The following is a 136,236-nucleotide window of genomic DNA, read 5'->3' on the forward strand; positions in this document are numbered from 1 at the left end:
CTTCAGTTGTCCACCAGATGTCACCGTCACTGAAGTCTTGAAGCTTTGAATCTTAGTTGTTAGGAAAGCCTCAGTGCTTCATGAGGCTTCACTTGCCCACCACTAGGTGAAGCTAAAGAACTCAATGAGTGACTGGGAACACTGGTAAAGCTGCAGTATAATTTTATCTTCCTCTTCTTTTATCTCTAACTTTTCTCTGGTCTTTTCAAACAGAAAAGGCAGAAAAAAAAACTTTCTTCCTGACATCTATGAGAGTAATTTGGCATTTTTTTTATTTTTTTCAGTCATGGTTTATATTTTCTAATTTTGTTCAGTTCCTTTTCTTTAGTAGAAGCTTATTAAGAGTGAGGTAGAGAGTGAAATCTTCTTTGCCCCAAATCCCAGCAGGCCAAACCTTTTGATATGCAAGCAAATATTTGCAATACTCAAAACATTAAATGTAACACAATGTGAACAGGGATGTTTTGTTATTTTAGGAAGGGGGTGTAAAGCAGAATAGTTGGGTAGTGTGGTCTGAGTGTGGTGACACACGTTTGACTGTAAATCTGGGTCATGCTTTGGCTTCAGGCTTCAAAGCTTTCAGAGGAAATGCATAAAGACAGATGTACCTTTTCAAAATGCATTTCCCCCGTGTTGTTTGAATGGATGTTGTAACACAGTATGAAAAATAAGACAAGCTTTTTTCTCTTTACAGGACAGGGATTGTCATACATACATATTACCTGCATCATTGAATTCTACCCTAGACTGCTGTGTAAGTATTTCTGAAACAATGCTTTACATGTAGATATTACTTGTTAATGCTGATAATACTTAATATACTCTGTTATGCATTTCATAATTTGACATTTAGGTGTTAGGAACGTGGATGTCCATTTTAGTGTCAGTCAGGTTATGTTATTGCTGATTTTTATTCTTTTATCTTGGAATAAAAACTGAAATGATGGAATAGATGTATGGGTAACTGTTACAATAATAAACCATAACCAGTAAAAACTTGCTGCTTTAGTGCTACTATTATAAATACAGTATACCCATAATCATTGCTCCTCATCATCTGTTTCGTGCTGTGTAGCAGTTTGGAAGATAGATGCCGCCATCAAGCTGAAGTCTCCAGTGGTGACACCCAGACCTGCACTGACCCAGAGTCTCTTCCCTTCTTCACGTGGGCAGAAACGGTATGTGAACACCCACAAATATGTGTGTGTGTGTGTGTGTGTGTAAAGTATTTCTCTATGTGTTTATCACCCATCGGTCTGTCAAAACACACAGAGATAAAATCAGTTTGCAACTCGTACCAAATGCTAAAAGTGTGATAAAATACACAAACTTCATGAGAAGTTGCTTAAATTAATGATCAGTGATACATGAATTGATTCCAGTATCAATCCACCTAGAGATTTTAAATCCCACTGAAATGACCTGAGTACTGTTGTAGTCAGTTATACTGTATGTCCACTACTCCCTCTCCTGGTTGACCTCACAGGTGTTGCCTTTATTCAAGTGTCTATGAGCTTTTTCAAGCCACAGTATGATTTTCTTTTATGAGTTCTGGGTCTTTGCTTTCCACGAGTATTGTGGCTAACAGATTATGTTGCACCACACACCATTTTCATGCTTATCTCATGACTGTGGTGTAGGAAGGCTTGGTCCAGTTTCATTTTTCACTTCTTCACAATGTATTGTGGTATTCATACCGCAGCCTTGAAACTCACACTTGTTACCACTCTAATTGTCTGTAGCCATAACGCAGACAACAACAACAACCACCAAAAAAAAGTCAGAGTTGACCTTTGATAACCCTGCATCGATTCAGATCTGTCTGTGCGCCTGCCTTTCTCTGTTGTAATTTTGGTGTTTGTCAGACCTTTTCTGCTTAAGTCCAGCGGAGGAACTAATCACCATAATGAGTCAGAGACAGGCGTGAAAGAAAGATTCACAGAGAAAAGTGACTCTTTTTCCATATTTCCAAGATTCACTGTGACGTGTTCATGAACAAGTGACATTTAAAGACAGGAAGAGAACATTATCACATCTGTTCCTGGTATTGTTGTGCTTGATAGGAGCCATGAATTTTGTATCTATATACAGAAAGGTATGCTTAGGCAGCTATAAAATACATATACTATATAAAGTATAAATATAAAGTCTTGACTCCTGGTGGTTAACATTTTTTTTAATTTATGATGTTTGGGATTTGCATCATCAGTTTCATACTTTGATGTTTGTTGAGTTGTTTATACTATATGGACGCTATACTTCAGGCTGCTTCACACTGTGGAAACAAATTACCTTCTGTTTATCTGTATTGTTCATAATGGACGTGCCTTAAATTCCTTAATGTGGGAAAATAATTTCTGGCCATTAAATAGCCATTAAATATTTAATTTTGACCAGTGCCGATTCTTCCTGCAATATATATATAATTTTAAGCCACTGGATGTTCTGAAAACAAGTTCTGGAAAGTTGCTGAAGTGCTTAGATTTAACGTCTAATGTTTTTTGGGAACGTGCTTCAAGAAAATAATGGAGAATCAAAGACGTCTGCCTGGGTAAGTTTGATGTAGTTAGTAAAACTAACTACAGCATTATACATTCTGTATAATGCTGTAGTTAGTTTTATATGTGCAGTATTTTTGGTGCTATTCTGTAAAATGAGTATCAGTCACAGAAAGTCTTAACCGAAAGTATGAAGTATGTGTGACTTCCTTTTTAAGACACTTCACCATCAATGTTTACCTTCTTTTTTCAGTATAGTTTACTGACTTCTGACAGTAGCACTGTTGTTTGGACTGTTCTGTTATTATGGGATATTGGAAACTGTGGTTAGCTCTTCTTCTTCCCCTGTCCTTGTTTTTGGATTCTGAAGGTACGGTACAGCAACATTTCATCAAACGCAGTTAATGCGGGTCAAGTCAGTTTTGCAGTCTGGTAAAATTACAAGTAGCCAGTACTTCTTTTCTTAGTTTTCTTGAAGTAGGCTTTTGTGGTTTAGTCAAAAAATAAAGCAAAGCAAACAACCAAGTACCTCAGTGATTTATATTATTTCCCCTGATTGCAGAAGCTGCTGTGAAAACCATTGGGAGAGAACAAGATGTCACTCAAGTATGCACCACCGCTACACTCCATATCATCACGTTGATAGTGTGTAAGATCAGCACAAAGAGGAGCAGGGGAGAAGAGTGCTATCTGCTGTATCAACATGGACATGACTTTGAGCACAAATGTGACTCCAGGTTCACGCTTATGGCGGAGAATCAGACAGTGTTCCTCCACCTGACCAGGTTAACACCAGAGGATAGTGGGAACTACACCTGTGAGTGTTCACATTTTTATGGAACAGACGCTCTTTATCTCAGTATCACTGTGGAAGGTAAATGTTTTTATTATTTACTGTTTTGCATTAGTCTCACACCTGTTTCCATTTGTCCCCTTCGCAGGACACATGAGACGCAGTGCTTATAATAGTGTTAAACACTTTTTTGTCCTCATTTTTCAGGAGATGAAGAGGCCAGCACTTCTCATGTGACAATGCTCAGTTTTACCACTGTCATTAGCAGAGTTACTGGATTTATCATTGTAACTGGCGTTGTCCTTGGACTCATCCTGAGAAAAAATCATTGCAGGTGAAAACTCGTACTTCATACTTTTAACGTAGGTAGATGGTTTTGAGGTTACTAAAGTAAGTGCTGTGTTTTAAAATTAATATTCAGATCTAGGGATGAGAGATTATGTATCAAGGAGAAGCCTTAATTTAAAGTTGTTGTTGTTTTTTTTTTTTGGACATTCCACTGATATCCACTTTAATATTTCTTCTTATTTCAGAGACCACACAAGGTCAGGACCACCTGGGTTATCTGTATGTGAAACCCGCTGCTCTTTGGTGAGAAATGTATTTTATTCTATGGTTTTACATCTTTCACCTTAGTAAGAAGCCACTTAATTGTGTGCAGTTTCATATACATTAAAGTTCTAGACATTGGGCTGCAATAAACTTTGCAGCAGTAGATGCATTTACTCAAAATCTCTGTGACCATCGATCGATTTAACAGAACTGTACGTAAGAAATCGCTGAGAGAAGAAAATACATTTAGTGGGAACTCCTTACACTTGCTTAGTTGCAGGTACCACAGGACTCATTTCAATTCCGCTTAAGCCTCGTCAGGAAGTCCCACCGCTCTCTGTCTATGGGGTGCTTGTTTATTTTGGTCATCACACCTTTTTAAAGTCAGCTCGGTTCAACAGAGAATAGTGTGAAAAATATTTCACACGTGGCATCCTTGGTTAAAATTGCAGAGAGGGGGCTGCTTCAGAGGTGCTGAGACATTTTAATGTAAAAGTAATTATGCTCTTCACCTTGTCTGCATGCATTATATTAGCAAAGTAGCCTCTAGGTGAATGTGGAAAGGAAAAATATACACAAAGGAATTTGAGGGTGAGCATAGAGGTTAGAGGAACTGAGTCGTAGGGAATAAGTGCAAAGCTCAGGTTTCGGTATGACTCCGCTTTGTCCTTACTGGAGTCAGAATGTTGCAGACTTTGTCAGCCTGATTTAATCACACTCATCGTGACATACTAAGAATTTAGGCAGCACTTTCTAATGTGGCGACATTTCTTAAAAGTTTTTCTTTTCTTCTGTAGTTGTTGTAAATGATGGTTTAATTAATGATACCTATTAATGTCATAACGCCTCATTGGACCAATACCAATACCAGTGAAGCTACTGTAAATTATTTATTGATTTTTAAACTTGAAGAGTACCCATATTAGAATCTCTGATATGTTTTTATAGGACAAAGATCACCCAGATAACACCTACACAAGCCTTGAGCAGCCACCAAGTGATCTCTACCAGACCTTAGTGCACCAATGACAATTGAGCAACTGCCCCATTCTGAACAGGAAATAGACGGAAGAGGCAAAACTGTGAAATCTATAGAAAATATCTAAAACAAGAGTCAAGACAACTGTACAGTTGGTCTCAGCCAAAACACTGACCAAACAAAGAAAGAAGATTTACTAAGAAACAGTTTCTCTTTGCTCTTTTACTCAGAATGTTTTTCTTTATTAAATCATTGCAGGAGTCACAAATATCAAGAAACGCCATGAAGTGTTAAACATGCTGTATCATATCTTTTTTTTTTTTTTTTTACAGTACATCATTACTCCTGCTTAGACAACACAAAATGAGTTTTTGTCTTGTCATTATTTCACTACTGTACATGTCATGTTGTTTGAAAATTCTTGAATGTTTGTGGATTAAACAGGCACAGTTTTCTACAATGAATGAATGACTGAATTAGTAAGCCTTTGAGCTCTCAGGCTTTGTTAGTGTTCATCAAGTTCTAGCGTGAGGTAAGTAGGTGTAGGAATATAGGACTATTTTAGCCTTCGCGATTAACACGATGCTTCCCAGCTGTTGTTGCGTGTTAACTTGAAAGTAAAAGCCTTTTAGAACACTTCACATCAGCTTATACTGCACCTAAAAAGGTGAGAGCTTTGAGGTTTTAATGTAGGCGGTAAAAGAACATTTCAGAGAGCTGTGTTGGTCGTCTTTTCAGATCAGTGATCTGCACTCTGCTTTCAACAGTTACACTTCTGTTCAGATCAATTGGCCAGTAGCGGGTATGTGTGTTGAGAACAGAGGTACTGTACAAAACTTTACTCCACACTACAACTTTACATTATGTAACATTTATTCTGGTTATATTTGATAGGAAGAGAAAGTCTGTACTCTGTATTCAAAGATGAATGCAACTCAAGGTTCACATTGCTAAACAAGAATCTTATTATATTTAACCAAAAGAGTTTCACACCAATGGACAGTGGGAAAAACTGATCAGAGAGGTTGAAATGACGTGTTTCAAGATATTTTCTGTGTGACAAAGTTCAGCAGATGGAGAATAGAGCACTTTTACTGGCATGAAGTTCATTGCTACACTTGTCATCACTATTTCTGTATTTGTTATGACACCTGAGATAATCTGTGTGAATCATGTCCTTAGGAAAGAAAATAAATCATCGCAGGTGAAAGATTTTTACTAAATGCTTTAAATTTGTAAAATAATACTTCATGTTTCTACAGTGTGTTGTAAAGTTGTGATGAAATGCTGTACTGCGACAGTACAGTGTTCAAATACTCTCTTTACAAATGAAAATATGGCTCAATTTTAACGAGTAGCATTTGTTTTCTGTTGTGTTTAAATCAGATGCCAGTTTTGAAATAGCTGCCACTTGTTTTTGATTTCTTTAAAACAGTGAAAATACTCTTGGTCTTTCATTTGTTCTGCAAATAGCTAAGGAGACTGCAATTCCCTCTGTAACAGTTTGAGGGATGCCCTGACTAACTCTGACATTCATTTAGCTCACAGAGAAAACACAAGATCAGGATCATGTGGATTAACCAGATCAGAAACACCCTGGCTTTTGGTAAGCACTACATAATTCTGTTTTATACTTATCCTCAATATTACACATGTAATCCCATTTACAAATATGTTTTGTTTTATTTCATTTCATTTCTAAAATGCTTGTAGAACTTGCACTGTTGAAAAGGAAATAACTTAAGGTCATCAGCCAGTTTGTATGTGTAGTCTGTAAAATTGTTTTGTGTCTTTCCTGGAACCTGTGATCTCTAATGTCTAATTAATAACTTTCAGAGACCTCAAAGCCAACCACGTGTCCACAGGGTCAAATGTGCCTGAATGGAGCGATTTCCCCAAACAAGACTGTGGAGGTTGTCATGAAGTCCTTCAGATGAAGTTATAAATGAATGTGAGTGCTTCTTGTTTTTATACACATTCCTCACTCTTTCTGCGTTAACATGAAAGCACAAGTAGTAATGTCTTGCACTTCCTCTTTAGAGGACCTCACACTGACTCGCTGTGAGAGCAGAGAGTTTGAGGTTTAGGAAGCTGAAGAACAGTGCAAAGGGGTGTGTCTGTCCTCGAGCCGACAGTGAACTGCAAAGTAAGTGTTCACGGTGCACTGCCAGCAGCAGTTGCACTGTTGCTTAGTTGTTTTGACCAGTATGGGTCGATGGAAACTGTGGTTTGTTCTGCTTCTGCTGCCAATTTCTTGTATCGACACCGAAGGTACTGTACAGAAACTACTTTGTATGTTTAACTTGTACCAGACATTGTTTTCTGTTCAAGCTTCTGTCTTTGGTTTAAAAGCAAAAACTGAATTTGCTTCTTCTGTGAAAATATTGTTTGTCATACATTGAAAGGATCATACATTCAGTAAGTGCTAACTCATTGACTGTTTCACATGATACTGATTTTTGATGTCAATTGATTGATTGCAGAGACACAACAGCAACTTGTGAAAATCACTGGGAAAGAACCATATGAGACTCCAGTATGCACCAATGATACACACAATAGCATCGTAATTATAGTGTGTGCGATCAGAACAGAGAGACACTGGACAGACAACTGTCAACTACTGTATAGATTTGACCAAGGCTTTGAGAACAAATGTGACTCCAGGTTCAAACTTATGTCAGAGAATCAGACTGGAGTCCTTCATCTGACCAGATTAACATCAGAAGACAGTGGGAACTACACCTGTCAGTGTTCACATGCTTTGGGAACACACGTACAGTCTTTCAACATAACTGTGGAAGGTAAATGATTATTTTATTTTATAACTTTTGTGTTTAATACTGTATTTCTCTGCTCTCTGGTTATTTCCCAGTATGTGATAACGTGATTATGAATATCGATGTCAGTAATCAAACCTGCTTTATTTCACTGTGTAAATACAAGTGATATATAATATGGTACTGTGGATGAGAGAGAGCCAGCTCTTAATGTTCCTTTTAGAACAGTGAGTGAAAACCAGTGCTACTTTTCTAACATGTGTTTTCTTTTTTAAACCAATATCTAAGGAGATGAAAACGACGAAGGTTCTGCAGAAATATCTTTCCCCTTTGTTGAAATTATAACTGCTGTAACTGTATTCATCATTATAACTGGTGCCATCCTGGGATTTACTTACAGAAAAAATCACCACAAGTAAGAGACTAATATAGTGCTGATAAAAAAATAATCTTTATCAAAGCATAATTGCTTTAACTGCTGCACCATTTCTCTCCATTATTATTTCTATTTAATGTAATTCTGTTTTTGGGAAAGGCACACAGTATGTAGGTAAAACTATGTTTGTATACATTTGAGTGTCTTTGTGAATGTATCATATTTTTATAAATATTGTATTTTTCATAATACAACTTTTATTCCTACAAATTAAACACTGTCAGAATGCAGAGCAATCAATTAATGAGATTTTCTTTCTTGTTGTTTTCCCGACAGAAGACAAATAGAACCCATGACCAGAGATCCAAACATGGTACTGTACAGCACAGATGTTTTACACACTGTTTTTTTTTCTCTGCCAATTAATTTCACTTCACAAACATTTTTTAAACTGTTTTTCTGCAGGAACCAGGAGACGTTGAGCCGTACAGCACCTTCATACAGAGAGAGAATGGCCTTTATTCAGTTGCCACAGTCCACTGGAAGACATAAACCTCTAAAACTAATAATTCTGATGTGTTTGCCTGAAATTCTTTTGTACAGATTTAATTATACAATATCTACTTCCATGTGATGCATGTTTTCCTATTGAATAATAAGTGAAACAGGGCCTCCTGTCTATAAGGTAACCATTTTGCTTTGCCAGATATTTCACTTATTCATTTACTGTCGGTTTTAAAATGTTAAATTTACAAATGGAAATTTAATGTTTTAAAAGGCATGAGAACGTCATAGTGTATAAAAATATGATGAAGAGAACACATTAATTATCTAATAAATTAATGGTTAAAGCAAGTTTTACTCTTCTTCTTTTCATGTGTTCATGTGTCACCTGCTGTTCTGTTTGTATCTTCAAAGCTATAATAATTAGATATTTATGTGTTCATATGTTTTAGATGATATTTAAACATCTTGCATATTTTCTTGTGGCATATTGAGGATTTCACTCTAAACCAGTATGCAAAAATATATGATCAGTGATGTACTCAGGGGCTGTTTGGTGTAGTTTGGCGAAGCTGTAGTTAATCAGGTGTCAGCTTGGCCTGACACCTAGCATCTCATGTTACTGCAGGAACTTCCTGTCCTCACCCACATCTACCTTGAGGCTTTGTCTGCTGTCTCCGTGACGTTAAAGATGTCTTATACCTCCTTCACACTTCAGTGGTCTCCAGCGTGCAGCTTTAAAGAGAGACCCAGCGATGGGGTAGAAGAGTTGCTGTGCTAATTCTGAAATGAAACCCTTATGCATGGTGCTATGTATTCTGTATGTATTAAGACCTTTAATATTTGTGTTTTCAGAATTATTGAGCTAACAAATATACCTCAGTAAAGAGCACGAGATTGCTAAATGGGCTCAGTTTCAATTGTTATTGCACAGCAACCTTTTCCCAGATCATCTAAATTATGGCAACCCATCATTTCACTGTGCATATTGAGAAAAAAAATGTATTTAACAAATAAATCTTTGAATCATGATGCATTAAAACAAACTAAAAAAAAACTGCTACATTAAGACAAAAAAAAATCTGAATTTTAATTGTTTTCTTGTCAGATTATTTTGCTCTGTGTGAGTTGTTCTATACAACAACCAAATAATATGACAAGAAGAAAATGGCTGAAGCAATTTGAATGTTAAGCACAAATTTAAGTTAAAGTAAAGGTCAAAGTTTTTCATTGAAATGTGGTGATCATGAGGTGATGCTTGGACATTGATCTCTGTCTCCTTCTTTCTTATGTTTAGGCTGAAGTGTCCTGCAGGACGTGAAGCTCAACATCAGACTGACATCTGCAACCACCACTGCTATTAACACCCACACTGTCAGCACAGGTTTTTGAGTGCTCACGTATGAGCTTTGCAAGTTAGTGTTTGCCCTCCCCCCTTCAGTACAGCATCGTGTGTACTGACAGCAGTACTCGTTTAACTCCTCTGACCTAGTGGATCAAAGGAAACTGTGCTTTGTTCTTCTTCTTCCTCCGTGTTTGTGTTTTGACGGTGAAGATAACGGCACAAAATCTTTTAATCACACACATTTTCTGAGGTTTGGTAGAATCACATCATCCTGTCTTTGAGTTTTTAAATAGTGTTGCCCACTATTTACTTTATCCTGTTCATTATTGTGCTGTAAGAAATACAAATGCTCATGTAATTTTATAGTCCCTCGAAGACTGTTTCCACCGTTACCCTTACCACCAAGTTATCTCTCTGATAGTATGTAAAATCAGCAGATGAGCAGTGGAGAGGAGTGTTTGAGGTTTCAGTAGTCAGAGAACAGTGCAAACAGCCAGTGTGGGTGGATGGATCCTTTTTTTACACTGCTTCTGCCACTAAGTGTGTGGTTTGACAGTGAAACTGGTTACCACAATGTAAAAATTACAAGTCATTATTCTCTAATCATATTTGGTTTAAAGAGGGCTGCTAAACTAATTTGATTTAATGCTCACCAAGTGCATAAATAGAGCCAGTGCTACTGCAAACTTATTGTTTTCCTCAATGATTGTGATTAATTAGAATTTTAAAAAGTGTCTTAAAAAGTTTAGTTAGCAAAGTCTGACAGCTGGAATCTCCCTGTCACATTCATCGAGATGCTGGATCAAACTGTTGTTTTGAAAGGCCTTTAAACTGTATGAGGAGAAGAGTCTGGCTCCCTTCAGGGTTATTGGACATTATATTACATTAGATTTTTATGCAAGCACTTTTCATTGTTGTTGCTCAAAACATTATGTCAGTCACATGAACTCAGCCACTGTCTGTAGAATTCAGCATCTTGTCTGTTAAGCATTGGCAGATTAACAAGCCTCAGTTTCTAACCACTTCTGAAACTGTCATCACTTTGTCACTTATCGTTGTGTCAAATTATAACAGTGCTGTGTGAAGACAACATCACATAGGTTTTATTGTGAAAGAGGTGAGGGACATAAATTCCCACGAGCTGCTTAGATCACGCTGCTTTCTGTTTACACTCTAAGCTCAGGCCTCTAAAAATGTGATGACCACAAAAGCAAACATCTCGTTACGTGATGTTCGACTCTCACTGGCCACACAAATTGTGGAAGATCAGTGGAGGCAGTTGACTTTAGACCTTAAGAAACATGACAATTTTGTATCTTTAATTTTCATCAGACAGGACAGTTGCAGTTGTTGAACAGTCCCTGAGATATTCCAAACCTTTATTTATTCACTTGCTCGCTGCTTTACCTTTGCAGAGTCTTAATGTGAAAGCAGAAGCAGTCCTATAAAAGCACTTCCTTTAAAGTTCACTTCACATCACACCCCTGGATGAGTTGGAGGTTTAGGAAGCTAGAGAACAGTCTGCATGATGTTTTAACTGCAAACCTTAACTCACTATAATGCCCTGATTTTATTTTTTGCTTTTCCATCTACTGTTAATGCAACATCCAACATACACCTAGACAGAAATCTTTTTTTTTTTCAGTATTATTATTATTAGTAGTAGTAGTACTATTAGTATTAGTATTATTATTATTGTTGTTGTACTGTTGTATTGTTGTACATTTTCTGTTTTGGGTTGTTGATTACATGACTCAGAGTCTGGCAGAGACAGAAAGTTTGTGTGGAACTGACCTTAAGAATTACCTTTAGGTCATCAGCCAGTTTGTATGTCTGTAAAATTGTTTTGTGTCTTTCCTGGAACCTATGATGTCTAATGTCTTTTAATAACTTAATAACAGAGACCTCAAAGCCAACCACGTGTCCACAGGGCCAAATGTGCCTGAATGGACTCTCTTGAAATTGTTCTTGCGATTTCCCCAAACAAGACTGTGGAGGTTGTCATGAAGTCCTTCAGATGAAGTTATAAATTAATGTGAGTGCTTCTTGTTTTTATGCACATTCCTCACTCTTTCTGCGTTAACATGAAAGCACAAGCAGTAATGTCTCGCACTTCCTCTTTAGAGGACCTCACACTGACTCGCTGTGAGAGCAGAGAGTTTGAGGTTTAGGAAGCTGAAGAACAGTGCAAAGGGGTGTGTCTGTCCTCGAGCCAACAGTGAACTGTAAAGTAAGTGTTCACGGTGCACTGCCAGCAGCAGTTGCACTGTTGCTTACTTGTGTTGACCAGTATGGGTCGATGGAAACTGTGGTTTGTTCTGCTTCTGCTGCCAATTTCTTGTATCGACACCGAAGGTACTGTACAGAAACTACTTTGTATGTTTAACTTGTACCAGACATTGTTTTCTGTTCAAGCTTCTGTCTTTGGTTTAAAAGCAAAAACTGAATTTACTTCCTCTGTGAAAATATTGTTTGTCATACATTGAAAGGATCATACATTCAGTAAGTGCTAACTCATTGACTGTTTCACATGATACTGATTTTTGATGTCAATTAATTGATTGCAGAGACACAACAGCAACTTGTGAAAATCACTGGGAAAGAACCATATGAGACTCCAGTATGCACCAATGATACACACAATAGCATCGTAATTATAGTGCGTGCGATCAGAACAGAGAGACACTGGACAGACGACTGTCTTCTACAGTATAGATTTGACCAAGGCTTTGAGAACAAATGTGACTCCAGGTTCAAACTTGTGTCAGAGAATCAGACTGGAGTCCTTCATCTGACCAGATTAACACCAGAAGACAGTGGGAACTACACCTGTCAGTGTTCACGTGCTTTTGGAACATACATACAGTCTTTCAACATAACTGTGGAAGGTAAATGATTATTTTATTTTATAACTTTTGTGTTTAATACGGTATTTCTCTGCTCTCTGGTTATTTCCCAGTATGTGATAACATGATTATGAATATCGATGTCAGTAATCAAACCTGCTTTATTTCACTGTGTAAATGCAAGTGTAGTGTAATGAAACCAGCAAAGCCAGGTACAAAGTAAACTTATGACAGTGATATTATAGAACATAGTACTCTGGATAACAGAGAGGCGTATTTAAATGTTCTTTTACACTAGAGTGAAAACCAGTGCTACTTTTCTAACATGTATTTTTTTTCTATTTCTTTTTTAAACCAATGGAGACCAAAGGATAACCAAAGGAGATGAAAACGACGAAGGTTCTGCAGAAATATCTTTCCTCTTTGTTGAAATTATAACTGCTGTAACTGTATTCATCATTATAACCTGTGCCATCCTGGGATTTACTTACAGACAAATTCATCATAGGTAAGAGACTAATATAATATAATCTTTATTAAAGCCTAATAGCTTTAACTGCTGCATCATTAACACTTCAGGTTATTTCTTTAACTTATTATTTCTGTTTAATGTAATTCTGTTTATCTTGCCTTGAGTTTCTAGGAGAGGTCTTTGTACCACTCCTGCACACACTCTTTTTTACTTTAGATTCATGTAACTCTGAGCACACAGAATGTGGGTAAAAATATGTTTGTGTATATGTAAATGGCTTGGTGAAAATATCCGTTTTTTTTTTTTATTATTCAACTTTTATTCCTACAAATGAAACACTGTCAGAATGCAGAGCAATTAAAGAATTAATGAGATTTTCTTTCTCATTGTTTTCCCGACAGAAAACAAATAGAACCGATGACCAGAGATCCAAACATGGTACTGTACAGCACAAATGTTTTACACACTGTTCTTTTTGTCTGCCAATTAATTTTTTTAACTGAGTGTTTTTTTGCAGGAACCAGGAGACGTTGAGCTGATCAGACCCTTCATACAGAAAGAGAAAGGCCTTTATTCAGTTGCCATAATGCACAAAACCACTAAAACTAAAGGCATGAGGGCGTCATGGTGAATAAAAATATGATGACGAGAACACAATAATTATCTAATAAATTAATGGTTAAATCTTCTTTTCTCTTTTTCTTTTCATGTGTTCATGTGTCATCTGCTCTGTTTTAGATGACATTTAAACATCTTGCATATTTTCTTGTTGCATATTCCTGATCAGTGATGTACTCAGGGGCCGTCTGGTGTTTCTGGTCTTTATAACATTGGATGCTCTCGCTCAGACAGAAGCTGTAGTTAATCAGGTGTCAGCTTGGCCTGACACCTAGCATCTCAGTTTACTGCAGGAACTTCCTGTCCTCACCCACATCTACCTTGAGACTTTGTCTGCTGTCTCCATGACGTTAAAGATGTTTTTTACCTCCTTCCTTTTTTTCGTGTCACATATTATTTGTGTGAGTTGTTCTATACAACAACCAAATAATATGACAAGTAGAATGAAAATGGCTGAAGCAATTTGAATGGTAAGCACAAATTTAAGTTAAAGTTGAGGTTAAAGTTTTTCTTTGAAGCGTGCTGATCATGAGGTGATGCTTGGACATTGATCTCTGTCTCCTTCTTTCTTTGTATTTAGACTGAAGTGTCCTGCAGGACGTGAAGCTCAACATCAGACTGACATCTGCAACCACCACTGCTATTAACACCCACACAGGTTTTTGAGTGCTCACGTATGAGCTTTGCAAGTTAGTGTTTGCCCTCCCCCCTTCAGTACAGCATCATGTGTACTGACAGCAGTACTCGTTTAACTCCTGTGAAAGCAGAGAACGGTGTGTCTGTCCTCCTCCCTTTAGTACAATAGGCTGTACACTACTGGCAGCAGTTTATTCTTGACCAGCATGGGTGGATGGACTGTGTTCTTTGTTCTGGTTCTGCCTCTATCCGTGTGTTTTGACAGGTACTGTGCAGAAACTACTTTTCATACTGTCTTTGGCCTAAAGAGGGCAACTCAACGGATGTCTAATTTTAAAAATGCAAGTGCTGACCTACTATGTTTCTTCTTGATTGTTATTGATTGACCGCAGTGACTCTTGAGAAAATGTGCAGAGCTTTGTTCTGCTACTGCTAATCCAGGTTTTAATTGTCATTGTAGCGGAGGGATGATGTGATAACTGCAAACCTTAACTCACTATAATGCGCCGACTTTAGTTTTTGCCACTTCTCTATTTGTGACAACTTTTGCAATTTGTTGAAAATTTATATTAATAACTGTCTTGAGTCTGCATGTGGACAGTATAACAGAGTCCTCAGATGACAACCAGATGTCACTATGTGCCAATGAAGCACAGCTTAGGTGTAGTTTGTAAGATCATAACAGAGGAACAGGGAACAACATTGCCACCTGCTGTACATGTATGAGAATCACATTCTTTCCATGTTTTTCAGCACCAGGTGGGAGTGGAAACTACCTAAATGTACCTGTGAAAGGTAGGTATTTAATACAACTGGATGTTTTCATTCACCTACTGCAAAACTGCAAAATCATGATGACTTCAGTAGCAAAACAAACTATGGGCTTTTTGCTTTCTATCTTTAGTGATTCATGAACCTTTACCAGTCTGAGTGGAGCTTTTCTTGGATGCATTCTGTCAAAAATCATCATGGGTGAGAAATTTCTTTCTTTTAATTTCCTTGGGTTCTTTTGTTGCAAAGTAAGAGAAAGATGTGCTTTCATTTTCATCAACACTGACACAGAAGTCTTTTGTTGTTGTTGTTGTTTTCTGCCTGGTGTTCCCCTGCAAGCTTTAACCATCCTTTTTATTTACAGAGGAACTAATACTAGGTCAAGAGGGAGGGATGTGAAACCCCTGCTGTTTGGTGAGAGGAATACACTTCTGTCCTTCACTCATAAAAGGTATGCATATAATGTGATTGACATGATCTATTTTGGGTCGTTGTTTACATGACAGGCCAGTTCCAGTAGATATTATTAAGGGTCAAGAGAACTGATTCCCTCAGCATGACAAAGGGAGATGTTAAGGGAAATCAGTCAGCTGTCCTGGCCGCAGTGGCAGAGTCAGCATGCTTCTGCAAAGTAAGCGTGTTTCATCTGCATTCAGTCAAGCACTGAACACAGCACTAATGTAAGACGGAATAAAGATTATTTTCTGTAGGTGTAAACTTAATTGCAATACACCTGCTATCATCCTGGTCAGTACTGTCCGTCTCACCATTCATGTTGTGTACTCCTGCATGTGGGTCCTGGGTTCCTGTGTCCCTGTTCTGTATCTTCACAGTAAACAGCTTTTATGATCCTTGTTTTGTTTGTGTCCTAAAGTTTTGTCTTGTTCACGTGACATCAGTCTTTTTTGATGACTCATGTCTTGATGACAAATGTCCCTAAACAACATGTTTACTTAAAAGTGAAAAAGTCCTGTAGTTTTTCCCTAAACCTAACCAAAGCTTTACCACAGTACAGTCACATCTTGAAAGAGGTAGTTGTTTATTTTTCACTTAGGTTGGAAGACTTGTTGGACAGCACAGCTTAATGCCTACAGCAGAACAGAGCTGAATGATAGCCAAACATCATTTAACTTGAATACTGGGCTTCCATACAAATGCTCGCCCAACTACAGGCGTGCTTTACTGCGTATCAACCTGCGTCCAGCCTCTGTAAAATGACAGATCACACAGAAACTCATTCGAACCTTCAATCCTTTCTTCTAGACACACCGATACTCTGAAATCAGAAAAACTTAACTTTACAAACAGGAAAACTGAAGTTGTTTTTCAAAGAACTAGCAGACTGTAACTATCGACAAATGGTGCCAAGAGATAAGTTTGAAAATGAGAGGAGTAGCCCCTGTGACTGAAATACTGCATACTTTATGATCTAATCTGGATTATAGGGTTAGAGCTTTAATATTAGCACATAGTAATATTACCACAAACCACTGGCACCTGGCACGTTGCAGGTGTCAGGTGACAGGTAGCACAGGGGATTCCCACGTGTAATTTTAATTTAGAATTTTTTTTTTTTTCAAAATGCTGTAGAAGAGTCTTTGATAGTCACCAAACACAAGAATCTTGCACAATATCTCTAATGAAATACTTATATTTAAAAAACTAAAAACTCCTGCATTACATGATGTATTACATACTGCAGTCCATCTGTAACAAACCTTCCTGATTCGTGCGTGTATGTGGGTTTGGTAACGTAAGTTAATACAATATTGAAAATGAAAATGATCATTTTGGATTGAGGTTCTTTCCTAGAGGAAATATACAGTAACTTCCCCTCAGAGCTAGGTAGTAAACAGGATTTCACAAAAGACTTCACTGTTTGAGATGAGTGATCGTTTACTGGACAGCAAACCTCCGGAGGCATGATGCGATTTGCACTGTTAGTACATGATCCTGCTCTCATGTCATTCAGTGACATATGCAGTGAACAATGTCCTTCTAACAATAAGCACAGTGATCACATAGGACACCAGCAATAATGTGCCCTTTATCAGTTCCTGAACAGTCACAGGGTGTTAAACAGTTTCAGGCTTGCTTGTTTATTGTTCCTGGGAATCTGGTTTAAATGCTCAGGACAGAGGGGATATTGTCATGCACGGTTATGGTAAATTAGGAGGGTTACTAAGCATGACTTCATCAAACATGAGGGAGAGCGATTGTGACATTTTTATTATGAAGTGAAACTAGGTTTACCAAGAATTGAATCCACCTGAGCCTTAACTAAAGGCTATGATGAAACATCTGTGAAAATACACCAAATATTTACTACTCAATATTTAACATCTTGCTAGACGGACGTCTACACGCACCTAGAGTATTCTCTTCAGTTTGGACTTTCCCACTACACACTGGGGGATCAGATCCAACCCATCACATGAGCATGAAATCAGATCTGTTGAGGCTGCAGCATGGTAAATAGCACGAGTATGATCGCATGTACACGGTCATGTATTCCCGCAGGCAGTGGGGGTGTCAAAAACCTCAAACCACCACCAGAGACTCAGAATCAGAAATCACTTCTCCTTCTGGGGTTTTTCTAACCACTTGAGATTACTGGAGTTGTTGTAAATACAGTGCAGAAGTACAGTAAGCATGCAATTTACTGGACTTTACAGTAGTAACGTTGACACAGAGAAAAGGGTGTTAATAATCAGTATTACGTCAGGCAAGTCGTTAGACCACTGGGACATTTCAGTGAAATAGTATTACAGTGTATCTGAAATGACAGTGCACTGTTATCTACTGCAGTCTCTGTATTTAAATTCAGTGCTAAAATAATGGTCCTGTTATCATATTTTAAAAAATCAATAAGAATATATTTTAAAGCTTTAAAGTATTTATTGAATCACAAATTGTTAGATATTGTATTTACTGTGCTCAGCCATAGATTATAAGCTCAGAAACCCCCCCCCCCCCCCCCCCCCCCCACACACACACACACACCCACACCCTACCCCGACCTTCCCCCACCCTCCCATGCTCTCTTACTTTCAATTTCGACACTGCCTTAAATAAAAGTGTGCTCAGATGAAAATACTGAAAGTGTTCAGTGCAGTGATATCAGAGAGGAAGAAAATGTTGCACTCTCTCATTTTTACTTGCTTGCTGCTTAAAGGTAAGTGACAGTCGAACCTGTTCTACATTCAATGTAGTTTTTTTTATTATAGAAAAGAGTTTATCCTTTTCTGTAGTCAGATATTATGAAGCCTATATTAAATCTATGTTATTTATTATTATTTAGCACAATTTAAAACAGAATTTGTTTAAAGGGCTTGGAAGGATATTGGTTTTTATTTGAAAATCCACAAATCAAATTATCAGTCTTTTATTTATTAGTCATATATAACTGAAATGTATTACTTTTTTAAAAAATATTTGACTTGTTTGTAAATACTACCATTCTTCTGTTTTAATTTTTAGCCTCAGCCTCACACATAAGTGGATATGGAAATACGACAGCTGACTATGGCGGGGAGGCGCATTACAGGTGTGCAGTGGCTATCCCAACAGGTGCGGTTTTATTATGGTGCAACTGTTTCATTATTCTTTTTCTAATGATCTGCACTCTTTGGTGTTTATTGTTGTACCCTAAGTCATTCAGTTCTGGTTTGAATTGATTTCTGATGTTTTTACCGAGTTTTACTGATTTGAGCATTTGGCTTCCCAAAAGGCGTGCTGCAAGTCACATGGCAGAGGCTTTTTAAAGACGAGTCAATCGAGAACTTGGCAACCTACAGCAAGCGTTTTGGTCAGCAAGTAAATGAGCCTTACCGTGGAAAAGTGATCTTCACAGAAGCGTCCCTCAACTCAACATCCATCACTTTAAAGAATGTATCATGGGAAGATGAAAGCTGCTACATCTGCTCATTCAATGTGTATCCTGATGGGTCCAAAAGAAAGCAGACTTGTCTCACGGTGAAAGGTAAACTGCAGCAGTTTCATACATATGGATGGACATAAAAAGAAAATTACTGTCATCATGTTAAAAAATTCTGACAACTTGAAGTGATCAAATTGTGAAGTCTGACATTCAAGTTTCAATTTTCCATAAAGGAATATCCGCGGATAACGCAATATATGCTATCAGAAGTGGACCTGAGAAAGAAGACAAGGAGGTTGAGTTTAGCTGCACTGCTACAGGTAAACCAGCTCCAACCATTGAATGGGAAATTTCACCTGGCACCACTCAACTAGACCAATCACAGACTGCTACAGTAATGAACAGTGACCAAACATTTACCACCAGTCACAATATCACCCTGCAAGTGCCTCCGGACTGGAATGGACATGTGTATTGTCTGCTGAACAAAGGAATGAGGGGACACAGGAAGAAGGAGATCCTTTTTTCTTCAGGTTCTGGTCCTCCTCCGAAGAAGGATGGTATGTATATCAGTCAGTTTGTTTACTGTTTTACTAGCAGGTGTAGTAATGTAGCCGTAGTGTGGGTTTACACAGTTTGTACCTCAAACCAGTCTCCAGTTCTTTCGTAAGCCTGTCTGGGGAGTTCCAGTCCCATTCTAGTGTATGAAGGATCAATTTCCCAGATCATTCCCGGCAGTGAGCATTGCTGCAAACTATTCTTACCGACAGGAAGTCAGTGTTTAACAGTGGAATGAAGGGGGCAGTCATAAGATACGTTCTCTAGAGAATGACACACCTGGGGAGTCCCAGTGCCAAACTCGTTCTATTGTACTGGGAATCAAGAAGATTACCAGTTATTCTCACTGACTGGATATAATGTCATACATCCACCTGACTTTCCACAGTGTGTCTACCTGTTGTAAAAGCAAGTTTATAATGGGCACATTTGGTTTTAATGTGCCACTTAGCATACTAATGCTGACTCCTATCAGAGTTTGCTTAATAGCTCAAACTTATCTATGACTAATTTCACTGTTTTTCACTTAAGCAACCAAACCCCTGAGACATCATTATTATGAGCTGTCCAGTTACATTGTGACTCACACCAGTGGCATGAATGTCCCTTTGGTCACTGAACCAGGAACTCAGCAAAATCCTTGAAGTCCATTTCGTGTAATAGTCATAACCTAAAGTAATCAGTCACTGTTGTCCCCCTGAGTCCGCTGGGCGGTGACTCATGTAATTACTTTCACTTTCATCTCTGATTAAATGTCATGATGAAGAAAAAACCCAACCCATCGGTATCTGGCTCATGACACAGATAAGATTAGGGAAGTTAGGTTTCAATATTTAAGGTAAGAGCGCTGCGGTGACATTTTCCCTCCTTCCTTTTTTGAGGAAATGTTGCCTGATTCCTGTACTGAACCTGTCTGACCATGTGCTCTCTCTCTCTCTCTCTCTCTCTCTCTCTCTCTCTCTCTCTCTCTCTCTCTCTCTCTCTCTCTCTCTCTGGGGACAGGACTGTCACCACCAGTGCTCGCAGTTATGATTACTGTTCTGCTGATTTCCTGCTGTTTCGCTGTTGCTGCTGTAATAATGAGGAGAAGAGGGTAAGATATTTTACACTGTGTAAGACATTTGCTTGACTATAAATGTACAGTAGTATAATTGGGCCAATATTGTCAACAGTGCTCTGCCCACAGTATAATAAATTCTGTTTCTCTCTCTCTCTCTTGCAGGTTAAAGCCTAAAATGAAAGTGAAATATGAAGTTGAGGAAGGTTTGGCCTGTGAACAAACATCTTAGACTATTGTACCTATAGACATTCAAGCATGCAAGCATTAAAAAATCTGTTTTTGTATCTAAACGTTAGAGATGTAACAGTGAATTAAGCTAAAAGCTGACATCCAAGAGCCATTTCCAGAGACGACTACCTGTCAGATGTTCATTTCTTTTAAACAGCTGAACTTAGCACTTTAACTTTATTGATGGATGTTCCAGCACAATGGTTGTTGAGACTGTGCAGAAGCTAAAAATGTAGAAATCATTAGCAATGTTTAGGATTTTACGAGAGTTACCTCAAAGTAACTGTGAGTTAAAAGCTTGGTAGGCAGACCACTTTATAGTTTACACAGAGTCCATTATATGCAGTGCAATAAAAACAGAAGAGTTGCTTTAAGCAAATCTAACCAGATTACAGGCGTAACAGGTGGATGTGTTTTGGTGACAGCATGAATGTCACAGACTGATGCTACAGCGCCATCAAGTGTTCAGAGTGGAGAAAAGGAAAAGGGGGAAAGGTTTTAAATTCAGAAGAGAGATTCAGGAGATTTTGTTTATTTATTTTCTGAATTTTTAAAAATCAGAAAAAAAGAGGGTATTTAGGATATTTATATCTCTGCCTATGAAGTTTAAATCAGACATGATATATCCAATAATATATTATTTTCTGGACATTGTTTCCTAGCTGTGTTGTTTATTGCACTTTTCTTGCTGTTTTGCACATTCAGTGTTTGTGTTTAAATCACGTGATTTATTGCTTACACAAATACACACAGGGTACTAAACATAGACCCACCCTTACACATGACTAAAATACACATTTACTGTATGGTTGTGATTGTGGTATATACACTGCTAAAGCTATGTGGGTTAGCACTGTGGCTTTGCATTGACGTGCTGTCCAGTATGTGAAACACTGGTTAATCAACCTGTGGTGTTAATGTTCGTAGAGTTGCTTCATAGCTTCTACTGATCAGCTCTTTTATTTAATATGTTTTCAGAAATGTTTTATTATTTGTCCATTTATTTATTGTTGTTCACATAATTAAAATATGATGTTTTAATGTTTTAGTGATTTCACTTGTGCAGTGTTGTTGTTGCTCTGGATTATGTCTGTGAGAAGAGCTCTGAGTGGTTGGACAGTAATGTCTTCTTACTGTACATGTGCTTCTGTCTGACTGGAGCGGATGAACCCATGTGATGGAAACGGGGGGGCACGTGTTGTCTGTAGTGCATTTTAAAGAGCTATAATAATAATAATCTTTGTTTTTATTTTATAAAAACTCATCATTCATTTGAGGATCCGCTGCTACATTACATTCTTTGTAAATATGTGATTATTTGACCCCCACCTTGAACAGCTTACCTGGAAGTTACCTGTGCGTCTGTACCTGCACCCTAACCGCCCAGTGACGGTTTATGCTTTTGTTATAGTTTTGATCTCTATCGGACACGTTGTACAGTAAAGATGGCACACCGTGCAGTTGTACATGTCCTTTTCGCGCTGGGACTCTTCCATAAAAGTAAGAAACAGATGATTCAGTGATCTGTGTTTTATTCTTATATCGCTCTGTTTCCTGCTCTTAATCTGAAAGCACAGCTGTGCGCTCCCTGTTCATCTTAAGTTCACTGTAGTTGTGTGATCACGTTACGTTTTAGGCAGATAACTGAGGAGAGTTCTGGATTAGACACTGGTTAAATCCATAGTTCATATTATATTCTGCAAAGAGAATTGATAATATCTATTAATAATAATAACAACAACAGTGGCGCTATCAAACCTTCATATTGTGAGTATTTAGATGTAATTTATTTGAGTGTGACTCGATGTCTGTTGCAGATTTTGGCCACTAGAGGTCCCTGTTTACTCTGATCTTACTGACCACGTGTTAACATAACAGGTAGAAAGAGGTCAACACAGGCTGGATGTAGTTTCGTGTAAAATCCACCTTTAACGGGTTTTTTGTGAACTATCATCTTTCAATATTTGGAAAAACAAAAGATGAGTTGTTGTAGAGATTTCAGTTAATAAATCAAATCATGTCAGAGTTTCTCATCTGTCTCCTGTCAGACATCAATATAATGTATCCACTCATTTTATTATGATTACAGTGGAGCAGCCCTTTATCTTTTTGTGTTTAAATCTGATTATTTTTAAGTTATTTGTTGTGGATTAGTTAAATTTACTTAATAACTCTCCAGCACTGTATAAACTCATAGGTTGTTGATAAAGAATGAAACCAGAAGGTGGCAGTGATGAAAGATTCAGGCTGCAAACTGCCATAAAATAACTAGGAAGAAGATAAAGAAACAGAAACTATTGGCAGTTGTAAGTTGGTGCACATTTTGAAAGAAATGGCTCATGGAGTAGCTGTACGTCTCCTTTTTGTGTTGGGAGTCTTTCACAAAGGTAAGAGAAAGAAGTTGTATTGTGTTAATACACATACGTTTTCACTGGTATGATTTGTCACAGAGTTGAAGTTGGTTCTTTCGCTCTACAAATCACTTTTGAGCAGCGACAGCCTGTTAAAAACATCAGCTCACACAGTTTGAACCTCACATGTGAAACTGTCATTTCACTTCCTGACTTTATCAATCCATCGTTAAGTTGCACCTTTGTGTTCTAGGCCACAACACATCAGCCATGATGCTGAAAGTGTTCACTCGTGCTTGTTGAGGTCTAACATCTGGAACTATTGTTTCCTGCAGGTCGAACAGATCTGATCCAGACAGCTCAGACTGTGGAGGCAGCAGTGGGAGGAGAAGCCTGTTTAAACTGTCAACTCACACAATCTAAAGATGTTCTTCAGATCACATGGCAGAAAGTTTTATCCAGTGGAGAGAAGGATCTTGCCACCTACAGCGAACGCTTTGGTCCCAGAGTGAATCCTGCCTTTAAAGATAAAGTGGAGATAATCGATTCTGGACTGAAGAACAGCTCCATAGTTATCAGGGAGGTGACGGAGCAGGATGAAGGCTGCTATCGCTGTCTGTTTAACGCCTACCCTGACGGTGCTCTCATTGGCCGAACCTGCCTCCAACTCTATGGTAAGAACCTGACTGAGTATCAGCTTTACTCTGTTTAACTGAGCAGTTTGTGCACATCACATATAAACCTGATGTTATACCTGAAGCTGATGTTTGTGTGTTTTTAAATGTCTTTTCTCTGCAGAGCTGCATGAACCCATTCTACATGTTAGAGAATCACAGTCTGTTGAAGAGTTAGTTGTGTCCTGCTCGGCCACAGGACGACCTGCTCCAACAGTAACACTGAGTGTCACACAACCACACCTCTACTTGTCACACAACAACACGGACATTGTCCACGACGCCAACGGTACAGTCTGTGTCACCTCTACAGCTGTGCTGTCAGGTTTCCGTGACAACACTGCACAGGTGGGATGTGCAGCGCGAGTGCTCTCTGGTCAGAAAGAGGTGTTTCTGAGGATTCCTGAGGTCAAACAGACGTCTGATGGTGAGAAACACTTCCAAAGCTCCACCTTCATACACTGATAATTAGTTTGTGATTGTGATCTTTGGGTTTCTTTGTCCAGGTCTTAATGAGGAATCTGGATCTGATAACAGACATTTCAGTGAGTTCATATTCAAATGGCCTCAAGTCAGTGTTCTCATTTTACCTGCTGTTGCTTTATGATTGTTGAGTTCATCATATCAACTCTTTGTTTTTTTCTCTAAGTTGTGACTTGGAGTGTGTTGCTGCTCTGTGGTTGTGTAGCTGTCGTCATATTTGTCTGCAGTCGTATTAATCAAAATCAGGAGAACAGGTTCGTCTTTAAACCAACATCTGTGTTGTTCTGTTACCTGAGTCTGAGTCTTTGAGAGTCAGTAAATGTTTGTTCACCTTTAACTGTTCTTAAATCCTTCACTCTGTCACACAGGAACCATGAGATGAGTGAGATTCCTCAAACTAACAACATCAATACGTAAGACTCTCTTTATACTGTCAGTCTGCACAAACATATTTAATCTGTGTTCACTTGGTTCTATGTTGTCAGATTTTATACCTTTCAACTTGTTTAGCATGTTCACAACCTGTTAGGAATAATTTACTTTTTATTTTAAGGCCTCGACAATCTGAAGACACACAGGAGACTGATGGGATCAGGAAACGGACACCTGAGACAAACCAAGAAAGTAATCACTCAGCGTCTCCACCTTCACCAGCAAGAACACTTAATTTTGAATAACGTTAACCTTTTGTAAAACACAATAACCCACAACAACGTGGTGCCAGTGCTGAGACACTCAGACCTGAACAAAACTGCACTGAGAGACAAGACACTGAAAAACCTGAGAGTTTACACTGAAATCCTCAGACAGGTCAAACCTGTGAATATAACTGTTACAACAAGCCTGATTCAGAAAAATTAATGTGCACATTTGTTTTGTGATGTGATGTTTTGGTGCTTTTTTAAGTTTTTTACCATCTTTTTTATACATTTGATACTTTTTGTGTTTATTTACTGTTTTTGTCTACATTTAAGAATTGATTAAAAAACACAGGAGAACAGTCAGATCAGAAGACGGACACCAGAGACAAACCAAAAAAAGCAAAGACTCGGCGTCTTCACCTTTACTAGCAAGAACACTTGATTTTGACTAATGTGAACTATTTAGTAAAACTCAATAACCTACAACAACGTGGTACCAGTGCTGAGACACTCAGACCTGAACAGAACTGAGAGACAAGACACTGAAAAACCTGAGAGTTTACACTGAAATCCTCAGACTGGTCAAAGCTGTGAATATAACTCTGAACAAGCCTGATTCAGAAAGAATAATGAGCACGGTTTTGTGTTGTGATGTTTTTGTGCTTTTTAAAGTTTTTTAACCATCTTATCTTTTTATACATTTGATACTTTTTGTGTTTACCTGCTGATTTTTTTTACATTTAAGAACTGATAAAAACAACAACTATACAATAAAGTGTGATGTTTTGTTTTCTTATTACAGCTCATCTTCTTTTCAAGTGGCTCTGGATGAAAACTTCATCTTCAGTTGATTTCATTGGTCACAATATTCAGATTTTCCTTAATACCTTATTTGTGGACAGTGCTTTGACTTTTATTATAACAATCTTCCAAAGTCTATAACTACAAATGAACAGTACAAGTAATGACTGCAGTTCATCCATACACACAATACAGCCTCTAACCGTCTGCAAAGTCAGAACAAAGGAGAAATCAAAAGTGAAAGTGTGTCAGTGGGCTGTTCCATGTTACTGTGCAGGGGACGGTCAGGCTTCATTAACTGTTGTGTTTGTGTAGTGTTTTAAATGAGCAGTTTATTTGATGCACTGATATATTTACTGCTAATAATGAGTGCTGTGTTGGTTTGATGTGAGTGGATAAATTTATTAGAGATTACTTTTTACATTTTTGTTTTGTAACACAAGTGGGTGTAAAAAACTGTCCAATCAGGAGCAAGTGGGCTCCTGATTGGACAGCTAAAGTCATTTTGAAACTTGGCGCACATGCAGTTCAAAAAATGGCTCGTGCTGTACTGTTGCTTTTTGTGTGGGGACTTTTTGCAGAAGGTAAGTTACAGAATATTTCTTGAAACTTTCGTCTCACAGCTTAAACCCCGCACTTTGAACTGAACAGTTATTTCTTGTCCTCCATGCAGGTCGAACAGTTCTGATCCAGACAGCTCAGACTGTGGAGGCAGCAGTGGGAGGAGAAGCCTGTTTAAACTGTCAACTCACACAATCTAAAGATGTTCTTCAGATCACATGGCAGAAAGTTTTATCCAGTGGAGCGAGGGATCTTGCCACCTACAGCGAACGCTTTGGTCCCAGAGTGAATCCTGACTGTAAAGATAAAGTGGAGATAATCGATTCTGGACTGAAGAACAGCTCCATAGTTATCAGGGAGGTGACGGAGCAGGATGAAGGCTGCTATCGCTGTCTGTTTAACGCCTACCCTGACGGTGCTCTCATTGGCCGAACCTGCCTCCAACTCTATGGTAAGAACCTGACTGAGTATCAGCTTTACTCTGTTTAACTGAGCAGTTTGTGCACATCACATATAAACCTGATGTTTGTGTGTTTTTAAATGTCTTTTCTCTGCAGAGCTGCATGAACCCATTCTACATGTTAGAGAATCACAGTCTGTTGAAGAGTTAGTTGTGTCCTGCTCGGCCACAGGACGACCTGCTCCATCAGTAACACTGAGTGTCACACAACCACACCTCTACTTCTCACACAACAACACCGACAGTGTCCACGACGCCAACGGTACAGTCAGTGTCACCTCTACAGCTGTGCTGTCAGGTTTCCGTGACAACAGTGCACAGGTGGGATGTGCAGCGCGAGTGCTCTCTGGTCAGAAAGAGGTGTTTCTGAGGATTCCTGAGGTCAAACAGACGCCTGATGGTGAGAAACACTTCATACACTGATGATTAGCTGATGATTGTGATTGATTGATAATTCCCATTTCATCAGTAGTTGCTTTGTTCAGTGTTTCATATCACAATTTCTTGTTTTTCTCACAGATTCCACTGCGACCATTGTATCATCAGCGCTCATCAGTATCATCATGCTCTGCCTGATTGTTGCTGTAGTCATCATGATGCTGCTCATACGAAAACGTAGCAACAGGTCATTTTCAACTTTACACTCAGTATCTTGTTATTATTGTAGTGATTTATTGGCATTGAGAAGCTACACAAAGCTCCTACAAACATATTTTCTGAGAAAAACCATAAATAAATAAATAGTTGATAAATGTTTGTTTTTCTTAAATCCTTCAGTCTGTCAGAGCGGGACTCTGAGAAGAACAAGACGCCAAAGAAAGACACTGACCAGTAAGACATCTTCATAGTTCTTCACATTGTTCATGCACAGGTTTATTATTCATGGCTTCCTTAGCAGGTGATTTAATCTGCCTTTCCTCTGAAATTCTTAGATGAATGTGGTGATTCAGGTTTTTGAACCAGGCTATCAACGTTCATCAATATCTCTGTAACTCTTGCTTGACCATCATGTCAACCTGCTGTCTTGTTTTTATCTGAAGGACCAAAACACCTTTGGTCGGGCAGAAGAACGAGCAGGTCAGGCAACGCTCACCTACAAACACATGTCCAACAAACGTCCACCCAGAACCAGTGGTTTCATCACCAAGAAGACTGGTTTACATATAAAAGCTCATAACTCTGTCATGGCCAAACTGAAACAGACTGTGTTGGTAAAATACCCACGAGCTGTCGAGGAACTGAAACATTGATCTAATATCTCCAGGATAAAAAAGCTGATTGCACATTGTAGCATGTTTTTATACCTTTTCATTGTTTTTGAATGCTGATTTATTCCATTCTATATTTTTGTATTGCTTTGTGCCTTTATCTTAACATCTTTTCTGATTTACCTTGTTGAGTGATGCTTGACAAATTTGCCATGCATCTAAATGTGGTGGAAAATGGTGTAGTCATATTGTATCAGGTGGAAAATCAATTGTCTTTTTGTGGCAATGACCAAACCGACAGCACAGTCAAGAGCAGAGAGTGGTGAACACTAAAAAACATGTATATATCAGAAGGAAACCTCAATTCTTTCTTCTTTTGTCAACTATAACTGCTGCTAATAATAATGATTTTAGATTTTGTGTAATGGATTTTAATAAAAATAGTTTCCTACTAGTTTTCTGAATCTGGATATGTTCCTGTGGCGTATTTAGAAAATGAAAGTTTTAGTAAATAAAATATTATTTTGCCAGTTTTTCTTTAAATCCTCAATATATCCGTAGGTTCTGTGAGCAGGATGAGCTCTGAGGATTTATTGATTTATCACGTGCAACACTGAAACGATCCAATCTTCACATTGTGCATGATTATTATTATTGTCTTATTCAGAACAAAGTGGCAATCAGTTGCTCAGCATGGCCACAGGAGGTCCCTGCTCCCCCAGCTGTCATGTCTGAGGGAGCTTCCATGCGGTTTGAGAGCTCAGGGTTTACAACGCTGCAGCAGCAGTGCAGCTCCGGTCGGTGGTAGTTTAATGTTCGGACTATGGATTATTGTTTTCCAGTTTCACATCACCTGCAGCACAGGGAGCGTCTCTGATACAGGGAGCCAGCTTTGTCCGCTGTGAGCTTTCATCTGTCAGCGGGTGAGTTTGATCTCAACAGTTTCAGCTCCACGCAAACTTGGTTTGGAAATAACTTCACGTTAGTAGTTTTGAGTTTTCAGCCACTTGTGAGCAGATTTATCCTCGATCCAGGAGCGTTGACCCACATACAGTCAGTCCAGTGAAGACAGGACGTTTTTAAAACGAGTGTTTTACTGAAAATAACTTTTATTCGTAGTTGTTGTTTTGTTCCTTTTAATAAATTCTATTAATAATATCTATTTACAAATGTTTCATTGACTTAAACTAGAAATTCTTACTTACTTACTTACTTACTTACTTCTAACTTAATTTATATCTAACTTTGCCACACGGGGTTTTTGTTGTTGCACTTTTTTAATTATTAATTTTTTTTTCTTGTGAATTTCCCATGTCATGTGTATCCCAGTGTCATCAGGTTATTTGATTCGTTTATAATGATTTCCATGAGATAAACACGTCAAGAGGCAGATTTTCATTCACAAAATTGTGAGTGAAAAAGCTTTTTCCTCCAGTTAAATGTGGGAAAGATGATCAGTTTCATGCTTTTCTCAGCAGTCAGTCCAACCAATCTCACATTTAACATCTGTCCTCTGGGACTGAGCCAGCTGAATATGTTTAGTGCACATCTAAGTGGATTTCTTGAATCAGATTTCTTGTGCCCATTGTATTAGCCCACTGTCAGACATCTGTAGTGCTTTGTAGTGGAAAAGTGATTTAAGTGTTGCCCAACAGGAGCAGGCTGCATGTTTGAAGCCAGATGGTTGGCACTGTAAAAGAGCAAAGTAACACCCATAAAGCTCTGAGGTCTGGACCTGGTCTGGCTTGTGGTTTAGGCGGGTCGCTCTTTCCCAGCAAGCCCCCTGCACTCCACTTCACCAGAGTCTGATCAGAGGCCAGTGTACACCTGATCCCTGCTGTTTCCAGCTTTCTGGTCTGGATTTGTTGCTCTGGTGTGATTCCAGTACAGTAGCATCTTTCTATTGTCTCTCCTTAACTATGAGTGGGGAGATGTTTATAGCCATCCAGCCACTGGGCTCAGCTGATGTTTGCTCACACAATCTGCTGTACTATAAACTCAGGCTTGCTGTGATCATCCTGTCTTACATCACCATGTTTCCACTGTAATTTCTTTGAGGTTGAATTTCAGGTATTGATTTTGAAATCTCTGGGTTTGGTTCTGTCTAGACATCAAAGTGGCAGCTTGTTTTGCTGCGGGATGATTGTGGGTTTACTGGGGCAGAGCTCATGCTGTGGATTAATATGTAAAAACTCCCATTAGACCCCAGGTGATGTTTCTTGAATCTGGTGTTGTTGTTGTTGATGCTTACACATTGCATTACCACAGCAACAGCCTTTAAAGTGAACTAACCACGGTCTCAGTTTCACAAATGTCCCAAAAAAAACTTTTAGTTCTCCAGATATTTGCATTTCTCTTTCATTAGTAAGCGAAGAGAGTGTAATGTTGTGACGCTCAGGCGATGCTGTCATTGCTGGTGTAATCCTCTGGCTTCGTTTTTCCCATTACAGCAGACAGTGTGGCAGTAAGATGCAGCTACAACTCTGCTGACAACAGCCGCTGAACAGAACAGTCAGAACACTGGACAGCTGACAGAGGTACATCTGCGTCTTGGTTCACACTTGAGTCTTTGGTAGTTCAACATCTTTATGTGGCCACGAGCTGTCAAAAGGACTTAATGTTGAGGTTTCACAGTGAGGTTGAGGTTGTGGCTGAGGCTGTTCAAGCTCTCTGACAGCGTTTGTGTTTGCAGCTGCAGCCTGGCTCAGAGAGCGAGTTGGTAACCCAGCCTCAGTGTGCGATGTGTGGACCTGCCCTCCCCCTGTGTCTGCTGCTCTGGATAGTAGGAGCAGCTGTTCTCAGGACCCATGGTACGTTGTGATTTTTTTTTTTTTTTTTTAATGAAATGGATTTTAAAGCACAAGCAAGTTTCTGATATTCTGAAATCCTCAGTGACTGACTCTACTCATGCGACTAACCTGCTGTTTGTGCTTACGTCAGGTGAAGTTACAGCCTCAGCCAACCGGACCGCAGAGGCAGGTCGCCCCCTCACACTCGGCTGCAACATCACCACGGGCGTAGGTCACACCGTCCGGCAAGTCCGCTGGCTCAACAGCCGCGACAAGGTCCTCCTGGCGTATGAACAGGGAGCACCAATCCGCATCAGCCATCAAGCACCCAGCGTGCAACTCGCCGCCCACCACAGCAGCGCCAGCTCCATCACCATCACGAAGCTGCGGCCTGATGACGAAGGCTGCTACCGCTGCATCTTTGATGTTTTCTCCAAGGGATCGCAAGTAGGCAAGACGTGCATCAAAGTCACTGGTGAGAAGCCTCGAGTTTCTAAAAGCTACATCCGGCATTAGTGAGGTTGCAGCTGTGTCACAAATCTGTGTGTTTATTAAGGATTCCTTAATAATATGTTTCAAGAGGATAAATCAGTCTCATGTTTGGTTTGGGATTTTAGTTCCTAGCTTCTGTTATCTTAAAGAACAAGTTGTCCTCAGGAAGCATTTACAGCGCTGCAACTGTCACATGACACTTGAACTTTTGTTCTTTCTTCCATGGAGACGGAGCCTTTTGCAAGTGTGTTTATTTGTAGAAGTCACTTCGTCTTTCTGCAGCTCACAGAGGTTCACAGGGAGGGTTTGTTTTGCTCACCAGTCCCAGAATGCCTTCAAACAGGAAGTACTAGACGAAGGTTTGAAGGTCCACATCAGCAGGGGAGAAAGCCCACCCATCCAGCTAACCTTGGGCACTTCCTGTCATTACCATTAAATGTGCACAAACACATTTTTATTGCTCCTTGGCTTCTTCTCGTCACCCCCGACCCTGCACACAGTCCCGTAAAAATTTCATCGCACATTTGATGCTAGGAGCAGTTTCTTTGTCCCAGGTAAAGTGAGGCTGGCGGGCAACAAGACGGCCATAAGCGGGAAGTCGGCCACCCTCTCCTGCTGGTACAGCCTCCCTGAGAGGGTGCAGCAGGTGCTGTGGAGGAAGACGGCCGAGCAGGGCGACACCACCACCGTGGCTTACTACACCAAGAAAGGCCACTTCAACGTAGATGAGCACTTCGGTGGTCGAGTTAGCCTGAGCCGAGCTCTGGACGACAGCCAGCTGACCATCCAGTCAGTCAGGACGGAGGACGAGGCCTGCTACACCTGCGAGTTCCACACGTACCCAGATGGCAGCAGAAGCGCCACCGCCTGCCTCTCTGTCTACGGTGAGTCTGGTGACAGGGACGACTGTTTGTCTACCTTTATGTTCCTTTATTCATTATTTGAAACTAACTTTATTCATTATTATTATTTAACATGTTGACCTCATTTTAACACCCTACGAAAATCAGTAAAAGGACGAAATCTGAGGGTAAACATAGAGATCTTTCTCTTAGCGTTCATGATGGCATATAAAATGTGTAATTGGGCACAAAATTAGAGGTGTGATGTAGTTTTGGGGTCACAGTTTGGTATGTTTTCGGTACAGTTGGGACTGTTTTTGTATTTAGTCATAAACCCACAAACCACAAACAATAGCTCAAGAGAACGAGAGCTATAATTTAGTCTCTTAAATGTTGCCCACTGTTGCTGTTGTCTGCGATGCTGCCAGGAATTCAAAGGATCTGGGACCATGACTGAGCCCTGGCTTCTCAGTAGTGTTCACTATACTTCATTATGCTGTAAGCTCAGAGGAAATGTGTGCTAATGTGTGTGCGTGTTCATCCTCAGGAAAGGGAAGAGCTGTGTATAAACACATCACAGTCAGCCCTGAGGTGAAAGTTGCTGTGGTGGGTCATTGAACTACTGTTCTGACCCGCTTAGCGCTCCGTGTCCCGTTACTGTCCCGTGAGCCCCGTCCTCTTTCTGTCCCGTTACTGTGCCAGAGAGGTGTAAAGCGCAGTGTCAGACAAGAGTGTGACTTAAGAAGCCGTAGGCGAACATCCCAGGAGTGTGAGTGGTTGTTGATCTTCCTCCATGTGTGTGCATGTGTGTGTTATTGGAGTGATAATGTTGACAGAAGGAGGGGTGTCACTGAGGGGAAGGGGGTGGTTAATTTGGGTGAAAGCCCAGGGGATGAGTGGCTCACTGTTTCCCGAGACACAAGCCCTCAGTGTGTGTGTGTGTGTGTGTAGGTGTGTGTGTCCTTCTTGCTCTGCTAAACAAGCTTTGCTTTTGTCTAAACTGACGGAAACCAAAGATCCAGACACACAAACACGAACACACAGAGTTAGTAAAAGCTGCTCTGCCTCTGTTCTCTGTCTGGGTTTTGTTTCCAGGACGACTTGTGTCATTGTGTCCTCAGGGCAGAGAGATTGACAGGCGATGTGCTCTGTCTCTCCACCTCCATTACGAAAGCAGAGGAACAAATCTCTTTCTGTTGTCTGTGATTGACAACCTCAGACCAAATACAGAAAAGGACACATGTGGCTCTTTGTACTTGGACTGAATAAAGTTTCCTTGTTTGGATCAGGTAATGGCTAAAATCAGAATAACATCTATTAAGGAAAATATTTCTCTCTCCAGTTTTACCCCAACCAGAGGTGAGCCACGTAACGTCATCTTCAGGGGTCACCGAGGCCAACTGCACCGCCCAGTCCCGCCCTGCCGCAGAGATCACGTGGAACATCGGCGGGGACAACCGAACACTCGGCCCGCCGATTTCATCTGCCTACGATCAGGGCGACGGCACCACGATAGTGACGAGCACGCTCCTCTTCCAGTCAGGGCTGCTCAGTGACCTGTCGGTCAAGTGCATCGTGCACCACCAGGGTTTGGAGAAACCCCTGACGGTGTCCCTCAATACTAATGGTGAGAAACTCATGGATGACCTGTTCCGTTTTTTTCCGAATAAATTCAGATGTTTCACATCTAAATCATATTAATGTCTGCAGTTTGAAGTCTAAACCACTTTGCTGATCTCTAACCATGTGTGTATTCTTAGCTATTTATAGTCGTGGGTAATTATGGCTGCTTTGATGGGGTCCTGAATCCTGTAATGTCATTCTCGTACCACACCGTCTGACATGTTTAGTCCAGATGTCATACATTTTACATGCTGTGCTTTTGGAGTAAATGTAAGTGTGTGTGTGTTTGTGTGCTGTAGTGGGTCCGGCCATGGTGATCCTCCTCTCAGTGTGCGGTGTGGCAGCCGTCCTCCTCCTCTGTCTGTGTGTGTGTCTCTGCAAGTGCTTCATCTGCACTGACGGTGAGTCTGAACTGTGCAGCTTCACTGGGGTGGTCGCAAAACAGAAAACTAGAGCATGAGGGAAGGTTTTCTCCTTGAAGGTTTCCAGTTTCAGGAGCTATAGAAATGAGCTAAAACTCTCAGGGTAATTTGACTGGGTCTTCTCTGTGGGCATTTCTTTACTACAGGCTCTGTATCATGGGAGAAAAACACTCAGCAGATATTCAGTGCATTGTTTTTCCTGTGGTCTGCTGTGCCGGCCAAGTTTTGAGTGCCTCTTGTCATCGTAGTGATTATGATGAAGTGTTCACATTTCTTCTGGTTGCATGAACAGAAAACATCCTGGGATTTTATGAGCCCTGACACACCAAAGCCACAGCTGAAGTTTGACTGATACAACACATCTACATAAAGCTGCTGTTATCAGTATTTTAAATGAACAGTAGTTGAAAGACTTTTCTGACTTTTCTGAAGCTTTAGTGTTTCAGGTTTGCCGAGAGCGTCCTCAGATTGCATGGTGTGAAATACCTCACATTTATCTGAAAGCGCACTGTGAAGGTCAGCTCGCAGCTACTTTCCACACAGAGGTGGCAGGGTGTCATCAACGCTCCCCTGACTCCTGTTAACACAAATCTCTCAGCGTAACGTTTCATGTGGACTGCTGCCCACTTCCAGTTTATTATAAATTTTCTGCCCACTGAGGAAAAGAAAGGAAACAAAAGTTGCAGCTGTAAAGGAAGAAAAACAAAGAATGGTTGCTGATGTGTCAAGGTTAGGTTTAAAAATAGCTTAAATATGTGTTTTTGTGTCAAATAAGCCAGCAGAAATCCCAGCGCATAAAGTTTATGTTGGATATTTTTATTATATCGGAATGGACCCTGTACATGTTTCACTTTTGCAAGTTTTTAAAAACCTATGAAATATTTCTAAAAGGTCCACAAATTCCTCCCGAGCAAAGCTTTTTCCTAAATAAGCTTGTGATTACTCAGAAGCTCAAACAGTGATGAATGAGTTTCCTTTTTCCTTCAGCTCCTCCTCGTCTTTGTTTTCTTGCTCGATAAGAAACCGGAGGGCAAGTACTCACATTTTCCTCAAGTCTTAAAGATGGAAAGCCGCTGCCACACCTCCTTCATTCCTACTTTCCTCATCACCTCATCATGTCAAGTTTCAAAACCAGCTTTCACCCACATGGGTCACACACAACAAAGGCCTCAGTCGTGATGTTGATTTAAGACTGTTTGTGTTTTTCCCACAGTCATGACAATCTCAAATACTGTGCTTATATGTGATGGATAGTTTTGTGTCCGGCCAGAAATTGCTCAAGTGTCTGTGGCCAGAGATTGCAGCTGGATCGCTGCAAAAATAGACTTTTCTCAGGAAACAAGGCTCCTGTTTGTTGGAAACTTTCCACGTTGCTTGAAAGTCTTTCCCCAAGTTTCCTTGTTTTCCAGCTCTGTGGCTCCTGAGCAGAATAACAAGTGGTTGTGCCGATTGTCTTGAGTTACCAGCCAGAAGAAAAGACCCTCTTTCTCTGTCTAATCCCTCGCACTGTGGGCGCAAGATGGACATTAGGGGCCTGGAGGAGGGAGCAGCGACAAGGAGGAACCAGAGTCCAAAGCTGAAAACCTGCCCAGCTGATAACAACGCCCCCTCTCACACTTCACTGTACAGACACACACATACTGTATTTCCCAGTCTTGGCTGAGATGTGGGAGGAACACAGGCTTTTACTGTGATGTGATTCAGATTGTATTTTCAGGGAAGAGAGCTGTGAAGCAAAGCGCATCACGGCCTGCGTCCTTATCTGGAGCCGACCTGATTATTTCTGTCATGTTCTTTAAGGTTTTTATAACACGTGGCAACATGCAGAGGCCGGTTTCTGAATAATATGATGATTGATGATTAAGTAACAACGGGATTTCACACACTGCCGAGCACACAGGAAATGTATGATTCAGCATATAGTAATATGGATTAACTGCAATCACTGCAACTGGCAGTGATGAGCTCACTGAAAAAGTGAGCTACTAACCGAGATCCTACTAAAGGTCAGGGGGAATATATAGTATTTTTTTGTAATTTGGGTTTATCCCTTTAAGACATTGCTGCTTTTTGTCATCAGCTCTGGGTTTAACTTTGTGTTTATTGACAAAATTTGGCCCCAATCAAGCAACCAGCACCCTCTGAATGAGTGGGAGTGTAGAGCAGCAGTCTGAAAGTAAAACTCGATGCTGACAGATGTGTAAAGTGTGTCTGAGACGCCCGGCTGCTGAGAAACTCACTGTGAATAGCCTGAAAAGTTGTGATGTCTGCGGCTGAAGTCGAACTCCGAGCCGGCCACAAAATGGCTTTCGAGGTTCCCTCTCTATCGGGGGTGTAATTCAGCCTCTGCTTGTTTCAGTCACGGCTGGGAAGTAAGGCAGAGGTCTGAGGTTCTTCCAGTAAAATGCTGCTGGTCTATTTTTGTCTGTGTTTCTGTGATTGTTGGCGTGGCCTGGGCAGACATGTACAGACTATAGGGTGCAGTGGTGGTGAAGCTACAAAGACAGGAAGCTGACCGGTATCATTTTTTCTTGAAAGCAAATAGTTTCTTTGGCACCTTTGAATCTGTGGCACCACAGGAAGGGCAGAGGAGGCGCAGCATCCGGTCCGGCACACAAACACGGTCGGCCCACTGATCGCTCCTTAGAGTAAGAAGCATGTTCACATGATGAAGGTGACACCGGTCTTCTTTAACCTTAAAGTTTTTCTGGTAATGGACAGTTTTTCTTTTTTCCTGCTGAGCTGATTGGCTTTCCAGGTTCTCTGTCACACACGGCTGACTTCACTCGTCGCTCTTGCTCTAATTGGCTTTCAAGCAACATGTGTCGATTCAGCATCAACACTAAAGACTTTTTGTGAGTGAGCCACCTCTGAATAACTCCCACTGCTGCCACATGTACATTGAGGTGTGGCAGGCATTTAATTATGGCTGTGGAATTCCTGCAGTGTTTCATTATTTTGTGCGTGTGGTTGTTTTGGATGTGAGGGGGTGTTTTGGGGCCTTTGTGTTTAAGTGTGTGTGTGTGTGTGCCCAGACATGTGTGCAGGCTGTGTTTATTTTTGCATTCCTGTGTGCGATTTATCTTAAGTAATTACAACCGCCGTACATGACGCTGTGAGATTTTGTGTGAGACAAAGCCGGTTAGATTGTTGTTCGTGTGCATCAACTGAAGAACTGATTGCCTGTATATCCGTGCGTGATTTGGTGCTCTCATCACCTCACGGGTAAATAATGACCAATGGGCCCGTGTCCCAAAAGCCTGACGTCATCCTGTCAAACACAGAGCGCTCGTCCTCAGGCTCAAATCTGAGGGGCGCCCGGTCAGGAAAAGTGTGTTGCAGCCTGACGGGACGTGCAGACAGCTGAGGAAGGATTTGATCAAATGCAAAATGGGAAATTTTGTGAAAACTTTCTGGTGGTCTCGGTCATAAAAGTGGCAGTCTGATCAACTAACTGTGTGTCTCTCCCCTTCTGTCCAGACTGATTTGGAGCCCGGCGTCACCGCTGCTTTGATGAAGGTCCAGCGGAGCTCTGAGCCTGACCTAGCTGCTCAGCACCGTGCCCTCCAGCTCAGTGTGCAGAGGAAGGGAACAGAGCTTTCACAGAGCTGAGCCAGCGCTTCTGGTTCTGCTTCCACGAGCTGGGAAGATACTGCTAGTGCAGGCACAAATCTACTACAGTGTAAACAGAACTAAAACCCACATTATTTCATTCTAGATATGACACTTAACTGTAGAAACGTTGCTTTGATTATTGATGAAATCCTTATTGTAAGAACAGAGGGTTTTGGAGTTGAATGAATATATCTTGTGCCATCGCTGAGGTCAAATGACACTCTCTAACTTTAGATAGAGTATTACAGTGTGTGTATTTGTGTGTGTGTGTGTAAGTTTAAGTCAAGCACAGTGTGATAAGTTACATATATTTTTTTTATTTAGGTTTTGTATGTAGTTTGAGTAGAGTTTGCTCACTTTGACTTTCTTTTATTATGAAGAACATCAACTCAGTTTCTAAAAATTAGTCCAAATTGAATTAATTAAACAGGGGTCTGTCACTCTGTAAAACCCCACAGGGTTAAATAAATCAGTAAATCATTTATCGGGGGGGGGGAATTGATTAGCTCCCATAAAATAGCCATCACTCACAGCTGATTGAGAAAGTAGTTTTTCGGGGCCTTTACGGTGCCGGAGAATTCAGAGACACAGCAGCTGTTCTTTGCCACTGTGGACCTTCAAAAAGGCCACTGCAGGGTGATACGTCACCTGAAAAGCCCCCTGTCTGAGGCTGTCACACAGAGAGGGAGGATGATTAAAGGCTGCTGAACTAGACTTGCAAGTTACAGGAAATCAAAAAAGAAGTTGTGGATCTGACACTAAAATCGGACTTTTTTGGCTTGTGTGACTCAGAGTGAAAGGATGGTTTGAGTGGGTCAGAATGAAAGGTTTGTTATTTATAGCTGCAGAGCTGCGCGGGACAGACAGGTGGTCGTTCACGCCGCCCAGACGATCCCTGTGCGGACGAGCCCGGCAGTTGTGAGTCACTGTTTGCGTGTATGTGAGACAGTAACAGTTTGTGTCTCTGTCTGCATGTCTGTGTGAGTGTCCATGTGTGTGCGCTCTTGTTTGTGTTGATGTACAGTGTTTCTTGACTTCTGAACCACAGGGAGCACAAGTGGGGGAGTTTAGCCTTACAGGCCTGCGTGGGTACAGTGTGTACAGTATAATTCATTTTGTAGAAAATTTCATCTATGAAAAAGAAAAAAAACCTGTATTTTAATAACAAACGTGTTGGATGCTTACATTTAAACTTAACATCTACTTTCATGTTGAAGTCAGTGATCTGTATATTAAGATCATTATAAGGTTAAAACAGCAGTGTTTTGTTTTTGAGCAGTATTCACTGTTTAGTATCTTCAGCAGTTCATTAATAGTTTCCTGTACTGGTGCTGAGTGGATTCGCACTAGTTAGCAAATAAAAACGTGAGACTTTTAACGGCTTTTGTTTCTCAGCTTATTTTTTTTATCAACAGATAAAATCAAATCGACTTTGAGTAAAACATCAGGTGATTTCTTTAAAATAAAACCTCAGATTTGTGACTGAACTCTGGGTGGTGTCGGGCTGTGATGTATGGAGACAGTGTGTGGGACAGTAACCTCACCAGCAAATTACATAATAGGAGCCTCACTTCCTCCACAGCCCACTCCAGGGACTTTACTTTCAAACTCTTAGACGCTGCGAGAGGCATTTTTTTTCTATGATTAACCAATGCAAATATTTGAAGCTTAAAATATTCTCAAATGAACTTAAATTCATTTTCACAGTTCAGGCTTAGACTCATAAGAATTCAGTAGGTTGTCCAAGATCAGTCGTACTGTTTTTTTCTAAAAAAAAGTTCTTGATTTTTTTCCATTCTGAATTTATCCTGTTTTGGAAACAGAGTCTGCAGTCTGACGTGGACTGTCGTAGACTTTTCTCCAAACATGTACTTGGAGAAATCTAATGTACAATAAATAAAGACATGTTTTTCCTGTATAGTTTCCACAAACCTCACAAAGTCAAGAAAGGCAAATAGCTGCTTCACTACTTGGAGGAACTGAGTGGCCTTTGAGATTTATTTTGATCCTTATCAGTGACACTTATGTCATTAAAACAAATAATTTGACTCTTAATAATAATATAGAGGCTTATCTGGAGGAAACACTGTGCTAACATTCAGTGAACTAACAATAAAATCACCAGCGTGTCTTTGTTTTTTTGTTCCTCAGTGGCTTTTAAACATTTATGGAGTCACACTCAAAGCAAATAATTGTGTCAGTATTTACTCAGCTTTGTTTTCAAGATTTTTAAGAGTTCCGCCAACACCTCTATCACCGAGCTGCTAAAGACCAGCGGCCTTTCATGTTCAGGATACTGAGGTTTGCTTTTACAACACTAGATGGCAACCGTGTTTGATTTGCTTTAAAGTCATCTTTCTCAGCTTATTTCCCCTCGTCCCATTCAGCCCTCATTCACATTTTCTCTACACAATTTCTCCACCTTCCCTGTACCAAACACAACACAATGAACATTTAATAACAGCTAACCCCCCCATACACACACACACACACACACATACACACGAAAACGTTCCTTCACCTAACTTGAAAGGGGCAATGTATCTCTACCTGCATGCGTCACATGGTGGTTGGTGGGCGATGGAGCATGTTGGGTGGGGTGTTTATCAAAAGTGAGTGCAACCATGTGTGTGCAAGTGTCACTCTGTGTGTGTGTGTGTGTGTGTGTGTGTGTGTGTGTGTGTGTGTGTGTGTGTGTGTGTGTGTGTGTGTGTGTGTGTGTGTGTGTGTGTGTGTGTGTGTGTGAGTGCCTCTTCCAGATTGTGCAAGCAATGCAGAGATGTACAACAGCTTTTTACACAGTCTACAACAACAATAAGCAGAGAGATCGATGCAGGTACTGCTTTGCTGCCACAAAATCACAAGCTCACACTCTGAAATCAAAGTGCTGCACATCTAATGTTAGTTTTAAATATAAATATAATGTAATCGCATGCAAGATGTGAAGCTTATTACCTGGATGATAAAACATTGAGCTGACAGAAGCTGTCACAGTCCTCTTCCCTGATTTCATAAATGTTTTTTAATGTTCCTGTAATCCTCGTCATTGTCAGCCTTGTGCAACAGTTATAATTTACACTCCACTATCTTTTACTATACAACAAATAATGTTTTCATTTAACTAATAAGGTTATTTTAAGGCGGTTCCTGCTGTAGACTTGTTTTATATTGTGACCTTTAGAATTAAATTTAACATATTGCCTATACTGTGGAAATTTTCAGTTCAGTTCTTCGTTGAGATTGCAGCTGGTTTCAGTCTGAAGTGAAAGGTGTCATTTCCTGGATTCAGGGTGGGAGAGAGCTGATCTTATGATGCGCTAAAATAGAACAAGCAGAAAGTTTCCCCCCTGTATGTCTGCCCCAGACGTGTGCTTCAGCATCTGCAGGTTAAAGGCGAAAGCTAATACACAGCACCAGAACTAGAACCAGTACTATTTATCTTTTTGTTCTGTTTTTTCCAACTCATAAGGTAACATTTGAAAACACGGCACAGTTTTGTGCAGACATCCACAGGCCCCAGACTCCCTGACCTGATTCCATAACCTTTCCTGTGGTGCCACTGGTGAGTGAGAGAGCTAAGCTAATGTTCCATAAACTAATGTTTAACTTTTTAATTGTTTTATTTATTTATTTATTTATTTATTTATGCACATTAAAATATAAGGTTGAGGACACATGTTAATTTAAATCACAATGTATTTTTGTGAGTGAAACATAATTCCTTCAACAGCTGAGTTAAACCTGCCATTCCTTTGTTTTTACCTATGGTTACGTGACATGTGGTTTTAATTCTGCTTCCTGTTCGACAGTCGACGGTCTGTCTGCTCCCAAACGCATCAGACACTGTACCCTGAGAAGAAAAGCTTCTTAAACCAGCAGCAGCATAAAGAACAAAGGTGCAAACACACGCACCAATACAGACAAGCAATCATGTTTAAAAGAGGTATTTGTACCGGATGTGTGCACAAAGATTGTCACCTATACAGGAAACAAAACTATTTACCTGTCAGTGTGTTACATTGTGCACACGCACACACACACGCACACACACACACACACACACACACACACACACACACACACACACACACACACACACACAGAGTCTTGGCAGGTTAAACAAGTGGTTTCTCATGTATGAAATTTCACTTCTTTCTTAGTATAGTTTGATTTACAGGAATTCAAAGGCTCAAACTGGAGTTAAGAGTAAGGTTCGCCCTTATTCATGACAGTAAACGCACCTCTGTGAAGAAACTGATTTTATTTAGTGATGATAAAAAGAAAGATTTGATTATTCCACAGGTATGAAAACCCAATCAATAATTCTCAAATCATATTACATCACAAGACAAAACAAAACAGAATAATAGCAAAAGACTTGTTTGACTCATTTAACACAGAATTTGGTAAAAACTATGATTTATCAGACAGAAGTTCCAGTCTTCAAATGATTAGTATGAAATGTTTTATATGAGTTTAGCACCTTATACTCATGGGGTTTAACTTAGCAGACTGATTTTAAGACACATTAAACGTTCTCATAGATATGAACAGCAGGCGATGCATGATGGGAATGCTGATGGCTCGGATCTGGTTCTTTCCTGGATTCTCCTGCACAACAGACATCAGGTGAGATCAGTTACTGTTCTCACCTGTCATGATATCATGGAATCATGATAGTGAACACATGCTGTATGACAAACTTATTCTTATTGTTTTGTGACATTTTAAATCCGTTTTGTTTGTCAGGTGAGACCTTTCCTTTCAGCAGGAGGTCTGCAGAGTGCGGTGCTGACTGACCCTGAGGAATCAATCAGTTATGGTATGTAAAAATCAGAAAATCTCACCGTGACACACTCGCTTTGATGTAACACAAATAACTATCACTATGATGACAAACACTCCCATCCCAGCAGCACGGTACACAAATGACCAGAAGGTGTCCTGATGTGTTGGGCTGCCTGAAAGATAAAAGAGGACATTTGACATTTAAAAACATTTTTAAAAATGTTTTAGGATTTATGTGACACTTGTACTACACTCCAAAGTTGTCCACGTACCTGTGGTGGGCTTGATACTGCCTGAAAAACATTCAGATTGTTTATTAGCCACAAAAATTATAATTCATCAGTCATTCAGGAGAAGTAAGAAATTGTTTCTTCAGTAGCATCCAGTGTCACTGCAGAACACTATAATTTAACTTTTCTTACTTGTGACATTCATCCATGTAACAGTGGTAAATTCAGTCTCACCTGTAAAACAAAGGAAGGCTGTTGTCTTAAGTCTTAATCATATGAAGATAGAAGGGATGAAAAGAAGAAGATCTCAATGACAGACGTGTTTTATATATCAAAGTGAAACCAGGTGTAGCACTGAAGCTGTTCTATTCTTTAGTATCACTCAGAAATGTCAGTGTGATGTGAACACAGGTTTTCTGTCAGTTCAGTTCAATATACATGAATAAATTACTGAAAAAGTCTCACTCACCATTGACAGAGACATTGATGTTATGACTCACGCTGCCTGCACTTTTACACCGATACAGACCTGCGTCGCTGCTGAGTGTGTTTTGGAAGATTAAATATGATGTCCCTTCTAAACGGTCCAGTTCTTTCCACTCTGTTTTAATGTGACTGCTGTAGTTAACACTGACGAGGATAAGATCTTTTTCAACCTTATACCAGGAGACTGGTTGTGTTTCATTGCAGAAAGAAACTGTGCAGTTAATGCTAAAGTCTTGTCCAAGGACAGCATTGTACACTGTGCCACGGCGTACTTTCATAGATATGTCACATTCTGAATCTTCACCTGCAGAAGAAAAATGAAAACACAGCAGATTATAAATGATAAAATGAATTTATCCTTGATTCTATGAAATAGTTAAATAATCAATAACAGCAGCTTCTTCAGACCAGCAACATTATATAGGACTGATCCTGAAATAAATTAGATCACAGAAGTTGTGTGAGTGTTTTCTTCTGCAGCAGCTGTGACCATCAAACTGCAAATTCGGGTCAGCTCTGCAGGCGTGGAAATCCTCTGTGGCATCTTTGTGGTTAAAGCCATTTTCTGCCTCGATCTTAGCCTCTCAGGTTGTTTGCTGCCTGTAGTAGATTCTTCTACTCAGATACAGTGTTTTTAGGTTTACAATACTGAAGGTTAGAGTTTAGGCTAGGATCAGTCAGTGTCTGTGTGACAGCAGTTGAAGGGCCGAGCCCCGGCAGACGAGTGAGAAACAAACCTAAACAAATGTGCAGTGTAGAACCAGCATGCAGCCACACCCAAACTGATGTTAGCAGTAAACCTTTCCCTGATTCATTCTTGTTTGATGGTTCATTCAACAAGCTAAGGTGCAGGACAAGACGTGTTTGAGTTTGTGAGTAAGATGAGATGGAGACTGAAGCAGGAAAGCTAATGTGGTTGTTCTTCTGGACTTTGACATGACTCTACAGGATCTGATGTAACTCAAGACGCAGTTATTTTCCATGATATAGTACATGTCGCTTAGTTTATACCAGTAATCCCCAACATTCTCAGTCCTCGCAACCTTTAACGCTACAGAACCTAATCTATCTGATTCATTTGTGTTAATACGTTGCCTAACATCCGAGAAACAAAGGCCATAACAAAGTGCTGCTCAGACTGAAAGAGCGATTTAGAAATAATAAACATTAACTTACTTTCAGCTTCCAGAGTGCAAACAAGTGCAGCTAAGATAGAAACATAGAGGATGGTCAGGGAGCAGTTATGTCTCATGGTGGAAACACTTGAAGAGCGGGCTACACACTTCTCTGAAACACCTATTGCTCTAAGTGTGATGACGCTACATGACATGTGGTTGATTTTACTTCCTGTTTTGATGATGGTGGTCTTTGGTCTTTTGTATCTCTGTTACAGGTTTTGCCAAGAAGGCAAATGCACTCAACATACACATCACAGCACAAAAAGGTATGTTTCAGGTGTGCACACACACACGCGCGCGCACACATCACACATTTTGACCTTGATAGGATCTGAAACTCTGGTGATTTTCAAGTAAACATTTCTGCTTCCGTGGCATATGATTGATTTACAGAAAATAAAGGGCAGAAGTGATTCGGCAGTGATGGCATCATATAATCTTAATTCAAATCAAACAATTATGGACAGACATTGTGTTCTTTGATTGCACAAAATGATCAGATAATTATTACATTCTCTGTTTTCCAGTCAGAAAATCACAATCAGTAATTTATGAAGCACAAAATCACAAAAGCTCACAAATCGTTCATTGTCAGAAAGTGTATGAATAGTTGATAATACACAAGTCGTGAGCTCGTGAAACCTTTAGTTATCAGAGGTGATGTTACTCAGAGGAGTGAATTCAAGTCACGCATGTGCAACAGCACAGGTCACAGTTTTAAGAGCATGCAGTGAGTGCATGTCAAACATTCAGACCAACGTCTCAAACAAAACCAGACTAGCTGTAGACAGTTTACCAGAAAACGTGGTGCTGTTTTTCCGATGCTGCAGAGCTGCAGAGTCTAAGAACTTTGTACCTGATTACATCCCTTTTCTCACTTCTATCTTACAGGATAAGGCTGATGTCATTTTACATTTTATTTAATATATTATTATTATTATTATGTATTTATTGTCAGCAAATACAATTAAAATAAACTCCAACACAACATTAGTCCATCTTTCAGGTCTTTCTGACTTCTGGTGGTGTTTATATTTTGAGCGTTAGAAGCTAATGAAGAGGGAAGATTCTCCACAGCATGTTAGCGCTTCAACAAAGCATATTCTGCCTAGTCAGCCTCTGTAGCAAGGATATTACTGGCATTCATTCAGTTGCTGTGCTTTCAGACGTGCTGAATGTGAGATGCAGTCAACAGGAAGAGAAAGAACTAGTGTGTGTCTACCCAAGATCTTTGGAGTCTTAGGTAGACTGGGAGGAGTGGCCTGTCCTGTAGCATCCTCATGTTTGGAGAATAGAAGGGCAGTTTTTACCACTTTGAAATGTTTGTCAGCGGTCCTCTAGTGTGGTTTTAGGAGGAGTGGTTTACTCTAGCCAAGATGCATATTACTCCACATAATGTGAGATGTCCTCGGCCTTGAACTGATTTAGTCCAGTGGGTGTTGGGTCTTTAAGGCACACGAATAGCTGCGTATTCTGAAAACTCCTCCTCGGGCCTCCGCGGCCGAGCAGCAGCCCCTTGGGGCAGGTGATGGTTGAGTGCAGCATACACGACAGAACTACCCTCCTCCACATTCCTCTGTCTCTCTCTGTCCTGGTGTATCTTACTATAAACGTCCTCATTTCCTCTTGGTGAAGTCAAGTCACTGGGTTGTGAGGGCGGTGCCTCTCTCTGGGTAGATCTCCGAGATGGCGGGACAGAGGGGCTTTCTCTTGGCGAGGGCTCGAGGCTAGCATGTGGGTGGGGTGGCTCACCCATGGGGATCGCCATGTACTGCACAAAACCAACAAAGTACATTGCATTCAACTGTCTGAAGGAATAAAAAGGGGATAAGATGGATGCAAGTTTGAAATGTATTCTTGTCTCACCTGATTTTCAGCTTCTGCCTCTTTCTTTGATTTCCCTGTACAGTGGACATTTTGATGAAATTAGCTGTTGTTTTCAGACTCATTAATGTGACCTGCATGGTATATTTATTCAAATTCTTGCCATTTTATCTTGGAATAGAAAATTAAATGAATGAGAATAATGGGAACATCTCACCTTTACACCCTCGCATTGATATGACAGATATAACTATCACTATGATGACGATTGCCACAATCCCAGCAGCAGGGTACACGTACATCCACAGGCTTTCTGGGGGTATAGGATTAGAAGTTGGGCTATCTACAGGAAAAAAAGAAATCTGGCTCAACATGAATGTCTTTAAGTACTGTGTATACAGTAAATCTAAGTACTATAGACTGCAGTGTTAGAAAGAGCAACAGAACACGTTTTAAGTTAAGCCACGGAAAGCAGGTGGAATATATGCATCACTGCAAGAAAATATCAATGAACTTTTCTTACTTGTGTCATTCATCCATGTAACAGTGGTAAATTCAGCCTCACCTATAAAATAATACAAGGCTGTTGTCTTAGGTCTTAATCATATGAAGATAGAAGGGGTGAAAAGAAGAAGATCTTCATGACAGACGTGTTTTATATTTCAAAATGAAACCAGGTGTAGCACTGAAGCTGTTCTTTTATTCTTTAGTATCACTCAGAAATGTCAGTGTGATGTGAACACAGGTTTTCTGTCAGTTCAGTTTAATATACATGAATAAATTACTGAAAAAGTCTCACTCACCATTGACAGAGACATTGATGTTATGACTCACGCTGCCTCCACTTTTACACCGATACAGACCTGCGTTGCTGCTGAGTATGTTTTGGAAGATTAAATATGATGTCCCCTCTAAATGGTCCAGTTCTTTCCACTCTGTTTTAATGTGACTGCTGTAGTTCACACTGACGAGGTTAATATTTTTTTCAACCTTATACCAGGAGACTGGTTGTGTTTCATTGCAGAAAGAAACTGTGCAGTTAATCCTAAAGTCTCGTCCAAGGACAGCGTCGTACACTGTGCCGCGGCGTACATTTATAGATATGTCACATCCTGAATCTTCACCTGCAGAAGAAAAATGAAAACACATGCAGATTATAAATGATAAAATAAATTTATCCTTGTTTGATTCTATGAAACATCTGAATTTGACTAACAACATTATATATTACATGACAAAACATTTGATGAGAATGGTTGATGGGAGTTGTTATATTAGTTAAAGGATACTAAACACATATTTAAAATGAATTAGCCACATAACACTTTCTTAATGAGACTGTGAAAGTCACATAGGAAAGAAAAAGTACTGTTATCTGCAATAATACAAGATCAAAAGACAAGTAAACGGGACACATGACCAACTACAGTAAAAATGAAAGCATAAAAATTATATGAATTAGAAAGATTAAATACACAGAAAAAATGACTTTTTATATTGTGATGAGGTTGAACAGTGGAACTGAGAAGGTTAAGTGTCTCAGTAGAAACTTTAAAGCCACATATCTCAGTTTTACACAAATGTTGAGTTCATTCCTGATCTTTCACACTACAAGGTCCATTTAGTTCTTGTTGTGAAGCTTTCACACATGTCACATGATATTAAAATGCCCAGAGAAAAAAAATGTAAATATCTGTTGTATATTTGCATGAGCTTGTCTATGTCCTGTGAAAAACACCTATTGTCAGTTTTTCATGACTGAAGAAAAGCTGCTCTGTTCTCAGGTCTGAGATGATGTACTTCCCATTCAAACCAAGGGGTTTTTAAAGATGTTAATTTTGTTATAAGTGGGAGAATGTTGTTCACCCGTACGGGAACATTGAATCATTCAGTGATTTACAAAAAATTTACTGGAAATTACACAAATTCATTCAGTGAGATCTGTGGTTTTCACAAGGCCATGCTGAGATGGCCAAAAATGATTTTACTTTGAATAAAGTCCATTTAAAAAATAAAATTAATAATTAATGTTGGGCACTCTGGCCCACGGTGAGCCACTATTACACAACACCTGTCCTGCCCTCAGACCACAAAGACACACTGAAGGCACAAGAAAACCACAGAATCTATATAAATAGGTGGGTGAAACGATGGTTGGTGGCTGTGAATACAGTCATTCACACACAGTCATTACTGCTTTTAAAAACAAGAGATCTCATTAGTAATTCTAACTGTAAAAGGACAAATTTCAGCTGGAAAATCACCACCTCTCTTACCTAAATCAAAGCCTCAAAATAACAATGGACTTGAAGCGGGTCGATGATTAATGAAGCTAATGAGCAAATGTAGAGAAAATGTTTTTGTTCCTTGCTTTGTGTACTGTACGTTTGACATAAAATCTCTAATTGTTTCCATCAAACTCCCACACGCATGAAAAACACCCTCCTGTTGTGGAAGAAATTAACCCCAAGAAGCATCTGATACCGTGTAAATTTTACTTTTTAAATTTGTCGCTTCAACGAGAACAGAGAATTTTGAAAGCTGTCCAGATAAAAGATAAGCTGACCTTTTTAGTCCAAAGGCCTGAGTTAACACATCACAGACCTACAGAGGAAGGAAAAGTTACACCACACAAATCCTGAGACAGCACAAAAGGCCGAAAACACAAACTTACCCTTAGTGACTGAGGTGAGAACCAGGACTGCCAAGGTGGACGCAAGCAGGACGGTCCAGCAGTGCTTCGACCTCATGGTGGGAACACGGAGAAAACCTCCTGTCATCTTCCAGTCACAGACAATCCAAATGGGAAATGTTCCTCAAAGCATATCATTATTTGACTGAACAAAACAGAGAAGCGCTGCCTGGAGCTAAATGCTGCTTCCTCTTTCTACTCAATGCTCACTCCCTTCCTACCTCTGCCTCTTTCCCCTAGAGGGTAGGGGTGGTGAATGTAGTGGAGGTACATCGGTAGGTGGTCTTGGTTCGACAAGTTCAGTGAAGCATCTCAAAATAGGGGTTTCCCGCAGTTTCAGGACTCTGCTACAGTACAGCTACAGCTGAGATGTGATGGTTTTACTACTATCTCTCCCTCTCACGCTCCTTTCATTTCCGACTTGTTTCAGTCTGAGCACCTTTACATGTTCATTACTTCTTGGCAGCATCTGTGGTTCAGTCTGTTCACCCTAACTTCCTCTCCCCTCTCCCTCCCTTTTATCTTCACTGTCTGCATCTCCTGCAAACTGTGGGGCCCTGTGCACGGCGGTGTGGTTTCAGTGGAGGGCATACAGTGCACTAAGGAGGAGCTGGGGGATTTTGTGGCCTCTTGAGCTTTAATGCCCACTCTGTTGATGTGTGTATGTGGTTGTGATCAAGGAACACCATCAGCCTGTGGACTGTTTATCTATCAGTGACTCGGCCTATGTCATTTTTTCACATCCAGTTCAGGTGGCTTGGTACAGAGAGTACTGTTTAGCCTGTGAAAGTAGTTGTACGTCTTTTGTGGCTTGAGAGAGAACTTTATAAAGTCGGACAACCCCTGTGATGTCAGGGTGAAGCTGTTTTATATGACTGAGAAACAGTTGAGCTGTATTATGGGAAATGTCGCAGCCAGTGTTTTGGGGCTTGACCTCTGCTTAAAAAGTGATGGCATCTCACCAGTCATTATTCACTCCTTGCTTTGTTGCACTGATGCCTTGTTGCACAGCTGTATTTTGGTTTCTTGATTACTGTAACTACTCTTACTGTGTGACTTTAAACTGGCCCCTGGGGACAAATGAAGTGTTATTGAATTTGAATTTGAATTTGAATATCTATTTTTTTCACCTGAATATAAGTCTGCCAACTCACTTTGCTTTAAAACTCTGGAGAAATAAATGCAGAAAAGGGAAGCTAATAATAATAATACTGCTAATTGTAACAACAGCACCGACATGTGGTGTTCAAGGTCAGTGCAAGTCGACGAGAGGTAACGATTGCGCAATCTCCCTCTCTTTACGTAATGACGTACGTCATTACGTCTTCGACGAGCCGAAAATGGCGGAGTACCTGGCGTCCATTTTCGGCACAGAGAAAGACAAGTAAGTTTTATTTAATATTTATGGTAATAGGCGCCTTAAAGATTAGTTTTGTACAAACTGTGTGTGCAGCGATTCTTCTCCGTCGCCGGTGAGGCTCAGTTTGTAGCCACAGCGCCGCTGAAAGTCTCAGTAAATCTTACATTAGCAAGAAGAAGCTAACGCTCTGCTAAAGCATTGAATGAAACTCATATAGACACTTTAGCTAACAAGCAGCGACTTTGTGTTATAGGTTTGCGCCGAAATGTTTTATTTTACTAAACGTTCACTTGTGTTTTGACATACACTTAAACACTGGAAGCATACATTGTGAGATATTAAACAGCAGCGAGAAGCTTCGTAAATAAACGCGGCTGTTAGCAGAGTATGTACCTCGCTGAGGCGGATTGTGTTGTTCCGTTTTACCAGTGGAGTGCGGCAAAAGGCTTCTTACACATTTAAGGCTGATAAGCTGTTTGCAAAAGTTTGATTATATGTTTATTATGCTTTGATTACAATAATGTATGGATTTTTTAGAGTATGACTGTGAGGCGATCTCAGAGATGATTCAAAACAAAATCGTGGTTAACGTAGGCAGAGCCGTGTAATGTTCGTGTCACACGAAATAAATATATCCCTATATCCCTAAGTTGATCCAACTAACAAGTGTTTCTGGTGTTGTTACTCATTAGTACACAAAGTCTGTTGCTGAAAATACTCTCCAACGAATAAACCATTTAATCCTATTTTCTTTCTTCATGGTTTCATGGTTTTAACACTAAAGTTCCAGGCTCTAATAGGACATTACCAAACGTTTTTAAAACATTAAACTATTTTCAAGCTATAGAAGTTTGAAGGTACTGAGAAAGTGTCTGACACATTGTTGGATTTTGTCCTTTGCTGTAATATGTTGACATTTACAAAAAAAAAGTATGAGTATGATGATGCTGTTTCTTCTCTTCCAGGGTCAATTGTTCCTTCTATTTTAAAATTGGAGCTTGCAGACATGGAGACCGCTGCTCGAGATTGCACAACAAACCAACCTTTAGTCAGGTGAGGATCTCAACAAAGTTTTCCTCCTAAAATAATGCCTTTATTTTACTGTATTGACCGATGACTGTTGGTGAAATATTTTGTCCTTCTAATCATCAAAGCACACACGTTTATCGCAGGTCATGTAGTTGATTCAACCAATGGATGTTATCCAAGTACTCATAACTCATAATAACAATAAATTATTTATACAGCGCAATTCAAGGCACTCAAAGACGCTGATGAAGCTGATCGGTTTTCATAGATATAGCTTATTAATCTAATAGGTGGAAATGTGCAAGGTAAATTTTTATTTAGTGGATCAGCTATGTAATCTCTCAGACATGGCATGTTTTGTTTGTGTCTAGAACCAAGTGGGATCCTGTGTGTGACACATTTCTTCAGAAGTATTTGTTTTTAAAAAGTAAGGAACAAGGGATATGTAAACACAGTATTGTTCTCAGATTGTTGCAAACAGATGATCTTATGTGTACAAGTAGAAAAATGTCATACAAATGCAGACTAACTGCAACCCAGGCCAGTTTACTGACCAGTATAACTTTAGAAGGATGTCAAGTTATGACGAGCTTAACCCAGTGATGACAATAGCTTATCTGGCATGTCATCATTATCATCTCTTTATTATTTTTTTTTTTTTCAGCTCCTTGGCAAACAGTTTAAAAGGGTCTTTTGCCTGCATGACTGTCAAAAGATGTAACCAGGCTAAAATGAAGAAGTGCATCTCATCAGAAATGGCACAAAACTCATGAAATAATCCTGTCTGACCACATATCTTTTGGTTCTTTCCTCCGCAGACCATCTTGATTCAGAACATCTACCGTAATCCTCAGAACAGCGCACAGACCGCAGACGCCTCTCGCTGTAAGTTCAAAAAAATTGGTCGACAACCTCCTGTCCTGATTCCTAAAAGTGGTGTTCACATATAACATGTGAGGTCCTGCTTCAGCCCTGTTAGCTTGAGACACAGTTTGGACCCCATTAATCTCCCAGGTATCTCAGACCAAACACTCAGTCATTCATCGGTTATCACCTCATACCAACATCAAGCACAAACACCTGCTTCTGATGCCTCCACTATCTGTTTTTCAACCTTGTGTGTAGCCAGAGCCATGTGACTTGCAGTGCAGTCCAAGTATTTCAAGCGTGATGGCAAAAACACAAACAAAACAAACAGTACAGACTGTGCTGATTGTGGTAGAATACGCATACGTGTGTGTGCTTGGTTTGTACATTAAACATGTTGAGTCCAGTCGAGTAGATCTGAAGCAGAACCTCTCATACAGGTAGGTGTGTAATGGAGTAATAGCTCCTCTGGAAATTTAGAATTGGTTTGTCTGTTTTTCTTTGGTCTCTGTGCTCAAACTGTGCATCTAGTGAATTTTTAAAGAATTGTATTCACTCTGCTGTTGATATAAAACTGTTTCATTTGATCAGAAATCCTTTCAAGCTTTGCATCATGGTAGTGATAGTTAAACTGTACGGCCTGTTGTTGCCTATTTTCTGCCATGTTATATTAAAAAAAAAGTAGGTGAAAAACATGGTAATATCTTTTGGGATGATCTACAAAACAGGGAGGAAGTGCAATGAGCTTCCCCTCCAACAAACAACAGAGTGGTTATTTCTGAGATGCTTGTGAATGCAGGTTTATCCGTCACATAATTAGCTGGAGCTCAATTTCCAGACAGAAAAATATCTAATCACATTTTTTCCTCCCCAGCTCTATATTTGGTTGGATTTATATCACAGAAGTTTACGTTTTGTATTTCAGACCATTTCCCTCTTGAACATTTACCTTCATAACCTTCAAAACTCTGCCCAGTCTGCTGATGGTTTACACTGTAAGTTCTCCCTTCATCTGCAGGACCCTCCAGCACTGACCACCTGATTTCCTGTATCACACCTCGCCACATGAATCTGGCTTAGTGTAGGAATATGTCCTCTAGAGACATCTAAGGCATCACATCATTTCCTGGAGATACAATAAGTGGCCTCGTGCTGTTTTGCTGGCCTAACTCAAACCTACCTGAGTCACTGTGGTGCAGTACTGTGCACAGATCAGCTTTGGTTTCAGATCCTTCATTTTTACTTATTAAGAGCAGATGTGATAGACTTAAAAGCTATAATTAACTTACTGTCCAGTGTTATTTCCTTTACACGCAGCAGTTTCACATTGAGTTTACAAGGTTTTGCTTCTGATTCATGGAAGCAGGTTTCTGCTAGTGCTGTCCTCAATTTGCTCCCACGTGTAATAGCCAGGGGTCGTCATGGACTAGTTGAAGAGCTGACCTAGAACTGATGTGGCATTACGTCACGGCCCCTCTGCACATAACGTACGTGTAGTTCCACAAATACTTTTATTTAAAAAAAAAAAAAAAAGGTTGGCAGATTCATTTTAAGTTGGCAAATGTTCTGCCAAACCAGGAGAACACTGAGGGGTCTAGTTTTTACTTTGCTTCTGTGAAATAGGTTGAGTTGCCATGAGAGAGAGAGAGAGAAAAGGCTGTGACATGTATTAAAGTGTAACTATTATGGAAAGAAGCACCATGCTTTGTTACCACAGATAGTTTTGTCTGTTAAAAGGTATTACACAGTGCATTTAAAGACTTTTATCCCAACACCTGTGTAGCTTTGCCTTGACTGTCCCTTGTTGACATTTTGTAGGCGCTGTCAGCGATGTGGAAATGCAGGAGCACTACGATGAGTTCTTTGAGGTGAGTGACCTTTTGTGCTCGTTACTTGTCTTCATTCCACATATTACCAGACATGACGTGTGTTATCTGCAGTTTGTACATATCGCTGCCAAAAGCTGCAACACAGCGTTGCCAAAACGATTCTGGCTTTTGCTGATGCAAGAATCCTTCACTGGTGTAGGAGTAAATACTTCCACAGCAGGAATATGCCTCAGATGTAACTTTATTCAGTATGTACAGTATAAAAGAATGTTTTGTTAAAACATATTCACATTAACATTATCACTTACTGGTATATGTTAATGTATTGTTTGTTTCCTTTGATACCCAGTACATGTCTAAACATAACCACTACAGGGTTTCCCCCCAGGAAATTGGTTAGCTGAAGCAGTTGACTAAGCTAACCAACTTCCTTGGTAACAGGTACTATTTTTAATGTAAAATAAAAGATAGGGGAAGAGAACCTGCTGGACAGGATGATTACTCTTTTCCTCTTTTATTTTCAACACAGGAGGTGTTCACGGAGATGGAGGAGAAGTACGGAGAGGTGGAGGAGATGAACGTGTGCGATAACTTGGGCGATCACCTTGTCGGCAACGTCTACGTTAAGGTTGGTGATAAATGGAAATATTAACAGGAGGATGTGGTGATGTGGATCTAAATTTAACGAGATCTTGAACTGAAATCATTATGAGCTGATGTTTCATAATTTTATATCAGATTCAAAAACTTCTTATTTGCAGCTTTTATTATTATTTTTGGCGTTGATGTCATGGGGTTAAATTTGCTTATCTTAGCAAGCACCGGTTATTCCCTAAGTATGTGTATCCTGTGTGTGCAGTTCCGTCGTGAGGAGGATGCAGAGAAAGCAGTCATGGACCTGAACAACCGCTGGTTCAACGGTCAACCCATCCACGCAGAGCTCTCCCCCGTCACTGACTTCAGGGAAGCTTGCTGCCGCCAGTATGAAATGGGGTGAGTCACATCTGCAAAGCTGTAGGAGCCCTGAAAAATGTTCCCATAAATTTGTTTTAGTAATTTTATATTGAGCCACGTGTGTGTGAGGGCATTAGATACAGGCAGAAAAAGGAATGTGGCTTTGGCAGCAGGGTGGTGAGGTGGGAAGGCAGTCTGCAGCTTACTTGTTTGGGAATATGCACCACTGAACCACAGTATCAGCTCACAATATAAGGGCAACAAGCACAGACAATCTTTACACATCACAGTGGGATGAATGGGGAGTAAAAGGGGGCCAAGGACCCCTACCAGGTAAATCAGGCCATGCCTGCAGCTAAATGAAGCTTCGCTGTTTACTGCGTTTAGCTCGTATGTGTTCTTCTGCGAGGCTTGAAACCCTACCAGCTGCATGAACACTGTGAATTATCACATTTTCTTCTAAATGCAAAGATAAACTTTGTCCTTGCTCAGTGGGAGGAAACTTCTGATCCTCTCCTTTATGAGTCCCTCAGTGATTTTCCATTGGACCGGGGGTTGTTTGCTCTGCCAGTGATAGGACTAACTCAGTGTGGAGGGAGATAAAGGTCAGATGTTTTGCTTGGTAGGCTGGCATGCTCTTCGACATGTGTAACTAAGTGCCAAAGTTTCCTTGTGGCACTGCTCCACCAAATACAAGGCCAGCAAGTATTAACCCTTCATGTACTGTTTTTCTGCAGAGAGTGCACCCGAGGAGGCTTCTGCAACTTCATGCACCTGAAACCCATATCACGGGAACTGCGAAGGGAGTTGTATGGCCGCCGCAGGAAAAGGTGCAGAAGTCTTGAAAGTGAAATATATCTGCTTGAGTGTCAGTTAGAATTTGTAAATGAATCTCGTTTCTTCTCCCTCCAGGCACCGCTCTCGCTCGCGTTCCCGGGAACGACGATCCCGCTCCAGGGATCGACGACGGGATCGCGAAAGGCGGAGGTCGAGGGATCGGGAGCGCTCTGGAAGATTCTGAAGGAAGCCAAGACTGTCCCAGTATCCTACCAAGTCCTTCCCTCTTAACCCCAGCAGTGATGACAAAGTTATTTTCTTTTTTGGTGAAATGTTGGAAGTGTTTTTTCTTTTATTCCCTTTTTTAAGATGAGCTTGTGTCGCTTTCTCAATAAAACAGATTTGTAACTCTGCACTGGCACCGCTTGCTTAGAGGACGATCAGTTTATTTCTTATGTAGATGCTGATTACCTTACACAGATGGGAAGAGCGTGAAAAACTAAAGTGGGTTCTTATTTTTAAAATGCTCAATAACCCAGTTCAGAGCTCCTTTTCAGTCCTGTCACACCTGTGTTTCACTCTCAAGAATAATGTTTTAACATTTAGTTATAAATCTTTGTTTACAACTGGTAATGAAAGATATTTGACTAAAACAGAAATAATTTTCAATGAAAAATATATAATTTTGTAATAGATGGAAACATGCTACTACATTGCTGGAGATGTATCTTAATTAATACTTCTAAAATATGTTTTCACTTTTATAGAGACTGAATGATGCAATATTAACCAAAGATTAATCAGACAGTTATCTGGGCTTTTACCGCACATCCAGTTGCGGTTTCACAGGAAGTGGCAACAGCAGGGTTTACTTCAGAACAATATACGTATTTAGTTTTATCCATTTAGGGAGTAAATTGATAAATTAAACATAACTTTATGTATGAATATGCTTTGTTAACACAATTTAATATAAAAAAAATGAAAGTGTTAGAACTTTTTTTTACACAGGTCACCTCTTCAGGGCCTCACTGACATTCCACTGTACAAAGTTACTATTAATTGCTATTAATGTCCCTGTAAACCTGAGACGTTTCTGTGGTATTTGCTGAGTCTGCTTTGCCTGGGTGTTACTTGTGGGTTTTTGTTTTTTTTTTTTTTAAATAAAAGCTTAAGTCCTCGCGGAAAAAAGGAAACGTATAAAATAAAATAAAATAAAACAAAATGTTGGGTAACAAAAGGAGACATTTAAAAATAGACTGAATCAGTCAAAATCAAAACTGGAGATCAACAACACCCCGGTGTGTGTTGACAAACTGTAAAATCGTACTAAAAAAAATGTTTGTTCTTAGTTACAGTAATATTTGGACTCATGAGAAGCTCTCAAGATGTCACATGCGTGGAGTCCGTGGGGAGCGTGTTTGGTCAGTCGCAGGTAAACACATGGCCCACACAACTTTAACGCTGCGTTTTCCCAAAGTTCCCAACGCCTTATTGAGAAATATCTGCTCTGATTGGTGGAGGGGCCAAACAAACGCCCTCGCCACAGCCAATGGGAGGCCGCCCTGAAACTTTGCCCACGTCGTTGCCGTTCGGCCCCACGTGCATCGTCACGAAAAGCCGCTGTCTTTGTCGGAGGGTGCTCAGTACACCGTGCTGTTCTGGGACACCGTGTCCGCCGGAGTCGTCTGTCTTTGGGACACATTCAAGCGATCGGGTGAGTGGGGACAGACGAGTGGACGGGGCAGTGGGTGAACACACATCGTGAAGCGGTTACACACGTTTTTTTTTACATTAGGAGCCTGAATGCGGCGCCGATGCTGTTCTGATGCAACACTGAAACTGCGTAGTGCGGATTTTTTTGATGCTGGACTGTCTCCAGCTAATTGGATTTGGTTTATGTCTCCGCTTATCTGCTGCAGACAGTAAAATGAATATGTCTTATTTTTATGTAATTACCCTGTGTTAACTCTGATGCTTACGTGTGCGCGCTTTTCATTTTCATCATTCACCCAGTCAGTGCTGAATCAGGTGTATTTGTGTTTCCTTTTTTTTTTTCGCTTCCACATTTCTATTACATGTTAAGACAGATCGCAGACAGTTTGCTGTTACAGTGTGGGGCTGCAACGAACGATCGGTTTGCCCATCATTTTATCGATTAATCGCTTGATTTATTGTCCATCACGGTCTCCAAAAGCACGTTAACCAAGTTGTCTGATCAAAACCCGAAGACATTTAGTTTATGATCATATGAAGCGAAGATCATCATTATCAGATGTCAGATATTAGTCAGTCAATCGTCTAGTCTATAAAAACATGAGGAGCGAGTGCAAAATGCCCATCACAGTATCCTGAAGGTGTCATAGTCCAGTCAGAGTCCAAAAGCCAGAATGATTCATTTACAATAATGTGGGACCAAGAAAGCAGCTCATTTTCAATTTGACATCAGTTAATCAGCTTATCTTCAGCACCCTGAGTTTAACATCTGTTATGATTATTTATGGGAGCCAACATCACAGTAGAGGTCAAACGTGCTAATTTACATGTAAGTTAAAAAAAAAAAGATCATCATCATCATCATTTGGCCCACTGGCCGTGTGGTGGTTGATTTTTCAGGTGTACATGTTGGCACTTTTACATTGTGTTTCTGACATTCCTGCTGTTCACAGTTGGCCTGCCATTTGTTATGGCTGAGTGAGTATCTATAGTCTGCTCTTCTTGTGCTGTTGACCAGCTGATACTCCAAACTGCTGTTTGTTGCTGGTAGAGCATTTGTCTGAGCAACACTTAATAAAAAAAGGGCGACTGCGCAGTAATCATTATACTTTGAGAGCAGTGAACATACCAGAGGAGATTAGAAATGCCATAATTTAAGCTGATAACCAAGTCTGATATGGTAAGAATATTACAGGGGTTTTCATTATGTCGGGTTTGATGTTGCCAGGCTCAGATCAGGTGGTGTTTGCGCAGTGTTTGGTTCTCCCTGGTTGTTATTTGAGTGTTGGATTTCTGGCTTAAGTGGGGCGAATTAAAGAAATTGAAGTTTCTCCTCATTAAACCCCCCTGCAAGTCCTTCCTGCCTTGCTGCCTGGGCTCAGTGCCACATGTGCTCTCACGGAGGATCATATTGCCCTGTTCAACCCTGTAAGGCCACCGCATATCACCGACTCTTTCCCACAGTTACCACAGCCATTTTAGCCACCGTAACCTTAATTAGCAGCACGACTAGTACTGCGGTCGGACATCTGACACCAAGAATTTGATGTGGGCAGGAAAGCAGGGTTGACACCTGAGATTGAGATCTAACAGTGATCATGTGGTTTACTGAAAACCCTGTATTGGGCAGGTTGATATTTTATTTTGATATTTCTCTCCCATGCAGAGCTGTTTGCTTAAGAAGATGTAGTTGGTTTACCGTGTGGACATTGTCTGAACTCATGGTGGAGTCAAAGTGGGGGCCCCAGTTTAACAGCTGGCCCCAGTGTGTGCACTGTGTATTAGTGACAGTTCATGAGTGAGATGGTGGAGAAACCTAATGGATGTATTAGCAAGTTCAGCAGACATGTTGATGGGCTGAAGGATGGGAGATTTTTTTTTGTAGTAGCACGACTGCACTGCAGCTTAAGATAATGTTTAACTTTTAGTTACACATTTGTACCGTTTACAACATGTTACAGCCTGTAACAGCCTGTAATTGAGTCATTTACATGTCTGGAGCACACTTACACGTCTTTTCCGTGATTCTTTGAAAACATAATGTGTGATAACTTCTCAACTAGAGTCGTTTCCTTGTTTGCAGCGAGTGAATGATGCAATATTAACTCAAGCTTGATCAGAGTTTTCCGTCCCTTTCTGTTGCTCTGAGTTCTGTTTTCTTGCGTAGCTGTGACGGTAACAGCATTTACTCAGTTTGCTGTGTGTAAGACTGAAACTGTGTAGGATAATGAAGTGTGGGGAAAAGAGGAACAGCAGGAAAGTGGAGTGCCAAATCTGCCGTCTAAGGATGATGATGCTCTATTAGTCTGTGCTATGACTCGGCATTACTGCAAGGAAGGAGTGGTTCAGTGTTTGTTTTCCACTGGGCTCCACTTTTATGACGTTCACAGTGGAGACTGAGTCTTAGTTTTAGTTGACAAAGTAGAAGAACAATCTTATCTATAAAAATAAGTGTCACAGATAATCACACAACCCTGTTTCCTCTGTGTTTTCCAGGGTAAGCCATGCCTTCAGTTCCCTCAACCAAAGAAACCACCGTCAAGGTGTGCCCTCACGCCGCCAAGCTGCTCAACCACACCAATGGAGAATCCAAACTCCGAGAGGGTCCCTTCCCACTGAACGGGGTTGACAAGCTGGTGGACACCGAGGTGGCGAACCAGACCATTCAGATCAACACAAAGAGCACGTCTCCTGACAGGAAATGGATCCGGCCTGACCTTCCCAGCCGCTGCACATGGAGCCTGGGAGCTTCGAAAGCCGACTCTCCTCACACACGAGTTCCGAGGTCAGTCTGATGTTAAAGTGTCAAACAGGAGGAAGGAGGAGAGGGAGATTTATTTATTTTATTGTACATGTGGCTGTTTTCATATTGCTTGTAGTAACTAGTGAAAACCTGTTCAATCAAATAACAGAGGAGTTACATATAAACACTCCTCCAACCAGTAAAACAAGTGGCAGCATGTGTTGTTGTCTCACCTTCTCCTCCCAGAGCCGTTGCTCCAGCTGTTCTTCCAAACATCCTGCATAAGATCGGTGACACTCCCTTGGTACGGATCAACAAGATCCCCAAAGTGTTTGGACTGCAGTGTGAAATATGTGAGTCACCCCGTGCTCAAGCCAAGACAAATTCTCTGAAAACGCTGTAGGTGTGACTGTTGGTTACGTTGGACTCATTGATGCCGTGTAAATATGCGAGTGATGTGGTGAGATGTGTTAATGTGTTTTAGCTCAGATTGTTTCGTTTTGACTCTTTGTGAAAGAAACAAATGAGTTTCAGGGTCAAATGTCACGTGTCGTCTTTCTGAATCAGCCCTAATCAGGATGGCTTTTAATGTAACCCTGAAACAATCTCTCTGTTGTGTGTTTTTTTTTTTTTAGTGGCCAAGTGTGAGTTCTTCAATGCTGGCGGCAGCGTCAAGGACAGGATCAGCCTGCGGATGGTGGAGGACGCCGAGAGAGCTGGGCTCCTCAAGCCTGGAGACACCATTATAGAACCCACCTCTGGAAACACTGGTAATTAACTGCATGTGTTTATACTCGTGAATGTTACGTGTTGCTATGGGGAATGGTATTTAAAGTTGAAGGCGTCGAGCAGCAGTGTTGTAAAACGTACTTGTGTGTGTCTTTTAGGTATTGGATTGGCCCTGGCTGCAGCTGTAAAAGGCTACCGTTGCATCATAGTCATGCCGGAGAAAATGAGCATGGAGAAGGTGAGTTTCCTGTGAATCTGAAACTATCACTCTGTCAAGTGGGTCTTTTTTTTTTATTGTAAACCGAGTTTTATTGTAAAAATGAGTGGGACAGATGCTCACTCATTTTGAATCTGTCATGTTTAACTGAAGTGTTTTACGTGTACACCGCAGTGTGCCCACGTTTCAGTTCTGGTCTGATTCCACAAGAAACAATGATACAACCGAACAGCCAGAATCTCAGGATGTTTGATGATGGATGGTTTTTCTGTGCAGGTGGATGTTTTGAGAGCTCTTGGAGCCGAGATCGTTCGTACACCCACCAGCGCTCGCTTCGATTCGCCAGAGTCTCACGTGGGCGTTGCCTGGCGCCTGAAGAACGAGATCCCCAACTCCCACATCCTGGATCAGTACCGTAACCCCAGCAATCCACTGGCTCACTATGACACCACAGCTGAAGAGATCCTGGAGCAGTGCGACGGTACAAAGATCTATTCCCCTAAACACTGTTACGATCATAAAATATAAATCAGTTCCTTTGACACAGCTTTGATTTTTGCTCTCAGCTTCCATCAGAAAACAGATTTGCCAGATTACCAGATTTGGAAGCGATGATCTTTACTCAATAAACAATCAAGGAAATTGTTTAAATCTTGTAAAGTTATCTCAGGAATACAAATTGAGTGTGTGCAAATTTTAATTGCTTCTGTCCAAGCACATTTTTATCAGCTCAGTGAAACTGAACTTTCCCTTAACTCGTCTCCTCCTAACAGGTAAAATTGACATGCTGGTGGCAGGAGCAGGCACAGGAGGGACAATCACAGGTATCGCCCGCAAACTGAAGGAAAGATGCCCCAACATCAAAGTAAGTTGCCTCTGTCCAGAAGTCAAACAGGACAAGTCAGTGTTTTCTAAGATTATATTAGTGAAAGTAGCCGTGTACTCATTGCAGCTATGGCTGAAATGAAGCGGAATAAGTGTCTGCTGAGCCGCTCATTATTTATGAATGGTGTGTTTTGTGTGCAGATTGTTGGCGTTGACCCAGAAGGCTCCATCCTGGCTGAGCCTGAGGAGCTTAACAAGACCGATAAGACCCAGTACGAGGTAGAGGGCATCGGGTACGACTTCATCCCCACTGTGCTGGACAGATCAGTGAGTTTCAGGGACTTTTTTCCCCTTACCTCCCTTTTTCTTATGTTTACCTCACTCACAACCTCTTATTGTGATGTGGTTGAATTGTTTTTCAGGTGATTGATACCTGGTACAAGTCCAACGATGAGGATTCCTTCAACATGTCTCGTATGCTGATCAGAGAGGAGGGCCTGCTGTGCGGTGCGTCCTCATGTTCTTATCACACCAGACGTCTGTGAAGTTATAAAGTAAGAATTTGCTACTGTGAGAGTTAAAGCTAACTCACCTCTCTGCTCTTTTCCTTAACAGGAGGCAGCTCTGGAACGGCAATGGCAGCAGCTGTGAATGTCGCCAAAGAACTGAAGGAGGGCCAGCGCTGTGTGGTCATCCTGCCAGACTCCATCCGCAACTACATGTGAGAATAAGCTGATGGCACCAGAATACAGACAGCAACACACTGTTTGCGGTGACTTTAGGTTATCTGGGCCCTCAGAGGTTTGCAAACATTTGATTTGGTTTCATTGTGTAAATACTAATGTGACTCTTTATTTTTCACCCTGAAGGTCCAAGTTCCTGAGTGATAAGTGGATGGTAGATAAGGGCTTCCTGAGGGAGGAGGACCTCATGGTGAAGAAACCATGGTATGTGTAATTAGAGGGTATATTCTCTTCCCGTTTAAATTTCCTCTGTGTGGTAGTATGAAACCCTCTCATTTCGCTCTGCCCATCAGGTGGTGGAACCTGAAGCTCCAGGGTTTGAACCTGTCAGCCCCCCTCACTGTCCTGCCAACCGTCAGCTGCCAGAAGACAATCAAAATCCTGAAGGAGAAGGGCTTTGACCAGGCACCTGTGGTGGATGAGGCTGGGTGAGTGTTCTGGACTAGCTGTGACACTGAAATACTGCATGTCTGGATTCTTTTTCTATCACGGTACCTCTCAGCTTGTTGTTGTGCATTGCAACGATTCAGCTTCAACCCCTGTGTGTGTCTTTGTGTGTGTGTGTGTGTGTATGTTCAGGTTAATCCTGGGCATGGTGACTTTGGGGAATATGTTGGCCTCGATTCTGGCAGGGAAGATCAAGCTGTCAGACCCAGTCAGCAAAGTGCTCTACAAGCAGTTCAAACAGGTCAGACACTAAGTTACATGTACAAATGTGTTAAAGTGATTCCCTCGTGATGCTTTTTATAAAAGTTATAAGCTGTATTTGTTAAAGTTATTTGCATGACTCAGTTCTTGATTCTGATTGGCTCACAGCAGCAGCCAATGAGGCAGGCCAGTTCAGGGGCGGATATCCAGGTGAAAAGGCTATAAACCAGCTGGACTAGAGATTTTAGCAAGTCAGGGTGTGAACCAAGACCAGGCCCAGCAATAATGTGTTTACTGTAGTTGGTCCAAAGTAAAGATTTAAAAGTATGTTCCCCCTTGTGCAGATATGACCTTGATTTCTGATAACGTATTGATTGTTGAATTGACTGACCTCTAACCCCTCCTCCCCTCTCAACACACAATCTCATTTTGAATCACAGATCCGTCTGACTGATAACTTGGGAAAGTTGTCCCGCATTCTGGAGACTGACCACTTTGCCCTGGTGGTACATGAACAGATCCAGTGTAAGTGCAGCAACACTTTCACAAACATTATTGTGTACATATGCTTGCAAATACACACACTTTCTTGGTTTTAACAGATTTTTAAGCTCTATGTGCAGAGTTAGAATTTTGGCACACCCCAGAGGTGGTATGAAAAAAGATTGTCATTCTAAATTCTTAGATTAATATCAAAAATCATTGCGGTAATTTATGGGATTAAACCCAGAAATAATCTGAATGAGTAGTAAATCAACCGTGTCTTTAATTTCTGATATATATTCACGTGTGCCATAACTCATTCGATCAGCGTTGTGATCCTCTGCAGCTTAGAGTGTGCACTTATGGGGTCAGTGGCTTTCTCAAGGACAAGCTATTGACTGCTGTTGAACCCGGGACCCTGCCGCACCCACATTTTTAAGCTAACATTGGTCTGGCTCAGTGGGTCGACTTTCCACCGAACATTCCTCTCTGATATATCAGTGTCAAGAGTCAGAGTCAGAAGAGATGAGAATTAGGCCAAAGTAAAAAAAAAAAAACATTTCCAAGCTGAATGATTTATACGTGTTTACCTCTTCTCTACAGCAGCTGTATTAAAATAAACCTTGTTAAGTGCCAAAGTGTGTCAGAGTGTCAGATCGAAGGTGGACACAGACTGACCTTTTAATAGTGTGGAATTGCTTTTGTACACATCACAAAAGGTGATATCAATACAGTTTGTTCTGCTGCCCCCAAGTGGCCAAAAATTGAATTAATGCTGCTCATATTGTTTCATCTTTACACAAGCAAAAGTGCTTGTCAGCAGGATAATTCAAAGAGTTTTAATCACAAAAGCAATCTAGTAACTTTGGAAATTGAATTTATGACACTTCAGATTTTGGTGAAAGCAATATAAAAGTTTGGGAGGCTTAGTAAGGTGAGAACTCTTGTGACTTTTGTGGTTTTCTGAAACACAGCTGTCTCTTCCCTCCTGTCTTTCCACCAGACTTGACAGACGGCTCTCCCATTCTGAAGCAGATGGTTTTCGGGGTGGTGACGGCCGTCGACCTGCTCAACTTTGTCACAGGGCGGGAAAGGAGAGAGCGATCCATGTCAGAGTCGACTGACGAGCTGTGAACGGCAAACTAAAACACCCAGTCACACACTTGTATATTTCATTCACTAACATAACAAACATGAAGAGTAGTTTCTCAGTAGGTGTCTGAAAGATGGCAAAAAATTTTTTTGAATGAGTTTAGCTCTTTTTTTTCACTTAGAAAAAAATTATTCTTTTTTTTTTGAAGTTCAATCTTGTAATAAGCAAAATATGTTTCGCCATTTGGTTATTTTGTGATATTACATACTTGAGGCATTTGATTCTTACTTATTATATTTGCTTTTGTAGTGCAAAGAAATCTTTAATGAGTTTGTAAGTTGTAGAAAGCTTTTTGTTTCGTATCAGGGTCGGTTGGTGAGTCGAAGCCTTTTATTTGTCCGAAAAGTGATTGTTTCACTGCAGCCTTGTGTACCAATCAAACATTAAAAGCCACATTCATCTCATTTAACAAGATAAGACAAGTAGAGTTGTTGTAAATAAGCATATGATCTTTCCAATGTTGCTCACTGTGTGCTGCTTTTTCATTTGTGTTTACATTAAAAGAAATAAATGTAGAGTTTAATTACATTTCTCAGAACAATCATGTAGTATTTCCCTCTCCTGTTTCAACGCAGTGCCTGTGGTGTAACTGTAAAGTGACTATTTAATCTTAGTGTGTCTAGGAGAAACATTTTATATTGCATCATTTTCCTTCATGAATGTGTAAGATTAAATAAAATTTGAAGAAAGTCTGCAAACTGCCTTTCCAGTTATTGTAAAAGCGAATATTTTAGTAGCAGTCATAAAGTCACACTTAATACCCTCAGTTCTGAGGGGCAAGGATAGTTTTTGGTATCTCTAAAGTACTATTTTATGTTGAAGTATATCAGAAATACATAGAAATATAAAAGTACATATTAAGCATTCAGTGCAATTTTCATGTAACAGTTGCATTTAAAAGCATCTCTTGTTTACACACTTTTAAACCAAAAATACTGTTTGGATCTCCTACTTTAATCCTTTTAAGTTGAGTCAGGATATATCAGTATAGATAAATGTGCATGCTGCACACATTTACACAGTGTACCTATATACAACCATCAAAAAAAATATATTTAATAGTTTAATTGTATATTCCACGTGAATACGATGTAAATATGATTAAAACGAGTGAAAATGTTTTATTAGAAATAATATTATTGTAAATGAAGTCGTGTTTTTAAAACAGCAAAATGGTTGTTATAGCTGCATTAATAATTTTTCCAAAAACAAATATTAAAACATTAAGGCTCTCTGTTTGTGTCTGCCATGTGGTTTGTGGCGCATGTAATGGTCTTCTCGTAGCACCGTGTCGACGGGGCATAATTGGGGGGGGCATTTGATTAACGGTGGATCCGAGACTCCGCCCTGATTAGCGCTCCTTCGGCGTACCCCGGTGTAGTGAAGGAGCGAGCCCCTTTACGTTCGCTGTAGCCAATCAGCGCTGTCGATGCAAGTCGTTGACCGTGGCGATGTATGTGTTGTGGTAGCTGCTACGAGCGAGGCTAGACAGGCAGTATGGCGGAGGAGGGCAGTGTGTACGAGTTAGAGGGGCTAGAAACACAATTGCAGAGTTTGTTAAGCCGCTACTCAAGTGAGGAATTGCGAGCCGACAGTACATCGTTCTGCTCCGACTTTTGCAAGGTAAGGCGCCGTAGCTGAAGTTGGTGACAAGCTTGTTGTCGAAGATAAAAGCATATATGTTAGCCGACTCCCCTCCCCCAGAACTGGTCGTTACACCGCTAGCATTAGCAGTTGGTTTCGTTAGCATGTAGCTAACGTTCCGTATTCGCTTTGAAAAGCGATCATATACTGCGGTAACGACTTTTAAACGTTATGTCTGACAATGCAGGCTCAGATTCAGTTGATGTTATCGAAGCGTCCGGGTCAGTAAAGTAGTAATGTTTTGGTAATGATCGCTTACTGTACAGCTGGTGAGCTAACTCGGCTACTAGCTTGAGCCAGCTGGCCAGCTAGCCCAGAATTTGTTTGCAAGTTAGCTTGGTTTGTGTGCTGAATGTTTACCAAAGGGAGCCACTGACTGGACAACTTTTTGCAGCCAAACAACGCGTTTGGTAACCGTTTAACTAGCAATGAACTTATTATCTTCTCAGCTGATGTAAACCTAGAGATTGCTCTGCAATCTGTAGCCTGCGTTTTCAGATATTTTCTGTAAAGCCCAACTTAGAAATGACCCGTTTTAACCCCCCACTGTCAATAAAACATGCATGTGTACATGTACTCTAGCAGTAACACAAAACACACACTGGGATCATGAGATGTTTTCATACTTTGAAGTTTTCATGTTCCTGTAACGTTAGAGAACAAAGTCAGTATTTATTTCCACAAACTTAAACATGCTGAATGCGCACTGTTAACTGACCTTGTAATTTTTGTTTTTCCACTTGTCTTTGTTTTATCTTTTCCTGTGCAGCTGGTGGAAGAGTATGTCTCTCGCTGGCAGGTGCCAGTGCCTCAGCTCAGGATCCTTGAGATAGCTCTCTGCTACTTTACTCGAGCCTCCAACTTCTTCTCATCGAACTGTGATCATGTGCTCAACACACTCAGTAGTCTGGCCTTGTGAGTACACACACCTCCCTAAAGAGGTGGCTTTCAGTCTTTGCACACAAAAGGAATAGTAACTGATTTTATTTACTGCTTTAAAATGACAACAGTGACAAATAAATCAAATGAAGGCAATGCCACTTAAGTGTCGTGATTTAGAACTGAATCAAAAAAGTTTCTTTTACTCTACTTGTATGTGCTAAATGGTGTTTCAGATAGTACAGTAGCAGAAGTAGTAGTAGTAGAAGTGTTGTTGTTTTCACTATTACTCAGTGCAGAAGGTAGGTGATGGCAACACATGGTGTTCATTCACATAAAGTTTTGTCACATAAACCTGTAGCGCCAGATGTGATCATGAAACTCGTGATTACAATACACCACAAAAGACAACTGGCTGCACAACACAGTCCTTCTGTGTTGTGCAGCCAGTTGTCTTGAAAGGTGTGCATCCAGACAGATATCCAGACGTTTGCATAACAGCCTCAGTTTTTGGTTTGTCCAGTCTGAGAGTAGACTGGATTTGTCTTTTACTGTTATGTTTGGGCTCCTGCTTCAGTTTTGCTTCACTGTTCAAGTTTCACATTGGTTTATTTGTGAATAAATGAAGCTTTTTATTGCCCATCAGGGAAAAGGCAGACGTCAAACACCTCACTGATAAGACAGAGCATTAACTACGTACACATTTTTTATGAAACACACAGGCATTATAGAATAACACTTCCCAGTCTCATCATACACAGAAAAAAAACATTTCAAACTGAATGCATACGTCAAACAATGTAAATAATCGCACACACAGAAAACACAGCCTTTTGTTTTTATGTAATTGTCGACCATCTCTGAAGTGGTCCAGTATATTCTGGGCCGGTGGTGGCAGTGTTTATGGAGTTGAAAGTCGATTGTGTTTGCTGGCTCACACAAGCACATTTGCAAGCCAGGAAAACCTCTGGCACGCTGCCAGCTGTAGACTCTACTCCATCCATAAACTCTCCGTCCTCTGTCCCCCAGGGTTTCCCTCAGTTTCCCAATTAACTGCATTCCACTACCACTGTTTCCACTACACTGTTTAAAATGAGGATTTGTTGATAGAAGCCGATGATTTTTGATCTCCTCACAGGAGTGTTTTTGAGTTGCTGCTGTTCTTTGACCAGAAGGACTTCGATCAGGAGCCACTGAAACACTTCACTGTTACATTCCAGGTGAGAAGCAAGTGCAGGTGAATCAAAGATTAGAAACTTTAGGATCCCATTTTACATTTTACAGTTCTTCATTGTGTGTTATACCTCTCAGAACAGATAACTGTGCAGGGCATTATTGTGGCAGGAAATATTTCTAAAAATGCTGGTAATAGCATTGTAAGTCACAGATTTTTGTGCCTTGTCCCTCTCACAGGAATGTCATTTGGCCCTTGCAAGGCATCAGAATGTTCACTTACTTCAGGTGGAGCGTTTGGTTCAGGGCGGCGGACCTTGGGCCAGCTCGGTCTTACAGGCAATCCTCAGTGAGTCCAGTTTACCTCAGAATGAAGGTAGGTAACATGTTCAGCATTTGTAGTAAATGAAACGCAGACTGTTATTGTCCAGAGTTTATCTTTATGTGTTCGCTTTAAAACAGGCCCTGTTCAGACCTGGCATTAGGTGGGTGATACAATACATGGAAGTGTGTACTCATTCCTGCTCTCTAATAACGTAAACTTGCTTTGTCCCCGAATTTACAAACTTTAAAAGTGTGTCAAACAACTTGAAATAGACCCAGTCTGTTGTTTTGATTTAGCATTTGGTCTTTGCAAACGGAAATGATGTGTTTAGATGCATTTTAATGCCAGGTGTGAACAGATCTGTTTAGCACTGCCCACTCATGATCGGTTCACCCAAGACACACGTTAATTTCTTCTGGCTTGGCCTTTCCTTAGTGGATGGGTGCATCAGCTCTGAGCTGCCGGTGTTCTTTGAGCTTCGGGTGCGCTACCTGTTGTCCTGTGAGCAGGTCAGTGAGGCCATGGCCCTGGCTAAGTGTTGTGCTCGGCATCCCACGGCAGGACAACACTTGTTCTTCCTCCAGGTCTACCTCACGTGGCTTTACAAAACTTCACAGCATGACCGCCTACATAAAGAGGTGGGTTGAATCACTGCTGTATGCTGGAGAGTAGCATGTAGCAACAACACCACAGTTTTATGCAGGAGTTTTTCTGTTTTTCAGGTGGATGACATTAATGGTAAAGATGCAGTTCACATCATCTGTAGTTTGGAGTGTGAGGAGAAGGATGATTTGCTGCTAGCCCTCAGCCGAGCCTTCCTCTCCCAGGAGCTCCGCAGGGGAGACATGTACTATTTGTGGTGAGTAAACTTAAATTTGATTGTAATCTAATAAGGAGACAGTGTATAACATCCACGAGGTCTATTTAAAGGTTCCTACTTTCTGCAAAAATCGTAGCTGCCAAGCTACACGGCGTTAAGAACAATTATTTTCTCTGTTCTTTGCAGTGATCTTGTCTTCATATGGAGTAAACTTCATTGTCGTTTGAATACATCCAAGCAAGCTCTACTTGAGGAGAGTCATCAGCTGATGCTGTCTGCCACCAATGTCAACTCAATCTTCCCATTCATCAGAGTCATAATGCAAGAGGTGAGACAGAAATTTGAAATGCTGTGTATACTTATAAGATTGTTTTTTTTGTTTTTTTTTTTAAGTTTGAGTAAATTTATGATGATGTTTGGATTTTATTAAGTTCTTTTCTTAACTTCCTAGCTGGGTGAAGATGGAATCCAGTTCTGCGTGGAGCTTTGTGCTAATGCCCTGGAGTCTTGCCTTCCCTGTGATGTCGTTACCAAATCCCTAATCTACAAAACCATAGCCGGCCTGCTTCCCAGTGACCTGGAGGTTTGCCGGGCATGTGCTCTCCTTGTCTTCTTCCTGGAACGCACTGTTGAGGCCTACAAGATGGTATACCTTCTTTACATGCACCCTGATCAGGAGTACCACGCAGACAACAGCCTGATCGGAAATCACGTTCGCTTTGAAACGCTGCAGGTGGAGCTTCTTTATCACAAATCAATCAATTTTCAGTCATTTCAGATGAGCAGTGCAGAATTGGCACATGTCGTTGTTGCTTCCCATATAAACATATTGTTGTTCTGAAACATTTTCTTTTCTTTCTCTCCTCAGGTCTTGAAGAAGGACCTCTATTTTGACCCAGAGTTTTGGAACCTCATTGCTTTGCGGACCAATTGTTTGAAGTTGATGAGTGAGAAGGTGGATAATGCTGCCCTTGAAGAAATTATGGACGACAAGTGGATCCCTTATTATTGCACCAAAGAGCCTGCCTTGCGGTCAAGCACATCATTATGTCAGAAAGGAAGTAAAGGGGCATCTCAAGCAGCAGCAAAGAAGCGGCACCAGAAGGAGGACAGACATCATAAAGAGGATAGTGACACTGCATCCAAAAGACTAAAGGTTGGCCCAGGCAAAACACGACTAAATGTTGATCACGCTGTAAAGAAGAAGGGGTCACGACCTCTGAAGGAAGCGTCATCGGAACCCTTGAGGCGTTCATTTTGGCAGCTGGACAGAATACAGAACAACATTGCCGTGGGTTATGGAGAACATAGACGCACTACACGTCTCTCAGAGAAGAACCCACCAAAACGGAGGATTAGAAAACCCAGGTGGCTTCTGGAAGACTCAGGAACTCTTGAAGAGAACAATTCTCCTGCGAAGATCAAAAAGCACGGGTTGAAACATCAAAAGCACCATGGATCTTCTGTTGTGAAGAGGTCTGACACTGGCCAGCTCAAGAACAGTGCAAAACACAAACCTTTAGTAAACTCACATTTAAAGGCAAGGGAAGACAGCAAGCACCAGAGAGGGTTTTCTTTGGACTCTCTTCAACAAGCCACCCCTCCACAAGTCATTCTTGAGCTCTCCCTGCCAGACAATGAACTTATGGGTACGTTTACGGAGGACAGTTGCAACAGACAGAGAGGATTCCCTCAAGTGCTTCTTTACAGACCTACAGTGAAGCTTCCTGCCTCATCACAACCTGTGAAGACTGCACATCGCAAAGAGGTTGTTCTTAGAGCGCGGGATGCAGCAATGTTTGTACAGCAGCTGCACTGTTATGCTCGGCGGCAGAAAGGAAAAGGTAATGGGTCGAATGTTCACGGCTCAGTATCAACAATCACACGTTCCTCTGTGCAGGGAAGTCCTCCTAAAGATCAACCCAGAAAGCTCTGCAGAAAGCCTGAGATGAAAGTTGGAATCGCCTCTCAGACACCGAAAGCAGATTACATCACGGCATCCCCAGTTTTAGAAAAAGCTCGAACTACAAAGCCAGTCCCACGAAAAACACCTGCAGCAAGAGAGCTCTCCGACAAGTCCTCTGTTGAGATGAAAGATACTGTCGCTCCACAGACACCGGCAGCAGCAAACGTGACAAAGGTCCCTCAACCTCCAAGCAAAGGAAAGGTCTCGCAAACAATTACTTCAGCAAGAGCGCACCACGAAAACTCTGCCTCTGAAATGAAAGCTGCCACTGCATCACAGACTTCTGCAGCAGCTGAGGTGACAGAAGCCCCAGTCTTAGATAAGGTAGCTTCAGCAGGAGAGCTCTGTGAAGAACCGGCTGTTGAGATGAAAGTCACTATCGCCTCTCAGACCCCAGCAGCAGCTAAAGTGTCACAGTCTCCAGGTTTAGATAAGGTCTCTAAAGCTTCAGCTGAGGTTTTACAGACCACAACTGCAGGCAACAATCAGAAGATGGCTACTGATGAAACCCCTCCAGTCTCCAGTACAACAAACAATTCAAACACTGGCACTGCAGATCCCAAGCCCTCTCAGGCCGAAGGTGTTGTTCTCAGAGATGGGGAACAAGAACTCAAGTTACTCTCCTCTCAGACTGAAACTGGCAAAATTCCTTTAGCCCAAGCAAAAGCCAACACTTCAGAGGTGCTCACCGCTGTCAGCAACAGCAGTGCCGAGGTGGATTTCACGGACAAGTTACTTAAAGACTCCAAAGGACATGCACCTTGTGAAAGAGACACAAGCCCCAGAGGAAACATCTCATCACAGACTAGGGGTAGTTATTCACCTACAGACCAGAGCAGTATAAACAACATGTCTGCTCTGACACTAGTAACAGAGATGGTGACTGAACTTGGACCTGAGGCACTCGATCGAGATCTGGTGAACGATAAACAGCGAGCTCCAGAGAACAGTGACTCCATGGAGTCGACAGCTGGGAGTAAACCCAAAGTACCTCACAAAATTCGGACTACCTCCAGCTGTTCTGTGCCAGTATGGGAGGCCTCTGTGGCTGCTGACATGCAGCTGAAGAAAGGGAAGGAGGGAACTCAGGATTTTGCTCCAGAAACACCTGAAAACAATGAGCCCATGGAAACACCGCCTGAATCAGAGGAATCCAAGTTGGAGTATTGTTGCACCTTCTGCAGCAAGGTCTTTAAGGGAAATCGTGTTGTAGCACATGCAATGTTCCATTATCGTAAAGACGAGTGCATGTTCTGTGGGACGATGTTTAAAGATGACCTGCTGGCCATGATGCACCTGTCTGATCATATAGAGAAGCTGAAGAAGAGCAAAGAGTCAGCTGGTAACAAAGCCCAAGAAAACTGTGTCTCAGAGACCAAAGATATTTCCACACCTAAAACCTCTGCCAAAGATAAGGCCACAAATATGTCTTCAGGTCAGTGTAGTAGTGGGAGGCCGAAGAAATCTGCTGCCTGTTCTAAATCAGCGAGCCCATCTGAATCCAGAAAGTTGCGATCTAATGACAAGCCAGCGGATGGTCAGCAAAACACATCAAAGCACCTGAATAGTGAAACTCCTGTTCATAAGGTAAATGGGCACATTGGCAAAAAGAAAGAACCTGGGCATGCAGGCAGAAAGAAAGAGCTCGACGCAGCGAAAAAGGACTTGGAAGCCAAACAGCCACTTACACAGCAGGAGATCTCCCAAGAAAGAAGTAAAGCATCTGAGAATCCAAAGCTGCCAGAAAGCCAAGACATGGAGATGGATTCCTCTGCATCTTCAATTAAGATAGAGTTTGGTTGTTCCACTGAAGATAAAATGCAGGAGACAGAATCTCTGCAGGTCCTGAAGGCAGCAACAAAACAAAATGGGAAAGCTGTTGAAGAGAGAAATGTGGAGCGACAAGAGAAAGTCTGCTGTCCTGTGGATGGATGTGCTTGGTTTACAGACCTGTCAAAGAACCGTGTTGCACTCCTGTACCACGCTCTGGAAGATCACTACGGTGAGGTCAAACCCTTAGAACTGGCGTTCCGTGTCGGAAACAGTAGATGTACGATTTGCATGAGGGTTTTGTGGAGTTTTGAACACTTTAAGCACCACGTTGAAAGACACCGAATCACTCCTCGCCATCCTTGCCTTCACCGGGGCTGTACTGCCAGGTTCAAGACCGGAATGGAAATGAGACGCCACGCCAGGAGGCACAATCCGCTGCAGGCAGTGTGCTGCCTCCCTGGTTGTTCTCAACTCTTCATCTGTCTCTGGGCGCTAAACCTTCATGAAAGAGAGCACTATACGTCCAAACCAGACAAGATCACAAATGAGCAAACAGGCGACAAATATAATAACACAGCAGTGGGGAAGAAACAGCTGGATCACAAGCCCAAAGAAGCTGTAAATAAGATGAGTTTAAAGGCTGCTCGTAAGTTAAGAGGACAGGCCACACAAATCTCATCTTCAAGAAGAAGAGCATCTGTGTTGAAGCAGGAGTTGAGAGAGCGAAATGAGACCAAGGATTCAAATGTCTTAAAAAATCTCTCCAACAAAGACACCTCTGCACAACCTGCTGTTTCTAATCTGAGATTAAGGCAAACCTTGAGAAAGGGGCAGGTAGCAAATACAACCCTGACAGCACCCAAAACCCACAAAGTCGTCTCATCATCGTTGCTTAAACACAAAACGAAAGAAAGGTACAAGTTAAAGAAGAAGCAGGTTGAAGTAAACACAAAGGTTCCTGCAAGAAGAGGACGTCCTCCTAAATCAAAGAAAACCATGCATGATGAAAATTCTTCCACTGGTCAAAGCAGTGAATCTGTCAAAGAAAAAACTGCTCTGCCAATGGATCCGAAGAGCCCTGCTCAGAAGCCCTGCTCGGAGGAAGAAAAGAGCGACCAGGACCGAGATGATGTCAAAAATACAGAAACATCAGTCGATGAATCAAAGTGTAAGAAACCAGTGAACAAGCAGATTAAGAAGAACCATGTGAAACAAAAGGCAGCCTCACGTAACACCTCTCCAACTGTAAGCTCAAACAGTTTCGACCAGTCAGTCACCTCCGTTTCAGCAGACAAAACACACAGGTCAACAACTGACAAAATGAAGCAAATGCACAAAGTGAAAAAACGCTCCGCTCCTCAAGAGAACGGTGACCAAACTGCTCCTTCAGACTTCAGCAAGTCAAAGAAGCACAAGGTTACAAATAACAAAGTCAACACGAAGGCTGTTAAGAAAATATGTCCCCTGGAAGAACCAGAGTCTGCCTCGAAAAAGCCTGCAGAGGAAATATCTGTTGTCCCACCAGGTGAAGCCGAAGCAGCAGGAGCAGCACCAGCGCTCGTTGCAGAAGGTTTTCCTGACGAGGATCGAAAAGCAGTGGCTGGAAATGCAGACTTAACAGAAGACAGCACAGGTAACTCTGTACCTCGTGTTACAGCAAACAGTTTGAACGATGCTGCCGAACCACCCACCACGTCAGGAGAGAAACCACAGACGGTAACAGCAGAGGAAAAGTCAAAGAAATCACACATCTCAAAAAAAGAAAGACATAAAGAAAAGAATATCAAAACTGCTTCTTCAGACTCAGGCAAGGCAAGTAAGAAGCACAAAGATATTAATAAAAAAAGGGACGGAAAGGCAGTCAAGGAAAAACGGACATGCAAAGAAGCGGGGAAAACATCTGCCTTGAAAAAGACTGCCAAGAAATCTGATGTCCAACATCAGGATGAGACCAAAGCAGCAGCATCAGTAAAGAGCACCCTGGATAAAGAGGGAAAAGTAAAGGAACACGCAACATGTGACAGCGCTGGTCCGTCCACGGTAACAAAAGAGAAGAAAGCAAAGAAATCTAATGAGTCAGAACACTCTGACCCCAACAAAGCAAATACGAAGCGCAAGAATATTCATGAAGAAGGCGACACAAAGATTGTCAAGAAAAAATGTACAGATCAGGCTGTTCCATCGGCATCCAAGGAGCCTGCCACACTCAGTGAGGACAAAGCAGCGGTACAGGAGAGCTCTGTGAGTGAGGAGGGAAGGACTGCAGCAGAAACACCAGAGTCTACCATTAGCAGCCCTGCTTACTCTTTAATAATGAACGGGCAAGCGGCAAGTGAAGATGTGAAATCTACAGTGTGTAAGGACACTCTCGCCAAGTACAGTAAGAGGCCGTACATGCGGCTGCCGCCTACAGCTTACCTCGATGAGAAGTACATCACCATGCCAAAACGGAGGAAGGAGATGCTGCTTTTCCAGTCGTCTCAGAGAAGTCCCCCTCCTGGACAGGCCTGTGTGACGGCGGCTCTGCAGAGACAACGATGTGCCAATTGTTTCGCTACTTTTAACAGTGCGGAGGATCTGCAGAGTCACCTCCAGCAGCAGAAGTGCTCAAACCTCTTTGGGTTTGACTCTGATGATGAGGGTGAGTGTGAAGCCTTATTATTGATTGAATAGTTCTGATTTAGCTCTGACAGCTGTGTTTTTCAGGCGTGTCGTTATTCTCATATATTGTTTTTTTTTTGTTTCAGGCAACATTTGAACAGGCCGACTTAAGTCAAAGTGGACTGTCGTCTCAGATGCATAATGGACTGACCTGTGGACCTGCATGGAGCCTCCGGATGGATCGTACCTCAACAGATAATCGCTCTCTGAACGACCTGATGATTATTCTGGGCAAAGGCTAATGCGTCAGGAGATATGAGCGGGGGAGACCGACAACTGAAAGGCTTACCTGGCTTCTGCTGCAGCATGTGCCTGTAATGCAAGACTCGGGAGCGGCCAGAACACATCAAATAGCCAATCAGTAAAAAGACTACTGAACTGAATCCCAGTCAGACTGTTAGCAGAACAGCTAGCACTGAAGTGCCTGCTCTGGAACAGCCGAGCTGTTTCCAGCTGCTTCACCCGGTATGGAGATTAAGCGTTGTGACTTAAAGACTGGACTCTTGAAAGCTGTGAAAAAAAAAAACTGACGCTAGATGAAAAAGGCTGCTCCTGCTATCAATAGGATACATATTTTTCACATCAGTAAGCCATAAAATAACTTTGTTTGCTTTTTGCACTCTTCTCATAAGATATTCTGTTCACTTTTTTCCTGCTTAAACTCTCAAAGTGATGGGAATTGTACAATGAAAGAAGCACGAGAAGTTCATGCTCTTTTAACATCCTAAAGTTACAAACGAAATATAGACAGAGTCTGAACTTTGAAAGTTGTAAGATTGCTGTATCAAAGTCTTCTTTCAGAAACTTTTATGTAATTAATTCTTGTTTAAATACGAATTTTATTTCTTAAACCAGGTTGCCCGTGGGGTTGATTAGGTCTGTGCCGCTTGTTCTCATCGTGAGTAACCAGTAGGGGTCAGTGTGCACCAATTTTCTTATCATACATAACAGATTTCTTTTTTTCCTTTTATTAAATTTATGATATCATTAGCCTTTTTTGCAACAGACAGATTTATACATACACAGTTGCTCCACTGCCTTTGTTAGTGTACAGCCCAAGAAACGCTTACACTTCCAGTCACATCCATCGAGCTGTATTTCCTTTAGCAATAACAACCACCGACCACAAAATGTGCCAGTATCCCACTAATGTTTTGCTGGATTCTGTCACTGGTCGTGTTCTGTCTGTAAATCACTGTCAGTGGAGCGGCTGACATTCTGGCTTCTTATTTCTCACCTACAGACTTTTCATTTTTATCTGGAATGAATTGTCCCCAGACCGTAGAAACTTTGTGACTTCTCGTTTAGGGTGAATGTTCTCGTTCAGGATTCCCTCACAGGGAAACACAGATGTGGCAGTCAAACTATCACAGGCTGAAGTGTTACTGAGAGGCCGCACCAGTCTTTCATGAGCAGCAGCAGCAGCAGGTTCTATTTATTTATGTTTTATTTTCTATCTTTTGTAAATATTTGAAGAGTTTTGACGGCTTATTATATAAGGGGGTGTTGGAGCCGGGTTTATATTTTGTTCTTGAAGAAAAAATAAAACTTATTTCAAATGGCTTTTTTTTTTTTTTTTTTTGGCCTTCGATGGTGTTCAGCATACCAAAGAAGTGCATGTTTTTGTTGAAGGAACGAGTTGTTTAGTGCACTGGCAACAGATAAGACCCAGCAATGGGCTGCAGAAGAAGAGAAAATATTAAATTATGTCCCAAGTAGGCTGATCAAAAATCAGAAGACTCATAAGATAAATCCTCACTTTTGCCACAGGTTGGTTTATGTCAGCCTTTCAATATAACAGTCAGCCAACACTTGCACTACTTAAACGATAAAACCAAGGAGGGGAACTGTACTGCCAAGTGTGCATAGACCACAGGGTTTTTTTGTTTTTAAAGCTCAAGATTTTCTTGCAATAGTAGGGAAAGTCAGCCAGTCAAGACTAAAGTCACAGCCCCCCTCCACCCACAAATCTGTTTGTTCTTTTTCTTACTTTTCTTGAATGTTTGACCTCCATTGTGCAGAGTTTGAAGATTTGAAATCTGAAACATACCTGTCAGAACAGCAAGAATATTTATCCATGCAATGTCAGCGCCGCAAAGTACGTATGCACCTGACACTGTTCATTTTCCATCCACAAATGATTCAATTTCAATAACCCTTTTCTGATTTGAATAGGAACTGAACCCACAGATGCACCCAAGGCACTTGGATTTCCACCAACATCTCAGGGTAATTTTCTTGCAATATGAGCACAATATGTAGAGAATGGCATGTAGTATTACCATGAAATAAAAACTACTTCTGTCTGTCACAGGTGAGCAGCCAAAGTAGATCTTAACCCTGCTGCTTCTCAGTTGTATAATGTCTTGATTTAGCACAGCTGTACAGAAGTAGTCATAGATAAAATATGTTTTAGGTAGCTGAGGTTTTCTGGGTTTGATGTTAGTCATTACTGTTCAGCCATTAGTCACTGTAATCAGCAGATGATGCAGACAGATGTGTGCTGAGGGGCCAGACAGAAAGGTGATCCCTTTATTTTCCAACTGAGTCAATATTGTTTATTGTTGCAGACAGAGGGAAAGGAAGACGGCGGAGGAGGAGGGAGAAGAAGAAATGGGAGCCCACGGGAAGAGTGAAGTTCCCAGGCACAGGTGTGGGTGTGTGCATGCTGGGGGATGGAGTTTTCTTTCACTGGATTGTCATTTGAAACATGAGAAACGTAACAGGCATTCGTCGTCCTGCGGCTGCCAAATGATTTACTCACAGTTTTTTAAAGGAGCAAATTTTTAACTCATTGTGTTATATGTGTTATGTTTGTGGAAATGTGGTATACATATGTGTTTATCTAATATTGAGCATGAACAAAGTAGGAACACAAACATATCAGTCTGACAAGGCTTTTAATCAATACTTTAAAACTACTTTAAATATTTAATCATCACATGAAGAAGAATTTCAGCTTCTTTCCACATCCACATAGAACAAACACTACAATCAGCTCTGACTGCAAAAAATCTTCATCTTAACGTTTAATGGATCTTTGAGCCAGAAGAGCCAGAACTTTTCGAAGATGTCTAAAGTTAAAGTTAAAATGAGCCTTTTGCAGTGCAGGCAAAGTGGACAGTTAAAAAACAAAATTAAATTTCTCCATAATAATTAAAACTACTGGAGTACAAACACATGTAAATAGTGTCATTCCAAAACAATATTTAGTTATGATAGTGACTTAAATACAGTATTTTACAACTACATGATTCCATCTTCAAAATATCACAGATTTAAATATGAAAAGATTTAAATATTTACAAAATATATTACATAGTATGTGTAAAGTTAAATTAGTAGAAGACCTAGAACTGTACCCAAGTGTTAACATCCATTTTGATTGGATTCAGCCATGTATAAAGGAAATCTTCAAAGAGCAGCACTGCAGTAGAGGCAAGTAGAAACTGGAAGATATAATAACTGTTGGGAGTGTTTTAAATAAGTGTTTAATTAAACAGGCTCTGGCATTAAACCTCTGCTCTCTTATAAAAAAAAAAGAGAAGCTTTTGGGAAGCTGCACCAGCTCAGACTTTTCTGTAAAGTTTTTTTTCTCATGAGCCTCAAAAAAAAAACAAAAAAAAACTGAGCTGCAATAAGCTGGATTCACTCCATTCGTCTCAGTATAGATGCAATGGACTCTGTCTGTTCGCAAACATTACAATCTAGAGCTGGGTATAGTCTCAGGTGCTTTGAATGGTCCAAAAGTTACAGTCACCTTTTCCACCTCTACTACAGCAGAGAATATAAGGCCCCACAATCATCACATTACATGAATTCTGCAAAATAAATCCTTCAACCTCTCAAACGTCTCATCACTCAATGCTGCCGAAGTGTGAATTTGCCTACATCTGATTTAATCTGGGAAAAACATGGAGTCTGGTGTGTTATTATCTTATTCCACTTTCCATTTCACACAGTTGTGAGTGGCGTGTCTGCAGCAGGTCGCTGTGTGATTGTCAGGCTCAAACACGTTGCGGCAGGGATGACTGCTGGCTCCGTTTCTGATTGGTTCATCCTGCCTTTGCTGTCATGCTTTTAGGCAGTCTCCAGGTGTGATTGGTTATTTCCAGTCAAGATCATGTTATTAGCAGTGGGAAGTAAGCCAGCAGATGGGCACTCTCAGACAGTGTCCCACACAGTCAAAAATCTGTCCTCATTTCCTCTTCTTTTCACTGGTTTCACTGGGTATAGGTGGCTGTTTTGGACTTTTTGTTTAACTGCGAAGCGCTCCCATCTTCCTTTGTTGTATTTCACTTTTCTGGAAGTGTGTCTGAGCAGAGACAGCATTAGTAAAACTCCTCCATGTGCTACTAGTAGTCTTTTGTAATCCAGTACGTGTAAATGTTTGGTTGCACCTTCCTGCCCTCCAGCCAAGAGGCTCCTCTGTCGTCTTTCTTCTTTGTTTTCAGGCCAAAACGTTTCAAACCTCAGGTCAAAGGGCCGTAAATGGTGCTGTCTGCAGTCCTGATCCACTGCGGGCCTGTGACTGGTTAATTCCACTCTGGCCTCATGTAGTCGGGGATGCACTGGCAGACTTGTTGGCTGTAGTAAAACCCAGCTGGGCACACACGTCTGGGCTTCCTGCAAGGCAGCCTGTAACAACTAGACAGAGGAAGGACAGGGAGGAAGATGGGACCGAAAGCCAAAGAAAGCAAAGATCAAGAGGACGATGAAAAGAGGGAAGAGAGGTTGAAAAAAGACAGAAAAGGGGGTAAATTAGAATGAAAGTGTGTGGGAGATGAAGAGGGGAATGAAAAAGAGGAGGGAGAGAGACATAAGGAGAATGGTTGTTGAAAAAATGGTGGAGGGAAAGAAAGGGTGAGATTGAGGGGAGGAAGTGAGAGGAACAGAGGAGACATAAAAAACAGGACACAGGGGAGATTATATTCTCTTGGCATGCATACTATTGATTATTCAGATCTTCACATCCCTTTTGGATAAACCCTGATCCAAGTTTTGTTTGTGCGTGTATCAAAAGATTCTGTGTGAGAGAGAAGGAGGGAGCATTTCCCCAGAGAGGACAGGAACAAGGCCAAGTTCTGGGAACTCTCCTTTTCAAAATCACAGTAGGTGTATGGTCTTCTGTGTACCACCTCCTGTGACCAGATGTTGAGTCAAACCAAAAAATAGACACAACAATGAATAGAATGACGGAAAGGAATAATATTGTCCCACACTGCCCTGTCTGTCTTGTACCAGCTACTCGTTAAAAATCTATATACATTCGTCTGAAAAATCCGTCCCATGTTCTTAGAAAGTTGTAATTCAGGTAGAGATTTACTGAACCACTAAAACCTAAGATGTATCTTAGCCAGTAAAGACTTAAGTATAGTGTAAATTCATAGCGTAGGGACATGAAAGAAACCACAACTTGCATCATAACTTCAACAGTATATTTAACTCAACTTCTAGTCCTATGTAAATGTAGGTATTAGTATTAATTTTGTTTATTTGGACAACAATTTAAAGTCATGATTTAAAGACAATTTTACCACAACAACGTGAGATGGCAGATCTGCCAGGTCAAAATGGCTGCGACTTCACAACCAAAGGAATTTAACTCATATTAATTCTCAGAGTGTGGAAAGAGACTGTTTCAGCCTTCTAACGCTGAGAAAGTTCAACAGACTCTGCCATCAAAGGTCACTTGTGTGTGTTTCTGTGAACTTTCCCATATGTGTAAAATCACTCATATCAAAGCTCATGTCTGCTTATGTGTTTTTCTTTGTGCCTGTCACTCCATCTGTCTCTGAGCCTGTCTGCCTGTCTGATGGCTGCTCTGCTCACTGTCATCGAGTTCACCCAGTCGCTGTCTGTCTCTCTGCAGGCCTCTGGGTTCAGAGGAAGGTTGATCTCTTGCATGCTGGCTGTGGGAACCGCAACACGCATGCAAAATATCCACACGCAGCTGAGACCGTGGTCAAATGTTTAGGACGCCCTGTGTCCATAAAAGGCCATATGGAAACATGTGAACGAAAGAAGATGGAGAAAGAAAGTTTTTCTTTTTCGAGTTTGGAATGTTTGACATGTCCATTGAGATTTCTCTTGCTTTCTCCCCCTCTAACTGCCTGTCTCTCAAAGCTCTGGTTCTCCATCTTTTCCTCTTGCAGAGCCTCCAGAGAAAAGATTTGTGGTGGTTCCCCAAGGACCAACCTGGACAGCCCACAGGACCAGTTCTCCCAGTATAAGCCACTGGTTCAGGTAACTCATGATGAACTGATGCTTTTGAGCTGTAGTTAATTGGTGCATCACAAATCTCTTTAACCTTTACAATACTTGATGAGTGTTTATGTGTGTGAGTGTGTTTATGGCCAAACAGTGTTTATTGTTGCTTCTTGGCTTTTTTGGCTCAGAGCACAGAGGGTTCTTCAAGTTAAGGGTCTAGTTGGCAGAGACCCAGAGTGTGGATACTTGGGATAATTTCATCCCCAGAGGAGGCATTCTCTCTTTGCTTGTCTCTCCACAGGGAGGTCAGAGTGCAGAGCTTAGAAATTCTGTGTTTAGCTCAAGGGCACTTAAGCAGCCTTGTCTGTAGGCCTACCTGCAGGTGTTGGGGTTGAACCTTTTGCCCTGCCGCAGACACGACTGTGGACTCTCTCTGCACTGACACAGGCAGGTGTCGGGGTTCAGGGGCTGATTCCCAGGACAATTTGCGGCGCACACACAGCCGCACAGGTCTTCGTCCCACCGCTGTCCGGCAGGACACCACTTCCCCTCACCTTGACCTTCACACTGGCATTCACCTGTGAGAAGAACAAGTTTAACACCTGAGTAAAACATAAAGGGAATTTTAGGAATTAAAGCCAACCTTTATCAGATGCTGCATTGTGCACCTCTGTCGGTGTTGTTGGGTTAAATTATTGATGGTCATGTCTTTACTTGTGAAATATTTGCATGAACTTCCCAAAACTTCCCTCTATCTGTTTATCTTCTCTCTCTCTCGATCTTGCTCACTTGCTTTCAGATTGACATTCCCTCTCTCATTAATTTGGGTCATTTACAGTAAACCGGTCTTTGCGAAGCCAAGCCGTAGCTTCCAGCTAAAAAGAAAAGCTGGAGCACTTTGGCATCCTGTTCCAGGGAAAGCACCCATTGCACATATGGTGAATAGGTCCATACTCTATGCCTCTAATTCTGTTTTAAACAACTATATATTGTAATGTATTTTCAATAAGTGAAACCCTCCTTACAGGTGTTGTGGTCCAGTTTCCAGCCTGGATCGCAGCTGTCCTCGGTGAGCCCGTTTCGACAGACGCACTCACAGGTGGACTCCTGCAAAACCCTGTTAGGCCCACAGAGAGCCAGCAGACCTGAGTCCAGCACATCTGGAAGCCACATGGAAAGGTAGTAAACAACGTTATTTAATTGTTTTCCAGCTTCATTTTGTCTTTCTCTTGTTCATTTTGGGGTTTTTTTCAGGTCCTGGATTGAGGTTTGTAGGTGTCACATAACTGTGGTGCTTCATTGCAGCCCCAAATAAGAGAATAGTCTTGTGGAAACAAGTTTTAAGCATAGTTGGAAATGTGGAAGTGTTTATATATATATCCAAAATAAGTTTGTGGGATCTACTCACTTCTTTGAAACAATGTGATAAGAAAGGTTTGGCAATTTATTATTACAAAAATAAAAACGTGGTTGGAGATGGTAGGTGCTGTAGTTCACTACATGATTGTACAAGTAAAATGCCACATAGCAATCAGGCTTCTCGTGTTACAGTTGTATAAACATTCCCTCCAGGGGAATTTGTTTCATTTCATTTCATTTGCCGCTCAGGCATCATCATCATTTGGTTGTGGTTGTGGAGTTTTTGAAAAAAAAAACTGTCTTTACCAAAATCACAAAAACCTGCTCAGTGGGGATTTAAGGTGGAGCCACATTTTGGATGACGCTGCACTGTGATACACATCCAGGAGTTACAGGGCAGCAGGGAAACAGAATGCACTTTTTAAAAAACACTGTGTACCCCAAACCACAGCGGGGATAGGAGGGGGGTCACACTGCATAGTTTTGATGTTGTGCAACGTTTCATTCCTACCAAACTCTGCGGCAGGTAATTTCCACTTCCATCACTGAGATCACCTGGTGTTGTGTTTGCTTGTCTTGTGCCAGATGTCCCATTCTGAACCTGCCGCCTGATCATCACACTATCCAAACACTGGTCTGACTGCAGTATTTTGCCCACAAGGTAAATCTTGGTCTTTGTGATGGAACATGCTCCTCGTCTTCGAGTTTGCATGCTACTTGTTTGACATCTTTTTCTCCACCCTTTATTGAGGATATAACCTAACACTTGTAAATGCTTGTGTTATTGTTGTTATGTGTTTTTGCCCTTAAAATGAATCAGCGTCCTGTCATTGATTGATTTGAGGGAGGCCTCAGGAGCTTAAATCGTTTTGATACCCGTCACCTTTATCTCACAGCCCCTTCAACTGAATCACTTTACCTGTCTCTCTCTCAGAGTAGTTTATGGCATCTGTAGAGACGCACACACAGTTCACTGGATCCCATAGTGACCCTGAGGCGCAGGGGACTTCAGGAGGGGAGCACCTACACACACACACAAACACACACACATTGTGAATACATGAATACAGCAACACTGACTCAGAAATGTTTGTAAATGCGCACATGCGTCGTTCTTCGCTCTCACTCACAGGTGATCTGTCGCTGCCCGTCTTATGATGGTGTGGAGGGGCCGCTTGGGGATACATTCGCACGACGTGTGGTTGACGAAGGTTACCATGACAACGGAGTGATCTGTCCTGGGAGGGGACAGTTCCATCAGCTGGCAGGAAGAGAGATGAAGGTTAGAGGTGTGTAAACAGTGTAAGAAGACAGTAATTGTGTTTATCTTTAACTGTCCTCCTCGTCTTTCCTCTTCTTCTTCTGCTGCCGCTGTCATTACATTAACACTGGTTATGAGTGTTTCAGCTTTAGAAGTCGATGTAACTGGTGCAAGTCTGTGCAAGTGTGTGTGACTGTGTGAGTTGTATGGTCTTGATGTCCAGTTGCAGCCAAAGGGTGTACCACTGCAGCAGGGCGGGATGTGATTGTTACATAACTGGGTAGATTGGTTTTTGTCTTCTGTCCTGAGGCAGTTTGAGGTGTTAGAGCAGAAAATACCAACGCAGTCGTGTAATGGAGCAAAGCGTTAAATAATTCAAGTGCTAAAAAGTATCTGACGTGTAAATAAACAAGGGAAAAACAAGAAACAAAGCAGAGAATCCAGCACTTACTGTCTTGTTTACAAACGAGTGGCTTGTGTTGGTGCAGTAACGGGCCTCGCTGGTGCAGCATCCGCCACAACGATGCAGCGCCACACAGCGAGGGAGGTAGAATTGACTGGTGGATTCTGGGTATTCTTTGGCGACCTCAACGCACACCTCTCTGGGTTGGCATGAGGTCCGCTGGATCTCCTCTAGTATGACTGAAAACATATGTGATTAAGAAACTCAGTTTGGTTTGTTGACACTCTGAATCTGAATACGTGAGAGCTTTCAGGTCTTAATTTATCTGTCATTAGAGGTTTTGGGGCAATGGCAGGAAATCATAGACCTTTTCATTTTCCAGTCTTCTTTCCAGCTAGGCATTTTTTTTTCCATTTATTGGATTTACCACCCACTTTTGTCTGTCTCCAGTAAAAGGAAGTCTGTCTGGCAGTCCATTAAAGCATGATTTCTCTGGTTATATCACCGCTGCTCTGATTTTGAATGCAAGCCTTGCTCCCTGTATCTGTATACAAATGAGTTTTCTCAGCTTCCACTGCTCTATGTTTCATCTAAATTTGACTGTTAGCAACTGAAATTTTGTGTGTTCTTGGGCAGCATCTCGGTGTTTACCTTCCAAAGTCCCGTCAGCTTTGTAAAGAGCCTCCTCCCTTGGCGGACCCCACAGATCCTCATTGTTAGAGTGGACTAAAGGGCTCACTGAGGTGGCGGAAAAAGAGGGGAACGAGGAGGCGTGCTGTGATTTCCTCCTCAGGCAGTGCTGAAGCAAACTGTATTCGGGGTACAGAAGCTCTAATAGCTGATCCACACTCGTTACTGTCTCCAAACTGGGCTGGTCATCCGACAACACTGGAGCCTGGAAGACAGTAAACAGTTGTAACTGTGATGACACAAAATCCCCTCAGTTGTAGTACAGATTTAGTTCTGCATATGTTTCCACAGAGATTGGTATTCATAGATAACATCTCCAAAAAGTAGGAGTTAAGGAGACAAAAAAAAAAAATGAGAGTAGAAGACACAGAGAAACTAAAAACTGGAATCTGGCTCATATGGCACCATTTTCAGGCCTGATATCCTGTTTTTGGCAGATAAAAATAAAAAAAATCAGCCTTAAAAAAGTGATTTGTTCCACGTTGTGCTTTGTGGAGGAAAACTATTAGATACAGCCGAATTTACTGCTTCAGCTTTTGCTGCTTTGAGTTGGATAAACAGTGAATACCTCAGCTGCCAATGTGTTGTAACATGTTGCTGTTGGCTACTGTTAGTTATTATGGGTACGTGTGTCCTCTCCTCACCTACACACACTCATTGCTGCATTGAAGTATACAAGGAAGCTGCAAAGTCTGTTTCTTTTATGCCTCAGTCTCTGTTTTAGCTCCTTTTTCATCTTTTTTGTTTCCCCTTTAAAGCTCTTCAGCTCCACACTTCAATAACTTCACCTAAGGCAAAGTGATAAAAATTGAAAATACCTGAACTGCTGCTGCAGTGCCCTTGAGCAAGACGCTGTAATCTGACCCGGTTTACCCACGGGCTTCAATTTTCGTACCATTTTCTCTGCGTCTTTGCTGTATCAGTCATTTTTTTTATAAAAATATTATGCTGCCCTTCCTGAATGTTCCCTGCACCACATGTTGACCCTCCGACTTCCTTCAGAGTCCTTCAGTGCAGCACTAGGCCTGCTTAAATTGACCAGACAGGCTGGAGATTGTCAGCGCAGCCAACACCCACATTATTATGACTATTGTGCAGTGAGGTCTTTATGCGGTGAACCGGGTCCATGCAGGAAATCCCAGTGTACTGTAGATATCGCTCTATAAACCATCCCTGCTGTGAGTCATCCCCGTAATGATTTTTCTGCCGTCATGATGGATGGCTGTTCTGCTACGTACAGATACAGCAGATGAAAGACAAGAGGTTAATTACAGGCCAGCTTATCGAGCCTGCTGCATGATGTGCAGGGGACTGAATGTCAGCTGGGGGACTGAGCGTCACGTATTAATTCGTCTTCCAGGGAGTGTGAGCGGTTGTTTAGTTTCCCAGGCTGAGAAGGAGTAAGCTGGCACAGCTGGTATTACCTAAACAGAATCCGATCCGTTTCGTTTTCAGCGTCACCCTTTATCTCGTTCCCTCTAATTCTCTCCCAGCCTCCCCCTCACTCCCTGTTTCTTTCCATCCATCTCATCTGTCTCCACCTATTTTTGACCTCCCTTCTCTATTTGTGTCTCACAGCTGTCTTTATTTATATTTATTTCTTTATTTTTTTTGTTTTTTGATAAATTAATGGATGAACTGGTATAATGTTTACCGTGTTCGCCTTATTTTAGTACAGCTGAGGCAGATTCCATGGTGATCCATCCCATAGTTGTTGTGATATAAAGAGCTCAAAACCACGAAAGTCAACATCATGGTGGTGCAAGAGGAAGAGTCAGGGGATCACTAAAGTCAGTTTACTGACAAGCCATTTAGGGGCTGTTGAGATATTTCAGTCTGGACCAGAGTGGTTGACCAGCTGACCAACAAACCAGCACTGCCACCCCTGGAGCCGTGCTGCTAACATGCTGGCTCGTTCGAGACGTTTTTCATTGTCCGGATCTGTTTGGCTTTCAGGTGGTGTAACCCTGCCCAGCTGGTTAAACGGTGAAAAATGCTGCTGATGGTTTTCAGCAAAACTGAAAACACATAGTTGACGTCTTTGTGGTTCCTTGGAGGGAAACGGAAAATACTGGTTATTGGTTTTTAGTCACTTATGATTCAAGTCACAGCTTCTCAGTTGTCTCAATAACATTGTCAGACGAGACTGTTGGTGGTTTGGAGACACAGCTCCAAACACGGTACGGAACAAGTTTGACAATACAGTTTCAGTAAGAGAGAAACCATGTCAAAGGTCCAGCACTGGTCCAAACTGAGATTTATGGACCAATAACCAATGTTACGCTGCTTTATTGGAGAAGCTGTAATACTGATGGACCGTTATGATTTTACTCTGGAGGACGGACTCTTCTCCGTCTTTTTTTTCCAAGGTCGTCCTCTTTTTCTTTTGATTCCCCTCTGTCTCCTTAGTGTTGTAAAGTGATCACATGACATGAGGTCATTGCTGTGGGACTATGAGGTCATGATGGACCAGTCATTCGTCCAGTGCACCAGGGGTGTGTCCATCATTAGATACTGCTGGCACACAGACGCTCATGTGCACACACCCATGCATGTGTCACTCGTCTGTTTTCATGCATAAAGATCTTATGTCCGAAGATACTGTTACACACTCTTTTCTATGAATGCATCTTATGATTGATGACCGGTGAACCTCATCGAAGTGTTTGATTGGAATTCATTCATTCATTCATTTAATCCAAAGAGGATTGTATCGCATAAGACCTGTTTAACAAGAAAGGAAACAAAACAGTAAATGAGTGAGTGGCTTGCCTCACTGCCACAACAAGGCGTTTGTGACGAGACACTTCCACAGAAGTCTCCGTTTGTCAGAATTTAGCAGAAACTGAAACTTGATAGTTTCCTGTCTGACGCATAAACAGCATTTACAGAAAATGTAGACAGAGAAACCACAGCAAGTGCAAGTGTAGTCTTTTAAACAGGATTTAGCTTGTAGTCATGAATAAATGACAGCACACGCTGAAGTGAACACCCAGTTAGATGTTGGGATCCTGGGATGAAGCTCACTTTAATGCTCCTAATGTACAGTGAGATTAACTTGCCTTAAAGCTACTAACAGAACTGTTACTGTAACATGAAGCTTAGTAGAGATGATCACATGAACACATTACACAGAGGTGATAACACCTCGTGGCCTAAACAACATCTGGCCTTCAGTCTGTCTAAGCTGCTGGGGTCTGTGTAGTAGTTTTTTTTTGTTGATTCTGTTTGCACCTGGTTCAAACTGTGTCCTCATGGTCTGAGCTGTTGTTGCCGATGATTTCAAATCCCAGAATGTGTCCATTTTTAGTCTATGATAACCACACAGAAACATGCAGGTCGTCTGATATTCCCTCATTTGGTGTTTTGATGATGATGTTGGTGAAGAGCGCTGTCTAACACATCACTGTGCCCTGTACGGAAGCATCTTCATCACTCATTTCATTCATTCATTTATACAAAACTCCTTAGTAGATGGGTCTAAAGCCAATAACAAATAGTAAAACAGGGTTTTATTGTTAAGTGCAGAAGTCAGACCAAGCATGTGTGAGTGTGGATGATAGAGAAATGAAATGTCTCACCTCGGTGCCCATGTCTCCAGTTTGGTAAAAGTCTGTATAATCTTGTCCTGAGCACAAGTTGCTGATACTAAGCATCCATAGGAGCAAAGCTGGTATCAACATAGTGAGGAGATGGAGAGGAGAGGAGAGGAGATTTGAGGACAGAGGAGGAGGAAGTTATTAAATGTAAAGCTGGACGTAAAGTGACAGAAAGGAAGGAGGAGAGGATGGTGGAGGAGTGTGAGGTGAAGAGGAGGAGGAGGGTATCACAGACTCGGCAGCTGTCTCTTTGCTCCTCTCTTCATTCTATCCTGGGACGAAGTTGCTCTTCTGGCGCAGGTTGTTTGAATTTGGGAAATCAGCTGAGTAAATCATGATGAGGAAATCGTCTCCTCTTCACAGCTTCAAACACAGCTCCTTTTTTTTGTTTTCCCTTTTCTTCAGAGGAAGCCGTTCCTCTCCTCTTGCTGCGCGTCCATTCTTGCTGTTTAATTGTATGTTCTTCAAGTCAGTATTTGTCTGTGAGAGCTTTATCTTCACTCTCTGCTCCTCTTTATATCTTTCTTGACCTTGAACTTGAATTTTTGGTCAATCTGTGCCTCTTATTTGCTGATTCTCCCATTTATCTGTCCTTTGCTCTCCGGCCTTGGCTGCTCTCTTCAGTCTCTTCTCCTCACCCTTCAAACTGGTGCACCTCCTCGCTTTCTTTATCTATATTTTCTCTTCTCTTCTCACAGCGGCTGTGCTCTTCCCTCCCTCTGCCTCTCTCTCTCTCTCTCTCTCTCTCTCTCTCTCTCTCTCTCTCAGATTATCACTGCCTCTTTATCTGTCTCCTGTTTCTGAGAAACCTTCAGGGCAAAACTCTCTGTCTCTCTCTGGACTTTTTTTTTCTTTCTAAATCTGTCACAACTTTTCTGTCAGGCTGTTTGATCAAAGAGAGTGAAAAAAGAGGAAGAGCTTATTCCAAATCCTTTAAAAAAAAAAAAAAAGGGAAAGCAAGAGGTTTTAAAAAGCTTTTGGTCTTATGTTCTTGTCCAAACGGAGGGAATGTGCGTCCTGCTCATGGATGTCCTGCTGGAGTGAATGAGAAAAAATACAAGAATGGAAGGATTGTATCTTGTGGGTGGAGTGAAGGATGTGAGAGAGATGATTCGCGCGTTATGGCTGATTGTTCTGGCACACAGTTGTTGTTTTTTTTTTCCTTCAGAAATTTCTGGCTTTACAGTGTCGTCAGAAGCAGCAGCTCCTTGGCACTGACACACATTCTCATAACACATACCATCATCCTGTTTTTATGTGATTTAAATTCACTGGAGAGGGAATTTTTCTTTAGAGCTCTTAAAGAAGACAAAAACAGGTTCTGTCAGTCATAAAGTCAGATTATCCTCCCACCTTCCATGTCACTCTTCCCTTTCTCACACATCTTCTTCATCTTTGTAATTTCCCGTAATGGGGGCAGCTGCCATCGAGGCTTTTAAACTGTGTGTGTTCAGTAGCAGCCTGTGGGGATCACTGCAGCTCTAAGTGCTATTTTATGAGCTGCTGATACTTTTGCTGTCTCTGCTTTATGTCAGCGGCTCCCAGTTCCTGCTGGTTTCCCTTCACCTTGGTGAGCACTGTCTCAGTGTTGAGACTCGTTTGAGACTCGTGTGTGTGTGTGTGCGTGTGTGTGTGTGTGTGTGTGTGTGTGTGTGTGTGTGTGTGTGTGTGTGTGTGTGTGTATGTGTGTGTGTGTGAGAAAGACACAGGAATAAAGCCACAGAATGGGTCTCACACCTGCAGCTCCAAGCACCTTTTCTGCCTTTACTCCTTCACACTTCATCAGGGTCCATCTTAGTCTCTTTCCCTCCCCCGCTCACCTCTTCTCTCATCTTTCTCCGTCTGTTCAAGGTCCTAAAAAAAAAAGACAAACTTTACATACCTCCTTAACTATACTGCCCCAAGGCTGTAGGCATGTGTCTGTGTGTCACGGAGGAGGAGGAGGAGGAGGGTAAGGAGAGGTGAACAGCAGAACCAGCTAACATCTTTGTCTTAATTGTGATATATAGTTTTTTTCCTTTCCCAGGGCAAAGCAGTTACCGACAACTGCGAAAGACATTACGGAGAAGACGCATGGACAGAAAGGCGGGAAGAGGAGAGGAAAGACAGGAGGCAGCGGTGACGAGGAGAGAAAAAGGTGTGTCTGGGAAACGCTTGGATGAGAAAACATCCGATTTTTGGGCCAGTCACTGCCAGCCTTTTCAGAGATTAAATATGCACACACTCACGGTGGCAAGTGTCTGCTTGCACTACTCTTTATGTGTTGAAATCCATTCAACCAAATCCCACATTCCACTCATTGCTTCCTTCATTTCATCATGTAAGCTCAGAGCATAGAATTGGAGATGAGGGAAGTTTGTCAGTAAGTAATTCCAGGCTTTATGCTGTTCAGATAACAAACCCAAAGGCTTGCTGATGCCTTTCTACGTTTTTTTTTTTGTTTATAACAAGTTGCAAACAAACAAAATCACCTGCTGCTTGAAAATTAACTCAACAAACCAGAGACGGCTAAAGCCAGCACAAAAGTGAAGTCAGAGGAAAAAATGAAGCACCAAAGTACTTTTTTCTTTATCGTGATGGTGTGTTAGAAAACGTTAAACCATCATAAACATTTCCCCAAGCTCCGACACTGAAACAGCCAGTGCTGTTTGAGCAAAAACTTTTAAAAAATGAAGCGCGAAATGAACTGCGTTCCTGTTTGTGGAACAGCTGCCATGCCTGTGTATGGCAGATGAACTTTGTGAACCAGCTCAAACATCAGACTTATCTGACTGAAACTGGCAGGTTCCATGTAGCTGAAATATTTTAGGTAAATGGCTGAATCACAGTCAAAGTTATGGAAACCTGTATAGACTTTACACAGCAGAGTAACCAAATAACAGCAGTCTGTGTTAAATCATTACAGGAACTGTACAAAGTTGTTAAGTTTGAAAATTCTCAAGATGGAGAAACTATACAGTTGCACCTAACGAAGAAACTGATTTCTGATCGTTTGACGGTGAAACCAAAGCGTTGCAATGTCCAAAGAGACAGAGACACAAACCTTGACATGTGTCATAGAGACTTTTTATTTCTATTTCTTAGCATCAACATTTACAATGTGGACAACTGGAAATAAATAAAAAGAAGTGCATTTGAAATGATGAGTCCGATGAGCAGCAGCAGATTCTGTGGTTTATGTTTGTGCACTGTTAACACCATGTATACTGGCAGAATGCAGATACTATTCACAGCATAGTGGATTTAGTTCAGGTACAACATCTGATGAACACAAGTAACAGAACTTATGGCCCAGTCTCCCTCTGTCTGCCTCGCTGTCCTTGCTGGGCGTCATGTCTGTTTATCGAGTGCTGTTCTCCGGTCTCGACATCCTGTGCCCTGCAGCAGATAGAGCGCCCTTTGCACCACACAGTTGCTGAACCCACACAGCGGATCCATTGTACTCCATAATTGTGGAAACGGCTGACTCTTTTTTTTTTATTTTCCGTGTCTGCTACGGTTTAGTGCAGTAATGGTGTCCTCTGCTACTGTGCTGACGTTGACTGGACTGGAGCCCCTTCACTTGGTTCCTCCTTCTTGGTCTTTATGATCCCGGCTTTTAACGTCGGCTTGGATAGCGTGCTGTAAATAGTCATGGCCTGAGGGCAGAAGAAGTACATAGCATTAGTTACGTGATGTTTCATGGCGGAGGTGTATTTCCCAAAATGTTGAACTATTCCTCTGACCAAAAACATTCAGAGGAATCACCCTAATTTCATGATTTGTAACCATATTCATTTTGTGAACATATTAATCTTTAGAATTAGTCTTAAAGCCTATTAGCAGGTAGAACAGAGCACACCTGTGTGACCATTCTGCTGACGTCACTGGTGCTGGAGGGCAGAAGCACAGTGTTGGAGTCCTTGGCGAGTCTGGAGAAAGCAGAGACGTACTGTTCGGCGACACTCAGTGAGGCTGCGGCATTTCCGTTCTGTCGAGTACACAACCAAAGCTCTGGTTACTGTGAGTGCTGAGCGGAACATTTCCAAATGACACGAGAGCTTACGATTGTTTTTAATCCTTTAAAATGATTGATGAAGCATTAAAATCTACTTTATACCTTTTCAGCCAGAGCCTCTGACAACAGACGAATGGCCTTGGACTTGGCTTCTGCTTTGGCTAACACAGCCAGGGCCTCACCTAGAGACAACACAACATGTAAATCAACAACTAAAGTAGATTTGTTTCGGATTTACATTATATAAGAGTCTTTGAATGTTTGAACCATGTTTGATTTTTTTTTTTTTTAAAGTCTGAGTCATGAGATGCTCGTGTAGTGTTGTAACAGAGTCTGCAGGCACGTAATTAAATGCTTTGTGGATTTAGAGTAATGAAGGCCTAAGTTAACAAGACCTTCAATTACATGCGTGCTCACATGATTCAAGCGTGGAAAAATCCCACTTAAACAGTTGTTCTTCTGTCAAAAGTGAAATGCACAAACCAGCCGCTTTGTTTATCTGCTCGGCCTTCTCTCCCTCTGAAGCCAGGATTTGGGATTGCTTGCGACCCTCTGCGACGTTGATGGCCGCCTCCCGTGTCCCCTCAGACTCCAGCACTGTGGCTCTCTTCCTACGCTCAGCCTCCACCTACACAGGAAACAAGCAACAAAGACAAATGTCTTATTTACATTTCTCCTCCAGGGAATCAGAATAATCCTAAAATCACCCAGTGGTTTGGTGTGACGATTTTCATAACCTCTGGGAACTCGTGTGTGTAGTAACTGTGTGTGATTGTCCTGAAAACACAAAGTTAGGTAACCAAGAAAAATTAAGGTCGACAGGGATAATGTTTTGTGATTTCTGAAACACCGTCAGGGTATTGAGATGACAGTCACTGTGATGTGTGTGTCTTACCTGCATCTGCATTGATTCTTTAACACGAGGTGGAACTTGAATGTCTTTGATTTCATAACGCAGGCAGCGGATTCCCCACTCGTCTGACGCCTGGTTGATGGACTGGACGATGTTGGAATTAAGAGATTCCCTTTCCTTGAAAACCAGAGAGGGTTCAAAATAGTAGGCTTTGAGATGTTTATTGTTACCTTGTGGAAATGAAATAGACACCAAGTAATGCAGATGTTTCTTACCCTGAAGACTTTATCCAGCGTGAGTTTGCCCAGTTCAGAACGCATTGTGGTTTGTGCAAGCTGAGTCACGGCATATTCTGGGTCCTCTACTCCATAACTAGCCTGGAATGACACAACTGATCAGGATCCATGAGGAGAGTCCATGAGTAATCCAACTAAGTGGCGCTGCCTGCTGGCTAAAAAGCAGTACTACCTGATTACTACAAATCTGTATTCATATTCATATGATTATTGTGGACACATGCAAGATTTTTAGCTTGGAACATCAGTTAATATCCATCACCTCAGACCAAAGTAAGCCAGTTTATCCAGAATGATGGCAAAATGACATGCTGTTACTTTTCTGCTCTTCCCAGCGTACCTTAAAAGGATCTAAGATTCTCAAATAAAGAACTCCATCAATTTGCAGGGTCACATTGTCTGTGTAAAGACGAAGGAGATATCAGTTCAGCTGGCCATGAAGAGGTTTAATTAAACCAATAACAAACACAAATGTTTATGTCAGCAGTTGGCTTGTTTAGAATGCAATAGAAATAAAAAACATACCCAGGGAAATAGCTGACTGTTCGGGGATGTCAATGACAATCTCTTTAAGGCTTTGCACGTAACGAATTCGATCAAGTATGGGAATGAGGATGTTCAGTCCCTAAGAGAAAGGACCAAGAAAAGTGGTTCAATGATACGTTTTTCTGTTTCTTTATTACAGATCTATTACTACAGATCGCCTCCTCGTACTCATGCTGGTTTAACCCCTGGCTGAGAAGAATTACCGGCTCTAAGATCCGGTGAAAGCGACCCATCCTCTCCACCACCCAGGCCTCCTGCTGCGGCACAAACAGGACCACTGTGTTCACGGGTGAGTGGGAGGCCCATCGCTGCTGGGCCGGTGTCACCCACAGAGTGGGCACAGTGCGCTGCGGAGACAGGGACACACACAGGGATCTGTCTTTATACCCACACTTCTGATATGTCGGAGTAGTTCACTTTCTTATATAAATGCACATTCTGAAGTAACAGGGGTTACAGTTTTTTTTAATAAAGGTTAATACAGAGTAACTGATAAAGTTAGCAGGCTAGCATGCTATGTTTCTACAAGCACAGAGACTTGTTGTTAGTGCCTGATGAACGGGCTGATCACCTTTAAAACGGCGCCGCCAGCCCGACACCATATCCGCAACATGTTTTATATAAAAGTTGTTCAATGTTATGATTATAAATATATATTAAGTTGTCAGAAAATAAAAGTCCACGGTCATGTGTTATTTCCAGTCTGCCTAGCTCTGACATCTAACGTTCTCACGCAACACCGCCCCCTAACGGTTCGGATGATGGCACTGCAGCTGAGCCTGTGTTTTTCTATGGTAACAAAACATTAATCCGACTGTAGGTTTTAGTATATTTTGTTTATTTAATAGAGCGATGCTTTCAAATACAGAGATGAAGGGCACATTGCCTAATGATGCTGATTGCAAGACTAATGTATGCTGACATTTATTTGTGTATGTAGCAAGTATGCACATATTCAGTAAACAAGCTCCCTTTAACCTACACATATTTACTTATTTAAGACATTGTGTTTTGATGCCTCAAATCTGTTCATGAAGTTTGTTGCCACTTAAAATGACGGGACAGTTTAATAAGCATTTGTCAAACCATCATGATTTGCAGGGTTGTTTCACATAGGAAAAAATTAATGTAGGAACATTTAAAATTAAGAATAAATCAAAGTGTAGTGCATTTTTAATTTGTTTGACTTTTTTTTATTAGATGGCAGTTTTAATAATTTAAATGTGAAACAGATGTGCAGCAGGAAAGAAAGGGAAACTTGCAGGTGTTTTTGTTGACACTAATGTTAAAAGAGTAAAAGAAAGAAAAAGATAATTCAGGCAATGACGACTCACTGAAAAAGTTAACAGCGTTTTTATGCAGCAAAAAGAAAACAGACTAATCTCCTTAATTACAATATATTCATCTATCACAAACTGTAGTACAAACAGTTACAGTTCATTATATATAAAGTATTGGTAACGTGCTTATCAAAAGGAGGTAAGCTCATAAACACATACCACTGTTTTGACAATTATTAACTAAAAACTTATGAATAATGAAATCATACATGCATACGCCTCTCACATGTATACATGTATTGACAAAGTATGAAAATTTGAAGCCTCATCATATATGTGTTATATATTCATATATATGTTACGTATTCTTTTCTTTGGGTTTGTTGATGTTTATAACTATCAGGCCAAAACAAAAGCAGCAGTCGGACTGGGTTCTTTCCAAAGGTTTTAAGTCCTAAATGATGAAAATGCATTTATCTAAATTATATAAAAATCTTGACACTGTATTAATTTTCTTTTCTTTTGTGTAGTAATGTTTTGCTGCAGAGCGTGTGACAAGATGAGAAAGCCTGCAGCAGCTGAAGCCAGAGTGGAGTCTCTGCTGCTCGTGACATTCAGGATTCCCAGTAAGTCTGGCCACAAACACAGCACATATACACAAATGATGCAGCGAGCATGTTTCATTCAAACTGGAAAGCGACCCAGTACAGATAGTTTCAGCTGCGTCTACAGGATCTTGACCTCCCGGGAGTGAGGCTTCAGGATTTCAAGTGTGAAGATGAGTTTGAGAGCTTTTCTAAACCAACGGTAGAAGAGCGCGTAAATCAGAGGATTCATACAGGAGTTCATTAACATGATCCAAGACAGGACAGCAAAGTATGACAAGTTGTTTGAAGTGTCCTCGCCTGCAAGTGAGGGATAATAATACGGACAGAAACACATCAGAAACACAGCTATCACAATCCCAAGAGTCCTGGCTGCCTTCCTCTCTGATTTCTTAGCAGTCGGAGCTGCAGTGACAGCGGTGGTTACTGTCTGCAGACGTATGACACGCACCTGGGAAATCACAACCACAAACACCCTCAAATACAGAACAACCATGACAGTACAGGGCCCAACAAAGGTGATGAAGAGGTCAACGATTCCTGAGATGTGGCTGATGACCACCACACACTCCCCGTGGCAGGAACTGAACCTGTCTGGCCACCTTAAATGTTCCATCAGAATCAGCCCATTGTAGAGAAGAGAACAGGCCCAACAGAGACAGATAAAGATTATAACATTTGTTAGGGTGATTTTAGAAGAGTAGAGCAGTGGGTCACAGATGGCCAGATAACGGTCAATGGAAATAAGCACCATGTTGCCCAAAGAGGCAGAGAGCAGACAGTAAGAAACATATGGAGTCAGAGCGCACATCAGCCTCCCCAGCAGCCAGCAGGTCTCCATGTAGCGCAGGCCTTCGATGGGCATGACCAGCAGCCCGACCACCAGGTCGGACACAGCCAGAGACAGGAGCAGGGTGTTGGTCGGGGTGTGGAGCTGCCTGAAGTGTGAGATGGAGATGATGACCAGCAGGTTGAGCGTCACAGTGAGCAGAGAGACAAAGGCCAGCAGGGTGTAGAGCGGAGCGGCGTCAGAGCGGGGCCGAGGCAGACGTCTGCAGGAGGAGTTGAGGTCGGGGAAGCAGAGCGTGGGGCCCCCAGTGTCGTCCATCAGGGAGGAGAGGAGCAGGGATGAGGTGGGGGGTGAGAGGAGAAGTGACTGAGCTCTGTGCCACACACTTCATTTATCCTCCTCAAACCTACCCTCTGTCTTTCCAAACAGCAGATGAATGATGCAACCTCCCTCTTCATCATCCTCATCACTTCTCCCTCCGCCTCCCTAAAGTGTCATTGTAATTCATTCATTGTAATTCTTGTATAGTGAAGTTATATTTTACTTCAAGTCAAGATAAAATTTTCATCAGAACATGTTGGCCTGTATTTCACCACTTAGACTGAATAGAAGGAATCTTAATAAGCATCCAATTGTTTGGGACACAGTATGAAAACTGCTGGTCTGTTTTTTTTTTTTTTTGGGTAGCTACAGTGGAAACTGGATTTTCCATTCAAGTACCGTTAGTGAGAACTGAATAAGAATGAATTGATGTGGTTTTTTAAAAAAAAGTGAAACTGGACGTTGAGCTGTTGTAAAAAGTGTCTGGAGGTGGTTTCTACAGCACGTTATTGGTCTTTGGGTCTTTGTGTTTTACAAAGTGGCAGCAAAACATCCTCTGTATCATACTGCAGTCTCCACAGGTGAAAGTCCTGCAACTCCACCATGTGGATACAGTCAGAACGTGCATGCCTTTTCGCTGTGGGCCTTTACTATCAGTGTTTGTTGAGTTTCCTTCATCGAGCTGTGAAGCTGTGTAATGTTTCAGCAGGTGTGTCATTCACAGTTATTGATGTTTAACTGTAGTTGTATTTGTGAGCCTTCACTCTCAGATGTTTTCTGACCGTTTTCTCATCATGGTTTTTCACAGCCCTGCTTCACACAGACACTTGGCTGATGTTGCCAAGTAGGTAAGTTAGTATTTCACAGTCAAAATATGAATGTGTGGTGTTATACTGAACTTGTATGGACACTGTAGTAGATGTTTGTCTGGTGTGGCTTTTTCTTTTCGGTGGGACAGAACATGACGTTTGCTGCACGCTGGTGTTGGGACAATCAAAGTTTGCAGTTGGCAGAAACATGTCAGTGATAGAGATGACACTGATTTACTCATGTTTAATAGCACAGAGGGCAATAGAGAGAGAGAGCAGTGCATAACAGCTACATTCAAATGGTGAATAACAGCGAAGGTGATCAGATGAGGCGAAATCACAGAGAAACTCACCGTGAGGGGCTGAGCAAAGCAAACAGCAAACTGAGTAGTTGGGTTATTTACAATGTGAACATTGATTTTAGTGTTTCACAAGCAGCCACTGTGTATCATGGGATAAATATTGATATGATATTCATTTGATGCTCCATACATCCTGTATACGCTTATATATATTCACTCTTTAGGATTTCTTGATGCTCATCACAGTCTGATAAAGACAAAAGTGAGAAAAGATTTTGAAAAGAACAAAGCTGAGATAAATTCGAAAAACAAAGGGATTTATCCTTTTGACCTTGGAGATACACTTCCCTGCATCTGTGTCTTTCTACGGGTCAGTAGCTTCACATGAGCCAAGGTTAATATGCTTCACTCAGCAGTGAGGTGTGTATTCATGAAAAAGACCTGAAGACAACACAGCTGTGTGACAGAATGAGAAACTGTGTCTGAGACCACTGTCTCTTGGTGCTGCAGCACAATAGTGGCCTCAGCTGTTTACATTCACACGTCTTTTCATGTCTCTTTACAGGATCTTGACCTCGCGGGAGTGAGCCTGCAGTATTCTGAGGGTGAAAATGAGTTTGTTAGCTTTCCTAAACCAAGGGTAGAACAAAGCATAAATCAGAGGGTTTACACAGGAGTTCATCAACATGATCCAAGACAACGCAGCATAATAGGACAAGCTAGTGGAGGTGTCCTCACCCGCAAGTGAGGGATAATAATACGGACAGAAACACATCAGAAACACAGCTATCACAATCCCAAGAGTCCTGGCTGCCTTCCTCTCTGATTTCTTAGCAGTCGGAGCTGCAGTGACAGCGGTGGTTACTGTCTGCAGACGTATGACACGCACCTGGGAAACAGCAACCACAAACACCCTCATATACAGAACAACCATGACAGTACAGGGCCCAACAAAAGAGAAGAAGAGATCTAATGTGCCTGAGATGTGGCTGATGACCACCACACACTCCCCGTGGCAGGAACTGAACCTGTCCGGTTGCCCTAAGTGTCCCATTAGAAGAAACCCGTTGTAGAGAAGAGAACAGGCCCAACAGAGACAGATACAAATTTTAACTCTGTTCAGGGTGATCTTAGAAGAGTAGAGCAGTGGGTCACAGATGGCCAGATAACGGTCAATGGAAATAAGCACCATGTTGCCCAAAGAGGCAGAGAGCAGACAGTAAGAAACATATGGAGTCAGAGCGCACATCAGCCTCCCCAGCAGCCAGCAGGTCTCCACGTAGCGCAGGCCTTCGATGGGCATGACCAGCAGCCCCACCACCAGGTCGGACACAGCCAGAGACAGGAGCAGGGTGTTGGTCGGGGTGTGGAGCTGCCTGAAGTGTGAGATGGAGATGATGACCAGCAGGTTGAGCGTCACAGTGAGCAGAGAGACAAAGGCCAGCAGGGTGTAGAGCGGAGCGGCGTCAGAGCGGGGCCGAGGCAGACGTCTGCAGGAGGAGTTGAGGTCGGGGAAGCAGAGCGTGGGGCCCCCAGTCCTGTCCATCAGGGAGGAGAGGAGCAGGGATGAGGTGGGGGGTGAGAGGAGAAGTGACTGAGCTCCGTGTCACACACTTCATTTATCCTCCTGTTGCACCACCCTGTCTTCTCACCAAGATCCCAAAGAGATGATGTAACTTCTATCCTTCATCATTTTCATCTTCATCAGGCCCACTCCATTTCCTCTTCCTGTTTTTATTCATGTATTATTTACATGTCTGTCTGTAACATAAGGCATACTTTGTAAAGTTGAATCAGTAGCTTTATTAATGTTGCTTTGTGGCCTTTGCTCTTCAGTTCACTGTGCAGGAAGAGTCTTTAAACAGAGGGACAGAGCACCCTGACCAAAAGAAGCTGGCAGTATTTTTCTGATTCTCTGATATTTTTCTGATATTGTCTGAATTCTCCAATAAGTTGTGACGTTCATCAGTCATTCAGGATCTAAGTAAAGGTCTTCCTACATAAATAATAATTAAAATTGCCATTTTAATTAGTCAGAACATGTATTATATGTCTTGTGCTGAGATGTACTAATCAACGAGATACAAGCAAATTTATGAGAGGACAACAGCCACTGAAAATGTAAAAGAAAGGGCAGGTTTAAGATCTGCTACCACCAAACTTTCCAGAGTAAGTCTGGCAACCCAAAAATGTTCTTAAAGATTGTTGGGGTTTTTTTTGTTTTTTTTTTTAACAAGGGTGCCAAGGGTTAGATTATTTTATATCATACATACATACATACCTTGATATCAGTAATTTCTCCTCTAACCCTTGGCAAGAAAGTGAATAGCTTAGCAGGGCTTGATTCTTAACTTTATTAAAAGGTAATGAAATCCACCTAAACCAGTGTCTGTGCTAAGATGTACTAATCTAAGAGGAGCTGTATTTGTTTTATTGCAGGATCTGCCAGGATGCTGCTCCAGAAGCTGCAGGAGGGGACAGTGCAGATGGTGCCAGAGGTTCTTGAGGCCTTTGAATAAAGACGTAATAAGTGGTCGTAGGTCAGATTATAAGTGTATCAGATTATATGAACAACAGCTAATGTTCTGCAGCAGTGAACAGCAGTAATGTTTTTGTTGGATTGAAGGGAGACAGTGCACCAACTGTTCAGACCTCAGAGACTTTTCATTAGTTGGAACAAGTTCATGAAGTTTGGGTTTGACATGTTTACCTGTTGTGGGTCATCTCAGCGTTGCATCATTATGGTTTATTTTTTTAACACCTCAGACCTCAGTGAGTCTCAGTGGTGCAGAAGTGCCACTTTACAATCATCAAAACAATGAGACACACCTCTCAGAAGTGAACCGTCAAGAGTTCTGTCAGCTTGTTTTGCCGCAGGGTGAGAAGCTGTAATTTGATCTCAGAGGTATTGCTCTGTCTGTGTGCACAGTTGCGTGTGTTTGTGTGTGTGACAGATGTTACATCAGGAAAGTGTATTGCTGAGTCCATGCAGCTGTACATATACATTTATATGAAATAGAAATGGGTAGGTGGTCAAAATATATAGAACCAATTATATATGTCAACTTTTATCCTGTTTTCAGGTTCCAGACAGCTGTACCATCCTGGAGTTTGACCCCCCCCCCCCCCCCGATCCATCTGCAGATCAAACAGGGGAGTCTGTCCAAGATGGGTGAGGTGGGCCTGGGGCTGGTTGAGGTGGTGGCACAACGGGCCAAAGTGAATAGGTTGCGCGGCGGCGTGCAACAAGCGAGTGAGTGGGTTACAGCCACATGCCACATCCCAGAGGGCTTGGCAAAATCGTATAGCATCGGACATGTTGCTGGCTGAAAGAGGCGGCGTTGGCGTTATGTTTGGAGATTCCCGCGGTACATTCATTCCCAACAACACTTGTTGGTGCAAGTGTGTTCAGTCTGATTGGATGTCGTACGATTTGCTGCATTAGAAGTGTCTCCGGCTGGGACTCGTCCTCTGTCAGAGGTTGCAAACGCAACCGATTGGATGCCTCCCTTTAATGAGGACGACGATGATGCTGATGTTTAGGTTGTGAGCGTTTGTATTGTCACCTAGCTGTAGGTTATCAACGTAAGGATGTCTGTATACTCCAAAAACAGCTTAATGTATCACCCAAGGATGTGATGACCTGGTCCATGTGTATATACTTTAGTGTGGCCCTTTTTTGGCCAAAGAGGGAATTTATTATTGCTCTATTTTGGTATGTTCTCCTAAACCGGTAGATTCAATTCTGTGTGAATTCTCTGTTGCCGCCTGGTGTCTCTGAGCATAAGTGACGCTGTATCTCATTGTTGCTCATTCATGTGATCACTTGACTTGCAGCTTGTGTTCTGTCCCTGCTGCCCCGGTGTGTGAGAAACAGGCATCCAAATACTCTGTGATCTCTTTTCTGCAGAAACGGATTGCTCTGTAAATTCTATGTTGTAATAAAATCTCAAAAGACAGTTACTGTGTCAAGAGTTTTATTTCACCTGTCATCAGAAAGAATGTATTTTCCCACCCCAGTCCACTGTAAACACCAGTCCGGATCATTCCCAGCGACGCTAACGAGGTCAAGCAACCGTGTCACAGAGGGCAGAAATCTGTCCATCACCTGTCGCCCTGGCTTCCCACCAGCGCAGGCGGCCTGTATACCTCTGCTGCCTACCTGAAACAAAAGCAGTCGTCGTGGAAAAGCGCCACACCTTTGACCTTTAGATCATGATTTCAATACATTTTTCCAGGTAACGTGTTGTCATGTCCCGTGACACGGATATACTGTTTGTAGTCTGTAACTATTAATGTCGACCTGTAAGAAATGTATGAGTAGCGTCCAGTCGCATACAGCTGGCAATAAGAAGAAGAAGAAGAAGAAGAAGAAGAAGAAGAAACACCCAAATGTGTGTAAGAGGGAGATGATATGAACTCCATTCTGCTGGGCAGGTGCACTTTTATGGCTTTTGTTATGTGTTTGTCTGTTTTGATGTGTGTATTTGCTAAAGGAAGATTTAGTCTCCCCCGGTGTGCTGATATGTCCTAACTGTTGAGCATACACATATTCCAATGAAGACTGTTGAATGGAACATTGATTGAACTGTAACAACTGGGTATGCTGCGTCAACTTTGAGCACTAATAAAGAAAATGTTTAAAAGTGAGCACTTGTTACTTGGAATTCAGAGTGTGTGTGTGTGTGTGTGTGTGTGTGAGTCGTGGAAAGCGATTTGCATGTGTCGCTGCTGCTTTGTGTCATGAGGCTCAGTGTGACCTTAATTCCAGGCTCCTCCTCCCAATTTTCGAATCAATCCGGTCAATCAATTTCGGTCCAATCCGGGGCAAGTACCAATGAGCACACCTGCGTTTCGTTGAGGAGGAAGAGAGGGCTCAGCCAATAGCAGGCGGGCGGGGAGGGGCGTTTGTGGGCGGAAGCGGTGTGCGTGGCGGGTTTAAAAAGTCGGCGTTCCAGTAGCTAGCTACTTGGCGGTGAGGGGGGTCGGTCGGTCCGGGACGTGTCGGAGGTAAGCGGACCCAATTTGCAATCTTTGTTTGCGTGCCAAAGCTGTCTCGGTGCCCTGTTTTTAACCACAATGCGTTGTTTTTCTGTGTTTGTTGTGTTTTCTGCAGGATCGAGGAGCTGAGCCGGAGGCCACGGCGATGGAGGAAGGCATGCTGCTCAACGTTGTGTGTGTGTGTGTGTGTGTGTGCGCGCTTTTGTCTTGGGCTAGGTGTGCCCGGTAGGCTTAGCAGTGTATTGCTGCAGCCTGTGTTAAAAAGGCTTTTCCTCCGCGTAGGCCACCTGTCTTGATTCGCCTCCTATTCCCATTTGTGTGCTAGCCGCATCTGGGAAGACCGTTGCGGAGCCCAACCTGACAGCTGGTCTATGTGAGCGAGCAGCCTGTGATATTGTTGTGGACTTCATAGTCTCCGATGCGAGGCGGTGTGTGGTAGTCATGTCCTTTTGGATTCTTAATGATAATGATAATTTTCACAATTAAATGTGAAAAGTGGCATGTGAGTGGCCGTCATGGCAACATGCATTTGTAATCATTTAACATCGAACAGTAAGACGTTAGTATGGTGTATTGAAGTGAGCGAGCAGCGCCCGGCGCCGCTTGTGCATTTCGACAGCCTTCTTTGGCCAATGACTGTGAGAGGCCGAAGTCGTTCGTGCCAACGGGGTCACAGTTAAATGAGATGCCGATGGCATGGTTGGTTTGTACTGTTTCTGTTAATGCTAAAGTGCACCTGCACTCTGAAAGACTGAACTATCGCTTTCTGGTCATGTGACCCTTGGTCGCAGAAGAGCAATATGTGCTCTGTGTAAGAGGTAATGTTAACCGTTGTCTTAAACCATTTTCGAGAGTTCAGTGTAGTCCCACACACCGGAAGGGTGGGCACGTGCGAACGTGTACCTGGGGGCGCATGTCCGCTACTAGTTGGTCCAAGTGCACAAAGGGACAAGTGAAAAGGTTGCACGGCGGCGTGCGACAAGCGAGTGAGTATAGGTTGCACGGCGGCGTGCGACAAGCGAGTGAGTATAGGTTGCACGGCGGCGTGTGACAAGCAAGTGTGAGTGCACAAGGGACCGCTAGTAGCTAAAGTAAGGGGGTTGCTCATTTTTTGTTGGCACGTGGTGTCGTGCATCAGGAGGGGGGCTCCATTTAACACAGGCTGTAGGGGTAGCAAGCGTTCGTACCCTGGCCGCTCTGGGTGAACCACAACGGCCGGGGGGTATGAAGATAGGTGGAGGATCCGCACGTCCAAACGTGCACCCTTCCAGTGTTCGCCTATAGGGGCCGGCCCTATGGGCGAATACTGGGAGGGTGCACGTGCGGACGTGTACTAAGTGGCCGGGATGTGGTGCTGCACAGCTGGTGTCGTGCAGCGCAGAGTAGTCAGCGAGGGAAACCTGGCCTATGTGTGCGAGCAACCACCGCTCGCACACACAGACTAAGGTGGTTGAAGTCGCATTTAGTTTCCTGGAGTAGGTCGCAGTCAGTCAGGAGTCAGGGGAAGAGTTACACTGGTCAGTCTGTGCGAGAAGACGGGGTGTGCACGTGCGGTCGTGCACACAAGGGCGTGCACAGAAGGGCCCGTGTGTTGTTAAGGAGAGCTTGGTGTAGTCGAGTGCAGCGCTAGGGTCTACATGATCCGGTAAGTGGTCGTCGTGGCCAAGTGTGTGGCCCGACGGTGTGATGAGTGGTGTGTTTTAGGATCCGAGCAGCATGGAGGCGAAGAAGGTCGCTGAAGCAGGTGGGTGCAGCAGAATATATATATATTTTTTAAGGAGCAACGGTTGCGGTAATGTTTCTTTGTGTGTGTGTGTGTGTGTGTGTGTGTGTGTGTGTGTGTGTGTGTGTGTGTGTGTGTGTGTGTGTGTGTTTTTGTAGGTGTCGCCGTCGCTGTCTCTGGCTGTGTGCGGGGGTCCAACGGTGAGGCCGTGGCCAGGGTGGAGCTCCAGTCCGCCACCTGCTGGTGATCCTGAGGCGGACGCGAGGCGAGGTGAGTGGATGCATATGTGTGTCCACATTGAAGGATGGTTGTCATGTTTTGTTTTGTTTTGTTTTGTGCTCTTTTCAGCAGGAAGCTGTCCAGCGGCTACGTGGGGCTTGAAGTTGGATCTGCAGGTGTTGCTGCCGGTGGCTGTGTGGGGGCTTTGGCCAGGGTGGAGCTCAGGTATGGCGTCTTGCTGCTGCATCAGCCAGTGTTGTGGACGGTGTGGAGCGGCATGGTGTTGACCTGTTTTGTGTCCATGTGTTTGTTTTGCAGGATGGAGGAGGGTGACCAGGAGAGGAGATATCAGGGGGCAGGTTTGTGTGTACGCTGAGCGTAATGTGTAAGTAGTTTCTTTTTCACTTGTTTTTTTTTTTTTTTTTTTTCTCTCCCCTTTTTGTTAAATGTGATGGTTGCAGTAATGTGTCTTTCTCTCTCTGTGTGTGTGTGTGTGTGTGTGTGTGTGTGTGTGTGTGTGTGTGTGTGCGTGCGCGTTTGCAGGCGCTGCTCTTTCTGGCTGTGTAGAGGCGGGGGTCCAACGGTGCGGCCGTGGCCAGGGTGCAGCTCCAGTCCGCCCCCTGCTGGTGATGTAGAGGATGACGAGAGATGAGGTGAGTGGAGGCACGTGGCTAAAGCGAGCTCAATGTTTCCACATGGAAGCAAGTGTTTAATCATGTTTTGTGGTTGTTTTCAGCAGGTAGCTGTCGGCGGCTAAGTGTGGTGCCAAGTCAGACCAGGCTGTGGCCAGCGTGGAGAGCGGGTAGGCCCCTTTGCAGTACATTGTTGAAAAATGAGAGTTGTCATTTTTGGTGCAGTCTGCTCTTGTTTTGTGTGTGTGTGTGTGTGTGTCTGTCTGTCTGTCTGTCTGTCTGTCTGTCTGTCTGTTTTGTGTAGCTTTGACAGGTGTGGTTTAGCCTCCACCTGTTTGGCAGTGTAGTGTGTCGAAGTAGGGAGTGCGTTAGCAAGTGACGTGTTGGTCGTGCGGGCTGCAGCCTGTAGCATGGTGTTGAGTAGCATGGTGTTGAGTAGCATGGTGTTGAGTAGCATGGTGTTGAGTAGCATGGTGTTGAGTAGCATGGTGTTGAGTATCGGAGTAGTGGCGGTGCGCTTTGCGGTGGAGTGTTTTCGAGCAAGTGTGCGGTCGGGTTTAGTAGTGCGTGTGTGGTCGGCATTTGGGTCAGCGGCGGTTCGGTTTGCGTAAGAGCGTCGTTTTCGGCTTGCGATGTTGCGGTTGTCGGCTCCTTTGTTCTGGGTTCGGGTCGATGTGTAGGTGTGGCGGTTTAATGTCGATGAGGCAGGCGTGTGTGTGTGTGTGTGTGTGTGTTTTTGTGTGTGTGTGTGTGTGTTTTTGTGTTGCAGGTTTTGGTTGGCGGTGTGGTCCTGGTTCGAGTCATCTTGCCGAAGAATGGCATGGAGGAGTTCAAGGCGCAGTCCAGGTAAGCCTCTTGCAGCATGTGACAGTGTTTTCAAATGTGGCTCAGTATTTGTCTTCTTGTATTTGAGGCTAATATATTTATTGGTTTGTCTAGAGCGACGTCAGAGATCAGGTGAGTGATTGTCTTAGCGACAACATTTCACAGTGTTTGTTTCCCCCCCATGTAGTGTAGCCTGCATTAATACTTTGTGTTTTTTTTTTTTTTTTTTTTGTTTCTTTTCCCCCTCCTGTCAGCCTCCTAGCAGCCTCCTGATGAAGTAGGAGTCCACGGTGCCATGGCCAGGGCGGAACCTCGGTAGGTTGTTGTGTTGCCTGACTTAGTTATTTCAGAATCTGTGTCCATGCAAGTCTGGAGTTGGTGTCTGGCAGTAGTCGATGTTGAGTGTGTTTCTGTGTCGTGCAGGTTGCAGGATGAGATGCAATGGTGATGGCCTGACTTGAGATTAATGTGACTCTGTGTCTGTTTGTCCGTAGGAGGGAGGACCTGATGGAGAGGACCATACGGCAGCAGGAGAGCGCGGCGCCATAGTAAATTTTAAAATGTCATTGATTCTCCGACGTTTGAATGTGTTTGTTGTCCAATGTAATGCAAGTTCTTTATTTTGTGTATGTTTTTAAGTAGTGTTGTGCAAGTTTTGTTGTTGTCAGTATGGACCAAATACATTGTTGTGTTTACTGCTGGATGTGATGTTTTTGTGTTGTCAATAAAAGTGTGTTTGAAACGTAGCTATCGTTATTGTTGTCTTTGTTTGTTGTTAAGTTAGTTTTTGATTATTTGATGGCTGTGTTCATGTCACGATGTTTGAAGACGTAAGGACTGTGGAAGGTGCGCTGCTGTTTCTTTGCGGATCTCTCTTTGAAAATTGAATCGAAGGCAACTGGACTTAAGTTTGTCTGGGAAGACGTTTCGCCTCTTATCCAAGAGGCTTCATCAGTTCGTATGCATCGGATGCCTTCGATTCAATTTTCAAAGAGAGAACTATGACCTGGATGAATGAGAACATTCACAGACATATTTTCCTTGCGGACTTCTCCAGAGAGGCACTGCACTTGCTGTAAGGCAGCTCCAGCGATGTTGGCCGGCTCGGATGAAGCCAGGGCCCGTGCGGAGTGCAGCTACGTCCGTGGTTGCAGAAGCTGTCCCCTGTGGTGTTTTGGCCGACACGACTCTCCCCAGGGACTCTAGTTTATAGGTGATTTTTATGTAGTGTGGGGCGGAGGCTGATGCAGAGGATTCTAGCAGAGCAGGTAAGTGTCTCGGACATAGGGCAATAGTGTAGCATGGTGACGTGAATCTGGACTGATGTCTGTGCGCCATCTCTCTGTCTGTCTGTCTGTGGGAGCACCAGAAAGGATGCCGTGCCGGCGCGCTCTGTGCCGCGGAGGAGTCACGCGCGTAGTGAGGTCTTCGTGTGGGAGCCAGGGCGCGTGGGGAGTGCAGCTACGTCCGTGGTTGCAGAAGCTGTCCCTTGTGGTGTTTTGGCCGAGACGACTCTCCCCAGGGACTCTAGTTTATAGGTGATTTTTTTCTAGTGTGGGGCGGAGGCTGATGCAGAGGATTCTAGCAGAGCAGGTAAGTGTCTCGGACATAGGGCAATAGTGTAGCATGGTGACGTGAATCTGGACTGATGTCTGTGCGCCATCTCTCTCTGTCTGTCTGTCTGTGGGGGCACCAGAAAGGATGCCGTGCCGGCGAGGGGTGTGCAGCGGAGGAGTCACGGGCGTAGTGAGGTCTTCGTGTGGGAGCCAGGGCCCGTGCGGAGTGCAGCTACGTCCGTGGTTGCAGAAGCTGTCCCCTGTGGTGTTTTGGCCGACACGACTCTCCCCAGGGACTCTAGTTTATAGGTGATTTTTATGTAGTGTGGGGCGGAGGCTGATGCAGAGGATTCTAGCAGAGCAGGTAAGTGTCTCGGACATAGGGCAATAGTGTAGCATGGTGACGTGAATCTGGACTGATGTCTGTGCGCCATCTCTCTCTGTCTGTCTGTCTGTGGGAGCACCAGAAAGGATGCCGTGCCGGCGCGCTCTGTGCCGCGGAGGAGTCACGGGCGTAGTGAGGTCTTCGTGTGGGAGCCAGGGCCCGTGCGGAGTGCAGCTACGTCCGTGGTTGCAGAAGCTGTCCCCTGTGGTGTTTTGGCCGACACGACTCTCCCCAGGGACTGTAGTTTATAGGTGATTTTTTTCTAGTGTGGGGCGGAGGCTGATGCAGAGGATTCTAGCAGAGCAGGTAAGTGTGTCGGACATAGGGCAATAGTGTAGCATGGTGGCGTGAATCTGGACTGATGTCTGTGCGCCATCTCTCTCTGTCTGTCTGTCTGTGGGAGCACCAGAAAGGATGCCGTGCCGGCGCGCTCTGTGCCGCGGAGGAGTCACGGGCGTAGTGAGGTCTTCGTGTGGGAGCCAGGGCCCGTGCGGAGTGCAGCTACGTCCGTGGTTGCAGAGGCTGTCCCCTGTGGTGTTTTGGCCGACACGACTCTCCCCAGGGACTGTAGTTTATAGGTGATTTTTTTCTAGTGTGGGGCGGAGGCTGATGCAGAGGATTCTAGCAGAGCAGGTAAGTGTCTCGGACATAGGGCAATAGTGTAGCATGGTGACGTGAATCTGGACTGATGTCTGTGCGCCATCTCTCTCTGTCTGTCTGTCTGTGGGAGCACCAGAAAGGATGCCGTGCCGGCGCGCTCTGTGCCGCGGAGGAGTCACGGGCGTAGTGAGGTCTTCGTGTGGGAGCCAGGGCCCGTGCGGAGTGCAGCTACGTCCGTGGTTGCAGAGGCTGTCCCCTGTGGTGTTTTGGCCGAGACGACTCTCCCCAGGGACTCTAGTTTATAGGTGATTTTTTTCTAGTGTGGGGCGGAGGCTGATGCAGAGGATTCTAGCAGAGCAGGTAAGTGTCTCGGACATAGGGCAATAGTGTAGCATGGTGACGTGAATCTGGACTGATGTCTGTGCGCCATCTCTCTCTGTCTGTCTGTCTGTGTTGGCACCAGAAAGGATGCCGTGCCGGCGTGGGGTGTGCTGCGGAGGAGTAACGCGCGTAGTGAGGTCTTCGTCTGTGTTGGAGCGTGCTTTTGGCACAGCGCGGTGGAGAGTGAGTCGCGGACGTCGGTTGGGAGCGCAGGTCAGCCGTCGGCGGGGAACCCGAGCCCTGGTGTGGCAGAGGAGGAGCTGCGTCAAGGTAGGAGACCTGCGGGGGGGTGGGTGTAGATATTGGTGTGTAGTCTCAGCGGTATTGTCTTTGAATGTGAAACATGTAGTCAATAGGTGAGCCAATAGGTGATCTAAAAAGTGCCAAACTGTAACACTAACAATAGTTCCAGTCTAAAGTAATGTACTGAAACAGTAAAGTAGGAGCTTTAAATAAGTAAAACTTACTCTAACAGTTTTGGTATAGTGCGAGAAAGCTCAAAGAGAAACGCCACACTGCAGCGGCAAGACCTGGGATCGAACTCGTAATCTTCTAGCTGGGAGGCGCCAGCGCTAACCACTACACCACTGCACAGAGGTGTGTTTCAATGGCAAGTGTAGGCTTGAGGCTGAAGCTTTAGCGTCCCGTTGGAGCTGCAGCTGTCACCTTCAGCTTCAAGCTTTAGCTGCAAACTGTACTCTTGAGTAGGAAACTTTAACTGTGGTGAGCTGTAGCTGTAAACTTTCGTTCTAAAGTGTAACTCGGATCCAGAAGCTTTAGGTGTGGCTGTCAAGTGTAGCGTTAATCTTGAAGTCTAAACTGTCAGTGTGAACGTAAAACTTGAGCTGTAGCTGTAACTTTAAGCTTCAAGCTTTAGCTGCAAACGTCAGTCCTGAGTAGTAAACTGTAACTGTCAACTGTAGCTTAGTGTTTTGACTGGAGCTGTAAACTTGCTTACTTACTTACACTGTGAAGTGTAAGTGGGATCCTCAAGCTTTAGGTGTGGGTGTCAAGTGTAGCTTTAATCTTGAAGTCTAAACTGTCACTGTGAACCTTAAATGTTGATTTTGCATTGTAGCTTTAAACTTAAAGTATAAGCTGTCACTCTGAATGTTAAACTGGAGCTGTAGCTGTAACCTTGAGCTCAAAGCTGTAGCTTAAACTGGTCGTCCTGAGGCATCTACTTGAACTCTCAACAGTAGCTTCTAACCTGAACTGTAAATGTGCACGTAAAAGCAGCTGAGTTTAGGGTTCCAACTGTAGCAGTAAACTTTAACGTGAAGCGGTAACTCTGAATTATAACTTGAAACGTGAAGTTTGAACGGTAGTGTTTGATCATAGCTGTGGCCTGTAGTTTGAAGTGTGGTCACTATAAACGGTAGCTGTCAAGTGTGGATTAAAAGCAGCTCTAAACTGTAAGTAGAAATGTTTGCTGTAGATGTCAATTTTCACGTCCAACGTGAGGTGGACAGTGTCACTTGAAACGCTAGCTGTAAATAGGAACTTGTTGCCTAAAACTTGAGGTGTAATCTCCAAGTGTAGCTGTGCTCTGTGGCGGCAAACTTGAACTTTAAAGTGTAACTCTGGTTTCACCGTGTCGTTGTACACTGTAGCAGTAAAAAGAAGTTGTAAGCTAGAATATGAATCTGTAGTTGCCAAGGGTAATGGTCCATTGTACGTTGACACTAGCTGTAAATGGTAGTAGTAAATGTGAAAGGGAGCCAAGGGTAAGGCGAACTTCAAAGTCTAGGTTGTTACTTTAGGTGTAACCTGTGGAGTGTATTTGTAAACTGTAGGTGTACTGTCTAGCTGCCAAGTAGAACTTGAAAGGTGAACTAGAAGTGCTAGCTGTAGCCTTTAAAACCCATGTATACCAAAGCAGACGAAACTGTCCTTTGCAAATTGTATGTGTTCGATAACTTTGCAATGGTTTTTGCTTTTTTCTGTGATATATGCCAAAAACGTGTATTTTTTAAAGAAATTTTTATATTTCTAACACAAATCTCATATTACTGTATTTTTACACTCTGTAACCAAAATTGTTACAGTGGTCCTGATAAGAGACAAAGCTGTCTTTGTAAAAACTATATCAAATAGATCATAAAAATCGTATACATTAGTATGTTTATATAATTTATTTTACATCATTTTTTTTATCAACTTCAGTTCTCATCGTAAGTAGAAAATATTTAATTATTGTCAGAATTTTAACCCTTTATATGCCAGTGTTTATGATGGCTTCACAATGTTTTCTTAAAAAAACACACAAAAAGTGAAGTAAAAGTGAAATATTTTCATTATTCTCAATGCAAAGTGGATTTTTCTTGGCTGGGTTATCACAGTCTTGGATATGTCAATGATTAGGAACAACATTGATTTTGATGGATTTTTGGTTTTTTTGTAGTCTCAGATTTAAAAAAAAAAGTTACACTGGGCCTGATAAGGGACAAAAGTGTCCTCTTCAACAGAGGTCATAAAAATCATATATATTAATATATTTTTTATACTTTTTTTTACATCAATCTTTTAATCAACTTCTGTCCTGATCAAAAATAGCAAATATTTAATGATTTTCAGAATTTTAACCCTTTATATGCCAGTGTTTATGATGGCATCACAGTTTTTTCATAAAAAAAACACAAAAATTGAAATATTTTCAATATTCTCAATGCAAAGTGGATTTTTCTTGGGGGGTCTATTATAGTCTTGGATATGTCAGTGATTAGCAACAACATTGATTTTGATGGATAATTATTTTTTGTGTTATGTATGATTTAAAAAACAAGCCCCATTAAAATCCATTATAAATGCAATTTTGAGCTTTGGCTTTTCCCCCATTCACTCTGATTCCTAAGTCTGTGGAATAAAAGGATAAAAGGTATTGTTCAGAAGTCACCAATTAGATGAGATTAGATAAGATTAGATTCAACTTTATTGTCATTACACATGTACAGGGACAGGGTAACGAAATGCAGTTAGCATCTAACCAGAAGTGCAAAAGCAGCAAGTGCAGGAAATGGCAAAAAAAAGTGCAATATATACAGTATTCGCATTAGATATATGAATATATATAAACATGATATACAGAAGAGTGTTTTTTAACAGTATGTACAGTAAAATAAGTATTATGAACATACTATACAGATGTATTATGTATCTAAGTGTATGTACAGATATACAGGTAATATGAACTTACTATATAGATGGATTTATGAATATATGTACACTATATAGAGAAGAAAAGTGGGTGGTGTGAGGAGTATGGTTGGTGTGTGTTGGTGGTGGGGGGGATGTCGTCGGGGGGCAGGGTCGGTGTGGGAGGTGGAGGTGGGGGGGGGGGGGGGGGTTACAGGGGGGCTAAGTGCAATAAGGAGACAGCTGTGGGGAAAAAGCTGTTCCTGAGTCTACTGGTTCTTGTTCGGAGGCTCCTGAAGCGTCTCCTGGAGGGCAGGAGGTTAAACAGACCATTTGCAGGGTGAGAGGAGTCCTTGAGAATGTTGCGAGCTCGTCGCAGGCAGCGTTTTCTCTGGACCTCTTCAATGGAGGGAAGTGGAGTCCCAGTTATGTGTGTGGAGTCCCAGTTATGTGTGTGGAGTCCCAGTTATTACACACAGTTATTCCACACACATACAGGCCAGTGCAGAGATCACAACTCTTTTGTCCCCATGACCTAATAACATCACCTCAAAAGGTGACTGTGCATGCAGTGCACTTGTCAACGAAATCTTTAGATCAACATGAGTCCTGATCATAAATACCAAATATTTCATCATTTTCAGAATTTTAACCCTTTATATGCCAGCGTTGACAGTTTCAGAGCATGAAATCAGCTGTATTCAACTCTGCCTGTGTGTATGTGCATGTGTGAGTTCAGTTCACTCCTATGCACAAGAACTGCAGTACATACCTGTGCCCTAGGGGGCAATGTAGAGGTGGGTAGGTAGGTGTGTGTGTTGTAATGTGTGTGTGTTGTAATGTGTGTGTGTGTGTGTTGTAATGTGTGTGTGTGTGTGATTGTTATTGTCTGTCTTTGTGTGTCGGCCCTGCGATTGACTGGCGACCACTCCAGGGTATACCCTGCTTCTCCCCGCCTTGCCCTTAGGGGGCAATGTAGAGTAGGTGTGTGTGTTAAATTGAAGTGATTTTTGTGATTGGGAGTTTTTATTTTAGTTTTTACCTGATTTTTTACAGCAGTGTAGAACCACTGGAAAGGGTGGACCCTATAAATGAGTAAATAAATAGTGGGCCTCCTGAGGGGCAAAAACAAGTGTGTGTGTGTGTGTGTGTGTCAGCCCTGTGATTGACTGGCGACCACTTCAGGGTGTACCCAACTGATCAGTAAAGTTTTGAGAAGATTTGCACTTTATCTATCAAGAACAATTCACATTGTCACAATCATTTCATGAGAAGAGGTAAAATATATTTTATTCCTACTTTATGGGCAGCAGTGTACTTTCCGCACTTGCACACACACACACATTACAGCACACACACCTACCTACCCACCTCTACATTGCCCCCTAGGGGGCAGGTGTGTACTGCAGTTCTTGTGCCTAGGAGTGAACTGAAGCCACACATGCACGCCCACACAGGCAGAGTTGAATACAGCTGATTTCATGCTCTGAAACTGTCAACATTGGCATGTAAAGGGTTAAAAGTCTGAAAATAATGAAAATATTTGGTATTTATGATCAGGACTCATGTTGATCTAAAGATTTCGTTGACAAGTGCTCTGCATGCACAGTCACCTTTTGGGGGGATTTGGAGGTGCCTGGGTTTGTTTATTTGATGCAGAGTTTGTTATGATGCAGAGGTGATGTTATTAGGTCATGGGGACAAAAGAGTTGTGATCTCTGCAGTGGCCTGAATGTGTGTGTATTAGGGGACTTTTGAACAATACCTTTAATCCTTTTATTCCACAGACTTAGGAATCAGAGTGAATGGGAGAAAAGGCGAAGCTCAAAATTGCATTTGTAATGGGTTTTAATGGGGGTTGTTTTTTAAATCATACATAACACAAAAAGTAATTATCCATCAAAATCAATGATGTTGCTAATCACTGACATATCCAAGACTGTAATAACCGCTCGAAGAAAAATCCACTTTGCATTGAGAATATAGAAGATAGTTTAATTTTTGTGTGTTTTTTGTACGAAAAAATTGTGATGCCATCATAAACACTGGCATATAAAGGGGTAAAATTCTGAAAATAATTAAATATTTGCTATTTATGATCAGGACTGAAGTTGATTAAAAGATTGATGTAAAAAAAGTATCCAAAAAATGTAAATATATATGATTTTTATGACCTTTTTTGAAGAGGACACTTTTGTCCCTTATCAGGACCAGTGTAACAAAATGAGGCTCGGGCCACAAGGTTTAAATCAAAGTGTTAGCTTTAGACTGTAGCTGTAAATGTAAGTTGTAAACTGTACGGTGTAGTATTTGATGTCAAATTGCAGCTCAACAGTTTAGCGCTGAAGTCTAAGGTCCAATGTTCTATTTAGTCTTAAGGGTCAAAGGGTAACTTGAAAGGTTCCCTCTAAAGTGTCGCTTTATCTGGTAGCGTCAAACTCTAGATGTACCCTGTAGCTGTAAACTTGAGCTTTAACTTGAGTGTTACACTGTGGCTCCAAACTCAAAACGGATTCAAAATGTGGCTTTTGTATGTGTATGTGTATGTGTTTGACTTTGTCTGCAAATAGTGGCTTGACACTGTAGCTCTAAACGGTCGCTTCAAAGTCTGGCTTTGTTCATGCGCTTTCAACGAGAGCTTCCAAGTGTAGCTCGACTACATGACTGTGCCGTGTCCAAGTGTAGCTTTACCTGTAAGGGTGAAACTCAAATGTTTGTGTCAAACTCTGGCGGCTTGATGCACTAGCTCTAGCAGCAAATGCGAGCAGCCAACTGAAACAGCAACCGTGCCTTGAAATTGTAAGTCTCGACTGTAGCCGTACTGTGCAGTCGCTGTCAATTCCAATGAGGTTGAAGGTAGTCTGAAAGCATAGTTGTTGTTCTTTTCTAGTTGTTGTTCTTTTCGAGTTCTAGTTGTTGTTCTTTTCTAGTTGTAGTTTTCTAGTTCTTGTTTTCTAGTTGTTGTTCTTTTCTAGTTCTAGTTCTTCTTTTCTAGTTCTAGTTTGCTAGTTGTTCTTTTCTAGTTCTAGTTTTCTAGTTGTTCTTTTCTTGTTCTTTTCTAGTTCTTTTCTAGTTGTTCTTTTCTAGTTGTTCTTTTCTAGTTGTTGTTCTTTTCTAGTTGTTGTTCTTTTCTAGTTGTTTTTTTCTAGTTGTTGTTCTTTTCTAGAGTTCTAGTTTTCTAGTTGTTCTAGTTCTAGTTTTCTAGTTGTTATTCTTTTTGAGTTCTAGTTTTTTAGTTGTTGTTCTTTTGTAGTTGTTGTTCTAGTTTTCTAGTTGTTCTTTTCTAGTTGTTGTTCTTTTCTAGTTCTAGTTTTGTAGTTGTTGTTCTTTTCTAGTTGTTGTTCTTTTCGAGTTCTAGTTTTCTAGTTGTTCTTTTCTAGTTGTTGTTCTTTTCTAGTTGTTGTTGTTTGCGAGTTTTTGTTTTCTAGTTGTTGTTCTAGTTTTCTAGTTGTTGTTCTAGTTTTCTAGTTGTTCTTTTCTAGTTGTTGTTCTAGTTTTCTAGTTGTTGTTCTAGTTTTCTAGTTGTTCTTTTCTAGTTGTTCTTTTCGAGTTCTAGTTTTCTAGTTGTTGTTCTTTTCTAGTTCTAGTTTTCTAGTTGTTGTTCTTTTCTAGTTCTAGTTTTCTACTTGTTCTTTTCTAGTTCTAGTTTTCTAGTTGTTGTTTTTTCCGAGTTCTAGTTTTGTAGTTGTTGTTCTTTTCTAGTTGTTGTTCTTTTCGAGTTCTAGTTTTCTAGTTGTTCTTTTCTAGTTGTTGTTCTAGTTTTCTAGTTGTTCTTTTCTAGTTGTTGTTCTAGTTTTCTAGTTGTTCTTTTCTAGTTGGTGTTCTTTTTGAGTTCTAGTGTTGTAGTTGTTGTTCTAGTTTTCTAGTTGTTGTTCTTTTCTAGTTCTAGTTTTGTAGTTGTTGTTCTTTCCGAGTTCTAGTTTGCTAGTTCTTGTTTTCTAGTTGTTGTTCTTTTGTAGTTCTAGTTTTCTAGTTGTTCTTTTCTAGTTCTAGTTTTCTAGTTGTTCTTTTCTTTTTCTTTTCTTTTTCTTTTCTAGTTGTTTTCTAGTTGTTCTTTTCTAGTTGGTGTTCTTTTCTAGAGTTCTACTTTTCTAGTTGTTGTTCTAGTTTTCTAGTTGTTCTGTTCTAGTTGTTGTTCTTTTCTAGTTGTTGTTCTGTTCTAGTTGTTGTTCTTTTCTAGTTCTAGTTTTGTAGTTGTTGTTCTTTTCTAGTTGTTGTTCTTTTTGAGTTCTAGTTTTCTAGTTGTTCTTTTTGAGTTCTAGTTTTGTAATAGTTCTTTTCTAGTTGTTCTTCTTTTCTAGTTGTAGTTCTTTTCTAGTTCTAGTTTTCTAGTTCTTGTTTTCTAGTTGTTGTTCTTTTCTAGTTGTTGTTGTAGTGTTCTAGTTGTTCTAGTTTTGTAGTTGTTGTTCTTTTCTAGTTGTTTTCTAGTTGTTGTTCTTTTCTAGTTCTCGTTGTTCTTTTGTAGTTGTTGGTCTTTTTGAGTTCTAGTTTTGTAGTTGTTGTTTTTTTGTAGTTGTTCTTTTCTAGTTGTTGTTCTTTTCTAGTTGTTGTTCTTTTCTAGTTGTTGTTCTTTTCTAGGTCTAGTTGTTCTTTTCTAGTTGTTGTTCTTTTTGAGTTCTAGTTTTGTAGTTGTTGTTCTTTTCGAGTTCTAGTTGTGTAGTTGTTGTTCTTTTCTAGTTGTTGTTCTTTTCTAGTTCTAGTTTTCTAGTTGTTGTTCTTTTCTAGTTCTAGTTTTTTAGTTGTTGTTCTTTTCTAGTTGTTGTTCTTTTCTAGTTCTAGTTTTCTAGTTCTAGTTTTCTAGTTGTTGTTTTTTCTGAGTTCCAGTTTTGTAGTTGTTGTTCTTTTCTAGTTGTTGTTCTTTTCGAGTTCTAGTTTTCTAGTTGTTCTTTTCGAGTTGTTGTTGTAGTTTTCTAGTTGTTCTTTTCTAGTTCTAGTTTTCTAGTTGTTGTTCTAGTTTTCTAGTTGTTGTTCTAGTTGTTGTTCTAGTTTTCTAGTTGTTCTTCTCTAGTTGTTGTTCTTTTCTAGTTCTAGTTTTCTAGTTGTTGTTCTTTTCTAGTTCTAGTTTTCTAGTTGTTGTTCTTTCCGAGTTCTAGTTTTCTAGTTCTTGTTTTCTAGTTGTTGTTCTTTTGTAGTTCTAGTTTTCTAGTTGTTGTTCTTTTGTAGTTCTAGTTTTCTAGTTGTTCTTTTCTTGTTCTTTTCTAGTTGTTTTCTAGTGTTAGTTTTCTAGTTGTTCTTTTCTAGAGTTCTAGTGTTCTAGTTTTTCTTTTCTAGAGTTCTAGTTTTCTAGTTGTTCTTTTCTAGTTGTTGTTCTTTTTGATTTCTAGTTTTCTAGTTGTTCTTTTCTAGTTGGTGTTCTAGTTTTCTAGTTGTTCTTTTCTAGTTGTTCTTTTTGAGTTCTTGTTTTCTAGTTATTCTTTTCTAGTTGTTGTTCTAGTTTTGTAGTTGTCCTTTTGTAGTTGTTGTTCTTTTCTAGTTCTAGTTTTCTAGTTGTTCTTTTCTAGTTGTTCTAGTTTTCTAGTTGTTGTTCTGTTTGAGTTCTAGTTTTCTAGTTGTTGTTCTGTTTGAGTTCTAGTTTTCTAGTTGTTGTAGTTGGTTTTTAGTTTTAGTTTTCTAGTTGTTGTGTCCGTGTTCTTTTGTAGTTGTTCTTTTTGAGTTGTTGTTCTAGTTTTTTAGTTGTTGTTCTTTTCTAGTTGTTCTTTTCTTGTTGTTCTTTTCTAGTTGTTCTTTTCTAGTTGTTCTTTTCTAGTTTTCTAGTTGTTGTTCTTTTCTAGTTTTCTAGTTATAGTGTTCTAGTTCTAGTTTTCTAGTTCTAGTTGTCTAGTTGTCTAGTTTTCTAGTTGTTTGTCTCTTCTAGAGTTCTAGTTTTCTAGTTGTTCTTTTCTAGTTGGTGTTCTTTTCTAGTAGTAGTTTTGTAGTTTTTGTTTTCTAGTTGTTATTTTGTAGTTTTTCTTTGCGAGTTCTAGTTTTCTAGTTGGTGTTTTCTAGTTGTTGTTCTTTTCTAGTTCTAGTAGTTCTTTTGTAGTAGTTGTTCTTTTCGAGTTCTAGTTTTGTAGTAGTTGTTGTTTTCTAGTTGTTGTTCTTTTGTAGTTCTAGTTGTCTAGCTGTTTTTTTCGAGTTCTAGTTTTCTAGTTGTTGTTTTTTTTGAGTTCTAGTTTTTTAGTTGTTTTCTAGTTGTTGTTATAGTTTTCTAGTTGTTGTTATAGTTTTCTAGTTGTTGATCTTTTCAGGTTGTAGGTGTTCTTTTCTAGTTGTTGTTGTAGTTGTACTTTTCTAGTTGTTGTTGCACAGAGCTTTATCTTTGAAGTAGTTAGTAAAACTAGAGTGAGTCTGTTCCAAAAAAGATTGAGCTTCAAAGTAGTCATCAAACTCAAACTGAGTGTGTGTAAAAGAGCTGTAGTTTGCAAGTGGTTTGTAAAAGTGGAGTGTCTGAAAAAAAAAAAAAAAAAAAAAAAGTTTGAGCTCCCAAGTAGTCCTCAAAACCAAAGAGTTTGTTGAAAAGGGCGTCAGCGTTGATGTAGTTTGTAAAGGCAGTGAGTTGTTTTCCAAAAAAGATTCAGGTCCACATGAGTCTTCAAAGGCCAAATGATTTAGAGAAAAAAAAGCTCCAGCTCCAAAGTAGTCCTTGAAGTCCAAGTTAGAGTGTTTAAAATAGCTGTAATGTTTAAAAAAAAGAAAAAAAAAAGTTTGAGCTCCCAAGTAGTTTTCAAAGCCAAAGTGAGTTTGTGTAAAATAGCTGTTGTTTTCAAGTGGTTTGTCAAACCAGAGCCTCAGCTTTAAAGTAGTCCTCAAAGGTAAAGGTAGTTTGAAAAAAGAAGCTCTAATTTTAAAGTAGTCTTCAAAGCCAAAGTGAGTGTGTTGCAAATAGCTGTAGTGCTTTGTAAAGGTGGAGGTTGTCCAGCAAAAAAAGCTAGAGTTCCTGAGTAGTCTTCAGAGTCAAAGTGAGTTTGTTAAAAAGGGCGTCAGCTTTCAAGTATTTTGTAAAACCAGAGTGAGTGTGTCTCAAAAAAATAAAGCTTCAGCTCTGAAGTAGTATTCAAAGCCAAAGTGAGTTGGAAAAGGAAAAGTTTCTGCGTCAAAGTGGTCTTCAAAGTCAAAGTGAGTTGGCCAAGAAAAGTTGTAATGTCAAAGTAGTTGTCAAAGTCAGAGGTCGTTTGTTGAAAAGAGCTTTAGTGTTAAAGTAGTGTGTCAAACCAAAGTGTGTAAAAAAAAATAGCGGTAGCTCCCAACTTGTCCTTAAAAGCGAAGTGAATTAAAAGGAGAGAAAAAAAAGCTTTAACTTGAAAGTTGTTTTGCAAGTCACAGTGAGTGTGTTGAAAAGAGATTTAGTCGTGACGTAGTTGGTAAGAGTAAAGTTTTTGTGAAAAAGTTTGAACTTGAAAGTAGCGTTCAAAGCAATTGTGAGTGTGTTGAACAGAGCTTGATCTTGAAAGGAGTTTGTCAAAGCAAAGTTTGTTAAAAGAAGCTTGAGCTTCAAAGTAGTCCACAAAGCCACAGTGAGTGTGTGGCAAATAGCTGTAGTTTTCAAGTGGTTTGTGAAACTAGAGGTTGTTAAAAAAACCCAAAAAAAGCGTTAGCTCCCAAGTAGTGTTCAAATCCAGGGTGAGCTGGAAAGAAAGAAGCTTGAACTTGAAAGTAGTCCTCCAAGTAAAAGTGAGTTTGTTGTAAAGGGTGTCAGCTTCACATTAGTCTTCAAAGTCAAAATTATTTGGAGAAAGGAAAGCTTCAGAGCCAAAGTGAGTTTGTATCAAAGGGCGTCAGCTTTGAAGTAGTTTGTAAAACCATTGAGTTTGAGAAAAAAAAAGATTCAGCTCCACATGAGTCTTCAAAGCCCAAATGATTAGGAGAAAAAAAAGCTTCAGCTCCAAAGTAGTCCTTCAAGCTCAAGTTAGAGTGTTTAAAATAGCTGTAATGTTTCAAAAAAAGGAAAAAAAAAAGCTTGAGCTCCCAAGTAGTGTTCAAAGCCAAAGTGAGTTTGTGTAAAATAGCAGCAGTTTTCAAGAGGTTTGTCAAACCAGAGTGAGGTAGTCCCAAAAAAGATTCAGCTCCACATTAGTGTTCAAGGTCAAAGTTAGTGGGAAGAAAAAAGCCTCAGCTCTAAAGCAGTCCTCCAAGCCAAAGGTAGTGTTGCAAATATTTTTAGTGTTAAAGTGGTTTGTGAAGCTCGAGGTAGTGGAAAAAAAAAAAAAGTTGTGTAGCTCCCAAGTAGTCTTCAGAGGCAAAGTGAGTTGGTTTAAAAGGGCGTCAGCTTTCAAGTCAGGTGTAAAACCAGAGTGAGTTGGTTCCAAAAAAAAAAAGCTTCAGCTCTGAAGTAGTGTTCAAAGCCAAAGTGATTAGGAAAAAGAAAAGTTGTAGCTCCGAAGCAGTCTCGAAATCCAAAGCGAGTTGGGGAAAAAAAAGCTTTAATTGAAAAGTAGTCCTCAAAGGAAGAGGTAGTTTGGTTAAAAGAGCTTTAGCTTTAAAGTAGTGTGTCAGTAGTGTGTAGAAAGGAGTTTTAGTTGTGATGTAGATTAAGATGTCAAGTATTTTGTCCCAAAAAGTGTTTGTTGAGTGGACTGAGTAGGAAACACTTGGCCTTGTTGTAGATGCCTTAGTTTTGTTCCCAAATAGATTAGCTTAGAATGAGTTGGAAGCAGTAGGCGTTTGTGTATTTTCCAATGAGTTTGTCAAACAAAAGTGTGTTAGAATGAGCTTTAGCGGTAAAAGTGAGTTGTTGTCAAAGGGCTTGAGTGCGAAAGTAGTTTGCGAAATCCAAGTGTGTGGAAAGAGTAGCTGTGGCTGCAAAGTTGTCTTTAAAGGCAAAGCGAGATGGGGAAAGGAAAAGTGTCAAGTTTTAAGTTGTCTGCCAAGCAAAAGTGAGTTTGCTGTCAAAGAGCTGTAGCTGCAAAGTAGTTTGTAAAACCAAAGTGTGTCAAAAATAGGTGTAGCTCCAAAGTAGTGTTGAAAACCAAAGTCCGTCGGGCAAAACAAAGCGTAAACTTTAAATTTGTTTTCAAAGCAAAAGGTAGTCGGTCGAAAAGAGCTGTAGTTCGAAAGTAGTTTGTAAAAGCGAGGTGTGTTGAGAAAAAGTTGTAGGTCCAAAGTTGTCTGTCAAGCTCAAGTGAGTAGGAGGGAAAAAGTGCAAAAGTTAAAGTGGTGTTCAAACTAAAAGTTAGTTTGTAGAAAAGGCTGTTTGCTTTGAAGTACTTTGTGAAACCAGTGTGAGTGTGGGGGGGGAAAAAAAAAGCTGTAGTTGTAATGGAAAAGTAGTCCTCAAAGTAAGAGGTTGTATTTTTAAAAGATTTGTTGCTTTCAGCCAAGTGTTTAATAAAAAAATAGATGTAGCTGCCATTTTGTCTTTAAAAGCAAAGTTAGTAAAAAGGAAAAAGCAGTTTAAACTTCAAAGTAGTTTCCCAAGTTAAAGTGAGTGTGTAGAAAAGAGTTGTAGTCGTGTAGTAGTGAGTCAAAGCAAAGTTTGTTCCGAAAGCTGTAGCTGTCAAGTAGTGTTTCAAACCACAGTGAGTAGGTTCCAAGAAGCTGTAATTTGAAAGTAGTCTTCAAAGCAAATGTGAGTGTGTTGAACAGAGGTTTATCTTGAAAGGAGTTTGTCAAAGCAAAGTTTGTTCAAAGAAGTTTGAGCTCCAAAGAAGTGCACAAAGCCAAAGTGAGTGTGTGTAAAATAGGTGTAGTTTGGAAGTGTTTTCTAAGACTAGAGTTTGGTTTAAAACACAAAAACAAAACGTTAGCTCCCAAGTAGTGTTCAAATCCAAGGTGAGCTGGAAAGAAACAAGCTTGATTTTGAAAGTAGTCCTCCAAGTAAAAGTGAGTTTGTTTCTAAGGGCGTCAGCTTGAAGGTAGTTTGAAAAACCATTGAGTGTGTTAGAAAAAAAGATTCAGCTGCACATGAGTCTTCAAAGCCCAATTGATTTGGAGGAAAAAAAGCTTCAGCTCCGAAGTTGTCCTCCAAGCCAAAGTTAGAGTGTTTAAATTAGCAGTAATGTGTTAAAAAGAAGAGGGGAAAAAAAAGCCTGTAGCTCCAAAGTAGTCTTTAAAGCCACAGTGAGTGTGTGTAAGGTAGGTGTAGTTTTAAAGTGGTTAGTGAAAGTAGAGTTGGGAAATATCCAAAAAAAAAAAAAGAAAAACTAGGGAAAAAAAATGTTAGGTCTGAAGTAGTGGTCAAAGCCAAGGTCGATTAGGAAAGAAACATGCTTGGAATGGAAAGCGGTCCTCACATGAACAGTGAGTTTGTTTAAAAGGGTGTGTGCGTGAAAGTAAGTATTCAAAGAAGAGCGAGTGTGTTAGTTGTATGTGTCAGTGTTTGAACCGCTGTAGTAGTAATGCAATGTCAGTCCGAGGTCAAGTTTGAGGTGTAGCGGTAGCGGTAGCTGGAGTTGTAGCTTCAGCTTCAGTTGTAGCGTGAGTTGTAGCGACAGTGAAAGCTAGAACTCGAGCTAGATCTACAGTGTTAGCTGTAGTGCGAGTTTTAGGTGTAGCTCTATCTGTAGGTCTAGCCTGCGTTTCAGCTGTAGCTCTAGTTCTACCTGTAGCTTTAGCTTTAGCTCTAGCTTTAGTTGTAGCTTTAGATTTAGCTTTAGTTGTAGCTCGAGTGATAGCTGTAGTTTTAGCTTTAGCTCTAGCTTTAGCTCTAGCTCTAGCGGTAGCTTGAGTTCTAGCTGTAGCTTGAATTGTAGCTTTAGCCCTAGCTGTAGTTGTAGCTTTAGATTTAGCTTTAGCTGTAGCTCGAGTTCTAGCTGTAGCTTGAGTTGTAGCTTTAGCTTTAGCTTTAGTTGTAGCTCGAGTTATAGCTGTAGTTTTAGCTTTAGCTCTAGCTTTAGCTCTAGCTCTAGCGGTAGCTGGAGTTCTAGCTGTAGCTTGAGTTGTATCTTTAGCCCTAGCTTGAGTTGTAGCTTTAGCTTTAGCTGTAGCTCGAGTGATAGCTGTCGTTTTAGCTCTAGCTCTAGCTTTAGCTCTAGCTCTAGCGGTAGCTTGAGTTCTAGCTGTAGCTTGAGTTGTAGTGTTAGCTGTAGCTTGAGTTGTAGCTTTAGCTTTAGCTGTAGCTCGAGTGATAGCTGTCGTTTTAGCTCTAGCTCTAGCTTTAGCTCTAGCTCTAGCGGTAGCTTGAGTTCTAGCTGTAGCTTGAGTTGTAGTGTTAGCTGTAGCTTGAGTTGTAGCTTTAGCTTTAGCTGTAGCTCGAGTGATAGCTGTCGTTTTAGCTCTAGCTCTAGCTTTAGCTCTAGCTCTAGCGGTAGCTTGAGTTCTAGCTGTAGCTTGAGTTGTAGTGTTAGCTGTAGCTTGAGTTGTAGCTTTAGCTTTAGCTGTAGCTCGAGTTATAGCTGTCGTTTTAGCTTTAGCTCTAGCTTTAGCTCCAGCTCTAGCGATAGCTTGAGTTGTAGCTGTAGCTTGAGTTCTAGCTGTAGCTTGAGTTGTAGTGTTAGCCCTAGCTTTAGTTGTAGCTGTAGATTTAGCTCTAGCGGTAGCTTGAGTTCTAGCTGTAGCTTGAGTTGTAGCTTTAGCTTTAGCTGTAGCTCGAGTTATAGCTGTCGTTTTAGCTTTAGCTCTAGCTGTAGCTCCAGCTCTAGTGGTAGCTTGAGTTCTAGCTGTAGCTTGAGTTGTAGCTTTAGCTTTAGCTGTAGCTGTAGCTCAAGTTCTAGCTGTAGCTTTAGCTTTAGCTCTAGCTCTAGCTGTAGCTGGAGTTCTAGCTGTAGCTTTAGCTTTAGCTTTAGCTCTAGCTTGAGTTGTAGCTTTAGCTTTAGCTGTAGCTCGAGTGATAGCTGTCGTTTTAGCTCTAGCTCTAGCTTTAGCTTTAGCTCTAGCGGTAGCTGGAGTTCTAGCTGTAGCTTGAGTTGTAGTGTTAGCTGTAGCTTGAGTTGTAGCTTTAGCTTTAGCTGTAGCTCGAGTGATAGCTGTCGTTTTAGCTCTAGCTCTAGCTTTAGCTCTAGCTCTAGCGGTAGCTTGAGTTCTAGCTGTAGCTTGAGTTGTAGTGTTAGCTGTAGCTTGAGTTGTAGCTTTAGCTTTAGCTGTAGCTCGAGTGATAGCTGTCGTTTTAGCTCTAGCTCTAGCTTTAGCTCTAGCTCTAGCGGTAGCTTGAGTTCTAGCTGTAGCTTGAGTTGTAGTGTTAGCTGTAGCTTGAGTTGTAGCTTTAGCTTTAGCTGTAGCTCGAGTTATAGCTGTCGTTTTAGCTTTAGCTCTAGCTTTAGCTCCAGCTCTAGCGATAGCTTGAGTTGTAGCTGTAGCTTGAGTTCTAGCTGTAGCTTGAGTTGTAGTGTTAGCCCTAGCTTTAGTTGTAGCTGTAGATTTAGCTCTAGCGGTAGCTTGAGTTCTAGCTGTAGCTTGAGTTGTAGCTTTAGCTTTAGCTTTAGCTCTAGCTTGAGTTGTAGCTTTAGCTTTAGCTGTAGCTGTAGCTCAAGTTCTAGCTGTAGCTTTAGCTTTAGCTTTAGCTCTAGCTGTAGCTGGAGTTCTAGCTGTAGCTTTAGCTTTAGCTTTAGCTCTAGCTTGAGTTGTAGCTTTAGCTTTAGCTGTAGCTGTAGCTCAAGTTCTAGCTGTAGCTTTAGTGGCAGTTTCAGCTGGAGGAAAGGGCAAGGCTCAGAGGCAGTGGTCGGTGATGGAGGTGGACCTTGGCTGAAGGGGCCCACGAACGGAGGTCCAAAGGAGGCTGAGGGGAGGTCGAGTGGAGGCAGAAGCAGGGCCTGGCTGAGGCCCAGGGGAGCCAGGGGATGCAAGGCTATAGCCTTACCTCCATTCGGCGGCTGTGGCGGTGCAGCTGGGGGTTAGCCAGGCCCAAAAGCCGGGCTGCAGCTGTGCTTCCAGGGGCCCAAGGCCTGGCTCGGAGGAGGTAAGGCTATAGCCTTACCTCCTTTTGGGCCCGTGGTAGGCTGGCCGGAGCCCCACCGAGGCAGGTAAGGCTATAGCCTTACCCCTGGTTTCCCCCGGTTGGGGCCTCGCCAGCCAGCTCCAGGCTCCAGCTCGGCCCTGCCACAGCCTCCTTTGGACCTCCGTTCGTGGCCAGAAAGCCAGACAAGGTGGTATCCCCTTTTTCCCCTCCACCCCCTTTTTCCCCTCCTTTATCTCCTTGACCCCCTCTACCCCATTTCTGCCCTCCCTCTTCTCGCTAGAGCTTGGCCCAGCCCCACTTCAGCCTTGCATCAGATCTCCCTTTGCCTCTGCTCAGCCTCCTTTTCTCCATCATCACTCCCACTATGCCTTGTCAGGCTCATAACAACAGCTACTTGATTTATTTTTATATGTATATTTACTTCTAGATCTACTGAAAACTAACAGATATATATTTCATTCCCCTCCCTTCATCATACATTCCCCCCACTGAAAAGCCACAAACAAAGTTATACCGTTTAACTCGTCTTTATTGTCAACATCACAACTTTACAACATCACACTTGTAAACACTTTGCAACAAATGTAGCAACAACAACAACATCTTTTATTTGACAAACATAAAGTGGCTTCCGACACCACCGCAGTTCTTAAGTCCTCTTCCAACTGCATCCCCAACACCGTGTCGCTTCTGCCGCCGTCCTCTGCACCTCTTGTCCCCATCTCCGCTTGGCCACAACACCTACAAAGACACAAAGCAAAAAACATTTAGTTTCACAGCAAAACAACAGTTACTATCAAGTCCCACACTGGGGACTGTGCTTCACTGTCTTCCTCCTATGTCAACACTGCCTCAAACACTCACTTCTACCACCACCAAACACTAACAACACTAATCAATCACTCTTGCCCTACATCTACTGCTACTCACCACAGCAGACGCCATGTTGCTCCTCCGCCGCCACGTGGCTGCTCCCTCGACGACGCCATGTTGCTCCTCCGCCGCCACGTGGCTGCTCCCTCGACGACGCCATGTTGCTCCTCCGCCGCCACGTGGCTGCTCCCTCGACGACGCCATGTTGCTCCTCCGCCGCCACGTGGCTGCTCCCCCGACGACGCTATGTTCCCGACGACTCCTTCGTCTGGCAGCCCAGTCGCCTAAAACATAGAAAAACATTTCAAGTCACACAAACGCTTGCAAATCCATATCTCTCGCCACTCATCTCTCTATGACTAACGCTACACATCCCCATCCGACCCCCCCTCCCGACTACACGTGTGCACCAAGCACACATGAAGCCAACAAACATACACTTTGCCACACCGCTAGCTTGGCGCTATCGCTCCACACGCGCCAATTCTACGTTTGCTGTACTCCTCCAAACCGGAGCACCACTGCTCAAACTTTGCCCTAACAAGCAGCCGTTGCGCTAAGCTCGCCTGGCACGATACCACAACGGCATGGCCTTACCCCAACACCGCGCCACGACTCCTCGCCCGCGTACGCTCCTTCACACCGGCCACACCGCTAGCATCGTCGCGGCCGCTTCCCCCGCTCAGGCCTGGCCGCTGACCCGCACACGCCGTCCGCTCCTACCTCACTGTCAGTATACAATGCGCGCCGCTTCCGCTCGCCCGTCTTATACTCACGCTACACCGGAAACGCCCCCGACCTCACACGCTCACAGCGCCGCCCAGTGGTACGCTCCGCTCGCCGCCAACGCACACGCTCACGATACAGGCGACGTCGCGCGCGCGTATATCCATGCTCCGCCCACACCGACGACACGCCGCCCGATCGCGGCACGCTCCCCTCTTCGCCCACCTTCCTCCATTCCCCACACACTCTTCGCTATTGACAGTTGCGACACCGACACATCACATCGCACAAGCACGCACCGTGCAGGCACTGCAACAGCTACACACATGCATCCATACCTCCAGCTCCTTCACATCGCGCCACCTCTTCTCATCCACTGTACATGTTGACATAGACGAACCTGGACACACTAGCACTGCTCCTCCTACCCTCGACGCAGACGACAACCACAGTCCCAAACACACACACACACACACACACACACACACACACACACACACACACACACACACACATAGACATTACAACTGATTCACATCACACGGTCACACTGCCATGTCCCCTCCGCCCTCGCTTTCATGACTTCCACAACACTGACATCTGCTGGGATCCCTGTAGATGACACCCAGCACCACCAAATACACTCTCACCCACAACATCGTACCGACACCATCCACATGTCCACCTAACACACACACTCCTCATGTCTCCCACAGATCACACACAGACTCCTTTCACATGGCCTTTCTACATTCTCCAACTGCTACTCAACACTTACACCACCTCACCTGACACACACACTTGCTCCTATGCCTTTTCCCCACACCTCCCTCCATCCCCTGTCCCCCTCCACCTCTTCCTCCAGCCCACGCTCGGACCACACACCCACACGGGACTCGCAGCCTGGGGTTCGCCCACCCACCGGATGGCAAGCCCAGCCCCTCTGATGACATCTCCCCCTTCCAACAGACATGCACCTCGCTCTGTGGCCCTCCTCCATCACTCTCCCTCCACAACGCCAAACCCACAACAACCGCTAGGACCTGACCCTGACTTGGCTTTGCGGGTAGATGTAGCCATTTCACGCAACCCACTAACACACTGGACACTGCTCACACGCTGCCTTGCCACACACACAACCACACTGTGCCAAACACACCACAACAACCCTTACCTGACCACACATTGCTCTCCCCGCTTTCCACCACATGTACACATGTGCAGGATAACATCTAACATCTAACCCTAACCCTTTCACTCTCTCTCTGACCTCTCCTCAGATCACATCGGCCCATCCGCCGCCACCGTCCACATCGCTCGAGGATGTCCCACCTGACTGCTGCCTGCTGACAAAAGACTGCAGAAAGCTCCCTGAACCAGCAACCGCATACAACTAAAGCACTGACCCACGCAAAACAGGAATACTCCAAGACCACCTGCATGCGTTCCACACACCACAACGACACATGCACAACTCACCGCACACATTTTTTCACTTTACCCCACCGACTACACCACACGCTGCCTGCTCCTCACACTATCTGATTCTATGATGCTGATAGAGACCTACAACTACAACCCTGCCAAGACCGACAATCTGACCACACACCACAATGTCACATGCTACTGCTCTCTTCTTGCTTGCTCTACTACCATTTCTTGCTGTGTTTGTTGTTAGTAATACCTCCCTTGGCTCACATAATGCCCTGAAAAACCATTCGAAAAGTGGCCCTGGTTCTTCACTTTGTCACTCTGCTTGTCTTCCACTAGCCAGTAGGTGTGTTCTGTTACCTCAACATGTATGTTTTCCAGTACAGCTCTGGAATTTGTCTATGACTCCGAGACTGTCTCGTTTGCCTTTTGCCGGTCAATAAAACCCACTTCCAAAAGGCCTTATTCTATGTTACTCATTCTTGCCAGTCTGATCCCTTCAATAAGGTATCACATTGACATAAACACACTACATTAAGACTTCCAACTCAAACCCCACTCATAATGGTCGCAGTCTTCTAAATACTGAGAACAAAACCACATGCTTCACAATCCAGTCAAACACAACACACTTCAGTAAGACATCCCTATTGATTGCAAAACTTCAGAATGGAGTGAAAAAAGTCAGACTACAGTAAAGCTTCTAAATGCAACAACAACATAACCTTACACTAAGACGTCAGAAAGCAGTCCAACATGTCATAGTACACTAAGGCTTCAGACCTGACTGAAAACCATCATACTACAGTAAGTCCTCTACATACAAACACTACATATTCTACTAAGCCATCAAAACACAATACAACATGTCATAATACACTAAGGCATCAAATTGCAAGCAAAGCCTTATTATTACATTAACACCTCACACTGCTAGAAAACCATAACATTACTGTAAGGCTTCAAAATGCCTTCCACAACGTCATACTACACTAAGGCTTCGCAATGCAGTGAAAGCCTTAATATTACAGTAAAACCCCACAATCTAAGCAAAACATCATATTATAGTAATGCATCACAATGCGGTCCAAACCTTCATACTACAGTAAGTCTTTCAAATGCAATCAAAAACGTCATACTACAATAAGGCCTCCAAATGCATGAACAACTTCTTATTATACTCACACATCAAAACACAATAAAAGATATCATACTACACTAAGGCATCAAAATGCACAAACAACCTTAACATTATACTTAGGCCGCACAAGATGAGAAATACATTATATTACAGTAAGGCATCAGAATGCAGTCAAAACCTTCATACTACAGTACAGCTTCACAATGCAGGACAAACATAATATTATTGTCAGGCCTCAAAACACAGTCACTACATTTCTCAATATACGAAAGCATCAACATGCTCCACAAAACATCATACTATAGTAAGGCTTCACATTTGAAAAACCACTACTTATTCTACTAAGTCCTCAGAATGCATTCAAAAACATCAGACCACAGTAAGTCCTCAAAATGCAGTCAAATACATCATATTACAGTAAGGCTTCTAAATCCAGTGAAACAAGCCATACTACATTAAAGCTTCAACATGCAGTCGCACACGCCATGATTTCCTTGAACTTGCATTACTGCTTATAGACACCACAGTTATATTCCAGAAGATGTGTTTTAACGTTGTATCGCAGCTTAAAGTCACATCCAACAGTCCTTCTTGTTTCCCCTCAAAGGATGAAAGACAAATATGGTGACAGTCAACTGCCATCTGCTCCATATGACATGCTCACATACTCCATGGTCCAGAAAACAACTGACAACACATCACCACTCACTCCACCATGACCCTCACAGACCCTCAAACGCAGCGACACTCCTTTTGCCTATTCCTGCACAAAAACACATCACAATTAGCCTGACCTGACACACACACACAGCCCTGTACAGACTACAAATCTTCCTCCTTCCCTTAACACTGACAACAAAAGTCCAAGAGACACACATACACATACAAAATCACTCACACAGTGGCAACACTGACATCTGCTGGTATCCCTGTAGATTACACCCACACCCACCACACTCACTAAACACCCACACTTGCACTCTTTATAAAGGAGTCAGGTCTAAATAATACTCAGACCACTAATCCTAATACTCATAACAATAACACATTACAACAGAAAATTGTACATCTTCCAGGACATGCTCACTCAATCACCACGGCATCACAAATACTATGACACACTCATCTCTAAAGTGTTTACAAACATATACTGACTTTTCACAACACACTGTCTTTCCTGTTCTGACATTTCCTTTATCCAGTAACTCCAACTACTACTACATCACCAGAACACTTAAACCACATTTTTACTGAGGACGCTCTCTTCGTCCACTTGCGCAGGCCACATGCTCTGCCTTTCTCAACAATTTCCCCAAACCTCCCACAATCCCTTGGGAGGGAGACTCTTCTCTTTGCTCTTGGCCAGAACATCTACACTGAGCTCACAGCCTGGCCTTGGCAGAGGACCTGATTCAGAGAAAACACTAATCAGAAGACGCCTCCCTCTCCCCTTCTCACCCACCTGTACCTTACACCCCTGAGTTGGCCAACAGCCCTCCCCTCGCCAATGAACACCTACTTGATTACAACGTTGACTTGTCCCTAACATTCTGACATGTGTATAGGCCCTAATACCTTGACAGATGTCTACTCTGCATTCAGACATCTACAATAACTGCATCCTGCTTCCATATGAACCACTCTGAGCTGGTTCATAATAACTCCGTTGGACTTGCAGCACATTGGATCAAGTCCAACTTGCCTACATACTTTTTGTACTTACTTGACCAGGATGACAAAAGCAGCCACTCTCCAGCTCCACCTCCATCCATGAGCGCTGCCTCAAACTGGAACGACACACCGTCCACCCTTACAATACTGCAGCTTATCCTAACTACACTGTTACATCATCTCTATTTTCTGCCAAGACTAAAGCACCAACTATCAGGGATAGTGACACTTTCCAGACCACTTTGAACCAATGGATTTCTACACTACTTCAACACTAAGTCAAGGCAAAGGCTAAATATACCCTTCTACTTCAAACTCACATTGGTTTCTAAACTTTCCTACATCCTCTCCTTATTTTCACATATTTCATACTGACATGCAGACTTCACTTACCACTGCATCCACACGACTCTTGTAGACTTGCGCCTCATTCACGTGGATGTACCTCTGCCTGGCGTGGCGTGCGGCTGACGGGCCTCCGTAAATCACACCCCTCTAGTGCAGCCACCGTACAACTCTTGATGATGTTGGTCAGCTCCTCCAGGAACCTGTGCGTCACGCTGCAAGAATGACAGAGCAATGTTTTCTTTGAACAACAAGCTACTGACATTCACTGATTCTAACTCACTTTTTCCCATGCATTGTACTTTCACGGTTACCCCTTATACTTAACTCTCACCATTTTTAATTTACTACAGTGAACCCAAAGTCCTCATTTCTCTTGGGAACACTTCTTCTTTACTTCTAAATACAGCATTCAGCTATCAATGCACCTCTGGTACCCTCAGGTCCTCTGTTGGATGGTTCACGGTGAAAAGTCAAGAAAATAGGTGACTTTATCTCTACACATCTGACTCTGAGACTACAGACATGCATAAATATAGGAAAATATGAACATCTTATTATTACAGTAAGGCATCAACACAGTCAAATATGTCATAGTACACTAAGGCTTATAAATGCAGGAAATAACGACATATTATAGTAAGGCATCAAAACACAGTCACAAACCTAATATTCTAGTAAGGCTTCAACATCCAATGACATACGACATACTACAGTAAGGCTTCACAATGCAGGACAAACACAACATTACTGTAAGGCATCAAAACAGAGTCAAATATGTCAGACTATACTAAGGCATCAAAATACATTCTAAAACGTCATACTATAGTAACTCTTCAACATGCAGTCAAAGGCATCATCTTATATTAAGGCCTCAAAACACAGTCAAACACGTCAGACTACACTAAGGCATCAGAATACAAGAAACAACATCATACTATAGTAAGGCTACTAAATTGAGTGAAAAAAACATTCCCACAGTAAGTCTTCAAAATGCAGTCAAAAACATCATATTATAGTAAGGCTTCAAAATTCATTCACACAGGTCATATCATATTAAAGCTTCAAAAACCAGTGAACAACAACATATTATAGTGAGGCTTCACAATTGAGTGACAAACATCTTACTACAGTAAGGCTTCTACACACAGTCAAACACGTAATATTATAGGAAGATCTCAAAATCCAATGAACAACATCATACCATAGTAAAACATCAAAATGCAGTCACACACATAATATAATAGTAAGACTATAAAATCCTGTACAAAACATAACACTATATTAAGGCTTCACAATGCAGGGAAAACATAATATTATTGTAAACCTTCACAACACACTCGAAAATGTCACACTATAATAAGTCATCAAAATGCAGTCAAAACCATCATACTACAGTAAGTCTACAAAATGCAGTCAAAACCGTAATATTTTATTACGCCTACAAAATCCACTAAAACACAACATACTACAGTAATGCATCAACATGCATGAAACACTTAATATTATACTAAGACATCAAAACAGTCAAGAATGTCACACTATACTAAAGCATCACAATGAACGACAATCCTGATTATTATAGTAAAGCCTATACTATGACGTTTTTTATGACATTTTGAGGCAGAAAAAAACGGCATACTATACTATGACGTTTTTTATGACATTTTGAGGTCGACAAAAATTGTGACTTTTTTTGCCCGAAAAAAACGGCATACTACACTATGACGTTTTTTATGACATTTTGAGGTCGAAAAAATTTTTGCCTTTTTTTGCCCGAAAAAAACGGCATACTATACTATGACGTTTTTTATGACATTTTGAGGTCGAAAAAAATTGTGACTTTTTTTGCCCGAAAAAAACGGCATACTATACTATGACGTTTTTTATGACATTTTGAGGTCGAAAAAAATTGTGACTTTTTTTACCCGAAAAAAACGGCATACTATACTATGACGTTTTTTATGACATTTTGAGGCCGAAAAAAATTTTGACTTTTTTTGCCCGAAAAAAACGGCATACTATACTATGACGTTTTTTATGACATTTTGAGGCCGAAAAAAATTGTGACATTTTTTGCCCGAATAAAACGGCATACTATACTATGACGTTTTTTATGACATTTTGAGGCCGAAAAAATTTTGACTTTTTTTGCCCGAAAAAAACGGCATACTATACTATGACGTTTTTTATGACATTTTGAGGCCGAAAAAATTTTTGTCTTTTTTTGCCCGAAAAAAACGGCATACTATACTATGACGTTTTTTATGACATTTTGAGGCCGAAAAAATTTTTGACTTTTTTTGCCCGAAAAAAACCGCATACTATACTATGACGTTTTTTATGACATTTTGAGGCCGAAAAATTTTTTGACTTTTTTTGCCCGAAAAAAACAGCATACTACAGTATGACGTTTTTTATGACATTTTGAGGCCGAAAAAAACGACACACTATACTATGACGTTTTTTATGACATTTTGAGGTCGAAAAAAATTGTGACTTTTTTTGCCCGAAAAAAACGGCATACTATACTATGACGTTTTTTATGACATTTTGAGGCCGAAAAAAATTGTGACTTTTTTTGCCCGAAAAAAACGCCTTACTATACTATGACGTTTTTTATGACATTTTGAGGCCGAAAAAAACGGCATACTATACTATGACGTTTTTTATGACATTTTGAGGTCGAAAAAAATTGTGACTTTTTTTGCCCGAAAAAAACGGCATACTATACTATGACATTTTGAGGCCGAAAAAAACGGCATACTATACTATGACGTTTTTTATGACATTTTGAGGTCGAAAAAAATTGTGACTTTTTTTGCCCGAAAAAAACAGCATACTATACTATGACGTTTTTAATGACATTTTGAGGTCGAAAAATTTTTTGACTTTTTTTGCCCGAAAAAAACAGCATACTAAAGTATGACGTTTTTTATGACATTTTGAGGTCGAAAAAAACGACATACTATACTATGACGTTTTTTATGACATTTTGAGGTCGAAAAAAATTGTGACTTTTTTTGCCCGAAAAAAACGGCATACTATACTATGACGTTTTTTATGACATTTTGAGGCCGAAAAAAATTGTGA

The 136,236-nt window shown here is 41.8% G+C and overlaps 13 protein-coding genes and 3 long non-coding RNA genes across 38 annotated transcripts; 11 read left to right on the forward strand and 5 right to left on the reverse strand.

Moving 5' to 3' along the window:
• Positions 1-1,574: 1,574 nt before the first annotated feature.
• On the forward strand, positions 1,575-8,817 carry LOC121178203. 3 transcript variants are annotated; one of them, XR_005893503.1, is made up of 11 exons: positions 1,575-2,868; positions 3,061-3,372; positions 3,499-3,625; positions 3,825-3,882; positions 4,792-6,428; positions 6,659-6,773; positions 6,863-6,968; positions 7,306-7,626; positions 7,891-8,017; positions 8,315-8,351; positions 8,444-8,817. XR_005893503.1 is itself a non-coding variant. In XM_041032756.1 (5 exons), the coding sequence occupies exons 1-5, from the start codon at positions 7,030-7,032 to the stop codon at positions 8,528-8,530; spliced, it is 636 nt and encodes a 211-aa protein (XP_040888690.1). In that variant the 5' UTR covers positions 6,973-7,029; the 3' UTR covers positions 8,531-8,817. The 3 variants fall into 3 exon arrangements, 1 of the variants encoding a protein (XP_040888690.1); XR_005893504.1 differs by having other exon boundaries at positions 1,575-3,372; XM_041032756.1 differs by lacking the exons at positions 1,575-2,868; positions 3,061-3,372; positions 3,499-3,625; ... (2 more) ...; positions 6,659-6,773; positions 6,863-6,968 and adding an exon at positions 6,973-7,093.
• Positions 8,818-11,765: 2,948 nt separating this feature from the next.
• Positions 11,766-21,942, forward strand: LOC121178201 (OX-2 membrane glycoprotein-like). 10 transcript variants are annotated; one of them, XM_041032747.1, is made up of 14 exons: positions 11,766-11,862; positions 11,952-12,057; positions 12,395-12,715; positions 13,037-13,181; positions 13,547-13,583; positions 13,663-14,740; positions 15,153-15,194; positions 15,304-15,371; positions 15,535-15,584; positions 18,651-18,740; positions 18,901-19,152; positions 19,284-19,610; positions 20,611-20,701; positions 20,831-21,942. In XM_041032747.1, exons 8-14 carry the CDS (start codon positions 15,310-15,312, stop codon positions 20,895-20,897), a joined length of 939 nt encoding a protein of 312 aa, XP_040888681.1. In that variant the 5' UTR covers positions 11,766-11,862; positions 11,952-12,057; positions 12,395-12,715; positions 13,037-13,181; positions 13,547-13,583; positions 13,663-14,740; positions 15,153-15,194; positions 15,304-15,309; the 3' UTR covers positions 20,898-21,942. The 10 variants fall into 10 exon arrangements, with proteins under 10 accessions (XP_040888681.1, XP_040888683.1, XP_040888685.1 ...); XM_041032749.1 differs by having other exon boundaries at positions 15,159-15,194; XM_041032751.1 differs by having other exon boundaries at positions 13,663-14,664.
• A 146-nt stretch (positions 21,943-22,088) lies between these two features.
• On the forward strand, positions 22,089-25,793 carry LOC121178199 (OX-2 membrane glycoprotein-like). 3 transcript variants are annotated; one of them, XM_041032742.1, is made up of 8 exons: positions 22,089-22,396; positions 23,583-23,921; positions 24,046-24,348; positions 24,428-24,466; positions 24,571-24,658; positions 24,773-24,817; positions 24,958-25,057; positions 25,398-25,793. In XM_041032742.1, exons 1-8 carry the CDS (start codon positions 22,342-22,344, stop codon positions 25,485-25,487), a joined length of 1,059 nt encoding a protein of 352 aa, XP_040888676.1. In that variant the 5' UTR covers positions 22,089-22,341; the 3' UTR covers positions 25,488-25,793. The 3 variants fall into 3 exon arrangements, with proteins under 3 accessions (XP_040888676.1, XP_040888675.1, XP_040888677.1); XM_041032741.1 differs by having other exon boundaries at positions 24,761-24,817; positions 25,398-25,791; XM_041032743.1 differs by having other exon boundaries at positions 24,761-24,817; positions 25,379-25,790.
• LOC121178200 (OX-2 membrane glycoprotein-like) lies at positions 23,172-28,184 on the forward strand. 2 transcript variants are annotated; one of them, XM_041032744.1, is made up of 6 exons: positions 23,172-23,283; positions 26,520-26,858; positions 26,965-27,267; positions 27,387-27,492; positions 27,645-27,698; positions 27,908-28,184. In XM_041032744.1, exons 1-6 carry the CDS (start codon positions 23,229-23,231, stop codon positions 28,032-28,034), a joined length of 984 nt encoding a protein of 327 aa, XP_040888678.1. In that variant the 5' UTR covers positions 23,172-23,228; the 3' UTR covers positions 28,035-28,184. The 2 variants fall into 2 exon arrangements, with proteins under 2 accessions (XP_040888678.1, XP_040888679.1); XM_041032745.1 differs by lacking the exon at positions 23,172-23,283 and adding an exon at positions 26,245-26,430.
• A 680-nt stretch (positions 28,185-28,864) lies between these two features.
• LOC121178197 (poliovirus receptor homolog) lies at positions 28,865-39,240 on the forward strand. 3 transcript variants are annotated; one of them, XM_041032738.1, is made up of 8 exons: positions 28,865-28,998; positions 30,526-30,612; positions 30,768-30,885; positions 31,016-31,339; positions 31,911-32,240; positions 33,541-33,825; positions 34,121-34,222; positions 37,724-39,240. In XM_041032738.1, the coding sequence occupies exons 3-8, from the start codon at positions 30,816-30,818 to the stop codon at positions 37,726-37,728; spliced, it is 1,116 nt and encodes a 371-aa protein (XP_040888672.1). In that variant the 5' UTR covers positions 28,865-28,998; positions 30,526-30,612; positions 30,768-30,815; the 3' UTR covers positions 37,729-39,240. The 3 variants fall into 3 exon arrangements, with proteins under 3 accessions (XP_040888672.1, XP_040888674.1, XP_040888673.1); XM_041032739.1 differs by having other exon boundaries at positions 28,922-28,998; positions 30,529-30,612; XM_041032740.1 differs by lacking the exon at positions 34,121-34,222.
• Positions 39,241-40,571: 1,331 nt separating this feature from the next.
• Positions 40,572-41,802, forward strand: LOC121178181. The gene is made up of 3 exons (XR_005893492.1): positions 40,572-40,694; positions 41,328-41,420; positions 41,668-41,802. It is a non-coding gene; the product is annotated as an uncharacterized LOC121178181 (long non-coding RNA).
• Positions 41,803-42,100: 298 nt separating this feature from the next.
• On the reverse strand, positions 42,101-49,501 carry LOC121178188 (B- and T-lymphocyte attenuator-like). Of its 6 annotated transcripts, none has more exons than XM_041032733.1 (6): positions 49,039-49,501; positions 43,346-43,666; positions 43,069-43,110; positions 42,919-42,939; positions 42,706-42,819; positions 42,101-42,469 (listed from the first exon to the last, which is right to left on the reverse strand). In XM_041032733.1, exons 1-6 carry the CDS (start codon positions 49,142-49,144, stop codon positions 42,387-42,389), a joined length of 687 nt encoding a protein of 228 aa, XP_040888667.1. In that variant the 5' UTR covers positions 49,145-49,501; the 3' UTR covers positions 42,101-42,386. The 6 variants fall into 6 exon arrangements, with proteins under 6 accessions (XP_040888667.1, XP_040888666.1, XP_040888663.1 ...); XM_041032732.1 differs by lacking the exon at positions 49,039-49,501 and adding an exon at positions 44,539-44,820; XM_041032729.1 differs by lacking the exons at positions 42,101-42,469; positions 42,706-42,819; positions 42,919-42,939; positions 43,069-43,110; positions 43,346-43,666 and adding exons at positions 44,962-46,311; positions 46,407-46,441; positions 46,582-46,677; positions 46,888-46,929; positions 47,168-47,488 and having other exon boundaries at positions 49,039-49,492.
• Positions 49,502-50,375: 874 nt separating this feature from the next.
• On the forward strand, positions 50,376-56,285 carry LOC121178189 (splicing factor U2AF 35 kDa subunit-like). Its single transcript, XM_041032734.1, has 8 exons — positions 50,376-50,440; positions 51,382-51,469; positions 52,264-52,330; positions 54,131-54,180; positions 54,671-54,769; positions 55,001-55,134; positions 55,833-55,925; positions 56,008-56,285. The coding sequence occupies exons 1-8, from the start codon at positions 50,397-50,399 to the stop codon at positions 56,114-56,116; spliced, it is 684 nt and encodes a 227-aa protein (XP_040888668.1). The 5' UTR covers positions 50,376-50,396; the 3' UTR covers positions 56,117-56,285.
• A 1,154-nt stretch (positions 56,286-57,439) lies between these two features.
• On the forward strand, positions 57,440-65,821 carry cbsa (cystathionine beta-synthase a). Its single transcript, XM_041032727.1, has 15 exons — positions 57,440-57,589; positions 60,085-60,373; positions 60,578-60,684; positions 60,967-61,101; positions 61,219-61,298; positions 61,554-61,758; positions 62,051-62,142; positions 62,304-62,429; positions 62,525-62,609; positions 62,718-62,823; positions 62,972-63,049; positions 63,139-63,273; positions 63,425-63,533; positions 63,934-64,018; positions 64,980-65,821. The coding sequence occupies exons 2-15, from the start codon at positions 60,093-60,095 to the stop codon at positions 65,108-65,110; spliced, it is 1,755 nt and encodes a 584-aa protein (XP_040888661.1). The 5' UTR covers positions 57,440-57,589; positions 60,085-60,092; the 3' UTR covers positions 65,111-65,821.
• Positions 65,822-66,613: 792 nt separating this feature from the next.
• On the forward strand, positions 66,614-76,944 carry LOC121178045. The gene is made up of 10 exons (XM_041032539.1): positions 66,614-66,752; positions 67,543-67,688; positions 68,791-68,872; positions 69,066-69,201; positions 69,586-69,788; positions 69,873-70,009; positions 70,157-70,298; positions 70,422-70,703; positions 70,839-76,350; positions 76,457-76,944. The coding sequence occupies exons 1-10, from the start codon at positions 66,627-66,629 to the stop codon at positions 76,465-76,467; spliced, it is 6,777 nt and encodes a 2,258-aa protein (XP_040888473.1). The 5' UTR covers positions 66,614-66,626; the 3' UTR covers positions 76,468-76,944.
• A 2,309-nt stretch (positions 76,945-79,253) lies between these two features.
• On the reverse strand, positions 79,254-90,837 carry LOC121178006 (vascular endothelial growth factor C-like). The gene is made up of 8 exons (XM_041032475.1): positions 89,875-90,837; positions 86,255-86,498; positions 85,652-85,842; positions 85,070-85,200; positions 84,859-84,962; positions 83,606-83,740; positions 82,957-83,158; positions 79,254-81,017 (listed from the first exon to the last, which is right to left on the reverse strand). Exons 1-8 carry the CDS (start codon positions 89,974-89,976, stop codon positions 80,906-80,908), a joined length of 1,221 nt encoding a protein of 406 aa, XP_040888409.1. The 5' UTR covers positions 89,977-90,837; the 3' UTR covers positions 79,254-80,905.
• A 2,500-nt stretch (positions 90,838-93,337) lies between these two features.
• LOC121178007 (stomatin-like protein 2, mitochondrial) lies at positions 93,338-96,310 on the reverse strand. 2 transcript variants are annotated; one of them, XM_041032477.1, is made up of 10 exons: positions 96,156-96,310; positions 95,788-95,931; positions 95,564-95,663; positions 95,379-95,437; positions 95,018-95,119; positions 94,785-94,919; positions 94,373-94,517; positions 93,992-94,071; positions 93,734-93,862; positions 93,338-93,530 (listed from the first exon to the last, which is right to left on the reverse strand). In XM_041032477.1, exons 1-10 carry the CDS (start codon positions 96,195-96,197, stop codon positions 93,417-93,419), a joined length of 1,050 nt encoding a protein of 349 aa, XP_040888411.1. In that variant the 5' UTR covers positions 96,198-96,310; the 3' UTR covers positions 93,338-93,416. The 2 variants fall into 2 exon arrangements, with proteins under 2 accessions (XP_040888411.1, XP_040888410.1); XM_041032476.1 differs by having other exon boundaries at positions 94,307-94,517.
• Positions 95,744-99,429, forward strand: LOC121178013. Its single transcript, XR_005893440.1, has 3 exons — positions 95,744-95,873; positions 97,395-97,490; positions 99,389-99,429. It is a non-coding gene; the product is annotated as an uncharacterized LOC121178013 (long non-coding RNA).
• LOC121178010 (trace amine-associated receptor 13c-like) lies at positions 97,591-98,577 on the reverse strand. The gene has a single exon (XM_041032479.1). It carries the CDS (start codon positions 98,575-98,577, stop codon positions 97,591-97,593), a length of 987 nt encoding a protein of 328 aa, XP_040888413.1.
• Positions 99,430-100,250: 821 nt separating the features above from the next.
• Positions 100,251-101,237, reverse strand: LOC121178009 (trace amine-associated receptor 13c-like). Its single transcript, XM_041032478.1, has one exon. The coding sequence runs from the start codon at positions 101,235-101,237 to the stop codon at positions 100,251-100,253; it is 987 nt and encodes a 328-aa protein (XP_040888412.1).
• A 6,123-nt stretch (positions 101,238-107,360) lies between these two features.
• LOC121178012 lies at positions 107,361-108,820 on the forward strand. Its single transcript, XR_005893439.1, has 3 exons — positions 107,361-108,112; positions 108,346-108,406; positions 108,586-108,820. It is a non-coding gene; the product is annotated as an uncharacterized LOC121178012 (long non-coding RNA).
• The last annotated feature ends 27,416 nt before the right edge of the window (positions 108,821-136,236 follow it).

This window comes from Toxotes jaculatrix, chromosome 24 (genome assembly GCF_017976425.1).
Source record: "Toxotes jaculatrix isolate fToxJac2 chromosome 24, fToxJac2.pri, whole genome shotgun sequence".
Lineage (NCBI taxonomy): Eukaryota > Metazoa > Chordata > Actinopteri > Toxotidae > Toxotes > Toxotes jaculatrix.

Bases quoted from the DNA above. Each gene is read 5' to 3' on its own strand.
- LOC121178009 (XM_041032478.1), bottom strand. From the start codon at position 101,237: ATGGACAGGACTGGGGGCCCCACGCTCTGCTTCCCCGACCTCAACTCC.
- LOC121178006 (XM_041032475.1), bottom strand. From the start codon at position 89,976: ATGTTGATACCAGCTTTGCTCCTATGGATGCTTAGTATCAGCAACTTG. The intron at 85,843-86,254 runs GTAAACACCGAG...ATATGTTTTCAG, and splicing joins AGCTGACGGGACTTTGGAAG to TCATACTAGAGGAGATCCAG. The intron at 83,741-84,858 runs GTAAAGTGATTC...TGTGGCTTCCAG, and splicing joins CTACTCTGAGAGAGAGACAG to ATGTGCTGGACTCAGGTCTG.
- LOC121178201 (XM_041032747.1), top strand. From the start codon at position 15,310: ATGAACCTTTACCAGTCTGAGTGGAGCTTTTCTTGGATGCATTCTGTC. The intron at 19,611-20,610 runs GTATGTATATCA...CTCTGGGGACAG, and splicing joins TCCTCCTCCGAAGAAGGATG to GACTGTCACCACCAGTGCTC. The intron at 20,702-20,830 runs GTAAGATATTTT...TCTCTCTTGCAG, and splicing joins GTAATAATGAGGAGAAGAGG to GTTAAAGCCTAAAATGAAAG.
- LOC121178200 (XM_041032744.1), top strand. From the start codon at position 23,229: ATGGCTCATGGAGTAGCTGTACGTCTCCTTTTTGTGTTGGGAGTCTTT. The intron at 23,284-26,519 runs GTAAGAGAAAGA...TCCTCCATGCAG, and splicing joins GTTGGGAGTCTTTCACAAAG to GTCGAACAGTTCTGATCCAG. The intron at 26,859-26,964 runs GTAAGAACCTGA...TTTTCTCTGCAG, and splicing joins AACCTGCCTCCAACTCTATG to AGCTGCATGAACCCATTCTA.
- LOC121178188 (XM_041032728.1), bottom strand. From the start codon at position 49,144: ATGACAGGAGGTTTTCTCCGTGTTCCCACCATGAGGTCGAAGCACTGC. The intron at 47,489-49,038 runs GTAAGTTTGTGT...TTTCTTCTGCAG, and splicing joins TCTCACCTCAGTCACTAAGG to GTGAAGATTCAGGATGTGAC. The intron at 46,442-46,581 runs GTGAGATGTTCC...TCCACTGTACAG, and splicing joins ATCAATGCGAGGGTGTAAAG to GGAAATCAAAGAAAGAGGCA.
- LOC121178199 (XM_041032741.1), top strand. From the start codon at position 22,342: ATGGCACACCGTGCAGTTGTACATGTCCTTTTCGCGCTGGGACTCTTC. The intron at 24,467-24,570 runs GTGAGTTCATAT...TTTTTCTCTAAG, and splicing joins ATCTGATAACAGACATTTCA to TTGTGACTTGGAGTGTGTTG. The intron at 24,659-24,760 runs GTTCGTCTTTAA...TAAATCCTTCAC, and splicing joins AATCAAAATCAGGAGAACAG to TCTGTCACACAGGAACCATG.
- LOC121178007 (XM_041032476.1), bottom strand. From the start codon at position 96,197: ATGTTGCGGATATGGTGTCGGGCTGGCGGCGCCGTTTTAAAG. The intron at 95,438-95,563 runs GTATGTTTTTTA...GTCTTTACACAG, and splicing joins ACAGTCAGCTATTTCCCTGG to ACAATGTGACCCTGCAAATT. The intron at 94,072-94,306 runs GTGAGCACGCAT...TGTTGTCTCTAG, and splicing joins TTTTTCCACGCTTGAATCAT to GTGAGGCCCTGGCTGTGTTA.
- LOC121178189 (XM_041032734.1), top strand. From the start codon at position 50,397: ATGGCGGAGTACCTGGCGTCCATTTTCGGCACAGAGAAAGACAA. The intron at 50,441-51,381 runs GTAAGTTTTATT...CTTCTCTTCCAG, and splicing joins TTCGGCACAGAGAAAGACAA to GGTCAATTGTTCCTTCTATT. The intron at 55,135-55,832 runs GTGAGTCACATC...GTTTTTCTGCAG, and splicing joins TGCCGCCAGTATGAAATGGG to AGAGTGCACCCGAGGAGGCT.
- LOC121178203 (XM_041032756.1), top strand. From the start codon at position 7,030: ATGGGTCGATGGAAACTGTGGTTTGTTCTGCTTCTGCTGCCAATTTCT. The intron at 7,094-7,305 runs GTACTGTACAGA...GATTGATTGCAG, and splicing joins TTCTTGTATCGACACCGAAG to AGACACAACAGCAACTTGTG. The intron at 8,018-8,314 runs GTAAGAGACTAA...TTTTCCCGACAG, and splicing joins TACAGAAAAAATCACCACAA to AAGACAAATAGAACCCATGA.
- cbsa (XM_041032727.1), top strand. From the start codon at position 60,093: ATGCCTTCAGTTCCCTCAACCAAAGAAACCACCGTCAAGGTGTGCCCT. The intron at 63,050-63,138 runs GTATGTGTAATT...TCTGCCCATCAG, and splicing joins CTCATGGTGAAGAAACCATG to GTGGTGGAACCTGAAGCTCC. The intron at 63,274-63,424 runs GTGAGTGTTCTG...GTGTATGTTCAG, and splicing joins CCTGTGGTGGATGAGGCTGG to GTTAATCCTGGGCATGGTGA.
- LOC121178045 (XM_041032539.1), top strand. From the start codon at position 66,627: ATGGCGGAGGAGGGCAGTGTGTACGAGTTAGAGGGGCTAGAAACACAA. The intron at 66,753-67,542 runs GTAAGGCGCCGT...TTTCCTGTGCAG, and splicing joins TCTGCTCCGACTTTTGCAAG to CTGGTGGAAGAGTATGTCTC. The intron at 68,873-69,065 runs GTGAGAAGCAAG...TCCCTCTCACAG, and splicing joins ACTTCACTGTTACATTCCAG to GAATGTCATTTGGCCCTTGC.
- LOC121178010 (XM_041032479.1), bottom strand. From the start codon at position 98,577: ATGGACGACACTGGGGGCCCCACGCTCTGCTTCCCCGACCTCAACTCC.
- LOC121178197 (XM_041032738.1), top strand. From the start codon at position 30,816: ATGTGTGGACCTGCCCTCCCCCTGTGTCTGCTGCTCTGGATAGTAGGA. The intron at 31,340-31,910 runs GTGAGAAGCCTC...TCTTTGTCCCAG, and splicing joins GACGTGCATCAAAGTCACTG to GTAAAGTGAGGCTGGCGGGC. The intron at 33,826-34,120 runs GTGAGAAACTCA...TGTGTGCTGTAG, and splicing joins GGTGTCCCTCAATACTAATG to TGGGTCCGGCCATGGTGATC.